The 105,834-nt window shown below is 46.9% G+C and overlaps 1 protein-coding gene across 2 annotated transcripts; it reads right to left on the bottom strand.

The window, feature by feature from the left end:
* Positions 1 to 11,117: 11,117 nt before the first annotated feature.
* Positions 11,118 to 78,212, bottom strand: Ppp1r21 (protein phosphatase 1 regulatory subunit 21). 2 transcript variants are annotated; one of them, XM_076559240.1, is made up of 22 exons: positions 75,617 to 78,212; positions 63,256 to 63,324; positions 60,673 to 60,819; positions 58,462 to 58,563; positions 56,542 to 56,706; positions 56,354 to 56,412; positions 55,014 to 55,108; positions 52,608 to 52,660; positions 51,709 to 51,858; positions 48,159 to 48,260; positions 47,983 to 48,071; positions 45,688 to 45,824; positions 42,181 to 42,273; positions 37,960 to 38,087; positions 34,525 to 34,677; positions 32,250 to 32,342; positions 29,132 to 29,374; positions 21,236 to 21,268; positions 19,522 to 19,638; positions 16,765 to 16,863; positions 15,189 to 15,317; positions 11,118 to 11,831 (listed from the first exon to the last, which is right to left on the bottom strand). In XM_076559240.1, the coding sequence occupies exons 1-22, from the start codon at positions 76,199 to 76,201 to the stop codon at positions 11,802 to 11,804; spliced, it is 2,871 nt and encodes a 956-aa protein (XP_076415355.1). In that variant the 5' UTR covers positions 76,202 to 78,212; the 3' UTR covers positions 11,118 to 11,801. The 2 variants fall into 2 exon arrangements, with proteins under 2 accessions (XP_076415355.1, XP_076415356.1); XM_076559241.1 differs by lacking the exon at positions 75,617 to 78,212 and adding an exon at positions 74,987 to 75,028.
* Positions 78,213 to 105,834: the final 27,622 nt, after the last annotated feature.

Below are 105,834 nucleotides of genomic sequence, written 5' to 3'. Positions count from 1 at the left end.
TGCTGGCAGGCTCCACCACGCTTCCTCTGCTGCGTCTTCCTAGTCTTTTCATGGAAAGTTAGTTGTTCGAACACTCTCCAGCCTTTTTCTTCCAAAGATCTGGAAGAACAGGACTATACTCGCCAGCTAGCCTCCTAATTTGGAACTAATTACTAAACTGCTCAGAAATGTAAGGCAGAGGAATTTGCTTGCTGACAGGCTTCCTATTCATCACCACGGTGATATCTGAGAACGTGGCTCTCAGCCGAGAACAGGAACTTCCTCTTCAAATGCAGAATAGACAACCCTTGTTGGTGTGGCTTGTAGCTGGAAGTTTTCCTATGTCTCTCCCGGCCCTGAGGTCCCACAGCCGCTTATAGAATAATCACTCAGAGGCTTAATTAATTACCAACTGTATGGCCTATGGCAGGCTTCTTGCTAGCTAGCTCCTTCATCTTAAATTAACCCATTTCTATAATCTATGTTTTGGCACATATTCCATGGCTTTTCCTGCATTCCATTACATGATGCTCCTTGGACAACAGTTTGGTGTCTCCCCTCACTCTCTTTTCTCCTCTCACTATCTCTCTTAGATTTTCCCACCTGGCTCCATCCTGCCCTGCCATAGGCCAATGTAGCTTTATTTATCAACCAATTAGAACAACACATATTCCCAGGATACAGAAAGACATCCCACAGCATTTGTCCTTTTCTGTCCAATCAAAAGGGAAGGTTTTAATTTTAACATAGTAAAATTACATATAATAAAACAATTATCAAGCAAGAATTACACTTATGGAGAGACACTACAGCCACCGCCAGGACAAGCAGCATGTGAAGACGCTGGTAAGCCACCAGCCACGTGGCAAGAAAGCCAGAGGCTGTGGATTTGTTCCAGATTAAGATACATCAGGTTTCACCAGCCAAGACCCCCTAAAAGGTCTCCGATGACACCATGGCCCAGATGATCCAACATCCAGAGCGGTTTCAAGGCAACTGGTTCAAACAATACAGCCTCACGGACTACCCCATAGGTCTAAAATTTTCTTTGTATCCCCATAAGATACAGTGCCCCCCTCCAGCAGGAAGTAGTAAGAGATGCTACGCCCAAATTCCCAAATATACCAAGCTGGCTTTAGAGGTGGAATTGGCTCACTCCCCCTCTAAACCCAGACATATTGCTTTAAAAAAAAAAAAATGCTTAGGCAGTTCTTGTGTCCCAAATCAAAAGAGCCCTCTGGTGTGGGACAGAGAAAACCAATATTTTTATTTAAAACAGGTTGATTATAAATGTGATCTCTTTCTAAAAAAGAAAAGGGGATATAATATAGATATATAGGAGGATATAGAGATGATAAGATAAAAGGATAGATTAATTAACCTACTTTTAAAGAACAACTTGTTTAAAATGTTTTACATTGGTATAGATTTTAGTTTATGTTTAAAATGTTTTACATTGGTATGGATTTTAGTTTATTGATACAAACTTGAAGTTAATATTGTTATACTGTGTATATATATATTTCTATTCTTGTTTGAGGTATTATGTTTATGTAACTCATTTAAAATTGTAATGGATAATTAAAAATAGATTAATAATTAGTCATCTATGATAATCATATTTGTAGCCATGTTAGTTAAGTCTTCTAGGTATACATAGATATATTTCAGATAGATAGGTAATCTTCAAACACTTCATAGACCTAGAGAATATGGCATTTAAATAATTTAAAATTCTGTTGACGTGAGACACAATTGCTCCTGGCTGCACCAATTGATCCCGAGAGAATGTTGGGCTTCTAAGACATTTCCATTTGGAAGTTTGTCTTTTGGCACAAAATGGCCTACTGGGCAAAGAACTGCCCTTGCCTTGATGGCTGACAGTACAAATGCAATGCTCTCCTTTCTGGACAAGCGGGACACAAGGAAAGCAACCACTGTACTCTGCCAAGACAGGGTAAGATGGTCTTTCAGAAATCCTGCTTCTGAAAGTGGTCTGTCAGATACTCTAGGCCTATAGCCAATTTAAATACACCAACAATGCTGAGAAACATTAGGTGACTGTCCGGGCTGCCAGCTGTCTTGGTCTGCTCTTACAAGATTCCCGAAAGTTGCTTGCATCCATCTACCATTTCTTAGGTACCATTATGTTCCTTCTCAGGTCTTTGATGTGGTTAAAGACAAGATAGTTGTAATTTCCTCAGTTATGATAAAAGATAAGTTAGATATAAAACTTTAAACTCACAAATATAAGATAGGACATCTTCTTTAATATTGTAACTGTAATTCTTGCTCAATAATTGTTTTATTATATGTAATATTACCATGTTAAAGTTAAAACCTTCCTTTTAAAAAAAAAAAGAAAAGGGGAAGTGCTGTGGATACCACTCTGTATAAATAAAACACTGATGGCCAGTGACCAGGCAGGAAGTATAGGCGGGACAAAGAGAGAGGAGAATTGGGGAAACAGGAAGAAGGAGGGAGGACACTGCAGCCACCGCCAGGACAAGCAGCATGTGAAGACGCTGGTAAGCCACCAGCCACGTGGCAAGGTATAGATTTATAGAAATGGGTTAATTTAAGATAAAAGAACAGTTAACAAGAAGCCTGCCACGGCCATACAGTTTATAAGTGAAAAAAAAAAAGAATTACAGTTATAATATCTATTCTATTTATATTTGGCAAAATTAGAAAATATTCTACCATCTATCCTATTTTTGTGAGTCTAAAATTTTATACCCAATTTATCTTCTATCATGACTAAGAAAGCTATAATTATAACTATCTAGTCTTTAACTACATCAAAGACCACAGAAGGAGATAATATTACCTGAGTAAACAGGAAGTGCATTGTAAGCAACTTCCATAATTCTAGAAATGACAGAGATCTGGTTGCCTAGACAGTCATCCAACGTTCCTCTGCAACATTGGGGCATCCATCTTCAGCCTACAGTCCTAGAGTTTCTCAGTTGCTTTTCCCTGTGTCCTGTAGAATGTCTGGCAGTGTCCTCTGTGAATCAGGAACCTGAAGGACCATCTCACCTTGTTTTGTCAAAATTCAGTGGTCATTTTCCTACGGTTCCTGTATGTCTAGTTTATATAACATATTATCAATCAGTCCAGGCAAGAGCAATTTCTTGCCCAAATGGCTATTTTTGCCAATAAAGAAAGTAAATTCCATATGGAGTTTCTTCAATGCCCATCATCCTCTTTGAAGTAATTGGTGCTGCCAGGGGCAGACATGTCTCATTATCCAGAAATGTCTAAGTTCTTAAAGTATTTTAAATGCCATATTCTGTAGATCTTTGAAGTGTTTGAAGATTACCTACCTAATTGAAATATATCTATGTATATCTAGAAAACTTAACTAATGTGTCTTATAAATTTGATTATCATAGATGACTAATTATTAATCTGTATTTCTTAATTATACATTACAATTTTAAATAAGTTGCATAAACATAGTACCTTAAACAAGAGCAGAAATATATATATAGTATAACAAAATCAGGTTTAAATTTTTATCAATAAACTAAAATCTATACAATGTAAAACATTTCAAGCCGGGCGTTGGTGGCGCACGCCTTTAATCCCAGCACTCGGGAGGCAGAGCCAGGCAGATCTCTGTGAGTTCGAGGCCAGCCTGGGCTACCAAGTGAGCTCCAGGAAAGGCGCAAAGCTACACAGAGAAACCCTGTCTCGAAAAACCAACCAAAAAAAAAAAAAAAAAAAAAAACATTTCAAATAAGTTGTTGCTCTTTAAAAGTAGATTCAATAATCTACCCTTTCATCCTATCATATCTATATCCCCTTTTCTTCTTTAGAAAGAGATTGACTATTACCAATAACAATTTGGAACCAAACCCCTAAACAAAGGCAACCATCCATAATCTATTTTTTGGGAATGTAGGCGTAGTTACCTAGGCTACTTCCTGCTGATTGGGGGCACTGGTCGTCTTATGGGGACACAAAGAAAATTTTAGGATTATGGTCAAGTTCTGACTGGATTGGTCTGTGTGAGGCTGTGTTCTCTGAGCCAGTTACACTGAAGCTGTTCTGGGTGTTGGATCATCTGGAGACCTTTCAGGGGGGTCTTCCTTGATGAAACCATATTAACCTGGAAGGGATCCACAGCTTCTCATCTTCTGTGGAAAGAAAAGCAGAACCTCTTTTCCAAGGTTCACAAATTTTGAAGCCAAGACACCTTTAAAATATACATATTGGGTTAACTGAGTAGCCTTTACAATCAAATGTCTTTCTGCAGTTGAAAATCCCAACGACAATATAATCCAGACTCTCTATGTAATTTTCATCTTTACGTGGCTTTTTTTTTTTTTTTACTTTATTGCCCTTTCTAAGGACTTTATTTTATTATTTTAAAACTATGTATTTTTTATGACTGTCTATACCTTCTGACCATTGCTTTAAGCTACAGCAGGGCTAGGACCAAAGCAGCAGCAACACTAGCTGCTGGCCCCACCCCACTAGGTTTTTTAACAAGGTGCAGGTACCAATGAGTCATACTTATCTCCCCAATTCTAGGCAGCAGTGTTAAGTAGTATGCCTGTGTTTTTTAAGCCCAAGGCTGTGCTCCCAAGCAGCTAGGAGAAGCCTCTATGTATTGAGGCCCAGCCTGTCAGAGACAGTGGGAGTCAACCATGTTGCCCGTGAAGCCCACTACGGCCATGGGATGCATCTCTGTACTGTGACCCACCATGAGCAACATGAATTAGGAAGCTGCTCTTGGCTCCATTTTAGAACTCTTTTTTTAAAGCTTTCTCAGGTTTTTGGGTGAAAATTCTTGCTACCATGTTGGGCACCAAAATGTAGCTAGAAGTTTTCCTGTGTGTCCCACCTGGCCCTGAGGTCCCATAGTCACTTATAAAATAATCACTCAGAGGCTTAATTAATTACCGGTTGTATGGCCTATGGCAGGCTTCTTGCTAGCTAGCTCCTTCATCTTAAATTAACCCATTTCTATTAATCTATGTATTGTCACGTGTTTTGTGGCTTTTCCTGCATCCCATTACATGTTGCTCCTTGGACAGCAGTTTGGTGTCTCCCCTCACTCTCGCTTCTCCTCTCATTATCTCTCTTGGATTTCTCCACCTGGCTCCATCCTGCCCTGCCATAGGCCAATGCAGTTTTATTTATCAAGCAATCAGAGCAACACATATTCCTAGCATACAGAAAGACATCCCACAGCAGCAGCTCTTGGATGTTTTCTGAGCATCATCTACCATCGTCTATGGTTCCCTTCTTGTTAACGTTATGGAGAAATCGGAGGACTTTTAAGACCAGGAAGGGCTGAGCAGTTAAGAGAACTTGCTGCTCTTGCAGAGGCCCTTGGTTTGGTTCCCAGCACTGATATGCTTACAACCATCTATAACTCCAGTTCCAGGGAATCGGCTCTCTTCTGACCTCCATGAGCATCATGCAAGCATGTGGTACACACACATGCATGCAGACTAACATTCATGCACACAAAATCAAATAAATAATTCTTTAAAATACTATTTCTAAAGAGCAGGGCCAACCTCAAAGGATAATGATGCATAAATCAGGTCTATAAATTGCACCTTTTCTGTCTGAGGACTTTTACCATGGAGAAGGCTTTCAGTCAATTGAAGAAAGCTTTTGGTTGCAACTCATTCTGTCATTTTAAGCTCGTTGGTTCTGCTTGTTTTAGCTTCTTTGCAGACGCTCCTGAGTTCTTTGGTCTGTTTGCTGTTTTTTTTTTTTTTTTTTTTTTTTTTTTTTTTTTTTTTGGTTTTTCGAGACAGGGTTTCTCTTGTGTAGCTTTGCGCCTCTCCTGGAACTCACTTGGTAGACCAGGCTGGCCTCGAACTCACAGAGATCCGCCTGCCTCTGCCTCCCGAGTGCTGGGATTAAAGGCGTGCGCCACCACCGCCCGGCCTGTTTGCTGTTTTTTAATGCAAGAGTTAAGTTACTTCTGTCTTGCAATGACCAATACCTGGCAGAAAAACCTCAACAGAGGATAGTTTTATTTTCACCAATGGGTTTGGAGAGATGCCAGTCCATCCCAGAAGGGAAGTCATGGCAGCAGTAATATGTGCCAGGGTTGTTCACTTCTCTGTGGTCCAGGAAGCAGAAAGAGCAACCCAGTGACCTACTTCCACCAGGTAAGCCTCATACCCAAAGATTCTACAGCCTTCAAAACGGTCCACAAGATGGGCACCAAGCATCCAAAGCATGAGCCTGTGAGGGACATTTCAGATATAAACAGTGACAGGAACTTAAAAGCAGTCATGTTAACAGTCCTGTCAGTTTTATCTAACAGTGTCTTACCATCACACCAAAAGCAACAGCTCTGCCTGGAGCATGGGAACTTCCCCTCTGGATGCAGAAGAAACTATCCCTCGTCAGAGTGGCTCTCACATGCTCCCCCAGACATTATCTGCCAACAATGTTGCTATCTTCATGTTAAACCCCGTTTTCTATGACAATCCAGTTTATCAGCTTTAGAAGCCAGCACCGGCACTGCATCTGACAACTTAACGGAGGGTGACGGTGACAGACGCCATGACAAGACACACACTCACCAATCTCCCAAGCTGTGCCTGAAGGCTCCTCTCCACGCTTCGGCTGCTTTCAGTGTACAGGGTACCTCCGGGCGGTAGGAGCCATGCAATGGACTTCCCTTTCCCATTACACAATCTTGTTTCCATTTGCAATTTCTCATCACATAACTTAATTTTTATTAAAACACATATATGTGCATTAAACAAGAGCAAGAATAAGGACATTTCTAAATTATTTCTTTTTCTGCTTAGGGGTACATGTGTGTCTCTGTGCGTGGGTATGTACGAATGAGTATGTTCACAGAAACTGGAAGATGGTGTCAGACCCCCTGAAGCTGAAGCTACACGTGGTGAGCCGCCTCGTGTGGGTGCTCGGGCGAGAAGAGCAGATGCCATCTCTCCAGCCCCATGAAGAAGCTAAAATGTTAGAAATTAAATCTGTATTAAGAGATGTGTGCTCTTGATCTATTTCCTAGTTTCCCAAATTTTCAACAACATTCATGTAATATATAATCAAGAAAAGGTAGGAAATGTCATTTTAATAAGTTCTCCAGAGAACAAGTTGTCTTAGTTATGGTTTCTAATGCTATGAAGAGACACCAAGACCACGGCAACTCTTATAAAGGGAAATATTTAGTTGGGGTGGCTCACTTACAGTTTCAGAGGTTCAGTCCATTATCATCATGGCATCATGCAGGCAGACGTGGTGCTGGAATAGTAGCTGGGAGTCCTATATCTTGCAGGCCACAGGAAGTCAACTGGGATACTGGGCTGTATCCTGAGCATAGGAAACCTCAAAACCCACCCCAGACACAGTCACGTACTTCCTCTGACAAGGCCATTCCTGCTCCAACAAAGCCACACCTCTTACTAGTGCCATTCCCTATGAGATTATGGGGGCCAGTTACATTCAAACAACCACACAAGTCTCTATGCTATTGCCGTCTGTGGCTTTCAGTGTGTGTGCACACATCAGACACTGTCTGAGCCTCCACTGCTGAGACTGGAGTCTCATTTCTCACTGCCCATGCCATGAGGCCTATGCAGTGAAGAGAGCATTTTGGGGAGGAGGCTGAAGTGGTATGTAGAGGGTTGCCATGAGAAGGGTGAGAGACAGTGACTGCCCAGGGTGTTAAGGAGAGACAATCTTGGGAGAACAGTAGATCTGCCAGCCCAGAGAGCACCCAGTGAGTCTGGAGGCTCCAAGAGAGACCCGTGTCCTTGATATGGAGTCTCATATGCTTCCTAGTCTGGCCTCAAAGGCTCCTCCACCTCAGCTCCCCAGTGGTGGGACTCAAGCTCACACCATCATACCTCGCTTGAGATTTCTTGAAGATGAATTAGCTAAACTATGCTCAACTGAATCTGGCTTCACTGAAAGGAGAATTACATACCCGGGGAAAAGTTTAAAAATGAATGGACAGCACCCCAATAATACATTTTGTTAAAGGCCATTATTGGCTCCAGGGAAAACAGACTTAGGTAGGAAAGGAAAAGTCATACATTACGTGACTTGGCTATCAGGTGCATTTGAACAACCACAGGGAAGTTTTATTGAATATCGACATGATCAAAAGGCAAAGTAAGCCGGGCGGTGGTGGCGCACACCTTTAATCCCAGCACTCGGGAGGCAGGGGCAGGCAGATCTCTGTGAGTTCAAGGCCAGCCTGGGCTACCAAGTGAGCTCCAGGAAAGGCGCAAAGCTACACAGAGAAACCCTGTCTCGAAAAACCAAAAAAAAAAAAAAAAAAAAGGCAAAGTAACCAATTTAAAGAGAAAGTATTTGTGTGGGTGTTAGGGACAGGGAGGACACAAACATCTCCCAAGTGCAAAGCCTGTGCTTAACAAGAAAAGCAATGGCAAGTAGCATGTTCTCTGGGAATACAAATACTAAACTATCAAAATTTTCCCAGGGGCCTGCCCTGAGAAGATTTCTCCCAGAGTCCTGGGGAAGACGCTACAGCCGAGGTGGGGTATCTGAGGGAAAAGAATCCAAGTACACTGGGTTCTTTCGTCCATTTACTTTATTCCTCTGAGATTAAATTCTATCTACACAGCTTTATTTCTATTCTTATATATAGCTCTTCTCTGTCCCTTCTCTTTCTGTCCTCTCATAGCCCTAACTAAGCTCTTCTGCTATCGATCTCATCTTCATCCTCCGTTCCTCCATCCCCCATCTTTCCTTCCTCTCCTATTCTCTTGACCCGATTCAAATCCACCTACAATCTGCAAAACCTTCCCTTGCTCTCTCTCCTTGGGCTGAGCCTCTCTAACCCCAACCGGAGTCAGGAATTCTCCCCAGTCTTCACTCTACCTGGTTATGCAAAAACCCTTTTGTTCTTAGTCAATAGCTCCAGGATGCTACTAGGTCTGTGAGAGAAAGGGATGGTCCAAGCTTCATCTGCACAAGAAACAAAGCTATGTATCTACAATCCACCTGCCTCCTAGGAGACAGGCATTGTCTCTGTAGGGGTGCGACCTAGTACAGATCAGCAGTAGGGTCTGAGAGGCTTATACTGTTTGCTGTTATGGCCTATGAGTTATGGGCACACAAGAAATTGATCATAGGAAACAGCTGATACATTAAAAGCTGAATAACATCAAATATTCCTTGATATTTGACTTCTCCTCCAGAAGGATTCCTTGATCCTTCAAGGTATAGCTTTATCATATACAGCTGAATCTCTACTTCATATTCTTGAGGTCTGCAGCACCACCAGTGAGTGAAAGTGTTTCTCTCTTTACGGAGTGGGAGGTGGAAGGATTAGGGGATTGGTTTTTGTTTGTTTTCCCTCAGTACCACGTATGTTAGAATAGTCTGACTCAAACTGAAGCTCGTAGCTTTGATTAAAGTCTAGACAATTTGTAGGCTGGACAGAGATGGCTCATCAGTTAAAAACACATACTGCTCTTGCAGAGCACCCGAGTTCAGTTTCCAGACCCACATCATACAGCTCCTAACCACCTGTGACTCCAGCTCCTGGAGACCCAACGCCTCTGGCCTCCTGCACTCGTGTGCACCCTATCACGCACACCGGAGATATACATATAATTAAAAATAATAAAAAACAGTCTTAAAAAGTCAAATACAGAGAAGTTGAGGAAAAATAGCCGCTATGTATTACTTTGTGTTTCTTGATCTGAGACAATCCCAGGACCGGATGAGAGCAAATGACAGTTCACGATTATGTCATTATTATGTCACGACTCAGCTCTCCAGGCAGTGGATGTAGCTGTTTGCCCCCCACACACACTGTGCAGAACCTGAGCACACACATGTTCCTTGCACTAAATGATCACATGAATAAGACGGGTTCAGAAACCAGTGCTCACCACACTCGCTGACACTCGTAGAACTAAAGCATTCAGATGAAATAACCCAGTGTCTTAGGCTGGCCTTAAAACACTCCAAGAAAAAAAAAGTGTGTGTGCGCAGTGGGGTGGAGCAAGATTAGCTAAGTGTTTCTAATAACTGAGGGGGACCTGAATGTGTCCTCCCACATCTGGGCACACTCTGCAACTCTCAGTATTATAAGTAAGTGATGGCAGCGAAGTTAACGGCGTACGTACACTAAACTTGTCTGACAGTTGGCGAGGTCTGTATAGCACAGAATACGTATTTTAAAAAAGTCAGGGGCTGAGAGGCGGCTCAGGGGTTAAGATCACTCGCCACTCTTGCAGAAGACCCAGGCTCAGTTCCCAGCACCCACCTGACAGCTTGCAACAGGCCATGACTCTCGTTCCAAGTGATCCAATGCCCTCTTTTGACCTCTCCAGGCACCAGGCACACATGCAGTACATGTACATACGTGTAGGCAAAGCAGTCATACACATTAAAAAATAAAATTAAATAATGTCTTTTAAGTCAAAGGAGGAAAAAATTCATGCCACCAGCTCAGGAGACAGTGGCAGTTAAGAGCGTCTACTGCTCTTGTAGAGGACAGGAGTCCGATTCCCATCAATTGGTCTCCATCGGAAGCTCCAGCTCCAGGGAGTACTATGCCCCTGGCCTCTACAGGCACCTGCTCTCATGTGTGCACATACATACATACACATACACACATACATAATTATTAAAAATAAAACTTTTTAAAAAAGAAAAAAAAATTATGTCAAAGGCGAAAATTGTATCTGGCCTTTAAATGAATCTAAGAAGCTAACTAGAAGCTTTACAGGGTTCTGAATGAAGATGTGAAAGAGGAGACTGGATAAAGTCATGGCGTTACTGAGAAATGTAATAGTTTACCTTTCAGATACACAGCACCTGGAGTGGAATGCCCCGTCCCCTGGGCTCAGGCGCACACTCCTGACTGTGGCCAGGCTGCCCTGGCCCTCTAAGCCTTAGTTTTCTATCCGCTAGACAGAGACAGGCCACTAAGCACACAACATCTGCTTGTGGCCCTGGAGTGAGGTGCAGGGACAGGCACTGGGGGTGTGCACTGAAACGGCACGTGTCTCGAAGAGACCAAGGGACCCCTGCTTGAAAGGCGGTTCCCTTCTAGAGGCTGAACTGCTGGACCGCTCAGCTAGGCTGAGTCAGGTGACTGGATGCAGTCTCGGTTCCCTTTATCACATGGTCACAGACAGACTGAGAGGTTCATGTGGGTAGGAATTTATTGACATGAATTTCCTTCAGCAATTATTCTAACAGAGAGAGGACTGCAGCGCTGCAGACATGACAGCAGACCCAGGGGCTCGAAAGGATGCGGGCTCGCCACCTCGGGGAGGGAGGGAGGGGAAGGTGGGGGAGGGAGGGGACACGGGAGGGAGGGGGAAGGAGGGAGGGGGAGGGAGAGAATCTTTTAAAAAGAATCTGAGACGTTTTCAATTTTCAATTATAAGAAGAAATGACAATAGAGGAAGTAATGACATCTGACGATTTAAGCATTTTATCCAGAAACATACATCTATTCCATAGATACCAAATCCATTACCATATAATGGAGTTTGAAAATATACAAAATATTTGTTGTTCTTACATACTGAAATTAAATCCTAATTTCAAAAAGTGCACAGTAAAAACAGCATAAGGAAACCTACAATATCCATGGTTATGTCTATTGTTTTCCATTGACTGTCAACATCCAATTCTGTATTTGCCTTGCTGTTTACAAAGACTTCAAACGTCTCAAGGTCACGGACAACACTGGCTAGTTTACAGGTCCCACAGCACTTCAGCTCCCAGGGGCCACCAGCACTGGCTGTGGAGTCTGGCCCCGAGACTCTGGGCAGCAGCTGCAGCCGGTCTGGAGGGAACAGTCGCGTCCAGCTCCTCGTCAACTATCGACTCCTGTTCTTCTTAGAATTTCCCTGTGCAAAGAAAAACGGCCACCATAGAGCACAAGCGTCAGAAAAGGCGTTCACAGTTTGCAAAGCAGGCTGTCTGGGGCCATGTTGTCCCAGGGACACTCTGCTTCCCATCTGGAGAACAGCTGGCAGATAACCTGCATGTCAGCCTCTATTCAGTAACCACAAAGCTGTTTATTACTTCTGACCTTCCCTGCTCCCAACTTCCAGGACCCAAACCCTCTCGGGGGCATGAATAATAAATAAAGCACACAACTACCCCGTGTACCAAAATTCCTTTTCGTATGAGATCTCATGAAGCAAAATAGTTTGGTCCCAATATGGTTTTTGTTTTCTCTCTCTCTTTTTTTTTTAAGATTTATTTTATTTATTATGTAAATAGCGTTCTTTCTGCAAGTTTGCCATAAGCCAGAAGAGGGTATCAGATCTCATTACAGATGGTTGTGAGCCACCATGTGGTTGCTGGGAATTGAACTCAGGTCCTCTGGAAGAGCAGACAGTGCTCTTAACCTCTGAGCCATCTCTCCAGCCCCCGGTTTTTGTTTTCTAAATAAACAGGTTTTACAGCAGTGGTTCTCAACCTTCCTAATGCTGTGACCCTTTAACATGGTTCCTCATGTTGTGGGGACCCCCAACCATAAAATTATTTCATTGCTCCTTCATAACTGTAAATCTGCTACTCTTATGTATTGTAATGTAAGTATCTATGTTTTCCAATGACCCTAAAGAGGTGGAGACCCACAGTTGAGAACCACTGAGAGCTTGGAGTAGTGGTACACAATGCTCTTCAACATGGTGGTTTTGCATATTCTCTTCTCTTTGGAGAGGTTCACATCTTAGGACTACAGTCTAATTAAATGCCTAAATGATGAGGCCCACACACCATTTCTTCCCATAAGTGGGCAACACCTGCAGATCATGGCACACACACGGTGGAGATGTTTACTCTGTATCCAGTGGAGACAAAGCTCCCTCGGTCACAAGAGGACACTAGAGCAATATAAATTACTAATAAATGGAGGAGTGTGCTGAACAGTTTTATGTCAAGTTGACACAGCTAAAGTCATTTGGGAAGAGGGAACATCAATTAAGACAAGGCCTCCATAAGATCAGGGTGCAGGCAAGCCTGTAGGGCTTTTTTAAATTAGTGATTGATGGGGGAGGGCCCAGCTCAGGGTGGGTGGTACCAACCCTGGGCTGGTGGTCCTGGGTTCTATAAGAAAGCAGGCTGAGCAAGCCAGTGAGCAGCACTCCTCCATGGCCTCTGCATCAGCTCCTGCCTCCAGGTTCCTGCTCAGCTTGAGTTCCTGCCCTGACTTCCTTCCGTGATGGACAGTGATATGGAAGTGTAAGCCAAGGAAACCCTTTCTCCTCAAGCTGTTTTTGGTCACAGTGTTTCCTCACAGCCATAGTCACCCTGACTAAGACAAGGAGGAAGCCAACACAGGGCTTGCTTACAGAATGACCGAAGAATGGTTAAGAACACCACTCTGAGCTGAAGGGAGGCCTCGTACGCGGATTTAATAATCCAGGCAATTTCAGGAATAGCCTTTAGTGTAAATTTCAGAATTTCTGAAGTAGCTCTAGTCCACCTTGATCACCTCACATGATGGACGTGCAGCTCGGGGGCTGAAACATTTCTCTGTCACTGCCTCCCGGACACTAGTGCTACAACTAGCTCTCTCGTAAATGACGTCACAGAAAACCAAAGATGATCTCCTCAGTGCGTGTGCATTCTACTGTGACTAGAACTATAACCGAGTCAGGAGAGTAAGGAGAGGTATTCACAGAGAGGACCGTACCTCCTGCCTCTAAGACCACATTTCCTGAAGCACGAGTCACTAGAGTCATAATCAGGAACATCTGGCTGGTCATCAGCACAGAGCTGGCCCAGACAAGCACAGGTAACACCTCCCCACACAGTGAGACGTTAATGAATGTCCTGAATGGTGCTGAGGAGGGTCATGTAACGCAGACTCCAGTGTAGCCCCCCCCCCCCCGGCATGTTCTCCAGGGGAACCTCGCCCAGCGGCGACTTTGACCACTCCGGCATGCAAGGCTGCAACTGCACCTGTCTACTGCCTCTCCAGCTCAGGTACTGCCTGGCCATCTGAGACGACGCACAGAACGGAATGCCTGCTGCTGTGAAGCTTACATTTGTAGGAAAAAAGCTGCCTATTACCATTCACTAACAGAGACAGGGTATATGGAAATGCATGCCAACCTAAGCACATTACCTGGTATCTACTGACTGGTTTGGACAGAGGCTCTATGAAAAACAAAATCAACAGGAATCCTGGAGATAAAATGGTTAGCATTCCTATGGGCAGTTATGAGAATAAATAAAGAACTCTATTCCATTCTTGGGCATATACCCAAAGAAGGCCATTTCCTAATGCGGAGATATCTGCACATCCATGTTTATTGCTGCTTTATTCACAACAGCAAGGGAATGGAACCAGCTGAGATGCCCACCAACAGATGAAGAGTTAATGAAAATGTGGGAGAGATATAATATGCAATATTATTCAGCTGTCAAGAAAAATGAGATCTGCAGGAAAATGGCTGGGCTTGGGAAGTATAATATTAATAAAGGTGACCGAAAGGGAAAAAGAAAAAAGTGTATGTCCCCCTCACATATTGATCCTAGCCTCTAATGTAAACATGCATGTATGTAAACAGTTAAGTGTGGGTATGGACAACACTTAGGAAGGAAATCCCGAGAGGGTAACATGAGCGCAGGCAAGGGACACAGGAACCACGAAAGAGGACGGTAGGCTAGTTTTGTTTTGTGGTGGTGGTGGTGGTTGTGGCAGTTTCAACGGTGTCTGCTCCTTCTCTTCCTGTGGTGGATAACTGAGAGTATAAACCCTAAGTGAGGCCTCTGGTCTCAGAACGTGCAGTTCACTGACAGTCGGAGCTGGGGACTGGGTAAGCGTCTCAGTGGCTTCCTTAAGGTGTGTGAGACTTTCGTCTGTGAATTAACAAGAATAAGTGACTTTATCGAATGAAACAACTTGCTGAGGGTCTGTGAATTAATAAGAGTAAATGACTTTACTGAATGAAACCAGTTGCTAAGAATTACCCACATACCATTAGGATCTTATCCAGACAGAGCATGATCCCCTCAGGCCATCTGCAAGTCCCCTCACTCTTACACAAAAGCAAAAATGTCACAAGGCAGCAGCAGATCAGACCTCAGCTTAGACTCAGCTAAGGACATGATTTTTCTTTTAGGACAGGAAAAGGAAGTGAAGGAAGCGGATTCACAAGTCCTTACTCCTAACTTTCCTCTGGAAACACCACAGTGCAGCCTCGTCTTCCAGCTGCACTGGCGTCCCCGCGTCCCTCCCCACACACCTTACTGGACATCTTCAGCGTGTCGATCTCTTCCCTCTGTTTGGACAGGGTCTCGTTCATGCTGCACAGGTGGTCGCTCATCATACTCAGCTGATCCTCGTAGCTCCTCTTGGTGGTCGTCAGCTCATCCTACAGAGCAGGCAAAAAGAAGAGAGGCTACCCAGAAGCTCCTTTTACTACAAACATCTGGGAAGCAGCCTATCATGAGGCCCTAGTTGAGCAGTTAACACAAAGTTAAGGCACAGGCTGAATGGAAGGACAAAGTGGAAAAAAAATAGGGAAAATTTATCAGCCTTGAAAGAATGCATTCATAGTCGGGTGGTGGGGGCGCACGCCTTTAATCTCAGTACTTGGGAGGCAGAGTCAGGCGGATCTCTGTGAGTTTGAGGCCAGCCTGGGCTACAGAGTGAGATCCAGGACAGGCACCAAAACTACACAGAGAAACCCTGTCCCAAAAAACAAAACGAAGCACAACAAAAAGAATGCGTTCATAACTTCTTTATCTCAGTCACTGAAGTGTTTGCAAGCATGAGGCATCCCTAGAACCCACATAAAAAGAAGCTGGGCCTGGAGGTGCCCACTGGAGGTGCCCACTGGAATTGCAGCCCTGGGGAGGGAGACAGATGCTGGAACTCACTGGCAAGCCAGCCAGCCTACTCGGCAAGTCTGAGACCCACGCATGCTTACACAACTGTACGACGTACAAAACATGAGCATCCCTCCTCGGTGGGTACAGGACTGTGAAAAGCCTGGGGGAACTGTTGCTTCCAAACCACCCTGGTTTTCAAACGCCCTGCACAGGCCTCGGCCTTCTGCACCTTCCCAGGAGGACACCCTGCCTCCTGCCTCATGCTCTCCTCAGCCTCCTGAAAGACTCCCATCTCTAAGTAATCTGAGGAGCTGATCTGAAACACGGACGCTGTGTCCCTGGGTTTTCCTGTGCCTACCTCATGCTGATATCAACAGGGGCTTCCTGGAAGGCAAGGCTTGAAACTGGAACTGGATTTATTTACTTGTGTATTTAGATATATAATGAAGCAGGGTCTCACTATGTATTCCTGGAACTCACTCTATAGACCAGGCTGGACTAGAACTCAGAGACCTGCCTGCCTCTGCCTCTCGAGTGCTGGGATTAAAGGCATGCGCCACCATGCCCAACAAAAGCAAACCTTTGAAACCCAGCAGTGAGAAGGAGGAATGTTTTGCAGCCGCACCCTTAGGTTTATTTAGGTCAGTGTCTGAAACAAGACAGAATAATGTGTGTAGAACAAGCCTACAGCCAGTCACAGTGAGTGTTTACAAGGAAGAGGAGAAAGAAGGATTATGGGTAAGTATAAATAAATAAATAAATGCAGACTACAGAAAAATTTGAAATCAACCTCAAATCAGAAACAAGATGGCCATTCTTCGCCTGGTATAAGTAATAGTTACTTTCAGATGAGTTAGAAATCAAGCGATTTGAAAAAGGTGTGTTTAAAGGCCACAGAGCATCACTTGCCAAGGGAAGGCTGGCTTGGCTGCCCTCAGGTCAGTCATGGAAAAGCCGTTAGTGCTGAGGTCACACTCAGGAACTCACCTGCAGCCTGCTGCTATTCTGACTGGCTAGCTTCATCTCCTCGGTCAGGTTCTCCTTACACTTCTCCGCCAGGGCCAGCCTCTTAGAGAGCGCTCGGCACTGTAGAATCAAAACATCAAATTTTACCCTGGGAAGGTAAGTGGGTTTAGTCACCAAAGCCAAAGGCCATCATTCATTCACGCACTCATGCACTCACTCACTTATTCATTCATTCCAAAACTCTCTGCTGAATACACAAGGTGGAGAATGGTACAGAACAGAAGATAAGGACCCACTCTCTTGTTTTACTAAGGTAAAAGAGGCCTGCGGCCCAAGCTTATCAGTGTTCTGTTAGCTCCAGTGATCACAAAGCACATAAAAGCGTTCTCCATTTACACGGGACCCATTTATACTTCTGATGGATAAAGGACACTGGTTGTCTCAAAAGGGATTGCGGGCTGCCAACCACGGGCCCTACCTAAGGTAATTCCCAAATCCCTTGGGTTTTAAGTTCATCGATAGAGACCCCAGTACAGGAACCACGACATCTTTGTAATCCCACCCAAAGATTTATGCTGTCTATATGTTTTCTCTAGTTTTCCTGTGGGGCGTTTACCCACCAACCCCACAGCTCCCCAGAGTTTTCTTGAGTGCGAGCAGCAGGAAATATTAGATAGAAGGATTTATAGCGGAGAATCTTATGGAGAGAAACAGATAGAAAATAAAGGATAGTCTCGAGAGGGCCTGGAACCTTTTCCAACGGACCTGACTGTCTCTGGCCAAGGGGTGGAGCAAAAGACCTCCTCCCCCAGCACAGCCAAGTGCAGACCATCTCAGACACCTGCACTCAGGCCCGTGGTCCTGATCATCCTCTATTTGGACCTGCTGGGTAAAGCCACGAGGAACCCGAGAACGGGCTCCCACATTTTCCTAAACCCAGATGATGTAAGACAGAGCAGATAAAAAGGAAAAGAGGAAGTTTTATATCACATTGTTCAGACAAGGAGGATTTGAAGATATTTGAATGTTGTGTGGACATCAGGATCTTCAACTATCCTTTCCGGTAAAGTCATGGGGTGGGGGGTGGGGGCATTACTTCCTGTTTATACATGAGAACTAGGACAATCTAAAAATTCTTGCATCATAACTGTGCTGAAAACATTTACTAAAATAGGCAGAGCTCATGAAATTGAGACAGCCTAAAATTCCCCTAGTTCCTCATTTGTTCTCAAGAAAACTTCAGGACAGCTTGTACAATCAAATCACCCACTTCCCTCTGCTCGGCACTGAACCTGCCCGCCCGAGAGGGAGAAAGCATGCAGGGCCCGGGCCATAGGAAGACGACAATCACATCTGGGACACCACCCAGAGAGCGGACAGGGAACCGGAAATGATGGTATCAGCTGCACACACAGTTTAAGAAACAGAAGTTCTACATCAGCCAGCCTGTTTGCTGTACCCCACTTTCTACACCGTAACAACAGCGACCAACTGATAAAGGACGGGTGCAGCAGCTCCCTATCCCCTGGGAAAGGCCGCTTTATTTTAAAGGAAAAAGCACAGTCCTTTTCCACCTCTAACACCTGGCTGCCTGTCCACCTCTTCATCTCTGCAATGTGGAGACAGTCACAGACAACGCTCGGTCCCAACAGAGGGGGCCGTCTCTTCCTCTATGGTTTAACAGCTTAAGTGGTGTAACTCTGCCTGTCTCTAATTAATTCTTACTATAAAGTGTCGAATCAAAGACTCACAGACCCTGCGTGCGCCCACCAACCTTCTTCCTTCCTCGTTCTTTAGTATCTGAACTGGTTTCATTCTCCCCTCCATCTCTGGAGTCTCTATGGTGAACAGTGGGGTTTTAATACATGAACTACTGATGACGGAAGAAGAGGAGGCGACAAGGTGAGGCCTTCCAGCTCTTCTGAGTTAAACAGGTGACGGTTTTCACTCAATCCTTTAAACTCAGGCCCATGAACCTCCCACTTAGGAACCGGGGCATGCGGGCTGGACAGACGGCTCTGTCGGCAAACTGCTGCCTGTGCACGCAGGAGGACCTCGGATCCCGCAGCCATGCAGAAAGGCCAGACACGCCAGCACGCGCCTGTCACCCCAGAGCTGGGGAGGCAGACGCAAGAGCAGCCTGGGGTCTAGCCGGCCAGCCTATCTGACCAACAGCTCCGGGTCAGCGAGTGGCCGTGTCTGAAAGAGCAAGATGGAGGAAGGTACCCGACGCTGACCTCTGGTTCCCACAGGTGTGTGCACAGGCACATCCCTACCCCCCCCCCCCCCAAACACACACATACACATAAAGACACTGGAGAGATTTTAAAGATGGGCTGGCGAGATGACTCAAGGGATAAAGGTGCCATCGAGCCTAATGACCTGAGTTTGACCCCGGAACCCACATGGCGGAAGAGAGACAACTCCTGGAAGCTGTTCTCTCCTGTCCACAGGTGCTGGCACTCCCACACATACACAGTAAGTAAATGTAAAACCAAGAAAGGTCTGGTGCGTTTCACTTTTCACTTTGCACATGTACATGTCCTCTACCACTGACACAAATAATCTCTATTAATCCTTCAAAACTCACAACACGGGCTGCAGAAAGGCTGCCCGAGCCTGTCACCTCTCCTGCAGGAACGTGGAAATGACACACAGTCTCACACTGACTGAAATGAACGTGCTGGAGTGGCAGATGGACTAACCACCCTGAGCTATGACTGATCCAGACACACGGACGGAACAGAACCGTGACCTGATCTGATGGACCGCACTCACCTCGGCGTAGAAGTGCACCGACTTGCTGTCAGCCAGCTGCAGCTGAGACGTGAGCTCCGCTATCCTTGCCATGTAGTGATTCTTAATCAGGTCTTCCCGGGACTCCACATCTGGGACCTTCGAGGACCACAAAGCAGAGATGTCAGTGAGAGGGGCAATTCTAGCAAAGGAAGCAAAGACCACACTTTACACCTCACCACTAGAACCTCACAGGAGACGGCTCCCCTTCCCCTCAGAGGACAGCCAGGCACGGCGGGAGAACAGCCCAGGTTTCCGTCCCTGCCGGCCTGTGTCTCAGAGCTCCCTAGAAGAAAACAACACCGGACTGAAGTACTGGGAAGCCCCACGGCCACGTCCTTCCAGGCAGCATGGTATTCAATCATCTGTTCATTCATTCTTGTTTTGTTTTTTGAAACAGTGTTGCCAAGCATCCAGGGCTAAACTCAAATTCATAATCCCCCTGCATCAATCTCCCAAATCCTTCGATTACAGGTGTAAGCGATCACACACAGTTCTGACCAGTTTTTATCAGCCACAAACCTAACTTTCAAAATCTCCATCTTTCGGACTAGCATGGCTTCTTTAATTGGAAAAGGGCAGAGAACGGGGGAGTATTTACTGGAACCCTGGGTTTTTTAATTAACATACAGTCATTACGTATACAGTACCGGGTTTCAGTTCGTAAGTAGATATACATTTTGCCGGTCTCTCCTCCCAGGAGTCATCATCATTTCTAGATAGTCATATCTATGCTTTTCTGTACCTTTATAAAATCTAGGCCCCACAAGTGGGAGAAAACGTGGTATTTATCTTTCTGAGCCTGACTTGGTCTACTTCAGACCATCATCTCTAGTTATATCCATCTTCTTGCAAACAGTACATCATTCTTTATGGCTTCACCGAACTCCACTATGTAAACACACCACACTTTCTTCACCGTTTCTCTGCTGATGGACACCTAGATTGATTGAATGATTCTGCTACTCGGAACAATGCTGCAATAAACATCGAGTGTAAACGCCTCTGTGCTGTGCTGACTCACAGTCCTGTGGAACCTCTAAATTCAGAACAATTTTTTTTTAACCCTTAAATTTTCTTCAGGAAAATGTAGTGCTCATAAACATACTAATAAATTAAACAAAATTGAACTGTTTGGAGCCTTTGTTCCAGATTGTTCCAGACTGGTATTTGTCCTGTTATACTTGCAATGACACATAACTGAGCCAAACTGTAAACTCATGAAGCTCAGCATTACCTTTGAAATAAAGAAGGAAATGACAGACCCTACAAGCCTCCTAGAACCATCATGACCACACTGAGTGACGAGCTCGGCTACTTCAGTTTTCATTTACTGGTCACTTGCAGAACCGTGATCTTCAAGTATTTCAAAATTCAAATGTGTAAGCCCATGTGACAAGTCCCACCAGATCTGGGCTCACTCACAGCAGCACACACGGAGGCCTGAGGAACCCTGCACTGTCAGAACTGTGGAAGTGGGTCACTGACCACGGCCCCCGCTAACCCAGGCTCTAAGCTGCCCTCTACTGAGGGCAGCCTGGAAGGAGTGATAAAAGCACGTGGAAGCACCCATGAGAGGAACCACTTGCCTTCCTTGTAAGAATTACCAGAAACACACACAGAGCTCCACAGGACTCGTCCACAAACGTGCACCACACATGCACTAATAGGCAACACCATGTCGAGTGCACATTACCTCACTGTCTGGAGTCCTGGTTAAAAGCCCAATCTAGAACATAAAGAAAAAACACCGTTAGAACATTTCAGACACAAGAAGTTAACAGCCTATAGCTTGTTCTCTTCTTGGTCTGTGCTGGTCCACAGACCATTGATGACGTAGGCCAGATCGCTGTGGATGCTGAGCATGGCTTCTGCCACGAGGCACAAACTGATAACCATTGCCAAATGCTCTATCACAATGCTGATTCACCCAACGGACTATCCAAGAGCAGGAGGGTGATTGATTTTGACCCTATCACATCATTTCCCAAGCAATAACATAGATGGTCCTCTGGAGACCACAATCATTAAACATGCTGAACAGAAAACACAAATAAGCACTTTGTATAAAAACTCAAAAGGAAAAAGCATACTTTACATAATGTTATCAAAACATTAATGTAAGACGAATTGCTAAACGGTCTTATAAGTGAAATAATCGGGAGCCAGATATTGAGGTGAATGCTGAAAGATCAGAGAAGCAGAGCAGGCCGCATCCAACTTCACCTCAATAATGCCTCAGCCAATCCTGTTTCCTCAAACTGAAAGCCCGTGTGTCCTCATGCAAATGGATCTCAGCTTACCTGCTGCTGAAAGCCTAAAAGCTTCTAGTTCCTGGTTTTCACACCTTAAATACCTTTCTGCTTTCTGCCATCACTTCCTGGGATTAAAGGCATGTGTCACCATGCCTGGCTTTTTCCAGTGTGGCTTTGAACTCACAGAGATCCACACGGATCTCTGCCTCTGGAATGCTAGGATTAAAGGCGTGTGTGCCACCATTTTCTGGCCCCTGTGTCTAATCCAGTGGCTGTTCTGTCCTCTGACCCCAGATAAGTTTATTAAGGTGCACAATATACTGGGGAACACAAAACCACCACACATTAATAAACACTGAGACTTAAAACAAATATATATATAATTTTAGATAAATTACTGTACAACTCCATTTTTCTAAAGTTTGCTTTTATAGATTAAGACTTAAACAACAGGACTGGGGTGGCTTAGTGGTTAGAGCTCACCTCATATGAACAGGCCCTAGGTTCAACCCTGACCACTACCACCATCCCTTAAAAACAGAACGGGATGTCAAAAACAGGTGTGATCGCAGAATTCAAGTTACCGTCCAAGGTAGCAGGGTGGGTGGAGGGTGTTAGGACTTAAGAAAACTACCGGAGACTTTTTTCCCAATGGGATCTGCTATTCAGGGATGGGGTCCAGTGGGCAGTGTCCATATATTCTCCACCATCCTCAAGTGTATCATTCTTTTATCCCCCAGCCTCTGCCCACTATCTCTTTGGAGACAGTTTCACTATTTTACAGCTGGCCACAAACTCATGGCAATCCTCGTGGCTTAGGCAGCCAGGAGCTAGGATCACAAGTGTGCCCTCTGTCCAGCTTCCAAGAGTGTTACTCTGAGGACTGAGAGCTGTGAATTCATGGATGTTCACCTATCTAGCTACAAAAGAGTCTGCGGTAAGAATTTTTGGTTACAGAAGAACTGCAATTTCCTTCTCAGTGAAGCAAGAGTAGCAATTTTTCTCTTTAAGTTAAAAGCTGCTTATAACAGCCCACTGATCATTTGATTTGGTGTAATCAAATCTAACTATATTTGATGAGATAAAACGCAAAGCTATGTCTATGCCCCTTTACCTCTTCCACTCATTACTCCCAGGTTCGAAAAACGGGAACCATACAGAGTCCTTCAAAGGAATAGTCTATAAATGGAAGGAATATTCTGACATGTGTTCTTTTCAATCTCTTCTCGTGTTCTACTAACTAGAGTATGATCCAATGCAATCTTATTAGAACATATTTGGCAATGAAGATCAAAAAACATAATATTCATGTCTTCTGGTTCTGCAGTTCTTTCTTAAGACTTATTTCTCTTAATTATGTATATACACGTATGTCTGTGTGTGGGTATGTGCACCATGAGTTCAGTGCCCCCAAAGTTTAGATGAGGGCGTCAGATCCCTTGGAGATGGAGTTACAGGAGGCTGTGAACTACCCGACTTGGGCACAGGGAACCAAATCAGGTCCCCCCAAGATCGGAACCTGCTCTGAGCTGCTGAGCCATGTCTCCATTCCTACTCAGTAATTCCAACCCTAACCTAAGAGTGTACCCCATGGAAATCACCTAATATGTGGAGAGAATCTTACATAAAAATTGTATGATAGTTACTACAGTGAAACATATAACCTATGCTCAACCCCAGGGAAGCTAAGATGCGTTAGAGATGGAATACTGTGGAGTCAGTTTCTACAGTCTGATGAAACAATGTGCATTAACCTCATGCTAAAGTCTAAAATCAATCAGACATGAAATTTTGTACAAAGAAATTTAGTAGTACTCTTTAGTCAGGATAATGCCATTGATTCATTGATTTTCTTCTTTTTTAATCTCTTGTTATTTTTAGTTAACTCTAATATACATGGATAATTTTTATATCTAACATATATTTGAAAAGCCCACTAATTTAAGCAGTGTTTTTAATTAAAACAAAATGTGAACATTTGTATTGCTCTGCATTTTTTCTTTCTTGGATTATTATTATTATTATTATTATTTTTTTTTTTTTTTTACAATAATGAGCCGGTGGCTACATGGTTGAATTCAGGGCTGGATATTTTAATGAAAATAATTAACATTTGGCCTCTGAAACGCTACAGGGCTTCAAACAGTCAATTTATATCTGGTATTGCCTATTTGGCCTTAAAGTGACCTCTTGGGTTGAAGGCTGTGTCCCTTTTGAATCAATTGACTCTGAACCAGGCAGCTTGCGGCTCTCACCCAAGATAAAGGCAGTTCAAGGTGTGCTCGCCACAGCCACAGCTACAGACTCAGTTCACTGTGTTCACCTAGGGGTGGCAGAGGAGATTTAAAAAAAAAAAAAGGCTAGAAAGCAGAAACAGCAAAGTCAGCAAAATGGTCTCTTCCCCTGCCATCCGCCATGTGGGAGGCGGGGCCAGGCCGCCGGGCAGGGATCTGCCATGTGCAGCGGAGAATGAGAAGTGCATGAGCAGACTTCTCTCATCCTCGTCTCCCGCCTTCAACTGCTGATCAGATTTAAAATCCACTCCCATCACCTCTCCTGTGACATCATCTTCCACTGACGGACTTTCCCTGTGACTTCACAACTCTGTGTGGAAGGCAGGGAAGCTTATACTCTACCAAAAGCAACCAAGGGTGGGCGACTACTCCACTACTGTAGTGGCGTGTGGACGTGAAGAGGAGGCACCCAGCCTTCCTCTAAGTCTGAACAGAAATAGCAGCTCACGGAGTATGCAGCCGCTCAACTCCGTTTAAACTCCAGTTAGATTTAAATCAAGAGTCAGAGAGCAGGAAGAGCAGCTGGTGGGGGAGGGGGCACCGGGTGACAGAGTCATGAGGAAGCCGACACCGGGAAAGAACAGCCTCGAAGACAGACAGGAAATGCGAAGAAGAGTCCCTGAGAGCAGAATTCAGTTTGGTTTCCCCAAGGGAAATGGGCACAGTTTGGCTAGAAAGACAGGTAGGTATCCAAGGGCGCTGAATGCCAACCAAATGGACTGAAACCTACAGGTGACAGGAGCCATCGAAGCCCAGGAGCCGGAGAGTGTGTTGATTCCTAACCAGACCCCAGGAAAAGCACAGAGGGCACTTGTGAGGTGGGTGGGGAAAGAGACACTGAAGAGGTGATGGGCAGGAACAGAAGACAAGGCCGTGCACACACACACACACACACACACACACACACACACACACACACACACACACGCGCTAACTGAACACCCTACTCAAGCAAGAGCAACTTCCAAGTGCATCAGCCCACAGTACAATCACCATTTGGGCCCAGTGCTGTTCATGTCCCTGGGAATCCTCCTTTACATGTAGGGAAAGTGTCTGCCATTCTAGAGGAGAAAACAGGCCTTGGCTTTAGCCCTGACATGGCTGCCGATCTACCAGTTTCCAACGCCATCTCCTCAGAAAACCAGGCAGCCACCGCACACAAAGACGGAGGGCGGCCTCGGGTGAGTTGTTTCTGCTTCCCCTCATCAACCAACAATGGACAGTGCCTCAGTTTCACACCCCTACAATCCACCTGAGCACAGACGGAGAGAATACACTGCCTTGTTTCCAGACCCAGGCTGGCAAATGGGCTAGTCTGGAACCATGGATACTTCCTGGCCACCACCAACTCTACAGCCAGCACAAGTGTAAGTGAAAGAATGGATGTAGGGGGTGGAGGAATGTCAGACGGTGGAAAATAGTCAGACGGCGGAGAACAGTCAGACAGTCAGACGGTGGGGAACAGCCAGACGGTGGGGAACAGCCAGACGGTGGGGAACAGTCAGACAGTGGGGAACACTCAGACAGTGGGGAACACTCAGACAGTGAAGAACAGACAGAGAGTGGGGAACAGTCAGACGGTGGGGAACAGTCAGACAGTAGAGAACAGTCAGACAGTGGGGAACAGTCACAGTGGGGAACAGTCAGACAGTGGGGAACAGTCAGACGGTGGGGAACAGTCAGACAGTGGGGAACAGTCAGATGGTGGGGGACAGTCAGTGAAGAACAGTCAGACAGTGGGGAACAGTCAGATAGTGGAGAACAGTCAGATGGTGGGGAACAGTCAGACAGTAGGGAACAGCCAGACAGTGGAGAACAGTCAGATGGTGGGGAACAGTCAGACAATAGGGAACAGCCAGACAGTGGAGAACAGTCAGACAGTGGAGAACAGTCAGATGGTGGGGGACAGTCAGTGAAGAACAGTCAGACAGTGGGGAACAGTCAGATAGTGGAGAACAGTCAGATGGTGGGGAACAGTCAGACAGTAGGGAACAGCCAGACAGCGGGGAACAGTCAGACAGTGGGGAACAGTCAGACGGTGGGGAACAGTCAGACGGTGGGGAACAGTCAGACAGCGGGGAACAGTCAGACAGTGGGGAACAGTCAGACGGTGGGGAACAGACGGTGGGGAACAGTCAGATGGTGGAGAACAGTCAGACAGTGGGGAACAGTCAGACAGTGGAGAAGAGTCAGACAGTGGGGAACAGTCAGACAGTGGGGAACAGTCAGACAGTGGGGAACAGTCAGATAGTGGGGAACACTCAGACAGTGGGGAACAGTCAGGCAGTGGGGAACAGTCAGACAGTGGAGAACAGTCAGGCAGTGGGGAACAGTCAGACAGTGGGGAACAGTCAGACGGTGGGGAACAGACGGTGGGGAACAGTCAGATGGTGGAGAACAGTCAGACAGTGGGGAACAGTCAGATGGTGGGGAACAGTCAGACAGAGGGGAACAGTCAGACAGAGGGGAACAGTCAGACAGTGGGGAACAGTCAGACAGTGGAGAACAGTCTGGCCCACTGATGAGGCTACCTCTAGAAGTGGTTCCTTCAGTAACTCAAGGGTGACTAGGGCTGCCTCACAGTCAAACTATCCTTGGACAGATTTTAAACTCTGGTATTTGTTGGGTGTCTCATCCACACATCTACTATTTAGTTCAGTAAAAGTATGCTGCACTTACTTTACCATTTTATATGAATGAGTTTTTTTCTAAACAATTTAAAAGAAAGCTGCAGGGCCAGCAAGACGGCTCAGTGGGTAAAGGCACTTGGCACCAGGCCTGAGGACCTGACTTTGATTGCCAAGTCCCACATGGTAGAAGGTGAAAACCTCTTGTCTATGACTTCCGCTCCCCTCTTGTAGTGGGTAGCTGTTCCAGCTTTGACCTTGAAGCACCGTCCCTAGTGAAGCAGTCCATAACTGCCACGCCTACCTATGTCCTGCCCCTGGGGCGTGGCCAAGATGGGAGCCCTTAAAACCTGAGATCTGCACGTGCTGGTCCTCTTGGTTCCTCGTGATCCTGGATGCTGGACTGCAGACCAAGTCAGAGTTCTCCAGAGAACCACGCTGGACTGCACCTCACCTCTCCCAGATCCTGTAACCAACCCCTTACTGGCTCTAAGTTACCCCAAAATAAACCCCTTTAACTACTAAACTATGTGGAGTCGCCTTGTTAAAGCCGCAGTTTACCCTCTCTCACTCTGAACAACTCCACATGATAAATAAAATGTAATGAAAATAAATTAAGCCACTGACATTATAACACTTTATCCTAAATACTAACATTTACTAAAAAACACGAAGGTGGTCCTCTAAAGCAGTATATCTCAAACTTTGGGGGTCAATATCAGATATTTACATTACAATTCATGACAGTGGTTTAAAAGAACATGGCCCTCACAGACTCATAGAGAGTGGCACTATTAGGAGGTGTGACCTTGATGGAGTAGGTGTGGCATTGTCGGATGAAGTGTGTCACTAGGGGATGGGCTTTAAGGTCTCAGAAGAGCAAGCCATGCCAAGTGTGGCATTCTTTTCCTGCTGCCTGCAGATCAAGAGATGTGGGACTCTCAGCTCCTTCTCCAGCACTATGTCTACCTGCATTCCACCATGTTGCACCATGGTGATAATGGACTAAATCTCTGAATAGGTGAGCCACCCCAATTAAAGGTTTTCCTTTATAAGAGTTGCTGTGGTCATGGTGTCTCTTCACAGCAATAGAAACCCTAACTCAGACAGTAGTAAAATTAGAGTTATGAAGTAGCAATGAAATAACTGTGTGGTTGGCTGTCACTACAATGTAAATGTAAAGGGTTGCAGCATTACGAAGGTTGAGAACCACTGCTCTGGAGTTTATAACCACACCTGTACACCTGTCACCCATAGCCACAGGCTGACATACCTGTCATGCGTGCGCTCCACTGGCTGCAGCTAAGTCTGAGACACACCAGGACAGTGGTGGCATCAGTGCGCCAGCAGCATCAGCGTGCACCTGAGCACTGCATCCTGTGGAGCATCAGAGCTCTCTCTCCTCGGCTCCACACCCTGCCCGGACTGCTGATTCTGACACCTTCCCTCTCTGATTTCTCCTTTTCTTGACTTTCTATTTTCTTTTTCAATTACAGACAGAGTGTTGTAACTAGAAAACTTGATAAAAGATAATCATGAATTCTGTAATGCCAAGAGGGCTGTTTCTTTACCTTCTGAGTCACAACAGTTAAAAAGAAGGCAGGGAATGTGAGGCTGTGAGACGTCTGCCCGGGGACTCCGGACAGAAGAGAGTGTGTCCGAGGGGTTCTATGTTACATGCACATTCTGAGCTTTGACTTTCTGGGACACGCTATGGAATTCTTTTAAAGTGGGTTAGTGGTCATTCTAGCAAAGTTAGGTACTTGTGGGGCTGGAAACTTAGCTCAGTGGTAGAGCACTCACCTAGCTATGCAAGGCCCTGGGTTCAGTCCTCAGGGCAGAGAGGATGGGAGTGGGCTAGAAAATTCCAAACAAAGACCGGAAAACAAGGTAACTAGAAGGTTAGGTATTGGTGATTGGCTGGAAACACAACTCCATCTTGGAGCTGTTTTTAAAGAGAAGCAGAATCATCCTAGATTTGACTTACCGCATCTTCTCCAGACACACAGCTCTGGCCACGTGGCCATCCAGTAAACTCTTCTGTAATTTAATGGAGTTACTTTCTGAAGGAGACAAGCCACCTCTATTTCAAGTACAGGGAACCTGACATGTGATTCAGATGGGCTTGTTTGTGTCTCTCCCAAATTCGCCCGTGATGGAATTAGAAGGAGGGGCCCTTGGAGATGGCCTACTGGACATTTACAAAACAGATCAGGGAGGCTGGTCCACCCCTTCTACATGGGGCAGCATGATTGGAAAGGCAGCCAGCAGTGAACCAGGAAGTCACCGGCTCTTGGACTTCCCAGCCTCCGGCTCTTTCTGCCATTTTGTTATAGGAACAGGAACGGAACAGCCTGGGTCTTATCAGTTAGCACTGAAATAAACCATGGGCTAGGGCAAGCAGGAAGACACTCACCAGACTGGCACTCTGCACAGGCTCTGACGGGGCCTTCGCGGCAGCCTCCTCCTGGCAGGGAGCAGTGGACACGGTGGCGTTCTCCTGGGCCGGCCCAGGCAGCTGCGCACTGCCCGTACTCCTCAGCCTGTCTGCATGCCGCTGGTTTTCTTTCTCCAGCCTGATTTTGGCTAACTGTGCCTCTAACATCCAGTGTTCCTTTTCCTGCTCCAGTTTAGAAATCTTTTCCAAACTCTGCTGGACCTGAAAAAGTAGAAGGATTTTCCACCTTAGAGAACGACAGGGACAGAAGGTGAAAACAATGGAAATTTTTATATTGGACACCAAAGGAACAACCCTAAATTCAGAAACGGAGCCAACTATTTAAAAATCTGTATCCACCAGAGGACTTCATGGGAAGACAGCTCAGTCAGAAAGTGTGGGTCTGGGTTTGTTGCCCAGAACTCATCCTAACAAACAACCCCCGCTCTGAGGTGTGGGGCCCTGGAGCTCTCCGGAGCCTACACAGTGAGTTCCCGGCCAGGCTAGCTCTCTCTTGGGGTGGGGGTGGGCAGTGCCTGAGAAACACCAGTAGCTCAAGACTCCTCTGGCCTCCATGGCCCTGCACAGACAGTGAAAGAGACGTTCAAAGGGTGGAGAAGGTTATGAGGAGCATCCAACACAGACATGCTCCCTGTACACATGAAGGATCCTTCATGGACAGACGTGTTTCTGTGATACTCAAATCACATACAGAATTCCTGAAATCCAGGAAAAAGACACCAAGGCAGAAGACAACAAAAGCAGAAACCGAGAGTCAGAGAAGCACTGGAATAAACTATGGCCACAGAGGCTTGTCCCTGGACTAAACACTTTAAAATTCAAAAAGCACAAAGCTGGGTGTCTGGGGGACATGGGGGCTTTCCTCATGGGCAATGAGTGCAGGTCAGGCCTGAAAGAGCATATATGCACTACACGGTATAATTTCATTTATGAAAACTCCGTATCGGCCAACAAAACCAGTCCAGGAAAAATTAATTAGAAAAAGAGAGAAGCAAAGCCAATCTGTGGTGTCAGAAAGCAGACAAGGGGCAACCACGTTACAGAGGGGCCTTTGGGAAGTAATTGTTGAGGCACACCTGACACAGTGAAGCGTGTGTATACACACACACACACACACACACACACACAGTCTTTAGAACTTTAGGTCCTGGTTACAATAGTGTGTTTACTTGTAAAAGCTGTGGCATGCATTAGGGATCTGTCCACTTTTCTGTATGTTATACTTTTTTGAAAAAGTAGCTGTGTTAGTTGGAGAGCGCCCTCATCAGTTAGGAGCACTGGCTGTTCTTGCACAGGACCGAAGTTTGGTTCCCAGCGCCCACATCAGATGTCCACGAAGGCCAGAGGAGGACATCGGATCCCCTAGAACTGGAGTTACAGACAGTTGTGAGCTGCTCTGGGAATCGAACCAGGGTCCTCTGGAAAAGCAGCCAGTGTTCTTAATGACTATGCCATTTTTTCTAGTCCTATAAGGAGTGTTCCCCCAAATTAAAAATAAATCAGATGTTAAAGTTAAAGTTATTTAAATAAATCTCTGACAAAACCTAAACTGGATCAGTTTATACCAATTTTTGAAGAAATAGTACCTTCCACGCAATCTACTTCCCCCACTCAACTGACTGCAGAAGGGAAGGAGGAGTCTCCCTCCGCCCTGTCCTTTACAGCCTCGGTGTGACTCATCGTCTATACACCTCAAAACCTCTACAGCCTCGGTGTGACTCATCGTCTAGACACCTCAGAACCCGTCCACAGCCTCGGTGTTACTCATCGTCTAGACACCTCAAAACCTTCCACAGCCTCGGTGTGACTCATCATCTATACACCCCAAAACCTTCTACAGCCTCGGTGTGACTCATCGTCTAGACACCTCAAAACCTTCCACAGCCTCGGTGTGACTCATCGTCTAGACACCTCAAAACCTTCCACAGCCTCGGTGTGACTCATCATCTATACACCTCAAAACCTTCCACAGCCTCGGTGTGACTCATCGTCTAGACACCTCAAAACCTTCCACAGCCTCGGTGTTACTCATCATCTATACACCCCAAAACCTTCTACAGCCTCGGTGTGACTCATCGTCTATACACCTCAAAACCCGTCCACAGCCTCGGTGTGACTCATCGTCTATACACCTCAAAACCTCTACAGCCTCGGTGTTCCTCACCGTCTATACACCTCAAAACCTCTACAGCCTCGGTGTTACTCATCGTCTATACACCTCAGAACCTTCTACAGCCTCGGTGTGACTCATCATCTATACACCTCAAAACCTTCTACAGCCTCGGTGTTACTCATGGTCTATACACCTCAAAACCTTCCACAGCCTCGGTGTGACTCATCATCTAGACACCTCAGAACCTTCCACAGCCTCGGTGTTACTCATCGTCTATACACCCCAAAACCTCTACAGCCTCGGTGTTACTCATTGTCTATACACCTCAAAACCTTCTACAGCCTCGGTGTGACTCATCATCTAGACACCTCAGAACCTTCTACAGCCTCGGTGTGACTCATCGTCTATACACCTCAGAACCTTCTACAGCCTCGGTGTTACTCATCGTCTATACACCTCAAAACCTCTACAGCCTCGGTGTTACTCACCGTCTATACACCTCAAAACCTTCCACAGCCTCGGTGTTACTCATCATCTATACACCTCAAAACCTCTACAGCCTTGGTGTTACTCATTGTCTATACACCTCAAAACCTTCCACAGCCTCGGTGTTACTCACCGTCTATACACCTCAAAACCTTCCACAGCCTCGGTGTTCCTCATCATCTATACACCTCAAAACCTTCCACAGCCTCGGTGTTCCTCATCATCTATACACCTCAAAACCTTCCACAGCCTCGGTGTTACTCACCGTCTATACACCTCAAAACCTCTACAGCCTCGGTGTGACTCATCATCTATACACCTCAGAACCTTCTACAGCCTCGGTGTGACTCATCATCTATACACCTCAAAACCTTCCACAGCCTCGGTGTTCCTCATCATCTATACACCTCAGAACCCATCCGCAGGGTGGACCACTTGTGCTTTTTACCAAACTCCGTGATGTTCGCGGTGCCATACCTGCTGGGCGAGGCCTTCCCGACTCTCAGTTGAGCTGAGCAGAACCCGGCGGTTCGCCACTGCTTCCCCGTAAGGCACGGACTCTGCGAGGGGCTGGGGGAAAGCGCAGGGGTCGTGAAAGGGTCCACACACAAAGTAAGAACGCTGAGAAGTGTGCGTGCGCCATAGACCACGCCGCTTGCCAACACAGACCGCGTCCTTCCTTACGTGTGAAGAGAAAAACGCATTTGAAAAGGAGAATGGAGACAGGACATCGTCATGGCAACTGCACACCTCTCCAACTCGAGCTCTGTGCCCGTGTACCAGAACACAGGCGGAGGCAGGACAGGAAACAGGAGCAGATAAAGCACAGACAAACCTCCTGTGACAAACGCTGCTTCCCGCTCAGTGAAGACAGGAAGGCCTGACAGGGCCAGGGACGGCCAGAGAAAGAGCAAACAAACAAACAAACAAACAAACAGGAAAAAGACCTGTTGAATAACATAGGATCAAAACCCGTAGGGTGGTGAATGGCTCAGCAGGCTAAGACACTTGTTATCAAGGCTGACAACCTGAGTTCGATCCCAGGACCCACGTGGTGAGGGGGAGGACTCCTCCAGGTTGTCCTCAAAGTTCCACATACATGCCACGGCACGTGCGCACTGCTCCCACCTCAGCCATTCAAAACACGTAAAACCTAAAATTCTCTATTCTAAAAAAATATATTTTAAATACCATACCAAAACGGTAGAAAATATTTTCTATATAAACACGAAACATGATTAAAATTCTTAATGTAGAGTATCCAGGAGAGGTAGGGATGGATATGTCCTTGGCACATTATATGTATGTAAGAACTGTCAAGGAATAAATTTAAAATATTCTTTAAAATTCTTAATATATAGGGAACTCTTTCCATTTTAGCTAGGAATTTTTATTTTAAAACAGACTTCAACAGAGAACAGACAGAACAAATGATGACCATGAAAAGCCACCCTATCTGACTCGTCAACAGAGCCATGCACATGAAAACAATACGGAACTGCTCTCTGAGCCAGACGAACACCGAGCTTATGTATAAACAGGTGGCAGTCCTGAGTGTAGTCTGGAACACTGAACTAGTAGAAGTAGAAAAAAAATGAAATATATTTATAATTTTTTCTAACTATAGCAAGAATATGTGGTCACTGAAAAAAATCAGAAAATGAAGCAACACATTATTTTACCTCTAATCTTACCACCCACATGTGACTCGTCTCTTTGTTAGACTATGTCTAAATGCAAAACACTGACTGAAGTACATGTGTACACAGAGACTATGAAATCAAAATGTATCTCCTGTTTGAATGTATTCTTTTAGAGGCTTCTACCACCCCCCCCACCCCACCCCCTGATGCATTGTATATATTCCATACATATTTTATACACAAAATACATATGTATGATATAAACCATTATTAATGATTGTAGCCATGGGCCACTACCCCTGAGCTGACGGTCATTATTCTGATGGCTCTCTAGTATTTCATTCCATGAATGTGTAATGGTTTTCACTGTTGTATGCAGTGCTACATGTAGTGAGTATAGTTTGTGTTTTAGCGTTTCTACTACACATATAAACAGTCTTAAAGTAGAACACTCCAGGCAAATCAGCCATGATTTCAGATTCATTTCAGGGGTAACCATAATTACCAGCTTGATATGTATGCCTGGGCCCTTTGTACATTTATAAGCATTTCTATAGATCTATGCACATTGTATAGAATTTCTTGCCATTTTCTTAAACCTAAGTTCCACTCTACAATTTGCTTTTTGCATTGTGAATATTTCAGGGATCTGTCTGTCACTCTGTATGCGGTACCCACTGGATTCCTGCCTGAATGAAGCATAGAGTTTTATACTACATGAAGAACGCTTCATGGTTCATTGAGGTTTCCTTTGGCCGATGAGCACTGAGCAGCCAATCCTGACTTTCCACCATCTACAGCATTAACACTGCTGTAGCCCCTGTAAACACCCTGCAGGCACATGTGTGGACCACTAAGAGTCGGATGCTTGCCTGACTTACAGTTCTCCCACCCCATCTCTTCTCGGGGGCAGCCCTAGCCATGTGTAAGGGTAGCTGGCGCCCTAGAGCTGTCTGACTGGTGTCTTGATGACTGATTCTGCAGAAGAGAACCGCTGACTGAAAGTCTATTCCAAAAGAAACACAGAAAGGACATGCTTGCAGTGGTGCACACCCCAACCCACGATCCCAAGCAAGCACACGAGTGACTGTTAGCAGCCGCACACAAACCTGTCTCAAAGCCTTCATGTAGGCAGCAGCCTTCTTCTTGTACCGTAGCATGCATTCAGCTGAAAGGGGACTAATGAATCCACTGGCTGTCTTGGGCCCATAGCTCAGTGAAGCAATGAAGTAGTCCACGTTGTTGCTGAAGAAGGATGCAATCTAAACACAGCATGACAAGAAAGCATTCTGTTTTCCAACAGTGATCTAAATACTGACCTCACAGTTCTGCAGTGGTTTGAACGAGAATGGCCCCCTAGGTTCCTATGCCTGAATGTTTGGTCCCCAGTTAGCGGAACTATTTGGGAAGGATTAGGAGGTGTGGCCCTGTTGGAGAAGTATGGACTTGTTGGAGGAGGGGTGTCACCAGGGGTGTAACTGTAACTTTCAGCTCATACGTAAGCTCTCAGCTATTGCTCCAGTCCCACACCTGCCACCAAGTTCCCCACCAGATGATCAAGGACCAGCCCTCTGAAACTGTAAGCTCGCCCACCCCAGTTAAATGCTTCCTAAATTACCATGGTGCTTCATCACAGCAATCCAACAGTGACTAAGACAAAGTCTCAGAGCAGTCTGAATGGAAATGAAATTTCAACACCTGACCCAAAGCCTGCACCTATGTATTTGCAAATACCTTCACAATGTGTGATATAAATGAGACACCCAGTAAATGAGAAGACTTCAGACACACCCGCTCTGTTTAGTTTCTGTCCCTCTGTAGGTGACTGACTTTCTTTTTTGAGACAGGATCTCACTATGCAGCTTTGGTTGGCCTAGAACTCACTATGGAGACCAGGCTAGCCTTTATCTCACAGAGATCAGCCTGCCTCTGTCCTCAAAGTGCTTGGATTAAAGGTGTGTACCATGCCCAGCTATTTCTCATAAACTATAACTTCTGTACTGGTCTCAAACTATCTATGTTTGGGTTTTTTTTTTTATGTTAACTTTGAATATCTCATATCCTAACAGAATAGATACAACATAAGCAGTTAGACATGTACTCTCTACCTAAACTTAGGTCTGTGAAATCTTAACTTGTTAATAGAACAGAAAACAAGACTAAACACGCAGATTCTTGTCATTCATGGATTTAGTATTTGTTCCGTCTATGTAGCAGCTACAAAGACCCTAACATAATTTTGCTGAGCTATGATTTTGAATTCTACAGTGCTGCACGAAGTGGTGATATAAAGAAATGTCTGGCTAAATATCCTTGCTACAAAAAGAAGTCCTGGATACACTAGCGGGTATTCTATCTTGGTTAGTATGAGAAAGTGACTTGTGCAGGTTCTACCTTGACAAACATTGCTCAAAACTAAGCAACCAAACTGTAATCATCTACATGCTTTACGTATCTTTTATTTTTTATACAGTATCAAGTAAACCTCAGGGTAGGTACTATACGGCCCACGTGAGTGAACATTTAGTCACGGGTGGTGGTGTTTGGAGGCTGTGGAAACGTCAGGGTATGGGGTCTCGCTGGAGGAAGCAGCCCCTGGGGAGGACCTCATGGTAACAGGCCTGCTAGTCCCTGCAGGTCTCCTGCCTCCTGCCTGCAGATGCGATGTCACTAGCTCCACGGGCCTCACTGCCACGGACCCACCACAGCAGATGTATCTCCTCACACCATGAGCCAAACACAGCAAGAGACATTCCAAAGTGGACAGGGGAAAGACCATGAGGCCTCAACCCCACACAAAGAACTCCAGGCAACTGAGGAAGGCTCGGAGCGGGAGAAATGGTCCTCCCCAGGGAAGAGCACACCAGTTGGTGACCCGATACCGGTGGTCAGCCCTGAACACACACATGTATAACATTATACAGACTGAGGGCAGCCGTGGGAACCCTCCTGGAGTAAGTACCCTGACACCCAGGAGAGTGGGAGAGACGCGATGTCACCGGGGGACTGGAGCCAGCTCCTGAAGGCCTCAATCCCAGTTTGCACTCTCTTTGTATACTGTCAACACAAGTGGGGTGGTTTTTATACAGGTATACATGGCCGTGGGCAGGTTGTGAAGGACAATCACCCACGGTTCGGCATTTCTCCAGGTCACTCTGTCCCGGGGAGCAGGTGACGGCATGCTTGGAAAAAAGGCAGTATAAGCAGTGTTTTAAGTAAATCACTAAACAGATCAATAAATCAGTATCTAGTAACTGGTCTTTTCTTCCTTACTCTGCTTCATGAGCAGGTTATACTTAGGGATAGATTCACATGTAACAATAATTAATGAAAAAGGAGGCCACGGATGTGGAAGGGAGCAAAGAGTGGTGAATAAGAGGGTTTGAGGGAGGAAGGGAAGAGAGAAATGAGGTAATTACATCATAATCTCGAAAATAGGGCTGGAGAGATGGCTCAGAGGTTAAGAGCATTGGCTGCTCTTCCAGAGGACCTGAGTTCAATTCCCAGCAACCACATGGTGGCTCACAACCATCCGTAATGAGATCTGGTGCCCTCTTCTGGAGTGCAGGGACACATGCAGGCAGAATACTTATAAACAATAAATAAATCTTTTAAAAAAAACTCAAAAATAAAGCAATGAAAAACTAAACCTCCTCTCCATTTAATGTTTCCTGCAGGCCATCTGGTCACAGATAAGGAAACTATCTAATCCAGGTAGTGTTCGATAGAATCAGTGCTCAGTGCTCAGGGCTGGGGCGGGGTGGCTCAGGGGTAACGCGGTCTGCTGCCCAGCCTGATGACCCGAGTTCAACCCCCAGGGTCCACGGGTGGAAGGAAAGTCTCACTCCCACAGGCCGTCCTCTGACCTTTCCAGCTGTGCCAGAGCATGAACGCTCCCCGGCAAATCGAAAGAAGAAAGAAAGCTTCTCTTTTATAGTGTGTGTGTGTGTGTGTGTGTGTGTGTGTGTGTGTGTGTGTGTGTGTGTGTGTGTGTGTGTGTGTGATGAAAAACCAGAAGAGAACTGTTTAGGGGAGGGAAGACACCAGGGGGAGAGGAAGGCACTGGGGATAAGAGGGAATGTGGGTGAACACTATCAAAGAACAACGACAGATGTGTGAGAAATATCACAATGAAACCACTGCTTTGTATCTAAAGTAAAAATGAAAACTACTTTGGAAGGTTTAAAAGACAGTGAGTGACCCACTCATTCACCATAATGCTGAACAGCGTTTTAAATATTGTACAAACAGTTCAACTGAAGAAAACTTGGGGAAAGATATTGGGTAATGGTGAAAAAAAGTAAAACATTGTTTTAAAAAAGAAAAAAGGAAAGACCTTAAGGTTTGGGGATGCAGCCCAGTGGCAGAGTGGCTGCCTACCATGCCCAGGACCCTGGTTCAAGCCTAGCCTCCTCCCTGTCCCTGCCACACACACGGACAGACCTTATACCCACAATCCTTGTACAGATCCATTTTCTGGTCACTTTTTCAAAGGAGCACATTCCAGGGCTGAACTGAGGTTGGGCTAAGCCGGGCACACTGACCTTCCCGGCTCCGTTCGTTAGAGCCATTGCTGACGACAGGACGCAGTCATTAGTGGTTACCAGCTTCTGAGTTGCTGTTGGGAGCTCATGCTCTATGGAGGCCTTCTGACTGTAATGTTTGGAAATGTCTGTAAGAAAACCAGTGAGATGCAAACATTACTATTTACATTCCAGTCGCACGCCGCTAGCCAGCCTGCTCCATTCTCACAGCTGGGCTTCCAGGTTTACTAAGTGCATTTGAAAGCAATGATCCCAAGGATCAAGACTGTGCTGTATCAGCTGACCACAAAATGAATAGGAAGTGGTGTGTGTGTGTGTGTGTGTGTGTGTGTGTGTGTGTGTGTGTGCGCGCGCGCACATGTGTCTGTCTGAGTACATGCACACATGCGTGTACAGGTGCACAAGGAGGCAGAAGAGGGTATTGGAGCCCATGAAGCTGGAATCACAAGCATTTGTGAGCCACCTGATGTGGGTGCTGGGATTCCACTGGTCCTCATGATGGAGCAGCAAGTGCTCTTAACCACTGAACCACCCCTCCAGCCCCTGTATGCAGCTCTCAGTACAGTTCTCTATTCAGAGAAAAGTGACAGAGACTCTCTGTATCCCTCAGCCAACTTTCCATCTTATGTAAGTATTTTTGTTTCAGTACGAGGGGTCAAAACCAGCCCAGCAAGCTCTACCTCTGAGCTCTAAGGATGACCTTTCAGTTGTCACTATGAAGGCACCATCAGATTGGCACATTACTATTATATTCAATATGTTTGAAAATAAATGATTCTCCTCTACATATTCATAGGATATCCAAGTACATAAAAATTCAGTCAACATGTGCTATAAAACTTGCCAGCCCCTAAAGCAGACATTTTCTTGCTTCGTCGACTGAGAATGTGACTCGATAGTTGGCTGAAACCATGGGTACACAGTCCCCTGGCGGGCCGCCTTGGTCGGAAGGCCCTTCCGGTGCTTGTGACACAGATGCCACACGGAGAACGAGGCCACTGCGGCGGGCTGCAACTCTCCCAGGGCTGCTGTCGTCTCCTCACTAGATCCAGAGGCTTTCCTTACTCAGGTCTGTCCTGACATCCAATGTAACTCCAAAAAATCCCACAGGAATGACATGACCTAAACCATAGGCCTTTTTCCTTGTATATTCCTCGGTCTCCTATGAGGCTCCTTGCATCAGAGCTCCCAAACGAAAAGCAAATAATCCTCCCACACACAACACTATCAAAAGATCAATTCGCTTGCATTTTACCTAACGCTGTGTGTGCGTGCGTCTGTGTGTGCGTCTGCGTGTGTGTGTGTGTGTGTGTGTGTGTGTGTGTGTGTGTGTGTGCATACATCCATAGCATGTATGTGGAGATCAAGTGACTGTCTGAAGCAGTAGACAGTGCTCTCCTATTATCATGTGGGTCCTAGGAATCAAATTCAGTTCTGGTGATGAACACTTTTACCCTGATTCTACATAAAAAACACATTTTGATAACTCCTGTGGTGGTTTGAAAGAAAATTAACCACCAGAGGGAGTGGCAGTATTAGGCAGTGTGGCCTTGTTGGAGGAAGTGTGTCGCTGTGGGGGTGGGCTTTGAGGTCTCCTATGATCAAGCCACACCCAGCGTCTCACTTTACTTCCCATTGCCTACAGATCAAGATGTAAGATTCACAGTTCCTGCTCCAGCACCATGTCTGCCTGCATGCTGCCATGTCCACCATGAGGACTGATAATGGACTGAACCTCTGGAACTGTAAGCGAGTCCCAATTCAATGTTTTCTTTATACGAGTGCCATGGACATGGTGTCTCTTCACAGCAATAGAGCCCTAAGACCACTCCCATGCTTTTTTACACTAACAATATACCAACCCAACTACCTGAACTTCCTCCCTGCGTCCAAAGTAGACCAAGCAATTATTATTCCTGGAAAAGCAGGAGGGTATAAAGTTGCCACAAAAGTTGTCTTAAAAACCAAGGTTCCGCTGGGTGGCGGTGACGCACGCCTTTAATCCCAGCACTCGGGAAGCAGAGGTAGGAGGATCTCTGTGAGTTCGAGGCCAGCCTGGTCTTCAGAGTTCCAGGACAGGCTCCAAAGCTACACAGAGAAACCCTGTCTCAAAAACAAACAAACAACAACAAACAAAAACCCAAGGTTCCACCAGGCATTGTGGTGCAGACCTATAATTCCGTACTCAGGAGGCTGAGGCAGGATCACAAATTTGAAGCCAACCTAGGCTGCAGGATGAGATCCTGACCAAAACAAGAAACAAAAACACCTAAACAACAACAGAAAGATGCTTCTGCTAATGCCTGTTAACACGCACTCTGCATTCTCACGACACAGCAGTCTTCCAAGCTAGGGAAGGAGGCAGGCTGAAACTGTAACCCTAGCAACGAGGCCCTATAATCACTTTCCAGCATCCTTCACGTTTCCCATTTTCTTTTTTATGTTCATTTTCAAGAGCAGAAAGAAGTTTGAAAATGTCATACTGAAACTCATTATTTGGCACACTAAATTAAAAACTAGAAATAAGCCAAAGGAGGAGAAACACGGGGCCCAGGAGGTCCCGACTCTCCCACAATCTCTCACCAAACCGGAAAAAAGACACACTTTGTCCTGGGCCACTCAGCAGCATCCTGACCTCAGGAAATGTACAAACAAAGCATGCTAATGTTTCTAAATCTTTTCAGGTCCTTAGGATGTAACTGCTGAATCAGAATAGCAATATAAATAAAGACATTATGACATGCCAATCTTGAGGGGGCATTAATTATACCCCTACACATTATACAAAACACTTCCACATTAAAAAACTATTTCCTGTAAAATTAGTCACTAACTCTCAACAGCACAGGGAGCCGTCCAGGCACCTGGGCCGAGACCCTTCCAACAGCTCCTGCACCTTCCCGCTTCCCACGTTTCAGAAGGGAAAGCGGGAGGGGACGGGGCTTCTAGAAGCAACACAGAGCCACAGATGATTTTCAACTCAGAGTGGCTCAAGAAGTGTAAGAAAAGCCTTAAAAGGCTTGGGAGGCAGAGGCAGGCGGATCTCTGTGAGTTCAAGGGCAGCCTGGTCTACAAAGTGAGTTCTAGGATGGCTAAGGCTACACCGAGATATCCTGTCTCGAAAAACTAAAAAAAAAAAAAAAAGGGGGGGGGGCTTCCTTCCCAACCCTTTAGCCAACTATGTTCTTAAAAGCACAGAACCAAATAAGAACTGAGCAAGACCTTAAAACAGAGATTTATTTATTTTTATTTATTTCTTGACACAGGGACTGTCTCTGTAGACCAGGCTGATCTAGAGCTCAGAGATCTTCCTGCCTCTGCCTCTCAGCGCTAGAATTAAAGGTGTGAGCTACCACTCCTGAAACTTTATTCCTTAAAGTTAGGCTCAACAAGACCAGATTTAAAACAGGCATTTTAGCCGGGCGTGGTGGCGCACGCCTTTAATCCCAGCACTCGGGAGGCAGAGCCAGGCGGATCTTTGTGAGTTCGAGGCCAGCCTGGGCTACCAAGTGAGCTCCAGGAAAGGCGCAAAGCTACACAGAGAAACCCTGTCTCGAAAAAACCAAAAAAAAAAAACAGGCATTTTAAATACCAAAATATGAGCTTGGAAAGTAGCTCAGTGTCAGAACACTTAAATATAATGTACAAGGTCCAGGGTTCGATCCCCAGCACTGAGCAACGACAAAACAAAACAAAACCATGGACGCTAGGGGAACGCTGGGCAGGTGGTGCATGGCTACAGCCCTGGCCTTCCAGAGGTAGAGGCAGGAAGATCACAGGCTAGCTGGAACTACATAGAGTTCCAGGTAGCCAAGACCACACAGTGAGACTGTCTCAAAAAGATAAACAGACCAACCTCCGCAGGACAACGGTGCACTGGTATACTCTTTCCAGACACACTGGCCTCCGTTCCCTTACTTCCTTCCTGCTGCAGCCCTAACAAGTGTAGCAGGTTTTGCCGAGTGCCCCTGAAGGGCATGTCTGGTGTGGCCCCCACCGCCCCCACCCGGGGTCAGATCTGGTGAAGCTCTGAGCGAAAGACCACCTCCCCTCAGCACCGCGTTCACTTTCAGAAGAGAAGCAACTGGAAGAGCAGAAGGCCGCGCTGTGCGCTTCCACGAACACCAAGTGCTGCTCAGCCTTTTCTGGGTCTGTAACCCTTGGCAGGCAGATCTGGAAAATGAAGGTTTCCTCGGACTCGGGTTCTGGTTCAAGGCTCACCTTTCATGACGTCATGAAACCCATGCAGAGCAGCGCCGAGGTTGGTTAAGACGGAAGTGTAGTTTGCCCGAAGGAGCCCATCTGGGTCTGTACCTGGGAAAGCCAGACACGAGACATGTGAGCATTTCCCCCAAAACTGACCGCCCACCTTCTTCCATGCCCCGGGGACCACAGAGAAACAAGTCTGCTTGTCAGAAAGAATGGCTCCAAGCCTCTGCACATACGTTCATGAATGGTGGTAGGGAATGCAGGCACATCTAACTGATAGGCATCTCTCGGCACACTTTTTAATGATTAAGAAGCCAAAGGAAGGCCAGTAAAACGGCTCAGCTGGTGAAGGCATTGCCATCAAGCCTGGGGACCTGAGCTTGATCCCAGAATCCTGGAGAGTGGAGAAAACTGATTCCCACGAGTCGTTTTCTGACCTCCACAGTGTGGCAGAAGCATGCCTACACCCTACCCCCTCACACACAAACGCATAGCTACACATATCCTGCACATGTGTGTGCACACACCCCTACACACACACACACACACACACCCCTACACACACACACACACATACACACACACACGAGAAAATCAGTAACAACTCAGAAGAAACAGCACAAGTCTGTGACAAGTCTCACACAGCCCAGCACACAGCCGTCCCTCCCTCTCCTGTCTCCCAGCCACGGCAGGATTTCTCCTCTTCCTCCCACCAGTGGCTGCTGAGGCCAAGTTCTGATCAAGTATGGCCAAGAAGTGGGGAGGGGTTCCTTCCCTCACCTAAGCCCCTACTTCTGAGACGAGACTCTGCCTTGAACAAGGGCTGCTGAGAATGTGTGGTCCTTGTCACCACTGCCGTGGCTCATCACCGGGAGTTCCACTCTGAAAGAGGCGAGCCAAAAGACCCCATGTGGCTGTGACACTACTGTGCCCAACACGTGGACGTGGCTCTGAGAGTTAGCTCTAGGGAGGAGCAGCCTTAGGTTCAGGCCTTTTCTCAAGGGAAATGATTTCACTTGCAATATGTGAGAAGTTCAAGCTGTGGTTCTCCAGGAGAGAGAGAGAAGAAACACCAATTCATTAAACTAAACTACAGGCTGTGAAAAGGAACAGGCCTCCTGGGGTCAAAATTACAAACACTAACCTCAAAAATGCTATGAGCTAGTTAAATGTTACAACTCGAAAGGCATCTGTATTTAATGCAATCAACCTCTGAGTGATGCATGCCCCAAGGCCTTCCGAAAAGCCCAGAGCAATTACCCATCCATGAGAGGAGCTTAAGCCAGGGTCTGAGTAGGAAGGCCAGTGTGAAGGAGGGCCCTTCAAACCACGGCTCTGAAAACTACATTCTTAAAGAAATAACTGCTTGTGGATCAGAAGGCCCAAGATGGCCACACTCTCTATGTTTCGGCTCTGAAAACTACATTCTTAAAGAAATAACTGCTCGTGGATCAGAAGGCCCAAGATGGCCACACTCTATGTTTCCTGGGCTATTGTAACAAAGTACCATGAATAAGAAATTGACATTGTAGTAACCAACAAGCCAATGCTACAATTCATATAAGGGATCCTGAACAACTGAAACAATCTTGAAAAAGAAGAAGGGAGAGAATTGTCACTTCCTCATCTCAACTCTCTACAAAGCGACAGTCATCAAGATGGTGGGTGGCTGGCACAGGAGAGAGACAGTGATCGGGGACACCCGCTCCGAGTCCAGGAGTAGACTCATCACATTCGGCCAGCTGGCTTTCAAGGAGGGTGCAAGCCCATTTAACAGAAAGAACTGTCGGCAAATGGGCTGGGGCTGGGCAGCCACAGGAGAGGACGGGCCAGCCCTCACCTTCCGCCACACACAAATGAACTCCACATGGATCACAGACCCGAGTGCACAATACAACTGTAAAACTCTTAGAAGAAAACACATCTTCACAACTTCGGAATCGATAAGGGGTTTTTAACATACGAAGGAAAAGCATGACCCCCCCAACAGAAAGAAAATAACAGGTCAACAGATAATTGGGTCTCATCAAAGTCAGAAACCTCTGTGCTTCAAAGGATGCTGTAGGCAAAGTGAGAAGGAAGCAGAAGAAAAGCCGTCAATCAGATATCCAACAAGACACCTGACTGTGGAACGCAGAGAGGACTGTTATTTCTCCACAACAGGAAGACAAACAACCCAACTGAAAGTGAGGAAGACATCCAAACAGATTTTTCACTAAAGTAAATAAACAAACAGGCCAAGGGGCATCTGGCACATCTGGACAGAGGGAAGGGCCAATCAAACGCAGTGAGTCACTTCAGAGCCACTAGGAGGCCGAGGTCAAGTCCTGTGACAGCAGAAGTTGGTGAGGACATGGCGAGTTCAACTCTCACACACAGCAGCAGAGAAGCAAAAGACGGTGCTTTGGAAAAGAGCCTCGGTAACTCCTCCAACAGTTCAGTGTCGTTACCTTATGATCCAGCATGTGTACGCCTAGGGACAGATGTGTGCCCCAGGCCCCAAAGAATGAAAGATAAGTCCTATAAAAGCTTAAACATTAGTATCTGTAGCATCCTTATTCTTAATAGTCGAACAATCCAAATTTTTGATGGATATACATATACTATTTGGTAAATCTAAACAATGGAATAGTATTCTGCAATAAAAAGAATAGAGTAAGGAAGGATACATGCTATGTTTTGCATCAATCTTGTATGCTTTATTGCATGAAAGCAAGAAAACACACCAAACTACATACAATGGTACCATTTATGAATCTGGTGAATCTGGAGACAGGAAACGGAAAAGTAGCTGCTTAGGGCTACAGCCAGGAGGAATGGCAGACTAGGAAGCCACAGCTAAAGACTAAAGGGTTTCTTCAGGGGACAGGAATGGTTTAAATGGCCTGCCCTGAAGGCCCGCATCAGTGAGTGCACAGAAAGCTACTGGCTTGGACTTTCAATGGGGAAGAGGTACAGTAGGTAACTGGGAATAAAAAAGACAAAAACCAAGTACTTTTATGCTATCGTTTATATGCTGGAATAGAAGTTTCCTCCTCTCTCCTTCCCTCCCTCCCTTTTACAGCCAAAGCTGGCCTTGAACTTGGGAAACTGCCTCAGCTTCCTGAGTTCTGAGAACACAGATGTGACCCCAGGCCTAACTAAAACCATGGATGTCTTTAAAACATCATTAAACTGAGGTCCATTCAATTTCCTCAGTGTCTTTCTCTAATTAGGTGAAAAGGAAACAATGGGTATCTTTAACAAAGGGTCACGATGCCCCCTGCGGCTTCCGCAGTCAAGTGGCCTCACCAACTGTCCGGGATTCACCCTTCTCCACTTAAAAAAAAGAGGAGGGGGGTTTACATTCAATGCATGGTTAGTGACCTTAACTTGGAAACACAACATTCAACTCCTTTACTCCTTAATTGCGTTACCTCTGCTCACTGAATGCCAGATCTTATGCCCTGCTCACTCTCCCAAGCTAAACCATGTCCTCTTGAGTCCTTCCAACCGAGTCCGAGCAGCAGGCTTACTTACTGGGCAGGGCCAGGAGGGTGATGTATGTCTGCAGCTTTTCAAACACAGCCGTCATCCGCTTCATGTCCTGGGACAGCTCCAGGTTCCTGGCTCTCAGTGCAGGTGTGCAGAGGGAAGATTCACATTCTTCTTCTAAACTAGGAATGGCAGGGTTTCAAAGTGAGCATCCTGGATGACTTTCTTTTCCTTTTTTTTTTTTTTTTAATAGAAGATTCATTTTTTTGTGTGTCTAAATGTTTTATATATGTGTTTATATTATATATATTTTTTTATTTGTCTAAATGTTTTGCTTGCATATATGTCTGTGTACCATTCGAGTGTCTGGTTCCTGAGGAGGCCAGAAGAGGACAGTGTACCCCTTGGAGCTGGCGTTACAGATGCCGGGGAGCTGCCTTATGGATGCTAAAAATCAAACCCAGGTGCTCTGGAAGAACAGAACGTGCCCTTAACCACTGAGTCACCTCTCCAGCATGAAAGCAGTATATTTTGAAGCATTAAAGTTATTTTTTCAAAAAAGTTATTTGTATGTGTGTGTGTACGCGTGTGTCCGTGTGCCACAGCGCAGATGCGGAAGTCAGAGGACAACCTGCCGGGTCTCACCTTCCACACTGAGAATCTCCACAGGCCTGGCAGCAGAAGTCTTTACCTACTGAGCCATCATCCTGGACCACATTAAAAATTCTTAAAATAGGGACACTTGTCTCACTCAGTTTCTCACCGAGACTTCTCAGCAGACTTTTAAAGCCAAACAGTTCCAAGACACAAAAGCAAAACTGTCCCATTTCCCTATGGGTGTGGGTGAAAACTGGTAAGGAAACAACAGGACTCCAAGAAAAGCTGTGAAGAAGGAAGGGGCTGGCTCTGGGGGGTCCCCGCAGGGCACAAGTGCTGTGCTGAGCCAGGGTCAGCGATAACACAGCACATGGAGTGGCTGGAGGCTGGGCCCGTGAATGAGTGCTCAAATGAGTGGGTCGGGTAGTTCAGTAATAAACACAGAACCTCTGCTGGGGAAAATCCTTAAACTATTTACAGAAGACAGTCCATTTAACTGAATTCCTAAAGAGAATTAATTAAACAAAAACTGGTATTGCTGCTACTATAGGCTCCAATTTAAAAATAAATATTTAATATTGTGATAACAAGGCATATTTTACCGTTTTCAACTTCAAGTGGGTACCTTACCTATAAAGTTGCTTTTAAAAAGAGGACTCTTAATAGTGTTTAACAATTGTAGTAATCAAATAAAGCGGTTAATATAAAACTAGAAAAATGCCGAGCATGGTGTGTGCCTGAAGTCCCACCATCAAAAGGCTGAGGCAGGATGAGGAGCTTCAGGTGAGCCTGGGCTAGGCAAACCCTGTCCCCACCCCCAACACAAAACAGAAGACACCTAGAACAGTTAGCACAGAAACAGGGTTCCATCTGTCCAGTTCCCTCGTCTCCTCTGCTTTAGGACGGCTCCACCCAACCCTGCTCTCCTTCAGGCCTGCTGCTCACAGTGGCTATCTGAAAAAAGGTGGGCCAGCAAGAGAGCGCAGCAGGTAAGGAAGGGCATCTGCCACCGAGAGAAAGGATTCAGCAAATGCTTTAAAATAAAATCATAAAAAACCATACGTGCACCCCTTTAATCCCAGCTCTCAGGAGGCTGAGGCAGGTGGAGCTCTAAGTTCAAGGCCAGCCTGGTCTACTTAGCAAGCTCTAGGCCAACCAAGACTACACAGTGAGACCTTGTCTCAAAACAAACAAACAGTAATAAAACTTCCAAGCAATTTTATCAAATTCCCAGTACACTTTTATGCCTTTCTAGAAATGTAAGGTAGAATTAAAACTATTAATGCTGAATATTTAAAGTGGAATATTAGAGGTTTTGGAGTGATATATAGCCTAGAGATCCAGAGCAGATAAAGATTTTATTTTATAATTTAAATGTCTCCAATAATAAAAATAAAAAGATATCATTCTAAGGATACCTAAGGATTAAGATTCAAATGAAGAAGTTAAATATTCTAACTCCCATCCAGACATTAATAACAATTAAAACAAAACAAAAACAAACAAAAAAACCCAAAACCAAAATGTTTCTTCCAAAAACTGTGCCATTCCCAATTCTTGAAAACACTGGTTATGACCTTATGCAGACAAAGGGCTACTGGAATCACAGCTGATTGACATTACTCGACCATATGACAGAAGGTCCAGACAGATGCAAGACGCCCTGTTAGATTAACTCCAGAACAGGTCAGGCCCCACCCGCAGCTCCCTCCCCAAGCTCCCTGGCCTCCACGGAATGAATACCTTTTTAACTGATAAGGAAGGATCTTCCTAAGGAAGCGTACGTAGGAAGTTAAGTGGTCTGAGAACATTTTCAATTTCACAGTTGTCTCCTGGATAAAAACATAATTCCACAGTTAAAAGTGCTACCTGGCAATGAGAGCCCGAGTTTCCCACAATAAAACAAGGGGGGAAATTACCAGGACGGTCACAGTATCCTCGGTAATACTCTCGAATACATGCAGCATTCCTTCCTCAAGGGGGCGGACGTAGGACGCGTTTTCATGAAGGTATTGGGAGAACTGAATAGGGAAGAAGCGTTTGAATTAATTCCACGGAAAACAAGCATCAGCACTCAGGAGGGGGACTCGCTGACTTCACACTGAAATCCTTTTGAACACACTTCTGGAAAACCCCTCTAAAGCCCCAGATAAAATTCCCGTCCCCATCCCAATTCAAATCAAGGAAGCAGAGGGGGGTGAGAGTGAACAAGCAGGCAGCAGAGGGGACAGGTGACAGCCAGCACAGCACCCTGAAGAGCGCAGGGGCCCCAGTGAGGAAAACACAGAAGGTTGGGAGGCCTTTGCACTATGCACCTCAGTTTTCCAAAGCGGCCCACCAGGCAGCTTCTTGTTTACTGCATACACTGTTCAGGGTTAACAAATGCCAGAATGCAAGCAAGGTGAGTTAAAATGTTCATTATCATCACTGATGTCATAGCATGCAAACAGAGTTGGGGACTGCGACTACAGCCTGGGGCCATAGGGTGTGCTTGGCCTGTGTGAGGCTGGGGGGGGGGATTCCAACATGGGGGGGGCGCAAATCCCTCTATATTCTGGACAATCTAGAAGCAAGGGGGTAAGACGCATTTATGCAACGTCCCAGCCAGCTGGGTATTTCCTAATGGCTCAAGTTTGAGCTGCTGCATATAGACACGAACTGTCCTCTACGAGACGCAGGTGACCTTGTGCAATGCACGGTGACACTGTCCTGCACAGCTCAAGCAGCTGGGCTCCACTGCCCCCAGCTCTGAAGTGGGAGTCCCAGCTGCTTTAAGAGTCTAGAAACAGTTTATCCCTTGGCCATCTTCTAGCAAAAGGTTTCCAAACCTTCATTACTTTGTAGAAAAACCAGAGGGACTTTCATAGGCCAAAGTACTGAAGATGAAATACTGAGAAATACACGAAGTCTTCAAAAGAATGAGGAGTTCTAGACAAATTAAAATTACAACAGTTATTTTGATGAGGCTCAGTAGATTTGTGCAGTCACTGAAGTGGATGAAAACCGAGCCACCGAGGCACAAGAATGGTAATGGCTAACTTCTGCCGAGCGCTCACTACACGCCGGGCACTCTGGTACTTCTTCCGTTACCTGTGGGTATCTGTGACATGGGCAAGTCCCTCTCCCAAGTCAAAGCGGAAGGGTTAAGTAAGTCTCCCAAGGGGACACAGCTAGAATGTGTCCTAAGAAGTCCAACTTCAAAGTCCAAGTCTTTGCCACCTACTAGGCACTTTGGGTACCTGTAGACATGAGCATATCCAACCACTAGAACTACAAAGCTAGGCACCAAAAAAAAAAAAAAAAAAAAAAGCTAGGTAGAGTCCGATTGTGGTTGATCACAGGTCACATTATCAAGCCCTCAGAGGACACATCTGTAACAAGGTCCCTCAGCTTCCCTTGAATGTGAGCTGGCCTCCAAGTTGACCTCAGTGACGCCATGTATTCTTGCCTTTGCCTGCTACCCACTCATACTGTTTCAGGGTTAGTTTGTGTGACCAATATCACAACGGGCATATGACAAGTGGGACTAGCCAAGTGTCCCCAGAGACTATGGCTTCCATGTCTTTTGAGCCAAGCTCTCTGGGGGATGTTAGGTGTCAAGTCATGAGAACTTAAACAGAAGGGCCCAGGAGAAACAGGCTCCTGGGCACCAGCCAGCACTAACTCACCAGGCCTGTGAATAAACAAATCCGAGCCCCTCAGAAGTCCATCCCTCAGCCAGTGAGGCCTTCAGATGAAAGCAGCCCCAGGGACATCGTGTGTGTAACCCTATGAGAAGTCAGGAGCTGCAACTCCCTAGGTACCTGGTCCCTGAATTCCTAACCACAGAAACCAGGAGATAGATAGCCAGTGTCTACTGTTTCAAACTACTACGTCCCGGAGAGCTTACTGTCCAGTTATACAAAATGAATATACTCATTAGCATTTCACCTTTACAGTAAAATAAAATTTTGCACAGGGTGGTGAAGGCACACCTTTGATTCCAGCACTCAGAGGATCTCTGTGAGTTGGAAGCCAATCTGGTCTACAGAGTTCCAGGACAGCCAGGACTGTTACACAGAGAAACCCTGTCTCAAAATAACTAAGTAATAATAATAATAATAATAATAATAATAATAATAATAATAATAATAAATTTTGCAGGCGTCCTTAAATCCTTTGTAGAATCCCTTGGGTAAGGAGGCACAGGGATTGAGGAAAGGAACGTGCAAAGCTCTTCTCCCTCAGTCAAGCCCCACAGACCCTGAAAAGCTGCCACACTCAACGGGCTCCGCCCTTTCCCAGCGGACGCCCGAGCAGAAGGAAAGAGCAGGCCGACTGCTGGCTATTTGGCCCCATGACAGGTTCACAGCAACCACAGACAAGACAGAAACACGCCAGCGAATTACCCCTCCCGGCAACAAGACAAAACCTCCATTCTGCCAAGTGCTGTCAAAAAGCCGCCCGGGCCAAAGGGGAGGCCTCTGCCTTGGCCGGCCCCAGGGGCCTCCGAAAACAGCCACTTTGCTCTCCTAATTTCCATCCCATTCCTCCCCTCCAGGGACTTCATATTCCAGCCAGAAGTTCACCCAGCACACCCTCCCCACATTCCTCCAAGTTCAGCCCCACCCACCATGCTTTCCTGCTTCACGTTTCTTTCTTTCTTTCTCTCTCTTTTTTTTTTTTTTTTTTTGGTTTTTTGAGATGGTTTCTCTGTGTAGTTTTGCGCCTTTCCTGGAACTCTCTCTGTAGACCAGTCTGGCCTCTGAACTCACAGAGATCCGCCTGCCTCTGCCTCCCGAGTGCTGGGATTAAAGGCGTGCGTCACCACTGCCCTGCCCTGCTTCACATTTCTACTCACATAGTTCCTTCTGAGAGTTCAAAAATACCAAGGGGGTGGGGGGAGCCAATCACCATCCCTCTTCCTGTATTCAAATCTTTTTTTTAGGATTTATTTATTGTGTATACAGTGTTCTGACTGCATGTATCCCTGCAGGCCAGAAGAGGGCACCAGATCTCATTACAGATGGTTGTGAGCCACCATGTGGCTGCTGGGAATTGAAATCAGGATCTCTGGAAAAACAGCCAGTGCTCTTAACTGCTGAGCCATCTCTCCAAGCCCCTATATTCAATCTCGCTCAGTCTTCAAGGCTCCAAAACCCAGACAGTCTTTGCAGATTCTTCACGGAGCATTGCTCACCCCCAAAAACTCCACACTTCCTGGCCACACTGGTAGGTGGATGGCCTGCTCACTTGCTCACTCACTCATTCACACACTCATTCAATCACTTCCTCAACTGCTCACTCCGTGGTCTTCTGATAATTCTTAACACCCTGTATTAGCCATAATCTGTTCTGGTGGAGACCATGACTTGTGATTTCTTCCGTGTTTCCCACCATACTTGGCTCATACAGGAAGTGATCTGAACGGAATTCCCAATTTGTTCTCCCCCTCTGTCCAGGGCAACAAAAGGCATCGTGACTACTTACCTTCTGATTCAGTGGTGATATGGCATCTATGGCCGAATCAACCGGGAAAATTTGAATCCTCTGCTCTGTATAGGTGTGAAAGTTCAGAAGAGCCGGAACGAGATCCTGAACAAAAGCCAGGGCCTGCCCAGCTATATCCCGCATCTTCAGCTTTAAAATGCAAAGTGCACATAGTCAACTATGCGGCAATTGTTTTAAAGCACTTGGACCCAGTGAGATCATTCCTCAGTCCCCATTTGCTCCCACTTGAACATCAGTGTTCTCCCATCCAAGTAAGTCAGGAAGCCATTGGCTTTGGCAAATATACCGTAGCTATTTAAGCACAATGCCCACCACCCTAAAATAAAAGCCTGCTTCAAACAGTAAGGCATCCCATAATTCAGTTCTAATGTGAAAAAAAATGAGAAAAACATCAAAAATCAGTGGTACTGCCAGGTATGGGGGCACACGCCTTTAATCCCAGCACTTGGGAGGTGGAGGCAGGGGGATCTCTGTGAGTTGAGGCCTGGTCTACAGAGTAAGCTCCAAGACCACCAGAGCTACACAATGAGATCCTGTCTAAACAAAATAAACAATCAGTGCTGGGTAAAGGTGCTTGTCACCAATGCCACCAAGCCTGATGATCGAAGCCCAGCACACAGGACCCATGTAGTGGGGGGAGGGGATGGACACCCACTAACTGTCCTCAGGCCCCCCAATAAATAAGTAAATGTAAAAAATACACAAAAACGTAAAAACTCAGCAGAGCATGAATTCAATCAGAGCAGCTCCTACATCTGAAGAAACGGATGACAGTAATGTGGTGGCCTGGCCCATCACAGACCCAGACAGCTAACTTCCCTTGGTAGGACCGTGCCCACGTGGCTGAACTAGGAACACACCCTCGCTGCATCCTTTACCTGATGTCTCCTGTTGTGCGGTGGAACGTTGAGAGGGTTGTACAGATTATACTCTACAAAACAAAAGGGATGCCGTGAGAGCTCATCCACTCTGCAGAGGAGCACTGCCAAACAGCTTCCTAGGAGAATTCAAAATGCCGACACGTAATCAAGCACAGCGGGGTGGAATACACAGGGAATCTGCCGTTTCTAGAGCAGTAATAACTGTTTCTTTGTTTAGCTCCGGGTTTACAAGAAACAAACAAACTACTCCTGGATTTCCAAGTCAAAGAAATCCTTTCACACACCTCTTCGCGGCCTCTCACGATTCCTTCCAAAGGCTCTGGATGTTCTCGCTGTCATCAGTCCGTCTACAATAACCTGTCCGGACTACAATAACCCTCCAAAACACCAGCTCCCTAACAGGACCACGTTCCACTGTCTGGGGCCGCTGCTCCCACGGTCTTCCTCAGTCCTCATGGCCAGGCTGTCCCCCGACACCCAGGCTATCCCCCGCCTCGGACGCGGCCTAACACCAGGCAGCACAGTGCTTGTAGCTGTCATGTTAGGCCTTCGTCTCCCGTCACCACCCGGTCACTCACAGCCACTGGGAAAGTCCCTGTGCCTTCTCACCGCGGCTAAGTCTCCACTGCCGTCACTCACTGTGGTCCCAGCTTGCCCTGTCCCTCAGCACCTCTGCCTTCTATCAGCCCTCTTGTGGCCTTGCTTCTTGTCCCCCCAAAACTGGTCTCTCACCTCAACAATGCTGCTAACCAAGCCAGAGCCAGGTCTGCCGAGATATATTCCATATGACCTCAGTGGAGACTTCTGCTCTACTAGGAAACCAATCTAGGTCTCCACTGCTGTGCCCTCTCCTGCTCTCCAGGACAGGTATTCCAGACTTCTCCATTTCTGTCCCAAAGACCATTCCTCATCTCCTCCCCTGCTGGATGCTAGAACCAGGGCCAAAGTGAAAGTGTTCTTTAAAAAAGTCTCTGTGTGCATGTGAGTGTGCATGTGTGTGATACTGTGTGTACCACACATGTGCAGGTGGGCCCACAGATACGAAGTGACAAGTATCTAAAACTGGATGACAAGTAGTATTGGCAAAGGAAGTAGATGTGCATAAGATCCAAAAGCTACTAGTCACTAATGGCTACAAAGAGTAACAAGTAACCACCAGGGCTCCACAGGCGCAGCCAGGGTACAGGGACGCCATGCAGAGTGTGGAAGCTGCAAACAGGCCCTGCTTTCAAGGCGGGATTTAGGTTGTTGACACAGACGTGGCCTGTGCTGATTTTAACTAGTTGATGTCTTTGTGTGTCTTGCCTGTATAAACAACTCTAGTTAGAAAACAATTACAGGGCACGTCTGTGCACCCCGTGGATGCCTGCAGCATCAGACCCCCTGGAACTGGAACTACAGACAGTTACGAGCTACCATGTGCGAGCTGGAAATAGAGACCAAGTCCTCTGGAAAAGCAATTGGTGCTCTCAGCAGCTGAGCCCCACCGATGCTGACTTTAGATGTGATCAAAGTGCTGTTTCTCTTCTCCTCCACCACCCCCAGCTTTTCTAAGAAAAGTTTAAGGGAACTAAAAAATAAATTTCAAATGCAGCTGTAGAAGGAAGTGTGTATTAACTTGGTTGTAGGCTTCAAATTCCAAACACTTTTTTTTTTAATTGTTTTCCATTTTTAAAAACTAATTTATTTGCTTGAGCAGGTGGGAGCAGGCACCTGAACGCCACAGCAGATCGAAGTCAAAAGACAACTTCCGGGAGTGAGTTCTGGGGACTAACTCAGGCCGTCAGGCTTGGCAGCAAGCACCTTTACCCACTTAGCCATTTCGCTGGCCTCCCAAATACATGTTCTTTGCTTTCCAGGGTTTCGTTTAATTCTTACCTACAGGGTAAACATCTAGTGACATGTGAGTGCTGTTCTAGGGTATTGTTTCAGTTCTTTTTGTTACTCTTGGATATGTGAGCTACCAGGCCATCCCCAGGAGGAAACAAAACTAGCCTTCCCAACACCATCCCGTCACTGGGGATTCCCCAAGGTGCAGAAGCTAACAGGCTGAAAAGACACGTCCCACTGTGGACCCACGCACCCACAGACCCACTGAAGAGCTTCTCATACAAACGTCCTGCCACTTCACAGGAAGGTGGGTTTGTCCTGGGACATGAGAAGCGCAGTTAAAAGAATACATTGGCCATCTTCTGAGAAGACTGGCTTTGGAGCACTTAGGAGATCATTTAAAATGTCCCTAGGAAACAAGATGCCCACAGCTGATCAAGGGAGCCAGACAGAGCCCTCCACTGGGCCAATTCGGCTTTTTTGCTGAGATCTGAAATTATCTTACTTAACCAGCTACCACAGAGAGATTCAAAGATGCAAATAACAGAAAACTTATATTTATGTAATACCTACTTGTATCATTAAAAGGTACTTTTTCATTGATGATTGATAAGGATTCTTCTAATCTACCTGACAAATCTTCATGAAGGTTCTTTAATTGTAATTGACTGAAAGAAAAAAGAACCCACAAAACCACATTATTACCAATCAGTGAATCGTCAATTGCTTGTTACCCCAACAGCTGGCAGCAGACTTTCAGAGAGCTGTGCCAACATCTGGAACATTCCGCTGAGAGTTGTTCAAAGACGATGTTAAGAGAGGAACCAGCCTCATTCCCAAAGAACCGGAGACTCCCAGGGAATCAACCATAGTCCCAGTTTCTCACACAACCTGCGTTTATTTCCCCAAGATAATCATAAATTTCCTATTTACTATCTCTAAATGTTTATTCAATTATCACTGTACAGTTTTTTTAAGTATTATATCAGGTTATTTCTTGAGTTCAAAAGCTGATAATTTCTGTTTTGTCTAAATTATTAGCACAGATACCATCTAAGCCACACGTGTATTTCTACCAAAGCAGTGAAACCTAAGTACTATGGTAAATACCAAAAACCAAAACATTAAGACTACGAATAGCTTTGGCACATTGCTATGTAATGCTCTCAATTAGACCTATAACCTCAACCTTATTCAAAATGTACCATGAGAAAGTTGCCATCGCTTAGTCATGTTTCCTGCTAGAGACTATTAGACGGCCCCTGACCCAGGAGAGTCAGAAGCACAAAGTCCCAGTCAAGGAGATGAGAGCCGGATCTCCCAGAACTATGCTGAGGCCCAGCAGAGACCACTCCGTCAAGATGCTGTGGCCCGAGGCTGGCCAAGGGCCCTGGCGGTGACCTACTACAGTCTCCTCAGCTCAGCGTGGACAGAAAAAAGGAGCAAAACAGAGGCTTGGGCTTTGATTCTGACCTCAGGACCCTGCTGTGGGATGTCTTTCTGTATGCTGTGGATGTGTTGCTCTGATTGGTTGATAATAAAATGCTGATTGGTCAGTAGCCAGGAAGTATAGGCGGGATAAGCAGACAAGGAGAATTCTGGGAAGAGAAAGGCTGAGTCAAGAGTGACCAGCCAGACACAGAGGAATCAAGATGTCAAGGTAGAACTAAGAAAAGGTACCAAGCCACATGGCTAAACATAAATAAGAATTATGGTTAATTTAAGTGTAAGAGCTAGTCAGTAATAAGCCTGAGCTAATGGCCAAGCAGTTATAATTAATATTAAGCCTCTGTGTGATTATTTTGTAAACAGCTACAGAACTGTGGGTGAGAGGTTTGTCCCGATCACAGGCCAGGAGGGACACAGGAAATCTTCCAACTACAGGACCCCTTGGCATTCACGTTTCCACATACCATTCTTCTGTTCGAAGTCGACATTCCTTGGCCTCCTTTTCTAGAGTCTGAGATTTTACCTGAATTTGGGGGGGGGGGGAGAAAAGAAAAGCTGACAGCTCAGCCTGTGGCCGAGTCCCCACACAGCACCCAGAACTTAGAGGAGCCAGACCTAGTTATCAACATGTCTCCCTGGGAAGCAGCCTTACCTCTAGCCTAGCCTTGTCATTCTGTAGTTTCTCAATGGTCTCCATGTACTTCCGGGTCAGGCCATCAATCACAGCTTGGTGCTGAGCAGCTTCGGTTTCCAGAGTGGCCAGCCGACTCCTTAGCTCTGCTTCCACGTGCTTGTGATGCTCGTCGGCTTCGAAAAACTGAAAGGAAGAGATCCCAATGCAGCGAGGCCAGCAGCAGCCACGCACCCTGGGACTACCGTGTGGCTGATGGGAGGTGAGCTAAAGGCCCCAGAGCACGTAATTCCCACAGGGAACAGGGCTGTACTTCCTTATCCTTCTTTTACAGATGTGGAAAGTTAAATGTGTTACACGGTCCTTGTCTCAGTTAAAACACGGTAGAAATGACATTGAAACAGAGAAACCTGCTCCCCAGCCTTCTACCTTCCTCCTTCAGCCCACAAATCTCTCCTCTGAACAACTATCTATAGACAATTCAACTGAGGTGCTTCTCCTAAGACATACAAAACCTTTTCCTTAATAAACCTGATACCAATTAAGAGTTATGAATACTTGGATATAAAGTGCACTGAGATCAATTTTTTTCACGATTTTTCTTTTTCTCATTACTTGTGCGTATTTGTGTGTGCATGTACAGAGGTCAGAAGGCACGAGTCGGTTTGTGGTCCCAGGGACTGAACTTGGGTTGTCAGGCTTGCAAAAAGCACCTTTATGCACTGAGTCATCTGTGACCCCTGAAATCTTTCAAAGCTGGGTAGTGATGCATACCAGTAATGCCAGCACACTTCATAGTTGGAGGCAGGGGGACTACAATTCCAAAAACATCCTCAGCAACATAGGGAGTTCAAGGCTGACACTGAGCTACAAGAAAAGCTGCCTCAAAAATACAAAAAACAAAACACAACAAACAAAATCCTAAACATCATAGATCATGAAACAAACCCTTCTTGTTGATAAGCTCCCACAAAATGACCCATCTCATCAACTCTGGGTAAAGGGACTTGTGCCTAGTATATTTCTAATCTGAAGACTCTGAACAAATGTACATCAAGCAATGTGTGAGATTTAAGAAACGAACAAATCATAGTCACATTACATACTTAAAGGACATAGAAAACATTAAAAATCCCTGTAGACAGCAAGGTAACTATTGTATCAACTTTTCCACATCTCAGATTATAAGACCTGAGGAATATTCCTTTACACTGTGTGAATATATGCCAATGTGATTGGTTTAATGAAGAAGCTGACTGGCCAATAGCTGGACAGAATAAGGTTAGAGGGAGAGCCAAACTGAGAATGCTGGGTAGAAAAAGGGGTACTGAGAGAAGACACCAAGCCACGTGGCAAAGCATAGATAAGAAACGAGGGTTAATTTAAATGTAAGAGTCAGCTAGTAACAAGCCTGAGCTGTTGGCTGAGCATTTATGATTAATATTAAGCCTCTGTGTCTTTATTTGGGAGCTGCTGGTGGGATAGAAACTTCTGACTACAAAGACACATTTTTTTTTTTAATATTTATGTATTTTATATGTATGAGTTTTGTTTTTGTTTGTCTGCATGTTCTATACCTGTACCACACATATACAGTGCCCTCAGGGGCCAGAAAAGGGATCCCCTGGTTCTGGAATTAGAGGCATTTTTGAGTCATAAAATGGGTGGTGGAACTGAACCTAGGTCATCTAGGAGAGCAGTAAGCGCTCTTCACCACAGAGCCTCCCTCCAGTGCCAAGCTCCAGTTCTTTAAACATTTATTTATGTATTTATTGTGTGGGGGCACAAGACAGCACGCATGTTAGTCAGAGGGACAACCTGTAGGAGCTGGCTCTCTCCTTCCACTGTGTGGGGCCCAGGGAGTGAACTCAGGCCTTCGGCTTGGCACGTGCCTTTACCCACTGAGCCAACCTGCCAGCCCCCAGCCCCATCTTCTGTCACCTGTATATGCAGCCGCTCATTCTCCTCGATTTTCTTTTGCAGATCTTCATCGAAGACGCTCTTCTGCTCTTGACTCAACTGAGAGGAAGACTCGCCACTTTTCTGAGGGAAGGAACAAGTTATGTCCACACAACACGGATCCTTTAGAGCAACAAGCTGAGGCACACAGCAACCATGACCTCGGTGGCTTGTCTTCTGTGTGCTCACCCCTTCAAACAGCCCCGCAAACGGCACAATTCACCGCTTGACTTCCCCTACGGGATCCAAACTGGAGCCACACAGACTGCAAAGGCCAGACAGCTTGAGAGAGGGGCAGAGAGGAAGATAACTGGGCTCATCAGTTCCTGCACAGGAACTCAGGAGCTGCTGGAACACAGAACAGCAGGACCCCTCGTCTCAACCTGAGCTTTCGGTGTGGGAGAGATTATGTTAGAGTCTGAGTTATTACATTCCTTTACGAAGTTCTATTAAGTCATGTAGCAGCAGTCACAAATACATGTTCATGTGAGAGTCCACATCAATTTCTATCTTAGTAAAAACCTAACCATGTTAAAATAAAGCTATTATGCACACAAGAAGAAATCCTGAGCTGATGAAAAATTCCTTTCTTGCTAATGTTCACTTTCCCACTAAGAAGAATAGCCCTATTTAGAGATCTAAGAAAGAATGCTTGTTTCTGTGTGACACAGAACTGAGACTATTGGAGGAACAGTCTAACAATGACACTGTGCAGACAACAGTCACTGATCTCTGCCTTTTCTGCACCTCACTCATCACTTCAGATGAACTCACCTGCCGACACACTACCCATCGGTGGTGAAAAGATCCTTTGCAAACACAGCTATATCAGAAACCAAAGACACTAAGTACCCATCACATTTGAACACAAAAACTACATAAGGCACACTATGGAATGACTTACTTGTGGTCCTCGGTGTTCCAAACTTGGAACCTTTAACTAAGACTAGTTCACAAGTCTTAGACATCGCTGCTAGATAATTAATCTGGTACATGGGCCAGGCGTGGTAGCTCACACCTGTAATCCCAGCACTTAGGAAGCCGAGATAAAAGAACTACTACACATCCAAGGCCAGCCTGGACTATATACCAGGGCAGCCTGGGCTACCGAGTAAGACCCCCCCTCCCCACAACTAAAAAAAATAGAACAACAAAAACTCCTGATAGTCATGTCTGAAGTCTAGACAGCTATCTCCTCCCAGGGATCATCTGGAATGCCCAAAGCATGCACACTTCCTAGTGACTCTAATATGCACATGGTAGGCTCTCTCTGTCCCTCTTGACCTGAACACTTCAGAGCACCCTTCTAAACAGATCAACGCATTTGGGAAAGGTATTAATATATCACATGATGATACAGCTTTAGGCACTTCATGTGATCACCTTTAATCCTCATAAGCCTTAAATTCTCATATCCTCATTACAGATGGATAAACCAAGGCTGAAAGATTCACAGCTTTGCCGCAGTCGTGGAGTTATAAACGGCAGGCCGAGAATTCAAACCAAGAATGACCACAGCCAGTGTCCCTCTCGAGTCTTCTCTGGGGTCCCTGTCTGCTTCTCCCTGCAGCAGCCTGTAAACACCCTGCAGAATGGGGGCCATTACACATGGAAGACTTAACCCTCTACACGCCGTGTTATGTTCTTAGCACAGAAATCCGCCCCCCAAGTAAACCACAAAGGCAACACTTCATCTCAGAGGCCCCAGCTGCACCGGCTCGCGCAGCTACAGTCCGTCACTCACCACCTCCGAGTTCATTTGCCTTACCTCTGCCTAGCAGGAATTAAGGTAACAAAGATACCAATTTTGAGCAATATGAGCTATTCCATTGATTTTTCTCAGCTACTAACCCAATTACGCACACTGGCCACTAATGAATTTTTAAAAACTGACTTTTCTATGGCAATGCCCCTGAAGTGGTCACAGAGGCCCACACCTGTCATCCCAGCACCAGGAGGCTAAGAAGAGAGCATTGTGGATCTGAGGCCAGCCTGAGCTGCAAGAAGAGATCTTGTCCCCAAAACAAAAGGAAACAGGAAAGTGGCCCTATGTGGACGTATGAATGGCAGACACCTCCCCTCTGGACTCAGGTACCAGACACAGCGATGGAGCACTGAGGGCCTGGAGTGGCTCTGCTGTCCACGGCAGTCTGTGCCTTCCACAGACCACCCAGGGGCCTCTACTCTACTCACCTTATTCTTCTTGCCTCGGGGCTCACTCAGCGCTAGCTCATCTTGAAGGAGTTCCACCCTCTTGGCAAGCTGCAGATTTCGAAATGTCAAACTGTCCATTTCCTGTTGTAGTTTCCTCAACGACTGGTCCTTCATTTTCAGTTGTTCCTACATCAAAGCGAAACAGTTCCTCACACTCTGTTTGGCTTTTCTTTTTTTTTTTTAAGTCTTTGTTCCACCAACATAAAATCAAATCCGCTTGCTTCAGGGAATGAATATGTTATATATTTATTATTTCAGATATGTTTCGGCTATATTGCACAAAAATAGCTTCTAGCCAAACCAGTATATTTATAAATAAATAAAATATAAATGTTGAAATAACAGACTGTCAGCAACTTAAGGCAAAATGCCTGTAACTTGGTTACGTCCGAGAGAGCGGGCAGACAGGCCAGGGCTACACGTTTCTAACCCTGGATGTTAAGGGAAGCGCAGACTTACTGATGACACCCTCAGTGCTCCTGGAGGGCAGGAGTCTGTTTACGGCCCTTTCTCTGTAAGTCCTCTCTGAATGTGAATGAAGTCTTGTCCCACCTCACCCCTTTCTTTGTGCCGCCACGCTGGGGACAGACCCTAACCTGGTCTTCAAGGTCGCCTACATGAGCACAGAGCTACATGCCGGCTCAGGGTCTTCTCAGCACACTGCCTGCCACCTGCCTGCCACCTGTTAGGTTCTGAGGCCAGCCTTACCACGGCACAGGAGGACCTCAGCACTCTGGTCCACAGAGGCTCACTCTCAAGCCCTTGAAAAGAGATGCAAGACCTACGATCTCAATAGCATCCTGTCTGCTGACTATTCTCTACTATTTACAAAGGGAGAAGACATAGGAAGTGAGAGACCCAGTTTTCCCCTATTTTAAAAATCCACTATTTTACCTACACTTTACTTCCAACTTTGTGCTCACTGATATGAATGAGCAGTCAGAGTCCTCATCTATTTAAATAATTACTTTGACTAATTTCCCTGAGAGAAAGAATTGTAAGACCAAGCAGTGAAATTAATGAACAGACACTCAAGCTGTACTGAAGCAGCAGCCTGATGGCCGGCCCGCTGCTGGGGGTGCTGGGGAGCGCTTTGCATGACGAAGGCAGTGACAGAGCCCAACTATGTGCCCGTTCAGGAGAAAGATACTTTTTCCTTCTTTACCATTTCGTTTATTCAGTATGCCCTTCATTTTTACCTGAAGGTCAAAGGTACACATAGGTCCAGCTCAAGTGTAAATCATCACAAAACCTTAAATTAAAGGAAGTCCAATCCAACTCACTGTGGGGCAAATCCAATTAAATCAATCAGAGGACACGCTAACAGTCACTGTCCTGTAATTACAATGTACTGTAACACCATACTGTAATTGCAATGGCCTCAGAATGAACAAGATGCGAAGCAATTTCTTTTTTTTTTTTTTTTTTTTTGGTTTTTCGAGACAGGGTTTCTCTGAGTAGTTTTGTGCCTTTCCTGGAGCTCACTTGGTAGCCCAGGCTGGCCTCGAACTCACAGCGATCCGCCTGGCTCTGCCTCCCGAGTGCTGGGATTAAAGGCGTGCGCCACCACCGCCCGGCTGCGAAGCAATTTCTTTACACTGGTGCAGTGAGTCACCACTAGTGGAATGATGCTCCAAATGTGCTAACCAACCACCAGCTTCGGAAACGGTGTGTGCCAACTGCTAGCTAAAGCCCAGCTTCTGCAACAGGACGATAACACTATCAATCCTTACAGAGTTGTTGGAAATAAGACAATGGGCGTAGTATGTGCTCAGTACAAAGCCTGGCATGTGGTGAGCGCTCAAAGAGAGAACTCAGTATTTTCAGCGCCACTGCCGTGCCCATCCACACATTCCTACAACCACAGTTATCCACAAGACCAGCACCAGGAGCGGCCAAACAGAGCAGGCTATTTGGAGGACACTTCTCAGTACTAGGTTTTCATTAGGACAGTCACTGATCAATTCCTCAAGGGTTTCAGGAAAGTAATCCATAACCTACAATTCATCTCTCCAGTCAAACCATCACAAGACACCATCTATTACAGGCCAGATAGAATGGCAGAGGCAAATCCTTCCTCAGCCCATTATGCTTCAGTTAAGAGAGGTGCTGGGGGAAAAACGGACTGCTCAAGCAGTGTGCACACGGACACAGGTTATCACTACCAAGTGGCAAGAATAAATGGACCACGTGATCCATAGTCACACTCATTTCTTAGGGCCCATCTGCTGAACACTGGAGATACAAACACAAGCATGCCCAGTCCCCTCAGAGTGCTGCCTGGAGACGGCAGAGACAAGGCTGCATTCATCCAGATGGATCTGACTCTGCAAAGGCCTTGAACTACAGAAGAAATGCAATAGATAAAGTCACTATTGGTCTACATTTTTAGCTGAGGAGACACATAAGACACATACCTAAGGAGGGAAGTCAGACGCGGCAAACACTCTTACCATCCCTACCCCTAGTAAATCAGTGTCAGAGCTGGGGAACTTTATCCCCCAAACCATCTGCTTTCCCAACATGGAACAACCTTTGCTATTCCAGGTTCCCACTGCATACCTTCAGAACAGCAGAGCTGGCCTGCTCATCCACAACGCCTTTCTTCAGGACCTGATTCTGAGCTCGAAGCTGGAAACAGAAAGTTTTAATATAAAACAACCACTTACAGCAAGGCATCACAATTACTTCATAATGAAAATTTCCCACTGAATAACTAATACCCTCTCATATTATATGTACATCTGTGTGTGCATGAGTGCATGTGAATGAGTGTGTGTTTGTGTGACAACAAACACTATTTGCCCCCAAAGGAAATACATATAATAACTTGCCAAACGGAACACAGAAGACAAGTTCTCTAGTGACAGAAACCTAGTCACTGGCACATCCGTGTCCCCGGGCTGGGGCGGTAGCTCTGTGGCAAGGTGCTTGCCTAGTGGGAGTCTCGGGGCTCATTAAAAAGATAAATAAGTAAAATAAAAATAAAACCCAGGTCTCCGGCCTTTATATAGATTTATGTTCTTTACAAGTCATGGTCCTGAATTTAAAATGATACAATAAAAGAAAATGTGGGGCTGGAGAGACGGCTCAGCAGTTAAGAGCACTGACTGCTCTTCCAGAGGACCTAAGTTCAATTCCCAGCACTCACTTTGTGGATCCCAGTCCCAGGGCATCCAGTGACCTCTTTGGGCCTCCAAGGCTACTATACACATGAGTCTGCATGCCACAGACACATACATGCAGGCAAACACTCATACGCATAAAATCAAAATCAAACTGGAAAATAGAGAGAAAATGCCGTTTTCTTGAAACTCTGGAACACTGTTGATTTGTAAGACACCAGGGAGTGAGAGACAGGTTAAGAAGAGAACAGAGTGGAGGGCGCCAACGAACTCTGGGGACCTGGTGCTCAGTACCAGACACGCAGCTGCCACCACCACAGGAATGCCTCCAGAAGAGCAGACTGCGGTCAGCCATCGGCCGAAGCAGGCTCAGTTTTTAAAACCACGGTACCTCCAAACCCCGTCTACACACACACAGTCAGTAAAGTGCTCGCCTTGCAAACAAAGGACATGATTTCAACTTCATGAACCCAGGTTTTGGTTTTTGTTTTTAAAAAAAAAAAATTAAAAAGGCGGCGTGGTGAACTGGGGAGTTGAAGACCGGTCCATCTCTGGGGCTTGGTGACCAGTTAGCCTCGCCTGCTGGTAAGTGTGGGCCAGTGAGACCCTGTCTCCACAGCACCTGAGGAGTAATGCTGAGCTTGTTCTCTGGCCTTCACACACACACGCACACACACACACGCACACACACACGCACACACACACATCCCCTTGCATTACATCCCAAGTGCCTTCCATGTGTGACATCACGCGGTGGTGTCCTCATCTCCACTTGAGAGATAAGGACACCAAGTCACAGAAGAGCAAGATGGCCTCCTGAGATGAGGAGCCCGGCAGTTCTGACTCCACTGTTACCATGCCAGCTACTGTTCCACAGAGCTGTGAGAGAAAGGTGGGCTGGTACGACGGACCTTCTCCTTGGGTAATGAGGTACAACTTGAGCTTCCCCCCCCCCACACAGTTACCTTTTAAAATGTATGTGTCACTGTATCACAGTTATTTACTATGTATCCGTGTGTGTGTGCGTGCGTGCGTGTGTGTGTGTGTGTGTGTGTGTGTGTGTGTGTGTATGGGTGAGTGTGGGTGTGTGTGTATGGGTGAGTATGTGTGTGTGCGTGCGTGCGTGAGTGTGAGTGTGTGTGTGTGTGTGTGTGTGTGTGTGTGTGTGTGTATATCGAGCTTGTCAGCAAGCCCATCTGCCATGACTTGCTGGGCCATCCCTGGCCCTGTCATGTTATTTATCAAATAAAGTAAAGCAGCAGGGAAGTTTCCACTTGTGCCTACAGCTGTGTGACCACCCCAGGCCGGCTCTGGAGGGTCAAACCCTCTCCACAGTAAGAGGAAGTGTTCTCAGCAAAGGACACAGCACAGTGGGTGTAAACACGAACCCAGTGTGACCGGAGCTCAACACAGACACCGAACAACTGTTTCCTCTGAGAAACTGAAATGGGATCGTTTTATCTATGAGCTTAAAAAAATCTATTTCACCAGGCATGCTGGCTCACAGATCCCACAACCTTAGTGGCTGGGGATCGAGGGTCACAAGATCAAGGGCAACCTGGGCTGCAGAGCAAGCTTGAGGCTGGACTAGTTTGCAGGAAGACCCTGCCTCAAGTTTAATGAATGAATTAATTAAAATTCTAACCCTGCCCAGCTCAGATCTGTCTCCTGAGAAAGAACAGAGGTGACTCTGTTCTGTGCCCAGAAAATGGGAATACTGAATGCTAAATCTTCTTGGGGGATTTAAAACAAAACAGGAAGTTTAAGATTAGAAAGAAAAGACAAGCATCTTTCCCAAAGGGAAGTGAAGAGGCACAGCTCACAGCTACAGCGGGAGCACATCGGAACCCAGGTCCCACCGCTTACTAGGCAATATAAACGGGGTCCGCACTCAGACGGCCGAGCTCCAGCCACACTACAAACGAACGAACGAGCGAACACATCCACCCTACTCCCTTCTTTCCTAGGACTCAGTGAGACCGGAGAGGAAACTACACGAGAGCTCCTTGGACAGTGTTCTGCAGAGGGAAGCGGCGATCTCACGATGAAAACGGACTCACAGAGACTGTTCTTTAAGGTGTGTTTGCCCATCTATGGCATTCTGCTAAAGGATATGAGAGGGAAGGAATACAAGATAGGGCTGCTGTTTGCAAAGAATTTACTGTTTGCCCGGGTGGTGGCTCACACCAGCACTCCCAAGCCACAGGCGGCTGAGGCAGGAAGAGTGTCTTGAGTATGAGACCAGCCTGTTGTACAACAGTGCATTCCAGGGCGGCCTAAGTGAGCTATAGGGTCAGACCATGTCTCAAAAACAAAACTCTAGGACTGCAAGGATGCTGTACAATTGCAAGGACCAGCGTTCGGATCCCAACATGCACATAACAAGCCAGGCATCCCCCACTCACTGTACCCTCGATTCTGAGGGAGGGCAGAGAAGGAGGGTGGCTGGGGCCTGCTGGCCTCTGGTCAGCTAAGGAGATGCAATCGGGAGACTGTCTCAAAGGCACACGGAGAGTGCCACAGGACACCTGACGTCCTCTTCCGGCCTCCACATCTGCACCTGCTCACACATGTGTGCAAATACACAGATACATATGTCTCTCTAAAATGTATCTAATTTAAAAGGAATGCTAAAACATTTTAAGATAATTAGCAATATTGTATTGTATTTTGTCACTTTTTTCAAAAGTGTAGGCATAAAATTTTTAAGATGTAACTCTGCAGTTAAGAGCTCTTGCTACTCTTCCAGAGGACCCAGGCTCCTGGTTCCCAGGGCCCATGTCAAGTGAGTCATAGTCCCTATAACTCCAGTTTCCAAAGGATCCAATGCCCTCTGGCCTCCAAGGGGTACCCAAACACATACAGCATACACCACATAGACAAATACACAAAATTTCCAAAAATAAAATTATAAAAAATTGAATTCTTTTTTGTTATTTTGGTTTTGTTGTCATTATTGTTGATGATAATAATGTTTTTGAATACAAGGTTTCTCTGTGTATCCCTGGCTGTCCTGGAACTCACTCTGTAGACCAGACTGGCCTCGAACTCACAGAGTTCCGCCTGCTCTGCCTCCTGAGTGCTGGGATTAAAGGTGTGCACCACCATCGCCCAGGTAATTCTTTCTTTTTTCTAAAGGACTTGGCAAACTAAGGTCTGAGATCCAGATGCCTGCCACCTCATTTGAGCTTTTCTTGGCATGCAGCCATCCTTACTCCTTTATTTATGTACCACACACAGTGGAAGCGATGGGCAACTGCATCAGAGGTCACAGCATCTCGGGACTAAATTATTTACTACTTAGCTCTTTACAGAAAAAGTCTGGTAACCTCTGCTCTAAAAGTCCAAGGAGGGAAGCACTGCTTTAATATTGACTTCCACTATGTAGCTTTCTACTTCCTAAGCGATAGACACCTCTGCGGACAATGAACTACCCGCCTAGCAGGGTGAAAACTTTCAAATCACACTGCCAGGAAATAGCAATAGAGTACCGTGTCGTCCAGGCTGGCGTGGAACTTGCCTATAACTGAAGATGACCTTGAACTCCTGCTCCTCCGACCTCCACCTCCAAGCACTGGGATTACCACACCCACTTCGGTCTCTAGGTGTCATTTCCGACTAACTGTGGGTTAGCATATCTTCTCTGTGTGGTATTTATAAGTTCCTAGTGACTGCTTGACCTCATCACTTCCTGTTCCATCAGAACGGCAGAAAAAACTTAAAACATAATAAAATCTTATCGCTCATCTCTAAGATATAGTGAAGACTATTTGGAACAAACTGAACAGACCAATTCGTTAAACTGTTAAAGGGGGAGTTTTCAAGTGACCGTGTGGCATCCAGTCTCACCGATTACAACAAAAAGGATCTGCATTTTCTCTTGGGAAACACTGCTTGCTAAACTGGCAACTCAAAGTGTGGCTTCTGTGAAACTAATAACAAAATTCCCATTAGAAATACTTATCTAGAACAGTGAAGACCAGAGGCACTACGGTTAGTAGCCCTGGACGCTCTCTGCATGCCAGTACTACTGAGTAGTGCTAGTTAGTGCAGCTAGTAAACCCTGAAAGCCACGCCCAGTCGGGTCCTTCCGACTCCTGCTTCCTCCTGCCCGCATTCTCCACCTGTTTCTGGTTTAGATCGTCACATGACTGCACCCAGACACCAACACTTGTCGGAGACAGGTACGGAGGCTGATTCACATTGATGCAATCGAGAAGCAACTGCCCTGCTGTCTGCATCACACAGGAAACGGCCCTAAGGACAGCACAGCCTGGTGCCCAGCCGCGGCAGCTCTTGGGTAACGTTGGGTGGAGGAGCAGTACCCCTCAGTGCCCCTCCGCAGTCCGTTAAAAACCTCTTCTCACTGCCCACCTAGATCCTGGTTTGGTTCATCTCAACGCTGAAAGCCTGGCTCTCCTTCACTGTGGCCAAGCAAACCCTAACGGTTCTGCGAGGCCACTTATCACTTCTGGCTCTATTCCTGCTGTAATCTTTTCTTACCCACCTTCTGGGACCCACAGTGAGCTTGCTCCTCGGTTCCTTTGGTAACTAGTAAACGGCGCTGTCTGTGTTTTGTCTTAACTTTACTTTTTAAACCTGGAAAGTTTACAGTTACTAATTTCTGTATGTTTCTGTCTGCATCTCTAACATACCAATGTAAACCTCTTCATGGGAGAAATCATAGTATACACTTCTGTATAAATCCTGCTCACAACGAAAGATCAATGCCGTGGATAAAGAACTCAATAAATATTTAGCTAATTATTCAAATAAAATCCTGTACGGGGTGCTAAATGTAGCAGCAGTAAGACGACGCCATCGCTTGCAGTCCTTTCCCAAGGCACTTCCCTGTGTCCTGCTGGGCATTAAGCTGAGAGTGGCCATAAGCCAGCTATGACCCCACATGTCATCTGACAACCTCTGTTAGGACCACAGGCCCGAGAGAGGGCTGTGTGACTTCACAACACAATGACTAGAAGGCTCTGAGGAGAAGAAATGAGTCACGCACGTGGCTCTTCCCATGTAAGCCCCAACCGTGGTCTATGGCAGAACCGTTCTTCCGCGGCTACTTTGATGCAGGAGACATTCTGGCATTTACAAATGGTTTACAGCCCTATAAAATGAACTTTAAATATACAGCTTTTCTTCATCACAAAACAATGTGCGTAGAAGACAACCCTAAACCTCATCACAACCCCGACTGACAGTTTGTAAATACTAAAGCTATGTGCAGGTCCCAGGAACAGTGTCTGGCCAGGATTCCCAAAACTCAATCCTGTCCTTACATCTCAAACAGTCTAACCTACTCCCAACAATGCTGGTCTCTCTCTGACTTACCGAGTCTTCCTACCTCAGGAAGTACAAAACTGGGGCAGGTACGGACTGTGGACCACTGGGGAGCAGGGCTTATTTTGTCTGGTAAAGGAAACGCCTCCTCTCAGGCATGCCTTCAGGTGGAACCCTTTCTTCTGGCCCCATCTTCATGAAAGAAAATGGGCTAAGACAAAACTCCCACGAGCAAGCCCTGCCAGTTAGCTGCCCCTCCGCTCAGGCAGAGGGGAAGAGTGCGCCAGACCTTGTCTTTTCTAGAACATTCGGTCTTTGGATAGCTACGAAGGCAGCTTGGGAGCGAATTTCAGGCCTCACCCTGGACGGACTAGGCCAGAACTTGTCTTGGGCAGGGGAGGTTGTGGAGGGAAGTGTTCCACTGACTGAGACACATGTGAGGTGCAAAGCCAGGGTTTCAACGATCGATGTCCAACAGGGTAGCTATGAGCCATGTGCGCAGCTTTTATAACTAGTTAAGATTAAATGAAATCTAAAGCTCAATGCCTCAGCCTTGCTAGCTTTGTCTTTGAGTGCTAAGCTTCTAGACATGGGACGGGTGAGATGCTTCAGTCAGTAAGGGCACTTGCTACCAAATCTGACGACCCCAACTCCATCTCAGGAAACCACATGGTAGGAAAGAACTGAAAGCTATAAGCCATCCTCTGACTTCCACACATCCGCTGTGGCACATGCATGCGTGTGTACCCATGTACACACATATTCTCTCTCTCTCTCTCTCTCTCTCTCTCTCTCTCTCTCTCTCTCTCACACACACACACACACACACACACACACACACACACACACACACTCACACACACACACACACACACAAATAAGTAAATAAATAAATAAATGTGAGTTGATTTCCACACATCTGCTGTGGTACATGCATGAGTACCCACGCACACACATATACTGACGCACGCGCACGCACACACAACAAATAAATAAATGTAAATTACTTTCCACACAGGCCGCCCTACTGGACAGCAAGGAAAAAGAGCACTCCCCCCTCATGCAAAGCTCCTCCCACAGCACCAAACACAGAGCTGTCCCGCTCTGGCCACTGAAACCTACACATCAAGATTATAAAGAAATGGTGGCGCACACCTTTAATCCCAGCACTCGGGAGGCAGAGGCAGGTGGATCTCTGTGAGTTCAAGGCCAGCCTGGTCTACAGAGTGAGTTCCAGGACTGCCAAGGGTACACAGGGAAACCCTGTCTCGAAAACAACAAGAAAGAGCAGGGAAAACTGGCACTGGATTTTCATGCAATCCAGACCAAGGCTCTTTCTCTTAGAGCTGGTGATTCATCAGGTTCCACCAAGCCTCATCATCCCAGAGCAAACTGGACCCAACCTGATCCTTCCCCAAGTAGCTCTGTACCAGGAAACTTGGCTGAAAGGTTCCCAAAGGCCATCCCTCTTCATAAGCAGGCGCATCAGTTGCAAAGTAAACTGCTAGGAAAATAGTGTTTGGCTTCCCTGCTGGTTCTGAAGACTGCAAAGAGAGCTTTGAAAAGACATCTTATCAGAACAAAGGCTATTTTACTGATAACATTCTTTGAAAGATGATCCTCAAAGTTTATCATGTGTTCAGGTTTAGAGATTAAATGTCCCCTAAAGGTCATCCGTAAAAGCTGGTGTCTAGGGCAGGCCGGTTTTGTTGTTGTTGCTGTTGTTTTTTGGGGGTACTATGGACATTAAGAAGTGGGTCTGGCAAGAGGTTCCCAGGTCACGAGGCCTCAGAGGAATGCAAACCTGGTTTTTCCTCCACTCCTCTCAAGACCCTGCCGCTGAGTTCACCACGTGCTGGGCAGGTGCTCACACTGAGTCTGCACTACTCCATCTGGACTCTGACCCTCCAAAGCAGGGAGCTAAATAAGCCTTATCCAGGTCACCTGCTTCCTGGGGAACTCTGCTGTGTCAACAGTTTACTAATACAGTGTGTATTCAAACCACGGAGGTTTGCCACCACACAGACTGCTGGGTCCCACTGCTGGGTTCAGATTCCGCAGGTCCAGGGGAGATTCAGGAGTCTGTATTTCTACCCCATCCTCAAATGGTGTAGAACTGAGGCTCAGACTCAGCATCAGTACTGGGAAGATCCCGAACCTTGTTCAAGCACATACCATGGTGCCAGGCAAAAGTGCTCTTTCAAGGAAAGTAGGCTGGAATAAAACAACAGGAATAGCACTCTCCACCTCTTTTCTTCATCAGATACACCAGAGAATCACGAGAGCAACAATGGCAAAGGAAGGGGTGAGCACCATATGGTCTTTTATTTATAATATATAATGTGGCAGCTGGGCCTTCATTAGCTTTCCCTCACATCTCAGAGAAGTGGCTTGCATTTTTACCTGCCCACTTCAAAAACCCTCTGAAAACCAACCTAGACAGATCTTTTCCTTCCCCAGAACTACTGAAGCTGTGGTCAGCCTCCCATGATTTCAACTGTCCACTGGGGTCAACATCTCCATTTACACTGATCCTTCTGGAACCCTTTGTTTTAGCAACGTGCTCTCTTTACAACTTTCCACTGCCCTGGTCTCCACCACTGCTCTGGTCTAACAATATTCTCAGTCTCCCTCCACGGTTATTTAAGAAGCTTAAGGGAGGGACTCCCAAAGCCTCAACCCCAGCTGAGAAGCTACTGGCAACTGATGGCTGAGGGGGAAGGCCATCCAGGGAGTCAATTTTCTTTGGGGCAATGGATCCTGTTAGGATGCTTGGGCTCCAATGAATGGTCCAGCACCTTGTGCGTGCAGGCAGCTCTAACTGGACTCAGTGAGGACTCAAAAGACAAGAAGACACAAGGGGGACGTGTTTGGGGACCAGAAGGAGAGGAAGAAGGGAGTGGGGACAGGTATGATCTAGATACACTGCATACGTATATGAAATCGTCAAAGAATGAAACAATATTTTTTAAAAAAATCTGCTGTAATCCTCTGTATTTCTGTCATTGAGAACTTTACCTTACCCCAGTCTCTCTGAATACTCCCATAGTTCACTTCTGCATGTGTTTCATTGCGATGTTATTCCAAAACTAACATCACTCTTGAAAAAAAAATTCTCAAGGGAAAATATCTGCCCATGGTATTGAGTAAGGAAAGAACCCCCCTCCCCCAGCACAGGCTGAGATCTGCTCAGAGGGGATGGGGAGGAATGCAAATGTCCTGGTTCCGGAATCCTGCCTGCTTCTCTCCTTTTCCATAGTAACAGGAGATCTTTTTCCTTAGCATCCTAAATAGGGTAGAAGAACAATGCAAGTAGATTTCAGTATCAGCCCACAATCTGTGTACCAGGGAAGGCAGTAAAAAGGTACAATACCTTTTCAGTGGGCACAAGGCCGTCAAGGGTAGAGACTAATCTAGAAATTGCTTTGCACTAGAATTGACAGGAAAGAAGTCTTAGACCAGTATCTGCCTATGTGTGAACACTGTGTGTGTGTGTGTGTGTGTGTGTGTGTGTAGTGTGCATGTGTGTGTGTGTGTGTGTGTGTGTGTGTGTAGTGTGCATGTGTGTGTGTGGTGTGTGTGTGTGTAGTGTGCATGTGTGTGTGTGGTGTGTTTGAGACAAGGTCTTACGCCTGGAATTCTCTATGCAGGCCAAGGCTGGTCTATATAGAGAACTCACAGCAATCCCCCTGCCTCAGGTTTGAGCCACCTCACCCAGCCTCTATGTTTCTATGTTCAGAAATGTCCATGACAGTGCAAACAAAAGAATGAGATGATCTGGCCCAGCAGGAGAAATGACCCCCAAGTCCAGCCTTAGTGGCTCCTCTTTCTGGCACATCATTCCTACAGGTGTTCCCCATACCCACTTCATAGGAATATTTAAAAGAACTAGTTTTTGCCTCCATTTTTAGTGAGTTCATCTCCATTAAAAATTTTTCAGCAATTATCTTCAACATCTCCTCAAGCTAACATATGAAACATGCAACTTTTAACATGTCCTGCATCCCTAAATTCTAAGTCTACATTTTAAAACGCGCCTTTGCTCCCACCTGACCCTCCTTGGGCAGTACGGTCAATCCTTGACAACTCTTCACCTCAGAACTCTACCAACACCAAGTCCTGAAGGAAGACCCAAGGAGGAATGGCGTATGCTCTCTCCATGTCTTTGCTGAGTCTGGTGCCATAAACAAAGCAGGCCCCTCAAAAAAGAGTAAGCTAGCCCGGCGTTGGTGGCGCACGCCTTTAATCCCAGCACTCGGGAGGCAGAGCCAGGCGGATCTTTGTGAGTTCGAGGCCAGCCTGGGCTACCAAGTGAGTTCCAGGAAAGGCACAAAGCTACACAGAGAAACCCTGTCTCGGGGAAAAAAAAAAAAAAAAAGAGTAAGCTAAAAGTATTTTTAAATCAAAACTCCTCTCCATTCCAGTCACTAGCTTTACTTAATCCTACATTTTCTTCCCAGTGTGGTCCAACAACCTAAATCCCTATTTCAACATATCTACCATATAGTTACCAGCTTCCTTCCCAAACATATTACCACTCCCTTTGGAAGATGGCAAGATGGCTCAGTCATTAATGGCACTTGTTACCAACCCTGATGATCTAAGTTCAAATCCTGGAACCTACAAGATGGAGAAGAAAATCAACTCCCAAAAGCTATCTCCTGACCACCACACACACGTCCCCCTACACACACACACACACACACACACATACACACGCATACACACACTAGTAAGTACAGATAGATGGATGGACCTTATTCCCACTGCACACATCTTATCTGACAAAATCCACAACCTTCATGATCTGACCCACCCCCTTTCACCACATTCCGCCATGGATCTTAAGGGGCTCTCAGGACAGCAAACACAGGCTGATTTCTTTACATGGGGAGCTACCACCTTCTCCATCACCCTTCCCTGCTCCCTTATCTAAGTAACTTCCACGCTTACCCAGTGACCTCTCCTCTGTGCTGCATTGAACATCACTTGTCACACAATATCATAATTATATACCATATCTGAAGAGTCTATTAAAAGTGATTCTGCAGCTGGAACTCTGGATCACTCAACTGACCCCGGCACACTGTTTGCAGGGTGCACCTAGGAACATGAGTTTGTTATGCTTACATACCCAAAGAATAAAATCTTTCAACTTCTTTTATTACTTCAGGAGGTGATAGAATTATTTCAGCAACGCTGAAATTTCTGGAACTACTCACTGGCCATTTGGAAACCCGCCTTTCAAGCTTGTTTACCCTCCAGAGATGGAAATCGGTCCCCTTACTTTATATGCAAGAAACATTTCCAACCAAAAATAGTAGTGGCAAACTTGGGCACTGCCATCCTCCACCCACCCTCCTTCATCATGTGGAATTGTTCCAAACTTCTGGCTCTTTCAAACAAGGAAGTCCCCCCTCAAAAGACAACTCACTATCTCTGACAGTGATTTCAAAGGGAAATACAAAGGGAGGTTGCCCATGGCAGCAGGACTGGGATAAGCAGAGCATCACCAAAGGCTCCCCTCTGATGCTGAAGACTTGAGAGTGCATGTTTAGGTGCAGGTTTCATTTTTCTTTAAATGTTTCCTTGCTTAATAAAATCATAAAGGGGTGGGGTTTTTTGGGCTTTCCAAATTATAAGAGGGGCTAAACCTTTTCATTAATTCTATGAATGCCAAGATAATTGGGAATTAAATACGACCACTGAATCACTTCCAAAAACATGAGATTCTGCTTTAATAACTTCACTAGAATATATTTTAAGGCAGAAAACCCTACCCAGAAACTGCATCACCCTTATCCAAAAAAAGGTTTAACCATCTGAAAGACTAACACTACGGAGAACCAGGTCCCTATTTTGCATAATTCTGTACATACCAGAGCCTGCTGAGTGCACTGCCCCATTCCAGTAAGGAAGATACAAGAAAAGGGGCACGGCCCCACCACCCGAGCTGTCAAAATTACAGGAGACAACATCTGTATTCTTGCAGCACCTGTCCCAGTAAACATCTGTATTCCACAGCACCCGTCCCAGGAAAGCAGTTTACACGGATGACACCCACTATTACCCTCCCCAAGTGATATGGAAGCAGGTAAGTATCTTTATCCTTAGACCATCCCCTCGGGAGGGGAGAATGGTGCTCTTCCCCATCACTGGGCTGGGCAAACTGAGGAAGCAGCGAGCAAAGGGGTGGTCCCACATTCCTCCCTTCCTCTCACGCCAGCACCAAAGACTGCGCCCCGGATTCCTGTCATCCCACTTCCAAGCCGGCTGGTCCAGCGAGGAGAATCAAACTCCAGCTCCTTTCTGCAGAGACGCACACGGACCCAGACACCGCCCGGCCCTATCTCCCTGGAGCTGCAGGTGGAGGCACCGTAATGGTGGAAGCAAGGAGGTGGAGAGGCGAGGAGGAGCCCTCAGCATCCCCCCACCGTCCCGAATTGCTGCCAAGGCTAGCCGAGGCCGCAGGGCCGGGGACCCCTGACTCCCCCACCCACGATGGGTACCTTCGAGTACTCCTGAGCCAGCTTCTGGTACTTCCCCTGCAACTCTGCGGAGGCCATGGCCTCCCCCGCCCCGTCCAGGCCGGGCCGCCCGGGCTGCTGAGCCCCGCCCCCCGCCCCCGACCCCACACTTGCTCCTGGGCAGGGCTCAGCCAGCTTCTGCGGCTCGGCCGCCGCGCCTCCTCCTCCTCCTCGTCCTCCTCCTCCTCCACTTCCGGGTTTCGGGGCGGGAGGAAGGCGGAGCGGGCCCGGGGGCGGGGCGGCCGCGGGGGGGGCGGGGCGACGGCGTCTTGACGTCACCGCCCCGCCCCCCGCGCCCCAGTTCACGCCTGGGCGGCCCGGCCGACGGGGCTGGTGCTGGGCCGGGCGTTCGGCCGGTGGCCCGAGGCGCCATCTTGGGCCGGGCGTCAAGATGGCGGCCCGGCGCGGGGCGGGCCGGAGTGCCGAGGTGGAGAGAATGGGGGGCCGGCGGAACGGACGGACGGAACGTTCACGGGGAGCGACAGGGAGTGTGGGGAACGGAGAACCGGAAGGAGAGGCATTCTGAGAGCCGCAAGGGTTCTGGCCACCCTGTCCCGTGGTTCCCATGGCAACCGCCCAGCGTCAGCCGGCGGCCTCTTGGAAGAGCCTGCCTGGCCGCTGGTGCTCTGCTGCCTCCTCCGTCATCTGGACTTACAGGGCTTGCTCTACACTGTCCAGTGCCAAGCCTCCCACCGGTTTATAACGTCGTGGGTGCTTTGACATTGAAATCCGCGTCCACGCGCTCCTCACAGGCCACGTGATCCCTCCTGACCCCCTTCTCCGCACATCAGAACCATTGTCCCTGGCCAAGAGGCCATCGGGAAACTTCCTAGAATGCCTGCCACGCCTTGAGACGTAAAGAACGTTAATGGTTAATTAGATAGCTTGAGATACCTTATGATGGAAAACTGCCGCCCATCCTTTCTTTAAATTTTTTTTTTTTTACAGTTCTGTTAGGGATTAATGTAACCCTGTCATATCTCCTGATAGAATAATATGAATGAATGAATTAAAACAATATGTTTGCTGAGTTATAAAAAGGCAGTTGAAGCTAATGGACTAAATTTGTACATATTTGCATATATATTCAAACATCAACATGTTAAGACACCGTGTTAAATGTAATAAGTAAACTGCACTGGATGTGGCTGTGTAAGCCTTTAATCCTAGTACTTAGAAGGCAGAGGCAGGTAGATCTAGTAAGTCCCAGGCCAGCCTGGGCTACACGGACTTCCTTTTAAAAAAAGTGTAAATTGCCATATAATATAAATATATTTTTAAAATATGAAGTAGAAATAGCCAGACATATGTGGCCATGCTTGCAGTCATAGCACTCGGGAGGCTGAGGCAGGAAGACTTCAAGTTTGAGGGCAGTCTGGGCTACACAGTGAGATCCAGTCCAACCTGGGCTACACAGCAAGATTCTATTTTAAAAATTGTGTGTGTGTGTGTGTGTGTGTGTGTGTGTGTGTGTGTGTGTGTGTGTAGCCTGCATGAAGCAACATTTTGCATTAACATTTTGTATTCTGTCTTTTTTTTTTTCTCCCACATCCCTTTGTATTATTCTTAAACACAAAACATGTAAGAATACAGAGACAGGAACTGGACGGCTGCACAGAAAGCTGGTTAGTGCTTGCCTCTAGTGAGAAAAGAAGGAGATGAAATGGTAGGAGGAAGGACCATCAGCTCTATTTCTTTAGGTCTTTTAGAATAAATATTATTACATTTATTAGGGAGGAAATACGTCTAGGACTGCTAGGTCAGCCCTTTAGACTATTTAGACTATATCTAAAATGAAAGCTTCACTAGCCTAATTTCCCTTTTTATCTGTGAGCAAACCGGGAATCGGACAGCAGAGCTCAGCCTGTACCCATTCTCTGTAGGACAACTAGAAGAGGTGTGTATTTTTGGTTTGCTAATAAACAGATACTGCCCTCCAAACTGTCAGGATAGTAAGAGTCGTGTTAGTTTTCTGTGGCGCCACCAAGTGGCAGGATTAAATATTGTGATATATTTCCATGCTTTGTCAAGGAATGGAATTTTTTTTTTATTGTTTTAAAAATGTCATTCCAGAAATAGCATTCCAAAGAAAGAATGTGCAACTTTAGCCAGAGAGCCTGTGTAAATTCATGTTACTGACTTTAGAAATGTATTTTCACTGGCTGGCTTTGGTCAGACACACTGTTTTAAAGCTCTAGTTGGTAAATATGAATAAATTAAGGCTCTCATTCTCAGCTGATATTAAAGAAAAAGGCAAGCCACAAAGGGGAAGAAGTTAATTGTAGCATATGTACCCAACAGCAGGCTCTTGTCCAAATATATAAAGAGGTACTGCAAATCAATTTTTTTAAAAAGCCATATCTACTTGTTTTACTGTTTCAAAGGAAGGCTGAGGCATGGGGAATAATCAGTGGCCAAGTGGACTTTAAGAACCCATGATGTAGCCGGGCGGTGGTGGCACACGCCTTTAATCCCAGCACTCAGGAGCCAGAGGCAGGTGGATCTCTGTGAGTTCGAGGCCAGCCTGGGCTACCAAGTGAGTTCCAGGGAAAGGCGCAAAGCTACACAGAGAAACCCTGTCTCGAAAAACCAAAAAAAAAAAAAAGAACCCATGAAGTGGGGAGAAACTCTAGATCACGGTGAAGATTGAAGAGTGGCTGGAGAATGCTCCTCTTTAAAATGCAATGTCAGCCTGTCAGATGGCCCAGAGTGCTTGCCGTAAAGCTGGGTGACTGGTTGGAATCCCGGGACACACGTGGTAGGAGAGAGGGCTGACTCCTGAAAGTTGTCCTTGGACTTCTGTGCATAAGCTATGGCACATGCACGAGAGCACACGCAACACAGAATTTAAAATACATAAAATGCAATACCATTCATTCTGTCAGTGGTTATCAACCCTAATAAGGAAAACGCAGCGCATTAATATCTCACATATCTAAAATTCATAGAAATGGAGCAAAAGTTGGCTGTTGCTGCTTACAGCTGACTCTGATGTGTTATGGTCATGGTCAGTACTCATCCATAGATTGCATCTGCAAATTTGCATAAAATGTGTGTGTAACTCAAATACAAGCCTCACTGGGGCATCTGCAAGCATGCACAGAGTAGCCAAAGATCTGAGTAACAGAAAATCTGTGTTCCCAGCTGAGGAGGACTGCACTATTTTGTTGAAAATCTTGCTCTTTCAGTGGCCCCACGCATAATGATGAAGCTCTGTCCACCCCTAGACAGTGTTCCTAAGTGCAAGAAGGCTGGTTTTAGCTTTATGAAGATAGAAGTGTATGACAAGCATCGTTTAGGCTTAGGTCCTGATGCTATTGCTTCACGTGGTGATTCATGCCTTTAATCCCAGCATTTAGGAGGCTGAGGTGGGAGGATCTCTGTGAGTTTGAGGCAAACCTGGTCTACATAGTGAGTTCCAGGAGAGCCAGGACTACACAGGGTGAGATCCTGTCTCAAAAAAACAAACAAACAAACAAAAAACAAACAAACAAACAAAAACAGAGTTATGCTGATAGCTGGTTTGATATTAATGAAGCAAAAATATGTATCAAACAATGTGTCTTTAAAACAAAGTACACTTGAAATGTGGTTATGTGTGGAATGGTTGAGGAAAATGTGACCAGACGCTCTAAAGATCCTCCATATTTTCCACAGAAATAATGCTATTTGCTAATTAATGTTTACAGCAATTTATAGAATGTATCTATTGTATGTACTGAGATTCAACTGAGCATAGATTGAAGATGTTGTAGAACATCCCTTGACCGTATGGACAAGCACTTATACCATTGGTTTGCTCTCAATATGAGAAACACTGTGAGCCTCTGGCAGAATGTTATTTCGTGGGAGACTAGAATCCACCTGTGTTGTCTTAGCTGTGGGAAGATTCCCTTGTTTGCCCAGGTCTGAAAAAGAGCTTCATTCAGACTTCTTCCCTTGCCCTCCAGAGCAGACATTCAGAACTGAGCAGGGAAAGACTGAGGAAGAGCTGGTGGGCCTTTTGTTGTATAGCACATTCTCCTTGCCTAGTGTTTGTTTCTGAGACAGTGTCTCACTATGTAGCCCAGGTTAGCCTTGAACTCAGAATACTCCTGCCTCAGCTTCTCAATGCCCTATGTTCAAACCCTAGTACTGCAACATAAAATAAATGATATACATATACAATCCATTCATCCATTAATGAGGATCTGGCTTGTTTCCACTTAGGGATGTTATAAATGATTCTTCTGTGAACACAGATGCACAAATATCGGTTCAAATCCCTGTTTCCACTCTGTTGAGGGCATACCCAGAAATGGAGTTTCTGGATCATCTGGTAACTGTATGTTTCAGCTTTTATGAACCCACCCTCCTGTTTGCCACAGTATTTTCCCGTGGGTCGCACAAAGCTTTTATTCTACGTTTCTTGTCCAATTTGTCCTAATTATTAAAAAGCAGTGTCTCATCTGGCCTTTTTTTTTTTCCCCAGTTTTTCGAGACAGGGTTTCTCTGTGTAGTTTTGTGCCTTTCCTGGAACTCACTGTGTAGCCTAGGCTGGCCTCGAACTCACAGAGATCTGTCTGCCTCTGCCTCCCGAGTGCTGGGATTAAAGGCGGGCGCCACCACCGCGGCTTCATTCTGGCCTTAGTTTGCCTTTCTCCAATGGTTCATCCCTAAGCGCCTTTTCCTGTGCTTGCTGCTGTCTTTGGTTGGTTGTTTCCTCGCCTCCCCACGAACTGCTTTTGCTTCTTGCTTTCTGCCTGTGTGGCAGGACTCAGGTCTTTGTCTCTGTTCAGCCCCCTGAAGTCAGGCTTGTCTGGCCTTCCCGCACAGCTCCATCATGAGAACTGACCCTGAGGTCCCATTGGAGGCCACCGTCGCACAGCAGGCCTCTGTCTCTGCGTCTGTCCTGCCTCACTCCAGGCTGCCCCCTTCTCCTTGTAGCTGCATGGAGTAAAAGTGGATTCCTATTCCCATAAGAAAAACCCCTAACTCCTGAGCCCCTCGGCACTCTCCTGCACTGGGCCTCAGTAGTTCTGGGTTCAGTCTGCTCCCCTGGCACCTCTGCATCCTGGTGAGCATCCTTTCTCCTTCTGGCAATACCTTCCCTGGTCCCCACCACCTCCACATCAGTCCATCCTAACATGCCGTGTTCAGTCCTGTGCCGCAGGGAAACAGCAAAGATCCCTCCCATGGAAACCTCATCCTCTCAGCCCTTTATCCTGGGTGCTGCCTGGTGAGATGCAGATATACCCACAGCACCTGGAGGGGGTGCGGGGCGGTCCATCCTCAGAACGATCTCAGCGGCATCACATGCCTGCAAACACAAAGGGGTTCCTTCCCTCCCCCACTGCACATCCGCCCACACAGAGGTCACCACAAATGGCTCCCTTCTGCTGTCCTCTCTTCCGCTTATGTCCTTCCTCTGTGGCTCCTCACTTCCCCCTTGGCACTGGGTTCTTTCTGGAAAATTCTGACTATTGGGGCACTGGTGATTTCATGAGTCCGGTGAAGATTTTTACACAGAAAATTCTTCAGAGTGACATGGCAATTTATTTATTGACTCATTCACTTTTGTGAATGTTGATTGTCTCTCAAAACATAACTTCACTGTGGGTCAAATCTTGAGCTCTTCACGTTCAGTTATGAAGAACCAACCACATTCCCCTCTTATAAGAGGAGAGAAGATAACCACACAGAATAGAGAAAATTGTGGCTGGAGTGATGGGCCCCGGGTGTGAAAGCCACTGAGAGGGTGTTCTCCTCTGTCACCCTCACCTCTGAGTCCTCTGAGACAAGGTGTCTCTGAGAACCCAGGGCTTTGCGTTTTCTCTGCTAGGCTGGAAGCCAGAAAGCCCCAGAAGTCTTCCTGTTTCCGCCTCCCTCACAGCTGGGGTGACAGACACGCGCAGGACATCCAGCTTACTTTGTGGGTCTCACACTCACACAGCAGCACTCCCAACCCCTACGCCACCTCTCTGATCGGATAGCACTTGTGTCTCAGTTAGGGTTACCATTGCTGTGATGAACACCATGGCCAAAGGAACTCGGGGAGGAAAGGGCTTGTTCCGCTCGCTTGCACTTCCACATCAAGATCATCATCAAAGGAAGTCAGGACAGGAGCTCAAGCAGGGCAGGAACCTGGAGGCAGGAGCTGTTGGTGTTCGGTGTTGCGCAGGATGGTCAAAGATAGGTCGTTCCAAGATGCAGTTCAGGCCTGTGGCCGCAGGGAGGAGTAGTTTCTAAGAACTGAACCTCTAACATCTGTGCAAAGGCGTATTGATTGATTGTTACACAAAAGTTGGTTTAGGGCCAGGCGGTGGTGGCGCACGCCTTTAATCCCAGCACTTGGGAGGCAGAGCCAGGCGGATCTCTATGAGTTCGAGGCCAGCCTGGAATACAGAGTGAGTTCCAGGAAAGGCGCAAAGCTACACAGAGAAACCCTGTCTCAAAAAACCAAAAAGAAGAAGAAAAAAAAAAGTTGGTTTGGGGTAAAACAAGCTCCTATCTATGTTTTCTGAAGGAAAACGTCACAGCCCTGCAACGTTAGTCCTTACTGTGCACTGTGTGCGGCACCCAATAGTGCAAGACACTCCAGGAGTGCCAGGGCCGCCTTGTGACCAAAGTCATGCGAAGGCTGTAAAACTCCTTCAGGAAAAAACAACTCTGGAGATAACAAAAAACAATCACTGTTTCCTACAACAATTTCTTCAAGGTCAAGGTACTTCTAGAAAACAACTGTTCACTCTGATGTTTACCCCAGATACAGTGAAAACAACTATTTCATTAGTGTTTACCCTAACTACAGTGATGCTACTCATCTTTCCTCTACAGGGGGCCGATGCAGAGGCTATGGAGGGGAGCTGCGTACTGGCTTTCCCAGTCTTTCCTATAGAACTCAGGACCACCAGCCCAGAGATGGCCCCACCCACAATGAGCTGGGCCCTCCTCCATCAGTCACTAATTAAGATGTTCTACAGGATCAGAAGACACATTTTTGAGAGTTAGTTTCCTCGGTCTACAATGTGGGTCCCAGGGATCAAACTCAGGTCCACAGGTAGCAAGTTCCCTTTCCACTGAACCATCTGGCCAGCCACAGAACGATCTTTTAAAGCATCACTTTCCTAAAAGCATCATGATTTCCCAGGGCACTTAAAATACAGCCCCATCGTACGGAGGCATTTCCTCACTGACGCTCCCTCCTCTCTGATGGCTCTAGCTGTGTCAGGCTGGCATGAAACCAGCCAGTGGACCGTCCTTCCACTGCTGACTACCTCAGGCAGGACCAGCAGGTACCCTGGGATCCTCCCTGCATCTTAACTCCCAGCTCTGAGCATCCTCCCCAAAAGGCCCCTCAAGGCAACCTGTGCAGGTGAGAAAAAATACCTCCCACAGTTATACATGCTCCATCCCTGCCACCTGTGACTAAGTCAGATGTAGATGGTGCTGTAAACCATGGGATCGAGGCTTTAGGTTACCCCCAAATCCCATGTTCCAATGTAGAAGCGTTTTCATGAAGTATTTATAACAACAGAACAAAGAAAGTCATAGTGTAAGTCAATTTGAAAACACGTTGGTGGGTACAACTCAGGGCAGTTACAGTAAGATGGGAGAATCCCATAGGCCTCAGATGGTATCCGATGGCATTCTCAGCTTTGGACTGGTGGAATCTAGTAGTATGCTAAGTTAATAGATGACACAAGGTTTCTTATTTTTGTCACAGTGTAGAGGGGCCCCCAAACAGCTTGACCACACAGCTGCCATGACAGGCTTAGAGGCCCAGACACAGCTCTGTGACAGGCTTACTGGCAGGCAACACCCAGACCCAGGAAAAGCCATAAGCTGACCCCACCCAAGGAGGGTCTGCATCTAAGGGGAAGGACCTGACATCCCAAACATCCCAACCATCAGACAAGGTGGCCAGATGTTCCTGAGTCTAGCACACACCTATTTTTGTTTTACAGCTACCTGTAGACAAATGTCAGCCAATCAGGGTCCTGAACCCTGGAAATTCCCTCCCCCCAACCTTTGCTATGATAAAAACCCCACCCTACCCAGGCTCAGGGCTCTCTGCTCTCACCGCTGCGTCAGAGAGACCAAGCCCCGGATCTTGAAAATAATAAAGGCTCTTTGCTTCTACATACAGGATTCGGTCTCCATGGTGGTCTTTTGGGGGTCCCCGCGATCTGGGCATAACAACAGGATGTTAGTACCAACACAGAAGTAGGCAAGGAATGGCTATGCAGTAGCCCAAGACAAGGTAATTAGCCTCTGGACCTGCAACATCCCAACCGCTCCACATCCCTGTAGTTCTAGTGGGTCAATTAGTCTCTAATGATTCTACAGCTTCTTTCCAAGAATTCTCATTGACAATGGCAAAGGGAGGTTAAGACTACAGAGGGAATTGCAGTAGCTCATCAGCTTTCAAACAGAGAACAAAAGAGATGGCAGTGTGAAGATCACTTGGCCCAACACAGCTAACTTTGTAGAGAGGAAGGAGGCCACAAGCCAAGGAATGTGGGTAACCTCTAGCAACTGGTGGAAATGAGGAAGAGGGTCTTTCCTACTGCTTGCAGAAGGCACACAGCCGCTGACACGGTCCTTTTAGCCTAGTGAGGGCCCTCCCTAACTTCTGACCCACAGAACCTCAAGATAATAAATTTGCATGGTGTTAAACTAGCAGATTGGGGGGTAATTTGTTACACCAGTGAAAACAAACTATCTGCCATAATTGAGGTAAGAGAATAACTTATCATGTTGTTATTATCAAGCTCCTCCCTTCTCCTGGGTCCTGGGGCCATCCACAGCTCCTGGCTCAGAGGGTCATCCCAGCAACATTCCCCATGTCACCAACTTCATCCTGGAACTGGTATAAACTGGGGTGTGCTTACGAGCTTATGAGCACTGTTACATTTTCAAGAATCGCACAAGTCAATTGCTCAACACAGCCACTATTAAAAATTGGAGTCCACAGACTTACAAAGAGCTAGGATTTCCTACACAGACATTGTTGCGTAGCCATTTCCTCCCGGATAAACCTTGGAGGGAAGTTTCTTGCTCTAAGGGGCGTGAAACATTACATCTTTCAGGGAAGCTTGGTTAAGCTCAGGAAGTAAACAACACACAGGCTTCAGGAAGTCCCTGAAACTGACCAGATACACTAGGCTCCTCCCCTCTCAAGCATATAAAAACAGAAGAGAGACTCCTGGGAGACAATATGAAGCCCGCAGAACTGCTTGAAGAGACACTCTTCACTATGGGGCTGTCTGCAGGTTGTGCATTGAACCCAGGGTTCCAGGTTCCACCTGATGCAGCTGTCTTTGAGCCATTTCTGCTCCTGGAAGTAACCCCTCACCCATTGTCCTATAAATAACCCAAATAAAACACAGGGCTGGAAGGTGGCTCTCCTCCCTCCCTGTGGTGGAACTCAGGTGGCAGACTTGACAAGCTAGAGACTGAAGACAGAGAGAGAGAGAGAGGGAGGGAGGGATGGAGGGAGGAAGAGAGAGAGAAAGGAGAGGAAGGAAGAGAGCACAGAGAACAGAGAGAGAGAGAGAGAGAGAGAGAGAGAGAGAGAGAGAGAGAGAACTAAGAGACATAGCCACACAGTGTTGTGTGAACTTCCAGGATCCACAAACAACTGAAAAATGTTTTGAAGAAAATCTCAAGGTGAACAGCCTGCACCGGCCTGTGGACCACGCTAAGGAATTGTAAACACTAGATGTGATGATGGCGGTTAACTCTAAGAAACTGCCCGCCATTCCAAGAAATGCACACCATAGCTTTAAGGTAAAGCGGCATGATGTGTGGATTACACTACTTGGGCAGAACATAAATTAAGAAGGAAGAGGGAGAGGTCAAGGGGGCCAAAATCAGGATGCGATGAACCCAGGGTTCTGACACATGGGCCTTAACAGCTCTTTTGGCTCTGCTTCGGTATACTCAGAAAATGTCACAGCAAGAAACAGTCTTGGGAACCTAGGAGAGAGCTCAGTACCAGTGAGGTCAGCCACACCGGAGACCTCGTCTGTACTACTACTTCAGCATTCATTATTAAACACTCACCAGGAAGCGGTGGCCCACGCCTATCATCCCAGCACTCAGGAGGCAGAGACAGGCAGATCTCTGTGAGTTGGAGGCCAGCCTGGCCTACAGAGGGAGTTTCAGGACAGCCAGGGCTACACAGAGAAACCCTGTCTCGAAAACAACAACAAAAGTCACGTACTCAGTGGATTTATTTCTTGTTTGGCTGATTGGTTTTGAGTTAGTGTCTCATGTAGCCCAGGCTGGCCTGGAATTTGCTGTAGAAGCCAAGACTAGCCTTGAATCCGCCTGACTCCACCACCCAAGAGCTGGGGTGGTCGACGTGAGCCACCCATCGGACCACTAACCAGCAGATACTTACGGAGAAATAACCACAAACGCTTCTTACACCCCCATGGATTTCCAGTTCTCAGTTGCATCGGCTCCCTCGAACTGCTTTCTCCTCGCTATAACCTCATATTGCCACCAGGGGGCGCGCGGTCACCGAATTTGCTCTGCAGCCACTGGTGACTGGTTACCAGTCCTGGGGCACGCCCACGGCCACTGGTAGCAATTGTTTAGGCACGTCTCTAGTGACTTCATCCCACTAACCGTGAGTGTTTTTCAGAAAGGAAACCATTAGCCTGTTTGAACAGAACAGGTTAGGCAAATTAGTAACAGGAAAATCACTGAGTCCTTCTGCAGGACGTGTTGGGACATCTTGCAGTCCCCTGCACTCTCTTGCGGCTGAGTTAGGGTGTGGACCCTTTGTCCTCACGTGACGTCTGGGAAAGGAGACGAGTCACGCTCCCCTGCAGGCCACAACCCCTTTGTCCTGGACCGCCCCGGGCTGGCAGGACGGGGTGGGGTGGGGGATGGTATACACCTGTGGCAGGGGTGGACAGATCCAAAGCAGTAAGGGGTCACCTGGAACCACAGGCCTGGAGCTGCTTCTCCAGGGCCACCCCTAGACCTGGGTGCCCGCTGCGTTCCAAGGCCACCTTCAGACCCCCACAGTTCAGTCAATGTGGCTTCTCAACCCCACCTCTACCCCCACTACCCTGTGCTCCCTATGAAGCAACGGCAACCAACACTCTCCTCCCTCACACCCAGTGCGTTCTGGTCAAGAGTGCTTGGTGGACTCCAAGCAATCCTTGCCGAGTTGTTGTTGTTGTTGTTTGTTTTTTCGAGACAGGGTTTCTCTGTGTAGCTTTGCGCCTTTCCTGGAACTCACTTGGTAGCCCAGGCTGGCCTCGAACTCACAGAGATCCGCCTGGTTCTGCCTCCCGAGTGCTGGGATTAAAGGCGTGCCCACCACCGCCCTGCCCTTGCCGAGTTTTTACCACAGCCATAAACTCCTGAGCTCCTGACTCTCTTGCTAGACTCTAAGTGACATAAAGGCTTGTTGTTTGCGTTTTGATCCAGTCTCATGAAGCTCAGCCAGCCTGGATCTTTGTATACATCCAAGGGTGACCTTGAACTCCTGCCTGTTCCTCCTCCTGAGTGCTGGGAAAGCAAGAGTTTACCACTGTGCCAGGCAGGCACTTAACAACTGAGCGGCACCCCTGGCCCCCATAAAGCCATCTGAAAATTGAAAAATACCTCCCACACTCATTATTATCTTAGCTGAGACTTTGCAAAAAGACCCCAAGGAAAGTAGCTCTGGGATGAAGAAGGTATTTGAGAACAAGAAACTTTCCAGAAGCCCCTCACCTCATCCATCTCATTACCTCCGTGTACAAAGCAGGCCTGGGGATCAAAGGAAGGGGGCTTCCGGAAGGCCAGATGATTGATGGCTGAGGAGAGAAAGTGGGAGGAGCCAGACAGTCAAAAGAATACTAGGTTTGTTCCTCTTTCTTTTTTAGACCAGGGTTTCTCTTTTTTAGACCAGGGTTTCTCTGTGTAGCTTCGGAGCCTGTCCTGGATCTCGCTCTGTAGAGTAGGCTGGCCTTGAACTCACAGAGATCCGCCTGCCTCTGCCTCCCGAGTGTTGGGATTAAAGGCATGGGCAACCACAACCAGGCCAGTTTGGACCTCTTATAGTCAGGTCCCTAACCCCAGCATTGGGGAGGCAGAGGCAGGTGGATCTCTGTGAGTTCCAGGCCAGCCCTGTGGAAAGAAAGAAAGGAAGGGAGGGGAGAAGTGAGGAGGGGAGTGAGGGAGGGAGGGAGGAAGGGAGGGAGGGAGGGAGGGAGGGAGGGAGGGGAGAGGAAGGAGAACCTCGCATGCTCAAAGCTGAGAGCACAGACCGCCACCATCCTTTGTCCCACACCCAATGGGCTGGTCCTTCTACAACGCTCCTGATCCCTGCCTCCCTCAGGACAGCCTAACAGTGCCATCACGAGGGGGCTTCTGCGGAGGAAAAGAATCAATGTGATCATTAAATTCTGGCTGTCACGTGTGCTGGGCCCTGAGGTGGGTGACAGGGTCTGACTCGCGCTACTGGGTCACAAAGGCTGCTGTGCTGAGGGCAGAGTCTGGCGGGACTAAGGGAGAGGATGGGGGTAGAAGCCCGGTTCGTTTGGGGAGCTCTGGCTGTGACGTCAGTGGAACAGGACGGTCTCGGAGGTGAGCAAGCAGCTGGCGGGTTCGGATCACGCTGGCTGAATCCACCTGGACTTCTTGGCAGATCGCACACGGAGCACAAGAGGAGAGCTATTCAGGGAGGCTCCAAGGTTAAGGGAAAGTTTGGGGGAGAGTGGGAAGAAAGGCATTCTGGGAAGAGGAAGCTGTCTGGGAAGCCATGCTTGTAAGCACACCCCCGGGGGATAAGGAACAAAGGTATGTGGCTGTCAAGCCAGCACTAGACAAACCAACAGAGAGACAAGGATCTAGGACAAGTGTGCCACAGAGAGCGGTCACTTGGGCCTGAGTCGCGGAGAGCCACTAATGGAGTGTTAAGGGAGAGGCACCTGATCAGAATCTATCCCGCTGGAGAAGCAGGGGCCACGGGGCCCAGCGGCTGTGTGCCGGGGAGGCTGGAGAGAAGAGAGGTGGGAGGCTGAAGGGCAAGGTTCTGGGTCCAGAGCTGACCTTGTGCCCGCATCCTTCATACAGAGTTGCTCAGTAAATTCCACACCGGGTGACTGAGATCTTACCCTGAGAACCCTCCTCCCATCCTCCCGCATCCCAAACGTCTTTTCTAGAGCACAAATAAAGCTACTGCGTGGAAACACGGTTCTGAGGCCCATGGCCCTCACTCCTCATCTAGGAGGATTTGCACTTGGGCCCATTTGGAAAGACTCTCCAAGCTGTGCAGGTCAGACCTGCAGGCCGTAATCAACATGTTCTCCTCTTCCCCGGAGAGGTAATGCGCACCCTGGCAGGAATGCCTCACTTTGCCAGGTAAACGACAGAATGCAGATCCCCTTTCCTCAGGCTGTGCTCTCACTTCATAGAGGAAATGGGCCAACGCTGAACTTCAACCTCTTCCTGCTGGGGACTCAGTGGCAGGAGTTTCCAGTAACATCCAAAACTTCTGACGGAAAGTGTGCCAAGACTTGATGGCTGACCACAAGACACGCAGAGTCAAGTGTGCCCCCAACCCATGCCATGCAGGATGAGCCCCAGATGTCACTTTCAAGCACAACGGGGGTCCTCATGCACATTTCCCAGGAAGACTGTTGTGTCCGGCCTTTCAGGCCACTTCCCACTCATGAATGTCTTCTCTCACCCTCCGGCCCCAGGAGGAAGAAGGACGTCTTCTATAGTCCCTCTGCACAGCATTTGCAGCCGCTGACTTCCAGATTCTTCGGGGGGGATCATGAAGGAAAAGCGTGTCTACACCGCAGTACACAGATATGACCCAATCAAGTGGAGCTCTGTGTTGTCTAAGGATGGATCCTCGGGGACATTACTGTATTAGGATGACCCATACCAAAAACAAAACAAAACAAAACAAAAAAGCAAGAATGCATCCAACTTCTATCCTCAGACTCTGAAGTGGGCATCTGTCCTTCTCTACCACAAATGGACTCAGAAATGGGTCTGGGGGGGAGGGGACAGAGAGAGAGAGAGAGAAGGCACATTAGTGTGTCTTTGAAAATATGCCTGTTTCTGGAAGTATAAATTTGTTTATAGTGATTTTCATTTATTAGATGCCTGCTGGGTTCCAAGAAGTTGCTATTCTTATTGAAATCATACAACAGCCCAGTGAATTATTTTTTTCCCCCTGTGGAAATATTTAATGATTTTTTTACACCTTATTTACTTGCAGAATAAATGTTACAAATTCATTCCACTTAGCTTTTATGAGATGACAGTTTCTGTAATTTAGACTGAGCTATATACAATAAACAAGCTTAAAAAGGGAAAATATAAATGTCTATCCGCGATGAAAGCATTTGGGATGGATGATAATGTTACTGGATGGACAGATCCCGGCCAGAGGGCTTGGCTAACAGCAAATGACCATTTAAGTAACTGCTAGAGCATGGTAAAGGAAACTCGAGTTGAAAGCAACAGAATAACCATAATAGCAATGTAAGTTACAAATGTGTGTTCCGGGTGCTCTGGCAATTCCTCCGTGTTTTCCTCTAAGAACCTCATTACAAAATGCCTCCACTGCAATGCTGATGAACAGGGGGGCAAAGCTTTGCCAGTCATGCGGCTCCGTCCCGTGCCCTTGTCCCTTTACCATACTGGGAAAGTCTTGCAGCAAGTCCAGCTGCCTGGGTTCTGCCCGTCCCAGACCCAAGGCCAGGGCTCTCGGCAGGCCAGGAGGAAATCCTCCACAAACGGCTCCATCAGCACACTTCTGTCGTCCTAGCGCTGGAGAGACTGAAGCAAGATGATCAGATGTTCCAGATGTTCCAGACCAGTCAGAGCTATACAGGAAGACCTCGTCTCAAAAAACAGGGGAGGAAAGGTACTTGACCAGCTTGATTCAAGCTCCAGGACCCACATGGTAGAAGGAGAAAATCAACTCCCATAAACTGTCCTCTGTTGGGAGCATAGCGTGAAAAGACCGTGTGCCCAGAGCTGTCCAGAGAAACCAGGAATGTTAAGCACACAGGATTCTTTCCAGTGGATAATATGAAAAAGCTGCTCTTTCATCAAGAAAGATGAGAATTGGAAATGAATAGTAGCCCAGTGATCTGCATCATCTGTTCGGCCAGGCTATATCCAGCTCCCACAACCAGGACCTGAGATGGCTAATAATCTAAATGGCTCTTATAGCCAGGGACTCCCCAGGCTCCCCCAACCAGGACCAGAGACACCCAATAGTCTAAATGACCCTCACAGCCAGAGGCTCCCCCACGCTCCCCCAACCAGGACCAGAGGTGGCTAAGAGCTCAAACGACCTCTAAGCTGTCTGTACAACTGAGACCAGTCCAGGGCCTTCCCTAGGACCTTCAGCTAGCACAGGTAGCCTGTCTCGAGAACCCAACCTCGTGGAAGAAATGACCTGTCTCCTGAGTTGAGTTTCAATGTAATTATGCTTCCTTGTGCACCGGGGATTGTATTACACCAGGAAACATTGTTTCCAAATTATACTGGGCTTACATGTGTTGGGAATAAACGGCCTGGCATCAGGCTCTTTAGAAGTGATGAAGTCCATCTAAACCGAGTTTTCAGTCTCATCTCCCACGGTTTGCTTCTCTGTCTGACACCCACAGAGACCCCCTCAGTCCTGTGACTGACACACACATGCTGTGGTATGCATGTCACACACACACACACACACACACACACACACACACACACTGGGGGTATAAGTAAATTTCAATTTAAAATTTAAAAAAAAATCTGGGAATGGTGGCCCATGCCTTTAGTCCCAGCACTCAGGAGTCAGGGGCAGGTGGATCTCTGAGTTCGAGAACAGCCTGGTCTATAAAGCAAGTTCTAGGACAGCCAGGGCTATACATAGAAACCCTGTCTGAAAAATTTTTTTTAAAAAATGAATAAAAATAAATAGAAATGACCAAACAAAGCAACAAACACATCTAAGCTAGAAATGAATGAAGATGACGCCTCACAAAGAGGATGCTGGGGTTGGGGATTCACCTCGGTGGTAAAGTGCTTGCCCAGCAAGCAGAAGGCCCTGGGTTTGTTTCCCAATGCCAGAAAAAAAGAAGAAAGAAAAACGGAAACGTGACTTCAGAGCGTGCACACACACCTGCGTTGTGCGTGCGTACGTGTGTGCGCAAGCGCGCGTGCATGCGTGCGTGCATGCATGTGTGTGTGTGTGTGTGTGTGTGTGCAGGCACACAATGGGGAGCAGCCATCACTGCGTTTCACTTCTTTTCTGCATTTGAACACAGTTCACAACAAAGGTTTTTCCAAGAATGCAAAAAAGAAGCCGGGACTGTGCCTCTGTCAGTCACAGGGTTGGTCATCAGGCACACATCCCTCACCAAATCCTCAGAAAGGGACATCTCTCCTGGTGTCGGGTTTCGGTTGCCTCAGCAACCGCTATCCGCACAGCCCCTGTCTAGCTCCTCTGAAGAAGTTGGGCGAAGGGCTGGGCCCTCTGGCCGTGTGTCCCAACCTGAGCAGAAAGTGGCGGTGATTTACAGAAGTGGGAGGTTTGCCAAGCCCTGCAAGCATGGGTTCTTGTTTGTTTGCTCCTTTGACCCTCCTCTTCTGGATTCGGAAATGGTCTGTAGGCACAGACCCTGGCAGAGGTGTGTGCCTGCCATCCAAGCCACATTTGTGGACTGGACGAAAAGAGTGTGGCACCATTTTAACATGCATGGGGATTTTGTTCCCTCTGTTACTTTAGATGAAGCAGCAGCCACCAAGAGGTTAACTGGTGTGCTCAAAGCAAGGAAGCGACTTCAGCCCAGCGCCTGCCCCTGTGGCTCCTGGCCATCGCCTGCCTAGCCATCACCCGGCTTCTGTACGCTGAGGCTCCTGAAGGGAACAAGACCCCGCGAGCTTACAGCTCTTTCTAGCCCCATGCTGTGCTGGGGCCAGGCTGCGCCAGAGACACTGCCTCTTTGTGCGGCCCTCCTTGGCACAAGATGAAATCAGGTGGTCCTCACTCTTCCTGCTGTCCAATGCCAAGTCCATCTGAACACATTTCCTGTGCTCAGAGCCAGCTCGCCGATTATCTGCTCCAATTAAGGAGAGCGAGGATACCATTAATTCATCCGTTCCAGTGGGTTGACCGAGGCGGAAGGCGAGGCTGATGATTTTGGCTTGCAGGTCTCACAGTGGCCCTAGGCATGCTTCTTGTCCTGGTACTCCTTTCCTGCCCCAGAGGACCAAAGAGGCTCTTCCCCCACCCCTTCCCTTTCAGAGTCCTTGGTCTCCGTCTCCCTGCCTTCCCACATGGATAAAGTTCTGTCCTTCTCTGTCTGTGTCCATGGATCCACTGAGGTGCGGGAGATATTGGAGGAAGACCATGAGAGAATTAGCTCTCACATGACCTCGCCTAGGAGGTATCTTCTGTGCCAAAGCCCCAATCTACGCTTGCCACAGATGGATGTAAAAATTAGGTCTGTTTTTGGCTCTGTGGTACAGATCCTAGACTCCCAGCTCTCAACTGTCAGGCCTTTCTATCTGCTAGTCCCACGAGGCAGGCAAGGGCAGTGGATACCTTCTCTGAGCAGTCAGGACCACCGGCATCGTCAAGACCAAAGTGCTGTCCCCTACCTAAATTCACAGAGCAGGTGACCCTGGGATGGAAGGCACAGACAAATACAACCTACCCACACGTCCCCTCTCAGAATCGGAAAATCCTCGCTGAAACGACCAAAGGGCAAATGAAAGCCGTGGTAATTCAGTAAAATGTCTCGCTCGTGCGCTGCACTAAAAGATATGATAAAGGATTTGACCACTTACCCTGAATGGGCAACTCCAAAGAGAGATGAATATAAGTGTGTTCTATGGGAACTAATTAGCAATGCCAATGGAGACGTCACATTGTGGGTGGCAAACAAATCCTAATGAAGTTTCAAAAAAGAAAATCCAAGATTCCTTTGTGGGTGAACAAGCCTCCATTAGGAGGAACCTGGCAACCTTCACCAGACAACTCTTTATATCTCATTGGTCACCCCCCATACTCAAACTCAGCCTGAAAATGTGGTATTCCAGTTAAGGCATTACCATCTTTAATAACATTGGGCTCTGTAGCAAGAATGAGGGGATACTGGATTGGCAGCTTGGGATATTTTGTTTGTGCTCTAACAAATAAAGGTTGCCTGAAGACCAGAGGGTGGAGCTAGCTATTAGTTAACCACAGAGGTCTGGAGGTCTGTATAGACAGGAGACAGGAAGTGATATGGTTGGGCGGAGATAAAACAAGGCAGGCAGAGACAGGAGCTCAGCTCCTTTTTGGTCTGAGGAGTCATGGAGGTCAGAGGTGACTTCTCTGATCTTTCAGCATTTACCCTGATATCTGACTCCAGGTTTCTATTATTAAGACCAAGCCTGGCGGTGGTGGCACATGCTTTAATCCAGTACACGGGAGGCAGAGGCAGGCGGATCTCTGTGAGTTCAAGGCCAGCCTGGTCTACAGATGGAGTTCCAGACCAGAACTTTGTCTCGAAAAAACAACAACAACGAAAGACCAGTTAGAATTCGCACTGCAGCAGCTGGTCCCTTCTGACATTGCCCACAATGCCTGTGAACAGCAACAACCACAAATGTTGATCCCACACACAGGACTGGAGAGATGGCCCAGCAGTGAGAGCACTGGCTGCTCTTCCAGAGGACCTGGGTTCAAGTCCCAGCACCTACTTGGCAGCTCACAACTATGTTACTCCAGTTCCAGGTATCCAATGGCCTCTTCTGGCTTCTAGAGGCACCACGGGCACACACACACACACACACACACACACACACACACACACACACTACACAATTGTACATGGAGGGAGGCAAAATATTCACATGCATAAACAAAATCATAATTTTTTTAGAGAGTGGTGAGCAGTCTTCTAGATGGCTTAGCCCCAGGGTATGTGAACTGCCATTTCTTGGTTGCTCATCACAATGACCTGTTGTGACCAGATCCTGATTCTGAGCAAATCTGGGGATGGCAAACCCAGCCGAAGATTCATGGCCTAGCCCCTACCCCTACCCCTACCCTCCCAGCCCCTACCCCTACCCTCTCAGCCCCATGAAAAGAAACATGACTGTCTCAAGTGAAAAGAATCAAGATGGCAATGGTCTAGCGCCTCACAGGGACACCAGTCATTCAAAGGAGTGGATATGGATTTGTGTCAACTCCTAGGGGAGGGACATGCTATGACACCCAGTGCCAGAGTCTGAACCATTGCCCTAACAGGTGCCCCAGGGTGAGGAGAGACATGCCGTGACACCCAGTGCCCAGAGTCTGGACCATTGCCCTAACATGTGCCCTGGGGTGAGAGGGACATGCCATGACACCCAGTGCCCAGAGTCTGGACCATTGCCCTAACAGGTGCCCTGGGGTGAGAGGGACATGCATGACACCCAGTGCCAGAGTCTGGACCATTGCCCTAACATGTGCCCTGGGGTGAGGAGAGACATGCCATGACACCCAGTGCCAGAGTCTGAACCATTGACCTAACATGTGCCCTGGGGTAAGAGGGACATGCCATGACACCCAGTGCCCAGAGTCTGGACCATTGCCCTAACATGTGCCCTGGGGTGAGGAGAGACATGCCATGACACCCAGTGCCCAGAGTCTGGACCATTGCCCTAACATGTGCCCTGGGGTGAGAGGGACATGCCATGACACCCAGTGCCCAGAGTCTGGACCATTGCCCTAACATGTGCTCCGGGGTGAGAGGGACATGCCATGACACCCAGTGCCCAGAGTCTGGACCATTGCCCTAACAGGTGCCCTGGGGTGAGAGGGACATACCATGACACCCAGTGCCCAGAGTCTGGACCATTGCCCTAACATGTGCCCTGGGGTGAGAGGGACATGCCATGACACCCAGTGCAGCACATTATGTTGCAGACACTCAACACACAGTTGCACTCTGCCCTGGGACTCTTCCCGGGGACACTGGGAAGAGCCTGTTCCCTTCAGCAGGGTTTCCTAAGCTGAGGAGTTAGTTCCCCAGCGACTCCTATTGCCCGGTGCTCTGGGTTCCATTTCATCCAGTCACCTTTGCCCTAGAAAAAGTTCCCGAAATATGAAATGCATGTTTATTTTTAACCTCACAGAAATCCTCCTTGGACTGAAACTACAGCAAATTCTTAGAGCTTAGAAATATTTGGAACGATGAAAAGATAATAAACATAATTTCTATGTTTAGAAAATTATTGGCTTTTTTTTCTTTAGTCTTAAAATCCCTCCAGAGCACAGTTGGACAATAATTTTCAAAGGTGTTTGTTTTCTTGGTTTTTTTTTGAGACAGAGTTTTGCTGTGTCGCCCAGCCTGGAACTTGCTCTCTCCTCCTTTCTCAGGCTCCTGAGCCAGGGTGACTCATGTGAGCCACCGACGTTTTAATAAAACATTCAGAACCTTCGAAACAGCCATTTCTCTTCTATGACTTTATCCTAAGAAAATAAAGACATACAGTATACAAAAATACGTAAAAAAAAAAAAAAAAATGTAAAAAATAGCCAGGCATGGTGGTGGTAGTTAGTGCATGCCTTTAATCCCAGCACGTGGGAGACAGAAGCAGGCGGATCTCTGGATTCGAGGGTAGCCTGGTCTACAGAGCGAGTTCCAGGACAGTTAGGACTACACAGAAAAAGCCTGAAAAACGAAAAACAAACAAAACCTGTCAAAATAAGAATAGTGTTAGAACTGGTTTATGATAGGAGGAGGATTGGAAGCCACCTAGATGTGATGTTCCCGGTGTGCCCTAATCAGTGTGTGGTACATTCCATAGCAGGATCCATTGCCTCTGCTGTCAATCAGCTGCCTGTGGGCAGTAAACAAAAGGCTATATCAGCAAATCAAACCATGAGACCTCACATTCCATGCTTACACCATGCCTCACTGACATGAGAATATACGAGGAACAGTGTGGGAAACACCTGTAATTGACACACCTGTAGTCGCCACACTGAGGAGGCAGAGGCGGGAGGAATTTCAGGCTAGCCAGGGCTACCTAAGAGACCTTGACTCAACAACAACAAAACAGAACAATAAAAAAAAATTTAAAAAAAATACAAAAGGAAAAAAAAATAGGTTAAAGACAATCCGCTAAGAGAAACAAAGCAAGCCAGATCACAACCGGCCGGCAGCAGAAACAATGGCAACAGCTGACATTCAAGGCATTCGGTTATATGGGTGACATCATGCTGGGAGCTTTACCTAGGTAAGAAAAGGACTCCTGGGTTTAGTCTTGCTTCCACAGTGGCACAAGCTTAACTTCTTCCAGCTGAGAGGAATGCTCCGCCAGCCTGACGTCAGTGTGCGACCTCGAAGACGTGGGGCCTCTCCCTCCTCAGCTCCACCTCTTTCTTACATCAGTCTCTGAGTTCTCAAGGTTGGGTGCTTGAGAATGGGGACAGAGAAGGGCAGTCTGTCCTGCAGGCACAGTCCTGAGACACCACTGGCTGGGGACAGAGAAGGGCAGTCCGCCCTGCAGGCACAGTCCTGAGACACCACTGGCTGGGGACAGAGAAGGGCAGTCCGCCCTGCAGGCACAGTCCTGAGACACCACTGGCTCCAGTAGTGGCCCTGCGGGACTCTGGCCGGTGTTTTATGAGTTGCTCTTGTGAAGGCCATACAGACCCCATCTTAGGGTAGGGCCACCATCTTAGACCACCTGCTGGGCTCAGTTCCAGGTAGGACCTCAGGAATGTGCAACTTGAACGGATACAGAGCAGTGTCCTCCTGCAGACATTCTGTCTGCAGTTTATGGCCCTTGAAGATATCTAGATAATCCTGCTCAGCAAGTTGTGGTTCCCCTCCAAAAAGTCTAATCCAATGGTTTCAAAATGTGGTTTCTCGACCAAAGTCTAGATCAATAGTTTAAAAAAAAATCACCTTGCCCCATATCCCTTCTACCCAATCCCAAGCCTGTAATTCCCAGCTTGTGGTTTTTCCCTATAAAAACTCTCAACACCTGGGCTCGGGGACACCGCCACATTTCCTTCCATCTGCCGCACGGTGGCCCAGGTTGACCTGACAATAAAGGACCCTCATGTGCTTGCATTGGAAACCGGCTCCTTGGTGGTCTCTGGGGGTTTCTCGAAACGGGTACAGCACTCTTAGATCCTTGCTTCTGGGTGTGTAGTAGTGACTTCCCTTGTTATCACTGTAACCAGAGCCCTGACAGAGGAATTTAAGGAACGGTTTGTTTGGACTCACAATTTGAGAGTAGGGTCCACCATCCCTGGAAAGGCATGGACAGACGAACAAATTCGAGGCAGCTGGTCACGTGGCATCTGTAGTCAGGAAGCAGAGAGAGATGCATGCTGGTGCTCAGCCCACTTTCTCCGTTTTCTGCAGTCTGGAACCCTAGCCCTCCTCCTCTTTTCCTCCTCCTCCTCCCCTTTCCCCTTCCTCTTCTTGCTGAGATGTAACATAGTCCTATCCAGTCTTCCTTCACCTGCAGGCTTCTTTTGGTAAAATGCAGAGTCCACTCCCTAAACTCCAGGTCTCTGGGTGCCATTGTGAGAGCCAAAGTTACACTTTAAGTTTTCATTACTACGCCTTAGAGATCCATAAAACAAAAATGCCTCTGATCTGCAAGCCCCTTGCCCAAGGACGGATCGTTCCTGAAATGCTGGCGGCTATGGTTTATGGGAGATAAGAAGCCACATGTTTTCATTCCCTTGGACAAGTTTGTTTGACCCATCTGCACCGCTGTGCTTGATCACATGTGGGCAGGAGGTTCACGGGCTGGCGGTAAGCCAGGGTTTTTGCTTGCCCCTGATTGGACCTGATGGGAAATGCAATGAATGATGGGGGTCCCTTCTTAAGTCCTTACAAACTGTGATTCTGAACCATTTCCCCGGATCCTGGGTGTGGACCAGGCCAGAGCTCATCCACCTGGCCAGTATTTAATTAAAGCTTGCTTCAAATTTGGCTTTAATCTGGGGTAGTGGTCTTATTCTCGATCAGTGGGATTAACACTGGGGGCCATCTTGGGAATCCCCCGACCGCCCTAACTGGGATAAGGGTGTTTCCTTGTCCACCTGTTTCCTCTGCAGGAGGATGAGACCCAGGCCACCAATCCGATTCTCTATGTGCTCTCTAGCGCTTCAGCCCTCACTGTTTGTAGCCTGGACAGGTGAAGGTCTAATACCTGCAAAACGTGTTTCCAAATCTCAGTCTTCTCTGTATAGTTGACAAGGGAGCCATAACCCTTCAGCTACAGTCAGAAGTCGAGAAAGGGCCGAGCCAGACTTAAACCAAGTCTGCTGTGTTTTTTTCTGGAGGCTCTAGGGGGAGAACCCGGTTCCAGGCCCTCTTAGCTTCTAGAGGCTGCCGTATTCCTTGGCGCATGAGCCCTGTATCTTTAAATCAGCACTGACGGATTGAGTCTTTTATGTTGTTACGCCAACATTCTCTTTCCTGCCTCCCTTGCCCACACCTAAGAACAGGGTGATTACATTCTGCCTAACCCCAGTGTTATGAATGATTATGCGCGCGCGCGCACACACACACACACACACACACACACACACACACACACACACCCCGCACGTGAGTATCCCGCTGGCATCCCATGCTGGCATGCTGCCGTGGGCTGGGCAGATGCACGCCATGCGGGCAGTGGGGGCAGTGGGGGCAGTGGCGGTGGCAGCGGTCAGTAATTCACAACCCAGATGCTGCATCCTATCATAGAGAGATGAAGAGAAAGATAGAGAGAGACAGAGGTCGAGGGTGCGCACCTTGGAGTGGATCAGAATATTAACACCCAGATCATCTACACTCTCTCTAAGGTAGGCTGACGAGAAAACTTAATTCCATGTGGTACCTTCGCTTCCTTTGCCATTGATGGTAGCATATTCACAAGTTCCAGGAACAAGAAAGAATACAGCCACCTGGAGGGGCACTACTTTGCTTGGCACAGCTGTTCCCTGACATACTCAACACATCCCTGAATCACCAGCCCAGCCCTTTCGACTGTCTCTAAGAAAAACCAGCTGGAGAGATGGCTTAGTGGTTAAGAGCACTGACTGCTCTTCCAGAGGTCCTGAGTTCAATTCCCAGCAACCACATGGTAGCTCACAACCAACCATAATGAAATCTGGTGCTGTCTTCTGACCTGCAAGAACACATGTAGGCAGAACACTGTATACATAATAAATAAATCTAAAAAAAAAAAAATTAAAAAAAAAAAAGAAAAACCAACTGAGGAATTCCTCAGCAGAAAGAATGTGGATTTGAGTTAGTATTTCCATCAGTTCAACGCATATACCACCTATCGGTATCTCGTGACTGGTAATCTGAGCAGGTAATGAGATCTTTCCAATTATTTCTATTTATTTATTTACTTATTTATTTATTTATTTATTTATGGTTTTTTGAGACAGGGTTTCTCTGTGTAGCTCTAGAGCCTGTCCTAAAGGTTGCTCATTAGACCAGGCTGGCCTCAAACTCACAGAGATCTGCCTGGCTCTGCCTCCTGAGTGCTGGGATTAAAGGTGTGTGCCCCCACCGCCTGGTTGATCTTTTTAATTTTTTTTTTTTATTTTTTTTTCAAGACAGGGTTTCTCTGTGTAGCTTTGTGCCTTTCCTGGAACTCGACTTGGAGACCAGGCTGGCCTCAAACTCACAGAGATCCACCTGGCTCTGTCTCCCGAGTGCTGGGATTAAAGGCATGCGCCACCACCGCCCAGGCAATCTTTCCAATTTTTAAACACAACTTTTAGTTTTAGAAAATTCCTTCTCAGCTGGGGGGGGGGAGGAAAGAAAAAAGAAAATTCCAAATAAAGTAACATAATCAATGTTCTTTTACTGACTGACATAATATTGTCTTAAAAATATCTGCAAATAAGCCAAGTTTGTAACCCATTATTTTTGTTGTGGATATTAATAACTCTCTGGATTTCCCAAGGTTTTGTTATAAGAAATGGGATCTGTTTTAATTAGATTAAACAAAAGTCACTGGGGAAGAAAGAAATCCATAGAGAACTCTGAGGGCTGTGACTTAGAAATGGAACATCAAATGAACTCTTCCTCTTCCTTCCTGTGTTCCAAAAAAGAGCCGAGAAAGGGGAGAGAGAAGGCCAGTACCCTGGCTTTATGATAGTAATAGGGAAAAATAGCAAGAAGGAACCCTGGGCAGCGTTCATTAGTCACCTATCTAGGTGTCCATTTAGTTTTATGGCTACCCATCCATTTGCCTGCCTGCCTGCCTACCTATCTACTTACCTATCTACCTACATATCTGCCTGCCTACCTACTTATCTACCTACCTATTTACTTACCTACCTACTTATCTGCCTGCCTACCCACTTACCTACCTACCTACCTACCTACCTACCAACCGACTTACCTACCTACAGTGTCTCTTGGTGATGTTTCCAGTTCCCAGATTCTAAATGGCTCTGCTGAGCTAATCACAGAGCCTGTGTATTTCTGACCTGGTTATGAATTTCAGTTTTCAAAACATTAGGACAGCCGGGCGTTGGTGGCGCACGCCTTTAATCCCAGCACTCGGGAGGCAGAGCCAGGCGGATCTCTGTGAGTTCGAGGCCAGCCAGGGCTACCAAGTGAGCTCCAGGAAAAGGCGCAAAGCTACACAGAGAAACCCTGTCTCGAAAAACCAAAAAAAAAAACAACAAAAAAAAAAACATTAGGACAGATTTAACGACCCTAGATGAGATCAGGAGCAAGGTTAGAGGAACTGGTCTCTGAACTCCACAGGATTGTCCTCTAAATCAGCCTCCACACCGGGTGATTACAGAGAAACTTGCCTATTCCCTCTTCATGAACTGGGGACTTATTTGGGTCTCAGCTTCCTAGCTGCAAAATGGGTGGTGTACTAGACAACCTGTAAGTTTTCTGACCAGGTTTTTGGTGTTGAATTTTGTGACGGGACCTCACACTATAGCCCAGGGTGACTTCTGACACATGACGATGCTCCTGACTCCTCTTTCCCTAGTGCTGGAATTGTGGACATGAACCACACTCCTAGCTAGGCTGCTGACGATTTTAAGGTGTTACCTACCTGTCTCTCATTAGATCTCCCTGGATGGAACATCGCGAGTGAGTTAGTCAGCTGACTGACTCATTCATGAACACAGGTCTGTGTGTTTCCTGTGCAGCAGGCAGTGTTACAGAAAACGGGATCAGCCCTGCCCTCTAGGAGTCTGCTTCACAGTGTCACTCACTGGTCAGTTTATGATCACGACAAAAACCAAAGAGGTGTCGTCTTAAGAAAATCACCATGCTATGTAACTGCTAATGGGAAGAAAATAAAGTTAAACAGTGAGAGTTCTCCAATGAACAACAACAGAACCTAGTGACCCCTGGAATTTCTGGGTTTTTTGTTTTGTTTTGTTTTTTTTTTTGTTTTGGTTTTCCGAGACAGCATTTCTCTGTGTAGCTTTGGTGCCTGCCCTGGATCTTGCTCTGTACACCAGGCTAGCCTTGAACTCACAAAGATCCACCTTGCTCTGCCTCCCAGTGCTGGGACTAAAGGTGTGCGCCACCACCGCCCTGCGGCCTTTGGAATTTGTAACCCTAACTGAAAGCATCTGAATAAGTGATTCTGGAACCCCAGTTTGGAAACAAGACTATTAGTCTACTCTGGGCCTGTCTAGGCCTCTGCTAAATTCAGTAGCAGAAGGGGAAGGAGGGAGGAGGGGCAATTTTGAAGAGCTTTTGTTTAGTTGGAATAAAAGAAAGAAAGAAAGAAAGAAAGAAAGAAAGAAAGAAAGAAAGAAAGAAAGAAAGAGAGAGAAAGAGAGAGAGAAAGAAAGAGAGAGAAAGAAAGAGAGAAAGAAAGAAAGAAAGAAAGAAAGAAAGAAAGAAAGAAAGAAAGAAAGAAAGAAAGAAAAAGCTTTCTTGTGATGTCTTGACCCTCAAGCCCCTGCAGCGATTTTGTGCACGTGATGAAAAAGTACCTGCTCTGGGCAGACAAACTCCTCAAGGTGCCAGGAAGGCAGTGCACTGGACAGACACCCCTGTCCACACTACCCTATCCACAGTGTATCCTGGTGAGGGAATGCCGGCCGATTTCAGTGACACTCCCTTTTGTGACACTCGCTAGTGCGGCCCTGGTGCAGCCTACTTATGCAGACCAACTGAAGAGCCACATAAAACATCTAGGAGGTCCTAGCGGCTTTACACTGCTACTTTTGAAAAAAGAGAGAGAGAAAGAAGGAAGGAAAGAAAAAAGGAAGGAAGGAAGGAAGGAAGGAAGGAAGGAAGGAAGGAAGGAAGGAAGGAAGGAAGGAAGGAAGGAAGGGAGGGTTTTGAGAAATTTCTACTTTCCCCAACCATTTCAGACCGAGACGGCACTTTCCCACGTTGCACAGAGGAGCACAGCTGGAGAGACGAACAGTATTTTCCTCTCCGGCTTTTGTCCCGAGATTCCCACCAGTTCAGCGTCAAGAAGCCAGCCTGAGCAAGGGTTAAACTCTTTAAAATTCGCATCCACTCAAGGCTGGCTCTTGTTGCCTAGTGACTGCCGCGTGGCTCCCTGCTGTCACTCACCTTGTCTCCAGAGCTATCCTCTGCTCTCAGAAGGAAGGTTATGATTGGACAAAGGTGACATCATAGCAGGAGAAGGAATCACTTTGCTTTGTCAAGACAGCCACCAAGAAGATGACCCAAGAGTTGGTGGCATTTTTCTCTGTTTTAGTGTCTTTCACACAGGGCTAACAAATTCAGCGGGCATTCTCCTCCATTTCTCGGAGGGCCAGGACTGCAGGTGTCGCTGATGGATTTTTTTTTTGCCCGTATAAATATTCCTTGACACCGTGTGGGTTCTCTTCACACCATTTAATCAATGCTAGTAGCCCAGCCAAAACCTTCCCTGACAAGGACTTGGCCAGCACTCGGGGGAAGCTGCAGATCACAGGCAGCACATGGCGGCCCGCAGCTCCTCATCGCACCCGGGGCGGGCGGCAGTGCTGAATCCCGTGCAAGGAAGGCAACTCTCCTCCCGAAGCATCCTTCTCAAGGATGGCTTCAGAATACGAGGCAGGGCACACACGGAAGGCATCCAAGGAGGGAAAAAGCTCAAAGCCTGTCTACTTTTAAAATCAAGCACTTGGAGAAATCTCACACGGTTTAGATAACAAACACAGCTCTTTGATTCCTTTGGCAATTGACATCGCGCATGTGGGCCCTGCTTTGAGAACCGAGCCTCACGGTGCTTTATTCGGCGACTTCCACCGCGTGTACACTCTTGACTATTTCAGCCATTGAAGACACCCTCTGTGCGATTGCTGGGTTGCTTGCAGCCTCATTGTGCTTGGCTGCTGAATTAAATCCTGGGTTAAATGCTCTCTTTTCTTGGTAAATATTTAGTATACAGCATCGTCACTGCTGGTATAATTGGATAATTGCTTCCAATTAATGCTCTATTTCAAAAGCTACAACTCCAGAGGAAGCTTAGTTGAGCTGCAACAAAGGCAGGACCCCCATGGGAAACTGAAGAGAGCGAATTCTTTTCTGTGATCCTGCTGGAAAGCAAGGAGGGGGGGGGAGGGAGGAGAGAGGGAGGAGAGGGGAGGGGAAGAGGGAGAATATGAATGTATTCTATATGGTCCTGATTCTAACATCCACTGATAACGATAAGTATGCGGCAGCTGAAACCTGGGAGGACATGCTGCCTCTCACCAAAGCTGGCCGCACATCGTTATTTCTTCCTTGAATAACTAGCTTGTTCTTAAAGTGAATTAAAGCTGGTCATGCATTTCTTGGGGGCATTCATCTAAAAAGAGGAGTATTTACGTAGAACCAAGCCACAGGGGTACACCTATACTTTGTATTATCAAGCACTTTCAGAAAAAAAAAAATCGTATAATTTCCTTTGAAGAATTCAGATTGGGAGCTGGAGAGACACCTCAGTGGTTAAGAGCACTTCCTGTTCTATCAGAGGACCCTGGTTCAGTTCCCAGCACTCACCTAGTTCCCAGCTCGCAAAACACCTGTTACCCATCCCAAGGGATGCAGCGCCCTCTTCTGACCTGCAGTGAGCGCTCACCCACACTTTTGCAACTATAAGCACATACATACGTAAATAAATAATAAAATCTTTTTTTTTTAAAGGGCGGGGTGTTGGAGAGAGGGCACAGAAGTTAAGAACACTTGCTGTCTTTCAGAGGACCTGGGTTCAGTTCCCAGCACACGAAAGGCGGCTCACAACTACCTTTAACTCCAATCTCAGGAGGTCTGGCACTCTCTTCTGATCTCCATGGGCACCAGGCCCACATGTGGTGTGCATTCACACATGCAGACGAAACACTCATGCACATAGTATAAACATAACAAAAGAGAGAAGGGCTGGAGAGATGGCTCAGCAGGAACGAGTATGTGTACGGTTCTTTCACAGTACTGTTCCTCATCATCACCTGTAACTTCAGTCACAGGGGCCCTGACGCCCTCTTCTGGCCTCCTGGGGTACTGCATGCATGCAGGCAAAACACCCATACACGTAAAATAAAAGACAATAAATCATAGAAAATTGAAAATAAGTAGACAAAGCAGAATCCCATGAGCTTTCTTCCTTCTGTGTATGTGTGTCCCTTCACCCTCCCCCCCCCCCCCCCCGCACCCCTCAAGCCCTGGCCCTAGACAATTGTCCATCTGGTTTCTGTTACGTTACAGAGGACTAGAGTTGTCTCTTTAAAACTCTTGCGTGGTGGTTTCAGCGAGAATGACCCCATACACTTGAATCCTTGGTTCCCAGTTGGTGGAGCTGTTGGTGAAGGCAGGAGATATAGCCTGTTGAAGGAGGTGTGGGGGAGGTTTAAAACCGTAGCCATTCCCAGTGTGCTCTTGCTCTGCCTCCTACTTTTAGATCAAGATGTGGGCTCTCAGCTGACCAGCCACCAAGCCTTTGCGCCACCATCCTGGACTCTAGCCCTCTGAAACTCTAAGTCCCAAATAAACGCTTTCTTCTATAAGTTGCCTAAGTCACGGTGTCTTATCATAGCAACAGAAAAGTAACCAAGACGCCATGCAAATGGGAACACGTGTGGGTTTTGTTGTTGTTGTTGTTTTAAAGAATGGTTCCATGCACACTCCTACAATTACCAGGAGTCTAGCTTTTCTTTTTCCTCTCTCTACCCTGCACTGCTCCCCTTTCCTTTCCGTCCTTTTTGCTCTTCATTCCTAGTGGGACTTGAACCAGGGGCCCATGCTGGGCAATCACTCCATCACTGAGCT

This window comes from Peromyscus maniculatus, chromosome 22 (genome assembly GCF_049852395.1).
Source record: "Peromyscus maniculatus bairdii isolate BWxNUB_F1_BW_parent chromosome 22, HU_Pman_BW_mat_3.1, whole genome shotgun sequence".
Classification (NCBI taxonomy): domain Eukaryota; kingdom Metazoa; phylum Chordata; class Mammalia; order Rodentia; family Cricetidae; genus Peromyscus; species Peromyscus maniculatus.
Note: the sequence above shows the minus strand (reverse complement) of the source record. Positions and strands in the feature narration are given on the sequence as shown.

What these genes read in the sequence shown, in the direction of transcription:
- Ppp1r21 (XM_076559240.1), bottom strand. Translation starts at nt 76,201, where the DNA reads ATGGGAACCACGGGACAGGGTGGCCAGAACCCTTGCGGCTCTCAGAAT. An exon ending in TGGCTCAGGAGTACTCGAAG is followed by an intron (nt 63,325 to 75,616) that starts GTACCCATCGTG and finishes TTCTGTTTCCAG; the next exon opens with CTTCGAGCTCAGAATCAGGT. An exon ending in CGGTGCACTTCTACGCCGAG is followed by an intron (nt 16,864 to 19,521) that starts GTGAGTGCGGTC and finishes TTGATTCTACAG; the next exon opens with TGCCGAGCGCTCTCTAAGAG.